The sequence below is a fragment of the Athene noctua genome, chromosome 6 (genome assembly GCF_965140245.1).
Source record: "Athene noctua chromosome 6, bAthNoc1.hap1.1, whole genome shotgun sequence".
NCBI classification, from domain to species: domain Eukaryota; kingdom Metazoa; phylum Chordata; class Aves; order Strigiformes; family Strigidae; genus Athene; species Athene noctua.
In genome coordinates, this window is record NC_134042.1 from 4,719,407 (window position 1) to 4,863,585 (window position 144,179).

Sequence of the window (144,179 nt, forward strand, 5' to 3'; positions counted from 1 at the left end):
AAACCACACTGAGGGTCTGATTATCAGCACCACACTTTTACAGCCGCGTGAGGTGCCCCAGCCCCTGCAAGCCCATACCTTTTACAGGCGGGCTGGGTGAACCTGGAAGCGGTCAGGAGGTTGTGCCGAGGCTGGCACCCAAGGGCCAGGGTGACAGACTGGAGGGGCAGCTCAGGGTGCCCTCAGCCTGCAGAGGCTCAGTCCCCTGGAAGTGAAGAGCAAAGACTCTGTCCCCGGGCCAGAGCCGTGGCATGAGAAGCACTTGAATTTTGGATACAGGGTTTTGGTCTGGGGTTATGCTTCTTTGCCACTCACTGCGTCGCACAGCCGTGACAGGGGCACAGGGCAGGTCTCTTCTGCCCTCATGGTCATCCACTTGAGAAAACCTTTGGGAAGAGCTGTCAGAATGGGAAGAATGGATTTCTCTCACCACCTCCCAAACTGTTACCTCCTAACTGGATAAATATATAGATTGAGTCACTTCCCATCACACCAAATCTGTCTTCTCTTTTTATTCTGTCTCCTCTTCTTAGGGTAAGTGATTTATTCTCCATGTCCTTACAATTCTATCATTAACTTACTGAGGGAGCCTCAGCAGAAAGTTATTCTTAGTACAACTGGTCTTTTTCCTGACATCCCCTATAGGCAAGCAGCATGTTTTTATTGTCAGCAAGCAAAGCTTCTTCAGTCCCCAGCTGGGTGGGCAGCAACCTGGTTTATTTTTTGTTTTTCCTGTCTGAAGAAACGTGGTGGATCTTGGTGCTGGCACTGGTGACAGCAGGGGGAGTGCTGCACGGTTTGGATTGATGCTGAGGCAGGGTATTGCCCTTTCTTTTTAGGTGCGAAGGGCAGTGGGTTCCCCTGGAAGTGAAGCTTCTCCTGGAGTGATCTTTTGATGCTTACAACCCTGAGTTGACAGAATGAAAATGCTTGACTCTTGCAGGCAGCCTGCACATCCCAGAGAGCAGAATCTGAGTATCTGGTGAGGGACAAATTGTGGCGTTTATGGTGTACTTACTTACGTGAACTTCTTAATTCTGCTGTAGACCCAGACTAGAGTTTCCCTAACTGGATTCCCTGTTCCTTCCTGACCTGGATCCTTCCCCATGCCAGCAGCAGGGCTCCTGGGCCAGGCACACACCTCATATGGTGGGGGGACTGGTCCAGCAAGAGAAAGGGGAGTTGAGTGGTGAAGAAACTCAGCCGAAGTTGATGACGCTGCGTTGCCAGAGCCAGAATTGCAAGTTCTATGCTAAGAGCAAAAGATGCTGCTAGAGCAGAGGGCTGCAGGCAGGGCCCTGCTGTGACACTCACGCTCTCTGTGGGTCTTTCTCATTCTTGGGAAAGGCTTAAGAAGGGTAATTTTGAAGTACTGGTGCTCTGCAAGTGGAAGTGAGCTCCTCATTTACAACTGAAATTTAGAGACAGATAAAAATCTATTCAGCTGTGGAAATCGCAGCCAGCAGAAGCGAGTGAGTGTGGTTTACCCGGTGATTTTAGTGCAGCAGGCACCCATCTATGCCATGAAGCTGGTCACCCCCTCAGGCATTTTACACAGCCCCACCAGTCTCCGAGTGGTTTGGTCAGTGCCATGTCTTCAGCAGGCTGTGGAGAGCGCACATCCTCCTGGTAGCCTGCTCTTCCTGTAAACCACCTGCGCCTCAAAGAAGGAGGTGGTTTATCCAGCCATGTGTCTGATGTCTGAACTCCCGAAAGCAGCTGAACATGAGCCAGCAGTGTGCACAGATGGCCAAGAAAGCCAACGGCATCCTGGCTTGTATTAGAAAGAGTGTGACCAGCAGAAGCAGGGAGGTGACAGTCCCCCTGTGCTCTGCACTGGTGAGGCCACACCTGGAGGGTTGTGTCCAGTTTTGGGCACCTCAATATGAGAGAGATCTCGAGGGGCTGGAGCGAGGGCAGGGGAGGGCAACGAGGCTGGGGAAGGGCTGGAGAATAAATCCTGTGAGGAGCCATGGAAGGAGCTGGGGCTGTTCAGTGTGAGGAGGAGGAGGCTGAGGGGAGACCTCGTCACTCTACAGCTCCCTGAAAGGACGTTGTAGAGAGGCTGGGGCTGGGCTCTGCTCACAGGGGGTCAGGGACAGAACAAGAGGGAATGGCTTTAAACTGCAACAGGGGAGGGTCAGACTGGACATGAGGAAAAAATGTTTCCCAGAAAGAGTGGTCAGAGAGTGGAACAGGCTGCCCAGGGAAGGGGTGGAGTCCCCATCCCTGGGTGTGTTTCAGGGCTGTTTGGATGAGCTGTGGGGGGATGTGTAGGGGAGAACTTTGTAGAGTCGGGCTGAGGGTTGGACGCGATGATCCCAAGGGTCTCTTCCAACCTGAATGAATGATTCTATGAAGGAGGTGGGGGCCCAGGCTGGCTGCCCCCTTCTCACGCAGGACAGGTCTCCGCGGGGCCAGCACTGTCTCCGCGTGGAGCTGCCTGGCAGCAGGGCTCAGGAGAGTGGGTGAGGAAGCAAGACTTACCCTGGTGTGGATGCCCTGCGATGCCCAGGGGGACGTCAGCTGGAAGTTCAGCCCCCAGTCAGCTTGTTTCTGGCTCACAAACACTCCAGGTCTGTAGGAAAGTCATTGCAAATTTTCTTCCCTAATTCCAAGTGGGAAGAGCATGGCTAGTTTGTGGGATCTCCCTGATTAAAGAGAACAAAATTAGTCGTCCTATTCATTTCTCAAATGCGGAAGGCCGATCTGGCAGCACAACAGCTTAAATGGGATTTTGTTACTTATCCACCCAATTGGAGAGTGCTGACTATCCCAGCAGCTCCTAGTGAGGGCACCAAGCACTTAACTAAACAAAAGCTTCAAAACAGAAACGCCAGTTTTAAAAGCAGCTTAGCAGCAAAGGAACAGCACGTTTGGATTAATTCGGTGCTCAAAATTGCATGCGGTAAAATAGCTGCTGCTTTCCACCTGAGCCTTGGCTGCCCTTCATTCATTACTCGCACCTAAAGATACCTTGAGTACCCCTGTAAGTTACATCCAACCGTTATTCCCACCTGGGAGAGCTGGTGCTGTGGGATTGTTGTACCAGTTCACATCTCTCCTGGGTGTTAGTTGATCGCTTCCCGGGGATGAATCCTGCCCCAAGCACTTCTCCACGCCTAGTGAAAGCTGTCCTAAGGAGCTACAAGAAGTAGCAGCTCAGGGTGTATTAGTAGTTTGGGCTACATTTCTCCAAATGTCCAAATGATAAAAATGAAATAGCAATTCCAGTGGGGAAATAAGTGAACTGAAAATTGTCATTATTAGTCAGCAGTTGCTGGCTGTGTATGGCCAACGTGCTCTATGGGACACAAATATGGAAGAAGTATGGGAGAGGGCAATGAGGAAGAAATATATGCATGTAAAGGAAATAGCTGACTAGATTAATCTTTTTCCAGATAATTGGTGTAACAAAAGGTGGAGTAGAAGCTTATTGATAGTTTGGTCATCAGAGTTTTCAGTGAGCAAAATGAAAGCAAACTCCTTAAAAAGCCCCCCCCAGATACAATGTCTTGAAGGGTCTCACCTCCCTTAAACTCCTACCATAGCACAGAGCAGCTTTGCAGTAACTGTAAGTTGCAGAAATATTCAGGGAGTCAGTGTTTGAGGTGTCTGTCATTAGGCTTCAGAGCTAACTCCCACTTATGCCAAGAGCTAGTTCATAATTCTTGTGGCATAATTATTATAGACTGTGGAGTAACGACCTCTGGTACACTGGAAAATAGACTGGAGTCACAGTCATTCCTTCTGGTCTAAAAAATTTATGAAGGCAGATGCATTGGCTCATACCCAGAAGATTTCTGTCGTTGCTATTATCATTTAATTTAATTTTTTTTCTTTTTTAAACCTGAAAGCATGAGTTCTGTGAGAATTGCTTGGGCTCCTCAAAGATCAAACAGGCCAGTTACGAGATGCTCAGGGTTTGTGTCAGTACTGCACCAGGAATACCTGAAAAGTCACAGAATTTATGTATATTAAACGTCAGTGAGAAACAACAGAATCTGTGCTATAGCCTGTAGGCCTCTTAGACTGATTTACGCCCTCTTTTCCCCTGTGGGTTTCTAATCCACTTCTCACTAAACACTTATTGACTAATGTATATTAATGGTTCCTGGAGCAGAAGGAGGAAGCGCTCCCTTGTCTTCTGCGTATCCATGTCTGAGGGGCAGCAGCAGCTTCACTTATTACAAGCACTAAACCTGCTGTCATTCTTTGGGCTCGTCTTAGGCCTGTGATTTATCATTTATTTGCTGTGTGGTTGGATATAAAAGATGAGAGGGTGGGAGAGGCTCTTCAGAAGGAGGGGACTGATGGTACATGTGGGAAGTCCCCCTTAGGTGGTATGTGCACTATATTTACAAGAAACACCCTGCTCTAATCCCTTTTTTTTTTTTTTCCCCCCTTTGGTAGGGAGGGGAGGGAAGCTCCACTGTGCATTTGGGGCTTTGAATCTCAGGGATTCAAAATGACTCTCCTGTACAAGTCTGAATGAGTGCCTGGGAGGGGAGAGAGGTGGGGATTTCTTGTGATTTTCCCCCATCCACAGTTTTTTTTTTCTCAGAAGACGGTGGTGGGCAGCTATGACATGCTGAGCACCGCTGCAGTTGGTAGTGCAGATGGAGCTCCTGTAAGGTGCTCCGTTCAGCCCAGCACTGGATATCATCAGTCTTTCTTCTGGCTCTTACATATTAGATGTCTGTCTTCCCTGAAAGCCCCGTGGCAGACTGGAAGCGTGCTGCCCACTGCACCCACAGCCCCGGTTAAAAGCTGTGGCTCATCCTTAACAGCACTGCGGCAAAAAGCACCTGCCACCATCCGGTCCTTCCCCCATCAAAGAGAGCATCCTCTAATCTTTATAAAAGTCCAGATCTTTGAAATGAAAATAAATGCCAAAGTAAATGAGGCTTGACAGCGTTTGCCACGAGCTCCCTCCTAGCTTATTAAAATGTATAAACTGGTGTGAACAAGACACCCACGCTTGTCAGCCAAGCAAACAAAACCACCCGCCTTCAAAAACTGATTTCTTTGACTTTCCCCAACGCTTCATCTAATCCACTGGCTGGCTGCATTGTTATTGCCATCCTCCTTTGGTCAGGCTTTACAATACGGAGTGAAAATTTGTTGAGATCTGTACTCCTCACATCTTTTATTTTTCTATCCCCCTCACCAGTTGTCATGATCAGCTAATTGGCCTGCAGAGCCGATGATGCCTTCAGAGGGCAGCAGCAGGCCTCTCTCCACACCTCCTCTGGCTTGGCAGCGGTTAGGAAGGCTCAGGTCTCTATAAAATAAGAAGCAAGGGTGCCCCCAGCAGCAGGCACTCCTGCCTGTAGGGGCTGTGGAGAGGCGAGCGGAGCAGAATTAGGCCTTTGAGGGTGTGAGCATGTCATCTGCAGATGTGGCGTTCCTACGTTTGCTTGTTTGGGGTTACCTTTAGTCAAGGAGCCTCAAACGGGCTTTTTCTTAGCAAAAGCTAATTTGTCCTTTGTCACTTGCCCTGTCTGCTTCCCTATTTTCAAACCAGCCCCCCCTTGCCCTCGGCTGTGCCCTGGACCACCAGCACCCCCCCTCTCCTGTCCCTCCTGTGTGTCCCTTGGTGTGCTGCTGTTCTTCTGGCCCCGGAGCTGTGCCCACGCTGGGCCCAGTGCCTCTGGAAGCAGGTAAGTTAATCTTGTTAATGCTGGAGAGGGGGTTGTCGTGGTTTGAGCCCAGAGGGCAACTGAGCACCACGCAGCTGTTCACTCACCCCTTCTCCCCCAGCGCTGAGAAGGAGAAAAATGAATCCAAAGGCTCAGGAATGGAGGTAAGGACAGAGAGGGGTCACGCACCCATAACGAGCAAAAACCAGGCTCATTAAGGGAAGACCAAGGATGTCCCTTTAGTTCAAAACACTAACGATAACAAGACTTAACAGACAGAATGGGACAGTGAGAAGTGTTACCATGTCTTAGAGACACCTCCCCCCAGTGCTCCCTTCTGCCCGGGCTCAGTTTTGTTCCTGAACTCTCTACCTCCTCTCCCAGCAGCACAGGATCAGGGGATGGGGGGAGCAGTCAGCCCGCTGCTTCTTCCTGCTGGGAAGGGGAGAAGCACTCCTCTGCATTCCTCCCCCTGCTCCTCGTGGCATCCCTCTCATGGGAGATGGTCCTCCACGAACTCTCTCTGCCGTGAGCCCTCCGCACAGGATGCAGCTCATCTCGAGGTGCTCCAGCGTGGGTACCCCCACGTGCTGCTCCTCCCAGTGCTGAACTGCAACAGCGGGGGCCTCTTCCCACAGAGTCCCGGGGGTCCTCCACAGGACACGGGTGAATCTCTGCTCCTCTGGTGACCTCCGGGGGGGGGGGCAGCCCTGCTGTGTCACCACGGGATGCAGGGGGGCTCCCTGCTCCGGCACATCTCCCCATTTTCCTCCTTCCTTCCTTCCACTGACCTTGGTGTTCACAGAGGTGTCCTTCTTGTAACTCCTCCTCAAAATCCCCCTCACTATCAGGTTCTGCTTCTTAACTGCGTTATCACAGGGGCACAGCCACCACCACTAATTAGCTTGGCCAGAGGCAGGTGCGACTTAACTTGGAGCCAGGGGAGCTCCAAGAAGCTTCTCACAGGAGCCATTGCTGTAGCCCCCTCCCCTGCTGCCAAAACCCTCACCACGGACAAGTGTATTACTGCAGAAAATGTGGTTTTGGGAGGAGGAGGAGGGGCAGAACCTATGGGGTGAGCCTGAAAGGGTTCCAGGCACCACAAACTGCCTCTGGCATGGCTGAAAGGAAGCTGTGTGCCCAGAAGATGGAGCTTTTGGCTTGGCAACAGCCATGGCCACACTCGGTATATCCCTTCAACCTGTCTCCTCCACCTTCCCGAGATTATTACCGGGTGTCCTTTTTCTCACTGAAGTGGATAAAGCCATGTTTACCTCAGTGTTGCAGATCTGCTCTGTCCCCCAAAGAGTCTGTAAGTGTAACCCGTAGAAACCAGTGAACAGGAGCTTCTGGATGCCCTGTGGGGCTCACCTCCAACCACAGGGATGTGTGAAGTGCAAACTGGGAAACCTAAACCAATTCAGTTTTTTGGGGTGTGCCTTCAAATCATGAGAAATCATGAGCCTCTGCAATCACCCCTTCATAAACCAGACAATGGTGTCAAAATGCTGGCTGAGATATGGCTTCTGTAGCATCAGAGCAGGCTTGTGTCTAACAGCCAGGGCAGCCTTTAGTGAAGGGGGAGCCACCTGTGGAAAGTGGGACTAACGTGGTCCTGCCATTAATGCTGGAATCTTCTTTTGCTTCAGATAATAGATACCAAAAACTGCAGCTCTGTTAGCAAGCTGCCCACAAAAAACGTACTGTTAAACCTTGGAGGCGGGAAGGTCAATTATTTAGGACACTGGACAGCAGGACTCTCTTCTTTGGGAAAACTCCCCATTGGACTCTCAGGGATCCAGCACGCAGCTGGATGAAAGTTTATCTAATGACCTTGAAGTGAAGCAAGTGAATAGGATGGTGAAATGAGCTGTAACAGGTCAGGTTGCCTATCTGAAGGACATCAGTTGAGTGTAGCAACAGGCATAGAAGCTCTAAGGGTTGCAGGTCACACCGCAAAGGGAAAAAAAACCCTGTTTCTATCTTGCTTTGTATCAGAATTGCTTGTTCAGAGACATTTCTTTCTGTGCCACTTACCATCACTCAGTGATGAGCTGTGGTACTGGGGTCCTGCTCTGAGAAATGGGGTCTGGGAAACTGGACAAGCAAATGCATTAGTAAAGTCATCAACTGGAAGTCTGGGCAAATAAAGATTCCCACCAACTGTGAGACAGATTTTGTGGATACAGGGAGATCAAAGGCTAGGGGGAAAGATAGATTTTGTACATGTTTATATTGCTGGACACACTGGGAGTAACAATGTAGGTGTGAAGGGGCATCCACATCACCCTTCTGGTGGATCAAAAGTGACCGGAACAAAGCCTGAGGTTTTGGCTCTTCTTTTCCAGACAAAAACGACACCACTTGTTGAAAGAGGTGGGGAGAAAATGTGTAGTTTCTGTGTCTGTGGAAAGCCTTGATTCCGTAAAGAAATTCTGCCAAGACAAAAAATATCTTCCTGCTGGGTGCCAGCTTGCAGGAGAGGCAGGAAAGGCAGGCAGTGATGAAAGCCTGGCACGTGGCGGCCACTGCATGTGGCTACTTCGTAGAATCACAGAGTGGTTTGGGTTGGAAGAGACATTAAAGCCCATCCAGTCCCACCCCCCTGCCCCGGGCAGGGCCACCTTCCACCAGCCCAGGCTGCCCAAAGCCCCGTCCAACCTGGCCTTGAACCCTTCAAGGGAGGGGGCAGCCACAGCTGCTCTGGGAAACCTCTGCCAGGGCCTCACCACCCTCACAGGGAAGGATTCCTTCCTTATATCTCATTAAATCTAGTCTCTTTCAGTTTAAAACTGTTACCCTTCATCTTATCTCCACACTCCCTGATGACGAGTCTCTCCCCCCTTTCCTGCAGCCCCTTTCAGCCCTGGGGGGCCGCTCTAAGATCTCCCCGGAGCCTTCTCTTCTCCAGCTGAACCCCCCAACTCTCTCAGCCTGTCCTCACAGGGGGGTGCTCCAGCCCCCCCAGCATCTCCGTGGCCTCCTCTGGCCCCACTCGAGCAGGTCCGTGTCCTTCTGCTGTTGGTGCCCCCAGAGCTGGACCCAGCCCTGCAGGGGGGTCTCACAGAGCGGAGCAGAGGGGAGAATCCCCTCCCTCGACCTGTTGACTGGTAATGTGCTATGGAAGACCCCAGCTGTAAATTTTGAAAAAAATTCCTCCCCTTCCCCATTCCCTGGCAAAAAAATATGAAAAAGCACTGATGATTCAGTCAGAACAGCTGGAGTAGTCTGCCATGCTTCTGTGGGAATAGTTGGATGAATGTTAGTTTGTGTTTGTAGTCTTGTGGGTTACGTCCCATCTAATCCTGGAGAAAATTGTTCACCAGCTGGCTGTCCTTGCCTTGTTAGAAACATTGAAAGTGAACCCTAGGAGCTCACTACACCACTGTGCAGGATGGCTTTTTGTTAGCATCCACCGATTTTCTTCACTTTAATTTTGTGATAGGAATCCCAGACCAAAATGGTTATAAGGGTAGTACCCTGGCAAAGCTTGTCATCCAAGGAGGGACTGAGAGGGTGAGGTCCAGCCTCCCGTACATGTGGGTTTCTCTTCAGTCTTCCATTCCTGGTGGTGGCCTCTGCAAAGGGCATCACCCCCACTTCGTGTGTTCTGGCGGTGCCCTGTTCAGCTGCGTTTTCAAGGAGCAGTAAGCCTTGTCCAGTGATTACAATGAAATTGAGAGAGAGAGTTTAGGTGCAGGACCTTTCAATCCAGTTTGATGCTCACCAGCAGTCCCGCTCGGTTACAGCAACAATACACATTGTTGGAAATTAATCTAAAGGGCTTACCCTGGCCTTTACCCTGTCTGATTTTGATAAGGACATGTGAAGGTGTTGGCTGCACAGTTCTGGCTCAGACACCTGGGGATGATTGGGCTGGACTGAAGACTATCTTTATTGGGGTTTATGATTTTTGTTAGGTTTTTGTGTTTATGTATTTTGTATATTTATATCTGAGAAATTTATAGTATAAATTATATTTGCATATACTTAATACACTATATCAACATTCTATTGCATAATTTCAATAATTAAAATATTTAATATATTTATATAGTTTTATTTTTAGTTTTGTATTGAGTTTATTTTCCATATTATTTCTTTATTATCTTTATCTGAGACTAAATATTACAGCCAGACTGAGAATATATAAGAGAAATATGCAGAGGTTAAAATACGGCTCCTCTGCATTCACACACTGGCTTCCATCGCTGTCTGGAAGCAATGTGCAGGGAACCAAGCATTGGGCATTCATCTCTGTCCCGCTATTTAATTGTTTGGTCACAGTCTTCAGAGGTCTGACCTTCCCTTTCCCTTTTTACTGACTTACCTCTCAAAGTCATTCTGTTTTCTACCCTTACAAAGTCTAAACCTCCTCCATTTCCAGGGAATCCAAAATCACACTCTGTACCTTTTTTTTTTTTTTTTTTAAAAGTCCAGATGCCATAGCTGAAACAAAACAACAACAAAAAAAGCAGATTACTGAGTTGAATTTTAAATACTGATACACTTTCTGAATTTTAACTAGAAGGATGAGGACAGGCACATGCCTATGTAAAGAACTTTGGTGTGAAGAAACTCCAGTGGTAGCCCAAGGAGCTGTTTCTAGGAGGTGAATCACACTGGAGACACTTACTAAGGTAAGTCTAAACTCCACAATGAGTGAAGTTTTTCACACCTAGGTGTGATACCAAAACTAGGAAAACTTGTACGTCACTTTTCCTTGGCAGTACCTTAGCAAAGCCCAAGTTCATACCTGGCTGAAACTACCACTTTATAATAAAGGCAGCAACAGCAGCAAAGTTAAATCTTGGACAGAAACAAGCTGGTGCATGCATGAATGAACACCAAAACGGAAATAAAAGTGTTAAACTCAGCATGCTGTTGTAGGACTTGAGAAGCCAAACTCGTGGCCTTCACACGGCTCCTTTGCCTGATGCCCAGCTGCTGTGCGAGTGGTCAGCGAGGGGCGTGCCTGCTGCTGAAGACAGAAGGGAAAACCAGTAACCAACGTTGCTCTGTAGCAGAGGAGTCGGGCCTCTGCAGAAGATGATCTTCTCCACAGATCAGGTGAGGTAAGGTGAGGTTTGTCTTGTTGCTCCCCCCCCCCCCCCCCCCGCCCCCATCCCGGCTCACCATGGCAATTATCAGTGTCATGGGAATCAGGTTCTGTCTGGGAGGGGTAAGAAACTGAAAACCTCACTTTTTTGATAGTCCAGCACAGGGTGTTTAGCACGTTATCGCTTCTGCTTTTCATAAGCTGAGAGAATGCAGGTGGTTGGTTTTATTTCCAAAATTGTCAGTACCCAACTGCTAAAACCCTGCTCCGTTTATGCCTTGGCTCCTTCACTGTTGAGTGGGGAAGTCTCCTGGACAAAAGCCACCAGAAAACACACCTACGGCCTCTGAACTCATTTTGCACCTGCCAGGTCTGGCTGAGCCCAGCCAAACCCGGCGGTACCTGGGTGAGGAGCTATCAGCTGGGATCTGCAGGACGGGGAGCAGCCCAGGGCTTTTCCCCACCTCAGCACCAGGTGCCAGGCTCCCCAGGAGCTGTGCACCGCCTGAAATCACCATCCACACTTGCACGGGTGAGCAGCCAGTGTCAGGAAGCAACTGGGGCAAAGGAGCAGGATGAAATCACTGAACTCAGGAACTTTCACAGGCTGTGTCCCCTCAGGGATCCGTCAGCACAAACCAAAAGGAAAAGGAGGCTCGTCGAGGCCGGGGCTCCAGCTAATAGGGAAATTATTGTCCTGTTTTACAGGCTCCTCCTCTCACACAGTTTCAGATATTTTCCTATTCCGTCTGAAAGGAAAAAAACTCAAGCAAACCCAGCCTGTCAGAGCTGTGAAACCCAGGCACTTGTTTCAGCGGAACAAACATGACTGCTGACAGGACCAGGCAGTGAAGCAGGGCCCCGGGTTTTGAGCAGAAAGATTATCTTCATGATGCTGTATCTCAGTCTTCATCTGCTCCTCCTCCCCTACAAAATAGCAAGGTAAATTCATTTTTACAGTTTCACCTTTTTTTCTTTTTTTTTTTTTTTAAATAGAGAAAACTGCAGTGTTTTAGAGGGGATGAGAAGCCGTGGTAATAACAGTTCTGCTTGGAATAAAATATGAGTGAGGGTGGACTTAAACTATGACTACTACTACAGAACCTATTTCTGCTTCCTTGCAGACAAGGGGAAACAAAAGAAGAGAGAATATGAGAAACAAGGACAGTTCTGTCAGTGGGCTGTTTTTCTTAATTGTTGCTTGCAAACTGGAAAAGGCTGCAGAAGTAGCACAAACTCTTCACACTTTCTTCTGAGCCCCAACAAGTGTAAACTCTTAAGTGGCTGCCTCTGTGCTGAGACGTATCTTTATCAAGGAGGTTAGGTTTAACTGAAAAAAAATCAAAACCAGTAAAGAAAAAGACATGAAGGCCACATATCTTGAATTTTCAGGTTCCAGGTCACTAAGACTCTCAGATCCTATGAAGTGGTGGTGGCACCAGTGTCACCAAAACAGGATAAAAGAACTTATAGACACCAATGTGATGTAGATAAGCAGACACTCCTTTATTAATGGCCAGGTGTGGGGGGAGTCGTCTCACCAACACACACCTAACTCGTGTAGCATGCTGATTATATAGGATACAGTCATAATAGTAATCAAATTCTCATGCATAAACATGATCATCCCCGTAACTCACTGGCTTATTCCCACCTCTTTCCAGTCATGTGCACCTGAGTCCTGAATTGAGTAGGGGAGCTGCTTTTGTGACCACCACGGACCACTGACTCAAAAGAAAGACGCTCCAATGTCCTTGACCCAAGGATTTTGGCTCACATTGCAATTTTAACACACTTTGAGGCCCTTTCACAACGTATCTTTTAGAACACCTGGTCTACAGGGCAATAAACCATCCTTACCGAACAGTCTAACGATGGTACCTGGTCATGAGTCTTATTCTTTGAATAGAAATCTGGTTAATGATTATTACCAGCCTACGTGGCATTAGCCCGGGACTTTGCAAAGGACTTTGTAGCAGCATAGCTGGGTGTATGGTTGCTAAATACAGTATTTCCATGACTACTTAAAACATTACACTACTGTCTTTTTATAAAACCAATGCTCCTGTAAAATTCCATTTAATTGATTAGGCCTAATCACTCCTTATCAAAATCACCAAAAATCATTAAAATCAGCTCAAATTGGTAACAACGAGTAACAGCAGGGCCCACTCAGTCCAGCCTGGCCAAGCCACCCCTTCCAGATGGAGCAGACAAAGGATGGTGGTGGGGGAGAGTGGTGACAGTGAAGTGTGTTTCCTATGGGCATTTTTCCTACCACCACAACAATTTCCTCTTTGAGTGGGGGTTTGAGGTTGGGTTTTGAGGGGTTTTTTTGAGCCAAAATGTGCAAAAGGCAGAATTCATCACCCATCTTACTCATTTCATCCAGACAGGCCTAGTTTCCCTACTTGCCCTTTTTGGGCTATTAACCTCCCATTCTGTTGCCTTGTATTTATTGCACATGTTAGTAACATACCCAACCCTAATCCAGGCTAATTTAGTAAGTTTTGTGGACTTCTGTAAATGCTTTTTGGGGATGAGTAAGGCAGCAGAGCAACTGGTTTTGCAGTAGTAAGGTTTTAGCTAAAATCCACCGCATTCTCCCTGTGAAATTGCTGCAATGAACTGGTATTTGTCCAAGAAAATATTTAGTGAGAGTATCCTGGTCCACATTTAGCTCAGCACCACAAAGCCAAGTTTTTTCAGAAACATACAGGTACATGAAACATTTGTATTTATGTGAATGTGAACACTTCTCTATTGCTGGCATCTTCTCTTTCTACATGTTGACTTTCTCTTCATAGGTGCAGCTGTGTGTGCCTATTTTTCCTGTTTAAAAAAAAAAAAAGCCCTTACTACTTCATCTCAACAAAGTATTTTAGTGCATTTGAAAATATGGAGCATTAAAAATGGATTAACACAACAGATAACTGGTATCCGAGTATGCTTTCCTATCCATTACTCATGGAAGCTATGAGGGCCAACAGGGATGAAAGATAAAGTCATAATTAACCTGACATTAACCGCACTGCATTAGATATTACGTCTAGTAAATATCACCAAGCTTCCTCAGAAGAATTTGAACATCTTCAACACAAACACCGTACAGGGCATGGAGGCCAAGATCAAGCCTTCCCTGGCTGCAGATGCTGTTAACAGATCCAGAATGCCTCTGTGGTCGAGATAAATTAGCAGATTGCCATGGAACAAACACTTCTTTCTCTTATTGACAGAGGAACTCCCTTTGGTTTCTGATCTGAGTATCTTGCAACAAAGCTTCAACCCACAGTTGTTTTTTGTGATAAATCTAACAAGCCAGCAGGAAAGCAGGATGTGGCCAGAGAGGTGAGAGAGTGCAGTGTTTTTCAGAGCTGCATCTTAAATTACAGGATGATCATGAGAACCCTTAGTGTATTATTAATTACTCTAGCTATGTCTTCTAGTAATGAATAAAACTATCGATACATTTTATAAATGACACAAGTTTTGAATCCTGAAATATATTCTTTGCCTTCTTGGTGATCTATGATACATTATTTCCCCTCATTAAAAAAGCAGCCAACTCTGAAACTTGCCAGACAGAGAAACTGCGACAGAGGCAGGTCCTGTATCAGTTCATCTTCTTGAATAGCCTTCCATATGAATAAAGATGCAACATACAGTGCACAGTTTCATTACTTTATTTTTTTTTAAATCCTGTCAGAAATATAGCTGTGCATTAATTACAAAATATATTAAACAATCTCTCCATACTTTCAAGGGACCAGTACTTTCATTCTGTTCAAATGCAAACCAATACAAACCTTTAACACCAACCCCAGAACAATCTTTTGCATCCATCATCCATGTATTTGATGTAAAAGTGTCTCTAAATAAGAACAGAAAGGCCACCCTGATTTTATTTTATTAGCAAGTTTAATCCCTTGATAGCAAACATGATCAGGCACATTATGAGACTGCTTAAAAAAGCAAGTCTATACATCTCACATTATCTGAGCTCCCACATATACATTACATACCGACATTTTTAGTAAAATAATTTTCCCTGCCCTGCAGGGGAAGACATTCAGAGGCAAAAAGGAAACACATTTGCAATATATTATAATTGGAAAATCTGTGCCATAGCAGCTTTGCAAATACATATACTATGAGTAGCTGACTTAACACACGTTCAAGACAACAGAAATTTGGAAGATAAGAGAAGCTACGCCACTTTCTAAACCACCTTGAGGTCCAGTAACGCTGCAAAGCATCAAGAGTTACAGAACTGAAGAACCCCATCCCTGAAGAAATTAGACAGGAAACTGGTTAAATCCCCATGTTTCTTCATTTTTGTTTTAGAGATAACTCCCAACACTGCATGCCTTTCTGCTTCCATTTAAGTAGTTCTAGCAATTATACCTCAATCCACCATGGTAAAACTATTTCTCAAAAGAAAAGATCAGATTTGGAGGAAGGGGAAAAGAAAAGAGGCTGTTTCAGTGAAAATATATTTTCACCTAGAAACTGAATCTCTTTGTGGGTAACCTTAGAAAAGTTTGAAGACAAGATAATAGTCATGAAGACTATACATTGAGATGGTAACACTAAGTTATGCACGTAAGGTCTTCCATTAGCTGATCTTCTTTGTAAGAGCAAGCCCTGGAACTGCAGTTAAAATGAAGAGCAGCTTGGAAGGCGGGGGAAGAAAGAGAAAAACGCAACAAGTAGAAGAATAAACATTTCATTAACATCTGTAACTTTTCATGACAGTAAGATTTAACTGACGCTTAGCAAATTAGCTCTGAAAGTCTCTCTTACGTAAAACTCTGGCATTACAGTAATCTGGCATCACTCAGAGTTCTACTTGGTAATATTAAAATACAAACCCAGTAGAATAGCAGCAGTGAATAAAGCATTCATGTTACTGTGGCCAATACAGTATTATACATGCAGTAGCTTTCTATTCCCTGCTGGTCTGTGCTATTGTACAATATTAACCTGAATCATTTAAACTCCTGAACCTGGAGTTTCCTCCCAAGGCAGAGGTACACCAGTTCTAGCAGATAAGGCTCAAAGCAAAAATTCAGTTCATAATGCAAAGCTTCAAAAGGAAAGAAAGTATTAATGCGCTTAGTGGGTCTTGGGTATGAACTCATATTAGAACACAGGACATTTTTGTCTATGTGAACACAGGACTAGTAGTACATTTTTGTTACTATTGCTAAGGTTGAGAAAGAAATTGTGGCAGGAAGAAGCTCTCAACTAGAAGTGTTTCTTCTGCCCCCCCCCCCCCCAAAAAAAAAAAACAAAAGAATGTTTGTCTTTGAGCATCTTGGCAAAACCTGTCCTCTAAACACACCGAATAATACACTAAATAAGTCAACGACTGACTGCATTTACCATTAGCCAGGAAGTTCAAGTTTCAGTAGTGACAATACTCCATTGAACACAACCCCTCTTCAACTCACAGGCTCTATCTGCAAAATAAATTTTACTCATCGGGATATGATGAACAAAGTGGTAGGTTGGGTCCTAGAACTTTTAATCTCATGCAGGCAGGCAGAGTATCCTCCCAAATCAATATAGGATAGTAGTCTTTCATTAGCCTTGTATATATTAAGCATATGCACTTTCCCCACTGACGATCTCCATGGGATTTCTTTGATGAGACCAAAGATTTGGAATATTCTTCAGTATCTTTTAAATTGCAGTGTCTCAAGTCTTAAGATTGTTTCACTAGCTTGGAGAAATAATATACACGTGTGTATGTATGGATTAGTTCTTCCTTCAGTATCAGACTGCGTACTTAAGTTATGGAGTGAATAAAACTTTTTTCTTCCTTTTAAAGACAACACTCAAAACCTTATCAGCACCATGATACGTCAAAATTTGTAGCACCAGTGAACTACTCAGCTTTGACTGGTCAAAACTAACATTTATATGGCATACAAACAGAAAACAATAGTACACGCATCATTAGGAAGCTCATGAATTCTTGACATAGTGAATCTAGTGTTTAAATGAGTAACTATGGAAACCAGATTTTTTTCCTAACAGCAAACAGGATTGCAGTTTTTCCTCACACTAATTAATAGGCTTTTCTTTCCCTCTGAAGTGTTGAGGGTAGCCCAGCTCCTGTTGTCTAATGAGACAGGAAATACCCATGAGAGCTGGACACTGACATGGCCAAGCTGTCCACTGACAACTCACAGATGATGACACAGGTCATGCGTCACCCCTAACACCAAGAGATCACTCCAACAGATGCAGGTCACAAGTTCAGCTTTGGTACAAATACAGGTTTCAACAACAGTAATGCAAATTCTGCGTCACGCTATCTAGCTAGTACATACCTTTGCTCATGTATCCACTCACAACCCGAAAACTGTCCAGCGCGAGGAGGAGATCCCACCAATACAGAGGTATCTCGTTCAAACACTACATTTTTATCTCTCTGGTGATGGTGACTGACATTCTGGGCCCGGAGCATGCACACGCCAAAAGATTTATCAAAATAAAGAGAATTAGGGGCACTTTCAGATCACATTAGAAATATTTCTTCAGTGAACTCAGTTGAGTCATTTAGCCTTCTCCACAACACTACCACATCTCTTTCAGAAGTACTAGTATCAACTCTACATCGACGTGCAACTTCCTGAAGCTATCTCTGCAGGAGAGAAGGGTCAACGCATACCTCAACCCTAGGGCATGTGAGCAAAGTCTTTACCTGACTTCAGATTTCAAAAGCAGCATAGCAAATTCAAAATTATCGATAACTCAGTACAGGAACTGTCTCAACCTTCTCAAGCTCTGTGAAAAACAAACAGATAAACAAATGCTCATCTTTATTAATTTATCTACTTCCCTGCTACAGTATCTATTCCAAGGCACTGAGGCAAAAAGATTTACTTCTGACATGACTTAAGTTTTACCAAACTGAGATGCACAGGTACTTTGATAGGATTTTCCTGTAGGCAGTTAAATTTTGATCAACACCACTTCATTTATTTAGCTTGCTACAGGAGTAGCTTATTACTTTAATAGAGAACCATACCAAACACACCGTTTCAAACACGTGTTCAAACACGTGACCTTGTACAAGAAAAAAATCTATACCAGCAACAACAAAGTTCCGTGCAGGCGAAGATCAACTGTGTTGGCAACTATGACCTGTCACAAACACAGCCTATAAGGATGATGAGACGTGCTTGTAGTCTGTGGTGGAGGAGCACGACTAGTGGCTCCATTCCTCTTGTTAAGACTTACATAGCTCCATCAGTACTGCGAGCCTGAAATCCCTCCCTGCGGAGACTGTTTAAATCTAGACGTGTTAGAACTTCACAGCGCACCAGAAGGGTATCATCCTTTACGAAGGTTCTTTGTTTCAAGGTCTGAAGGTGCATGAAAGTCACGTAACCAAACCCTTTTGGATTGCGGTGAATTGTGGGTCTCTGGAAGGCTAGTAACTCTGGCTTGGCTTCCATTACTTCCTCATGATTTTGCCTCTCGGGGCCTTCTGATTGATCCAAAATAGAAAGTCGTATAGTGCCTTGGAAAGGCCACGGCAGATGGCTGTCATATTCTCCTTGCATAGTGTGGACAAACAGAGAGATAAAATTAGCACAACGCTGAGCGTTTGGTAACTGGATATGCAGGCGCAAGCACAGCTTGTAGCCAGGCTTCCCAGTGTAGAAGCCAGGACTGTGCATCACAACAGGCCTCTCTTCCTCCTGGGCTTTCTGAAGTCCACTGAAGTTCTCAATCTTCCAGATATAAATACCATTACACTGCTGTGCCTCCATTTCAACAATCTTGCCCTCCAGATTTCGGATGGTACGTTTGAGTTCTGCCATGTGGCTGTTCTGAGTCTCCATTTTAGCAATGAGTTCTCTGATTTGGTGATCTTGTCTTACTAGACGACCTTCCAACTGCTGAATAGTTTCTTTGAAGTTTTGAACCTCTGGATTACAATCATATGCGGCATGTGACACGGGTGAGAAGAGGGTAGGCTCAAAGGGTAGGCCGTTGATGAAGGGTACAGGATTGGTAGCAGTAACACTGATATTTTGAAAACTCTGAGCCATCATTCTCATGTGAACCTGAGTGAATTCCTGCATATGTCGTGCCAGTTCATTCCTCTGCATCTACAATTTAAGAGATGCGGCATTAGGAACACATCAAACATTACTTACAACCACATCTTAAACGTGGCTCTGAAGAAAAATCAAACAACTACTTGCTTCTGTTACGTGAGACAAACTGTGGGGGTGATGTGACAAAGTAGCACTCTACCAATGGAGGGTTCCAAACTTAAATCACTGTTATGACAAATGAAAAAATGCCAGTGGGAAAATACTGTTTAACTCAAAATAGTGACACGGTGAAAAAGTGTTAGTGATAAACATACATTTAGTATTTTTCCTGTGTTCTAAATCAGCATTGTATTCTCTTCATTGATTTGCTAAAATGCTCCACAGTACCAAATACAAAGGCGCATGAAAACTGATACAGAAATGAAGGGAAAAGATCCATTTTTACAAAGAGGTGTTAAACAACTAGAAATAAGACTATCCAAATTAAATAATTTTTGAATTTAATCAAATTTAAAGCACTGTCAGGTTTTCTTCATTGAACTCTTAAGAGCCATAACTGTATTTGGTCACAACTTTGGAAGAAACGCTAGAAGCTACTTTGCTAACATGAAAGCTGAGAAACATTCATGGATTAATAAAAGCAAGTTCATCAAGCAAATCACGCACAGAATTTCTTAAATTTGAAAAGGGCCTTTGAAAGGCAATGTATCAACATGTACTGTTTTAGAATGAAGACACCTCAAAACAGAAAAAAACCCCACACATCACTGAGGATTTGGGCTGGTGAATGAGACAATAGGAAAACACATTAAAAAACCCAACAAAAACACACAGAAGGTCTGCAATTCATGATTCTAATAAAAGGCTTACCTTTTCAGGACACCCAAAGGCACTGTAAAAACATGGCACTGGGGCAGTAGGACAATCATTGTCATAATGGTTAGGCATCTAAAACAAATCAGATTTGAAATTAACTTTTCCATTGAGAGTATTCTTTTAGAACACCCTAAATGTTATAAAACTCTGAATAGGTACCTGAAGTCAGTTCAGTTTATACCTATATGATTTCTCAAAGAAATATGGAAGCTTTGAACAAAAACGTTAGCTCATGATAAAAATTCTACATCCTCCTTGAATGTACTTTAATAACTCATTGCCTTTGTTCTTACATTATGCATCAGAAAACATTCGGGTTTTCCTGCTCGACCAAATGCCTTTTGTTTCTAGCCTCCACTCAAGGTAGATCACAGTCCATTTCCTTCTCTTCGGAAGCCCTGCTTGCGTATTGTTCAACTCAAAATAGTGACATGGTGAAAAAGTGTTAGTATTTTTTCTGTGTTCTAAATCAGAGTCGCATTGCATACTCGCTCTATCTCTCTTCATTATGCTCTTCCTCAAAAAGCTCAAGTTACTTCAATTTTCCTCATGGTCCATGGTTTCCTGACCCAATTATCTCACTGCCCTGGATCCTCCCTATCCATCCCCACCTCAAAAGCTGGACAACTTCAGCTGAGGCCTTACAAGCCCTAAACAGAGCAAAGAGAATTTTGGGTTTCACAGGCAAAATACCTGCTTATATAACCCAGTATGTCTGCCTTGTTTAAATATCATGATGAAGTAGAACACAAGCTTAATACAGGACAGCCATTAATTCTATACCACTACCTAGCTTAGCATTCCCTGCTCCCTGTTGTTGCAGTTCGTTATTCTACCTCACACAGATTTTTGCCTTTGTCATTACTGAACTCAATCCCGTTTTTCAGAGTGTTTCTCCAATTTGACAAGATCATTCTTTAACCCAGGTCACTAACATAGTTGCCATCCACTCAAACAGGGATAGGCTGCAAATTAAATAACATTTATAATTTTCCTGTCAATTAAGTTATTATTGAAGAGAAGAAACAGTAATGTCTATTACAATAGTAATGGACAAGCAGAATTTCAGCCAGCATCTACAGTTTGAGATTATTTATAGCTACTTTCCAACAGTGTCTTTTCAGTTATAAATACTCTCCCTCTCTGCCCAAATCAGAGCCTTGTCTTCTAATGTCAGCCATAATCACTGGCAGCTGCTTGGTATTTTTTAACCTCCCTTCAAGATCAAAAAAACAATGTGATTTGCAGCCAAAAATCCTAGAGGTTTACCAGACTGCAATTGCAAGCTGGAGCAGCATCTAAAAGAGTAGCACACCTTCACTGGACACAAACATTTTCAGAGAGAGACAGGTAGAGATTTTTTAGCTAGTAGACAAGCTGTTTCCTTTAAGTTTGATTTCAGATAAAAGAAGCAATGTAAATACAAAATGTCTGACCCAGATTAAACACAGCAAAAGGCAGTCTCTTACCTGCTCTCTGATGAGCACTGTGTTGCAATATTCACAAAATACATTGGCGAGCGGGCAAGTTTGGTCATGAAGCTTAGTTATCGAACAGAAGAGAAGAAAGAATCAATAGTTTCACTAATTAAAACAAGTGTTAATCACCTCAGATAAGGCACTCAAGTTTTATTTACATTTCAAGTTTTGCACTTAGCTTTATGCAACTGTGAACCAAAGACAATCCCCCCTACCCTGAATAGTAGGTTTTCTATAATTACTGTTATCCTGGGCTAATACAAGAGATTCATAAAGTTGCAGGTATATTATTTCCTAAAGCTCTTATGCTCCAAAGGAGCCTGAACTTATCCAAAAGTTTCTGAAATTCATGTTCAATTGTAGTGGAACTATATTAAAGGGGGTTTTTGCTATTTTTGGACTAGATGAGGTATTTTTGTTTGACAATTTACAATACATCATAAAATCAACAGCCCTTGAGATGAAACACAGCCATATATGGATAAAGCAATGGAAGCTCAAAAAGGAAAGGACTATCTTCAGCATCATGCAAGTTAAAAATGTGGCGCCAGGAGAAGAATTCAGAAATGATCTTGGCCTTGTGTGTTACCAGATATCCCCAAAAGACACACCTCCTGACACATCCTTTCTGCCAGGCATAAGAACTGTAAATATTGCTTTGTTTGTTACTCTGGCACTAGATACCAGACTCTCCGACGATAAGGCCAGATAATCAACGGTCTTTTCACACCACAGGGTTCCCAAGAAGTTTGTGTTTAAGCACAATCCTCTCCCCAGCATTTGCCTGTTCTAATGTCATGATTTTGTAGCTTCTCACCTGTGCAACACAAAGAGCTCTTCTAGACCAAGCCCCCTTTCTTTTTTTTTTTTCTTTTAAAAACTGATGTTCCATTTACAAGCAAACCCATGTGAATGAAGGTTGAAAAACTGAGACTCCTGCTAAGTACCTCTTTATCTTCATAGGCCATAGATGTGGCACAGTTTGGACAACAAACTTGACGCCTCAGACACTCCTGGGTCATGTGCTCTTTCAGATGATTCTTCTGGATGGCTCCTTGGCACTGCGGGCAGTCCACAGTGGAAAAATCACACTGCAACTGGTGGTCCTGAACAAGGACAAAAGAGGCATTTGATACTACGAACAGGTACTATCATCTCATCTGTTTTCAAAATAAAGCACAGTACAAGAGAAACAACTCGCAATCTTTCCTTCACGCAAGGAAATCCTTATACACTTACCCTGCCTTTGCCAATGGCCTCTTACTGTCCCATTACCAAGATCAGGACTTAATGTATTCAGAGCTTTAAGAGTGCTCTCATGTAAAAATTCAGTTGTTTATCCTTTTAACTTTGTATATTATTTTCAAAAATAATGATTTCAACTAATAATCCATATCCAATATGGATATATATCAAATGTCCAATCCATGCCCTGCTTTGAGGGAATATGAAACTGATTTTAGGGAACTCGTGTGAAGTACAGATACAGCTGGTCAAAAGACAAAGTGAAAAATCCTAAACAGAAAGCTGCATTAGTACAATTCTCACACACGACCATGTTCACTTGAGAATCACCTAATTACAGTTAAAGACTCATCAAAAAAGAATATGCGTAGCTCTAGTCTTGAGTGAACAATGCACTAAATCAGCATAAACATGTATCAGGTATGACTATGTATGTTAAATTTTTTTTAAAAAAATTTATTTGTCCATGAAAACAGTATTTTCCATATTTTCAAAATTAATTCTCACCTCCAAATGCCTCAGCTCCATCTTCATACTGCAGCCCTTGTTGGGACACTTAACCATTAATGAAAGGATTTCTCGTTTAGCGAAGTTGTCCGGGAAAAGTTGATTTTCGAGCAGAATTTCATTATCTACTGGACATTTGTGACCTGCATCTCTACAACACAGAAAAGAAAGGAAAAAGAGTGTCCAAATTTCCTTTGCCCTTCATTTAAAATAGTTTTACACCGGCAAGACATTAGTGGCCAAATTATAACACACTAAGACAGTCTTTGTAAACAATGGCATTTCTGTGGCAATTACCAGGAAGTATGCACTGCACATCAGAGAAACTGAAATACCAAGTTTCACTGAAGAGGCATGAGTGGGATCACAGCATTTTTCTAACTCGATAGTTTTTATCTGGACAACTGCTATGATAGATACTCTGGTAATAAACTTGAGGAGGATGTAAAGAAACTAAGAACTTGCGGTCCTGTTTTTATAAGTACCTCACATAGCTCAAACATCAAAGAATATTTCACATACTATTTCAAAACAATACTCTAAAGATTCTTAGACCTTATCTCCTTTCTTTCTCACTTTATAAACAGTCAAGGTGATCATAGCTGAGAGAAAAAGCAAAGACGTCTTTTTTTCCAGTTTATCTTAACCTGCTTGGCATTATTTTTCATATAGCTCATTTCCCCGCTTTTGTTGTTCAACCAATCATTTGATCAGTTGGTCATCCTTCAACCTGTTCATTTAAACAGGAAAGAAGGGTGAAAAAACTCCACACACAACACTGGATTTGGAACAAGGTGTTGTATCTGAAGCTATTTTAACAGCAAACAGACCAGAAGTCAGCGCTAACTGGTGCAAGTTTGAAGTCTGATGGTGGAACACTGGTGTATGCAACTTGCACAAGAGAACAGATAGCCTGTTCCACTTTGTCAGGTTCTGTCTACCTGCATTTAAACACAAGAATCATTAGAAATGGAGTTAAAAAGAGATCACTTCCACCAAATTTTCCTTTAAAAAATTATCTAGTATCAGCTCACTTCTGGAAGCAGTAGGTCAATACACCTATTCATAATTAAGTAATAGAGTTAAAGGCATGAGGGATCAAAGCTTCTGAGCTGAAGTGCTAATGGAAACAGTAATAAAATGGAAAAATACATGGGGTGGAAAAATGTCAGAGCGCCCTTGTGGTGCAAAGATCAAAGGCCTGATCATTGTCAGTGCCTGCAAGCACGAGGGGAAGTAGAACCTAGTGGGCTATGGAGACCAGGAGGGAATTTGTGTTCTTTGTTGGAAAAGGAAATAATTGCTCAGCAACTCCTTCATCAGCCACATTGCTAGAGGAAGCGAGGGTAAAGTTGAGACTTCAAAAAGAGACAAGGAACTTCCCTTCCTAGGTTTTGCTTGCAAGAGCTAGCTTGCCACAAGTCTGATAGTCATACTCCTAAACAAGTGGAAAAAAGAAAATATCTAGCGTGCCATTTTGTTTCATAGTTCCCTGAGCTGTGATCAGTTGCTAATCTTTGTCGCAACCCAGAAACGTTCCCTCGCTTGCAGGCAATCTAAAGGAAATCAGTTTTCACAGGTATAACTTGGTTATAAATACCCTGCTCAGTGAAGTTTAATGATAGTTCAGCAGGCCTGCTGATAAGCCAGCAGCCTTATTTCTACACAGAAAAACTAATCATGTGTAACAACAGCAAACAACAGATTAATTTTAGATAATGACTCCTAGATTCCCCAGTTTAAATAACCAGCAGACAAAGGGTAAAATAAGAATGAATGGCAATTTTCCAATGGAAAGGGCAGCAACTTGCTGTAGTATACTAAACAGGCTGCTTAGATTCGTCTACAGACAAAGCTATTGCTATACATCTCCTATGACAGAATTGAGTTTATGCACCTCAGTTCTAATCTACATTACAGTGGAGGCTTTCCTACGCTGGAATTATCACCTTGGACTGTGCCACCCACAACAGTACCTGTGAAACAATAATCATCTGCTACAAAGTACAATGAATATTCCTGTAATTGCCCTGGAAATTAAAATACAGGTATGAAGAGTCAAGCCAGAACAATTTCATTTGACGAAAAAGCCTGCTGTGATTTTCACAACTGAGCTGTTTAGCCTAGAAGCTGAAGCAGGCGGCATACACGTTAGCAGCAGCCACGCTGGCTGTCTGATGAACTGCTGGCAGCCAAAGCTTTCTCTCCTGCCCCTTGTCAGCTCATAATTCTGCTTTTTCAATAAAACAGGTTCTGATATTTGATGAGCTCTAGGACAAGCCCCAAGTCAGCTTTGACCTAAGTTATAGGAGAAGAAAGACTAGTGTGAAATTTAATTAGCTACTGCATCTGAACTTAGTTCTTCTAAAATTTCTAATCGAGTACTTCGCAGACAGTAACATTATTTATTTAATTATTTAAATAATAAACTATTATTTGTAGTTACTTCGGTAGATAAGCTTCTTCACTACCATGATTCAAAGCACTTCAGCCACCTTTATTTAAAGATGCCAAGACTTTGAGAGGCAAACATTTACTGTGATCAAATCCATCACGTCCCTCACATTGTAAGATTTAAGACTTCAGTCTTTAAAAGCTTTTTAAAAAAAATCTTTCTAGTTGCAGCCACAGCTTCTTCAACATGGACAACTACAATAGTTTGTGCAAGTCACAAGGAGCAATTACTTAAAAACTGCTTGTCCGTCCTCTATCATTCAAATCCCTTAATCTCTGTGTTCCCTTGAGCTACACAGTGGGGAAATGAGGAATAAACAGGAGCAATTTTTTCCTGATCAAATAAAGGCTGTGACAATCACTTTATGAAAAACACAGTACTTGAAGAACGTAAAAATCACTTTCCATTTTCATTTTAGTTCTGCAGAAGCTTCTCAATAACATCAGTCAATACGGTACTGCAGACATTACATACTCCAAATCAATACTGTACTGTAGACACTACATACTCCAAAACAATAGCTTGACCCATGAATCCCAATTAAGCATGCAATTCAGCCCTTCAGGGATTCAGAGAGGTCTGGCACTGTAAACTGTCTGCTCTGCTTTCACAAGCATTCACTCAAACTGCACTCCAAATACAGATCGCAGTTGGCAATGAGGGTAAACGTTTACTATCAGTGAAACATCTGAAATATCACAGTGATGATCTGTGGTCTCCAAGATGAAAGATTCTTTCCACCTGTGTTTAGTATTCACTGAAACAGTTAACACTATCTATAGAAACAAAGTAAAATAGGGAAAGGGCGTAAATGCAGTAAAAGCTTCTGGTCATTGAAACTGTTTGCAGACCTAAAACTCTGAGCAGAGCAAATGCTCTGTTAATTTAAAAAGGAAGAGAAACCATTTCCCATGCCTGAGGTTTAAGAAGGAAGTTTCTCTACCTGCTATGAGACGTTTTCTGAGCATGGGTTCACTGCAGTTCCTCACGTAGTCCTGTGGTAAAGTCTAACCAATGACCATCAGCAGAAGGATTAGAAAACAAGATCGCCTTAACTGTTAGGGATCTGAAAGACTGGAATTGAGACATCTATTTTTGATAATTCTAAGTTTAATCATTTTCCCCTCAGTTTTTAACCTAGGAATTCTGTTGTCTTTGAAGTGACTGGTGAGTAGACACGTCTAAAGCTCAGTATACTTATGTACTGACTAATTCACCTTCAGGATTTATAGACATTGTACTCCCATGTAAAGATTTAAGATGAAGGTTTAAAGATTTCTTTCTTCCAGAAATATCCAAGTTAAAGAAGAGTATAAAAACTGCTACTGCCAACAAATAGAGGAAGCTCAGAGAGAGCAAGTAAGGAATTCCAAAATGCAATGGCATTTATTAGTACAAACATCTAATTCAGGGCTTACAAGCATGCATGATATCATGTACACTGACCACTTGAAAGAATTTAGGTCAGAATGTGCAAAACAAAGGGCAGAAAGCGAAGCCAACTGCTTGTGCCAAGGGAACTGGATTTCAGCCAAAGCTGACAGGTTCAGGTTGGGGTTTTTTTGCCTTCTTCTATGCATCCGGGTGATGTGACTACCTTCGAGTGATACAGTTGGGTAAGGCCTGATGTACTTTCCTTGCAGAAGTAGGAACACAGTGAACAAGGTAAAGGACTAAGGGAGCAGGGTGATCTCATGGTATGCTTTGTGGAGAACTGAGTATCTCTCAGCTTCCTCTGCAGAATCCACAGGTGAGTCACTTTTCATGGGTGAACACTGGTGGTATTCTGCATTTTCTGGATGACAGTTCGCATCTATTTCTCAGAAATACTGCTGAAACTGATGTTAATGAGAACTGCGCTGTGAAGACACACAATAAATTTCTGGGCTTGCTAGAAAGGCAAATAGCCTGCTCTTTTGCTATCGTAAGTAGGGAATGCAAAATTGTCTTCATACTCCAACATTGCCCTCCTAAATCTAAAAGAGATGCCACGAAGAAATACAGCAGCATCAGATGCGACAGAAGCTAGAGAGAAGCCTGCAAAACCCACAGAATTACTGCTTTTAGTGAACATTGTTGCCAGCATACTATTCATTTAGTGAGTTACAAATGATGGCCCGTGGAGAGAAAGAAATGGAATAGAACTATGGATAAATGGTATGGAAAACCAATTAAGAAAGCACCATCCATTTTGCATGCTAAAAATAAATGCTTGGGAAAAACAACGTTGTATGGTAACACTGAAGACAGTTTGATGATCTCTACACAAAGGCACTCAAAGTAAGGTTGGAAATTAACCAATTCTATATGTGGGTCACACAGAATTAAATATTTAGATTCCTACCAAACTACTGTGATAGTTGAGTTGCACAAGCAACTGATAAGAGAAAAATCAGGCTTATGCCAAGAAGGAAAAAAACCTTACAGCATAATATCTAGCCTTCTATCAACGTGTTCCAATACTCCCTGACACGTGTGGGACACTGATGACTGTATTCCAGGTTTGAGGGAAGTACACTCTACCAGTGTACTTTCTGCCCTTCTTTGCTCTTTCAATCATTCATTTTTATGAGCCTGGCCTGTTCTTGCCTTCATATCTCATTCCCACTTCCCCATATGCCACCTAGTTTTCTTTCTCAACATTTTTTTTTGACGCTGTTCCCTCACCACATTCTCTCTTTCAGCTCAACAAGGAAGCAGCTGATTTCAAGTGAAGAACTGAAAGCAGGAATTGCTGTATCTGCACCAAGAAACCACACCGCCTGTAGTTATCAATGGAAAAAATCATAGTGAAAAGACAGGTTTTATAATCCTGGGCTGAACATGGAATTTATTTGGAGGATTTGGCTACTTTAAAAAAATTATTATTTAATGTTTACTCATTCAAAGTTTTAGATTCATAACCTGGGTAAATTTGCATAAATGTTCAAAATATCTAAAGCTCATGCAACCTCCAAACTCACAACATTTTGGCCATACATGGTGTTTATTAGAAAGCATCTTTAATGAACTGTAAATTCCAAGAGTTCTATTAGCACTTACTAGTAATGCACCTTAAGCAGTTCTATTCGGTTTATATCGCCCTTAAACTGCTCTGTACTGGTAAGTGAATTTCTTCCTAAAAACAACTTCTGTAAATTTTCCTTTACCTTATTGATTTGACAATGCAGCCTTTACAGAAACGGTGTCCACATGGTGTCTGCACTGCTTCCCGAAGAGCCATCAAACAGATTGGACACTCATATTTACTTTCCAAGGGCGGATCAAACTCCACATCGTATCCTTGTGTTTCCTCTGTGAAAGAGCTCGAGGGGTTTCCAGTCCCACTGCCGACGCTCACGCTGTCCTCTTTGGTTCCAGCGCTGCAGGCACTGGCCATGGCTGCGCAGCAGCCGCTTTCCACGTCTCGGGCTCCACAAATGTTATCACTATATAACAAGCTCATAGTAGCTAATCAAGTGCTACACAGGAACACTCTGCAAGGCAATAAAAAGATGTGTTAATTTAAAATATTCCAAACCCTTCCTTTTCAGTCAAGAACAAATTTTATTTCTGGCCAGAAACACTGGAACAGCAGCGCAGATTTGGTTCTACTCAAAATCACTCGTTTTGTTTTGTCCCAGGTTCTGTTATCTATCTTTTTTACTTACCTTGTGATATATAGGAAAGCACACTGCATCCTGTCAGTCTAGTTCAAACACAAACACACACACTTTCTGTAATCTCTTTCATCTACCTCATTTCTGTAAAAAGAGAATAGCCTTTCTCCTTGCTGTTTACTGAAAATGCCTCTTTACCCTTTCAGTATTATGTACTTCTAAAGCATTCAAACATAATTTGCTTGAAAAATGCTGCACCAAGCGTTATTGGATGATAATAGCTCAATTCCATATTTTCCTTGCAGTGAATAAATGTTATTTAACATTTTATTAACCAAGCAGATGCGGTGCTGCAAATGAAATTCAAATATACAGCACTGCTGATAACATTTTAAAACTGCCAACAGGACTTTAAATTGAGTAAGAAGCTACATATGAGATAAAACTAATACCTGCACAGCTCAAAAGCTATCTACAAACTACTAGTACTCGGAGTTCTTGCTCTCCTTCCCTTCCTCCAGTATAGGTGGCAGGGAGGACAAGGTACATGACTGTAAGAACGGAAGATAAAAGTCACATTTTCCTCAGCAGTGGTGAATGGCATTGGAAAGCCTGCTTTTAAAATACTGCTCAGGAATCAGGCTGAACTCAGAGGTATGAAATTAAAAAATGCTGTTGTCCCCAGACTGCCAACGTTTCTACACCAAATAATTTTCAAGAAAGGTCTAAACAACAAATATAAATTCCAGAAGTCCAAAGTTTTCCTCTCCCTCCATTTTTTTAATGGTTGCAACCATTTTCGTAGAATCCTATTGTGGTTAAGTTTTCTATAAATGACATTTCTTTGAAACACAGAGGTCATCACCAGGTGCAAGGCAGTAGGAGTAGGCTGAGGGTTACAGAGCCTGGCATGCAAAACAAGCCCACTAAACCCAGATCTCATCTTGTTTTGCACAGCAATATAGGCAAAGGCCTCTTGCAGTGCTCACCTACTGCATTCACTGTAATACCATTACATTATTTAAAGCATATTAGGGATGGAAATCTAAGGATTAATCAAGAATTGAACTGTAAGGATTGTTGATCTGCATCGCTATTGTGCTTTTACCTGCCTTTATCTGAATTTGAACATCACAGATCATTTTAACAAAACGTTCATGGATAGGAGGATATACAGGTAGTACGATATTATTTGGGTGCTTATTACATGACACCTGAAGATTACAACAGAAATACTAATCACACAAAGCCTCAACTAGCATGTACTGCGAACAAATTCTGAACACACGCAACATTACAGAAATGTGTTTTAGGCTACCTTCATGATAAACAGTCAGCAATACTGCCCATGCTAACAGTGTGCGAGCTATTTTTTTTCCTGTTATCCAGACCAATAAAACCCCAAGACCAACAGATCTACCAAACAAAACAAAACAGGCAAACCCATATCTAGGTCAGTTACAGTCAGAATCAAAACAAAACTTTTATTCCATTGTGTAAATATGTGACTTGCCATTTTGTTGAGGTACACAGAGGTATGAGAAGTACCTGAAGAGCAGCGCTCCTGACATTTCCAAAATACCATTAAAGTACAGAGTCTCAAAGCACAGTCTGACAGTTTAGAGCTGTACTGAACTGGTTGGCAATTCTCATTTTAGGCACAAATAACTTGGTAGCAGAGCTGCCAGACCTACATCCAAGGAGCAATGTTTACTTCTGTACCTGTTCTCTGCCCTCATATATTATCCCTGCACATTATCTACCATAACAAGCTTTATAATCAAGGCTCCTAAACACAACAGCAATGCAAACTAAACACCAAGTAAATTCTCAGCAGTTACTTCAGGTGTATCCAATGACGATAAATTTAATTCCATGGAACAGAGCAGCTCCCCCAGTGACTTAGAATGGAAGCAGAAGAATCAATGCTTAGAAAGATGCTCTGTGACAGAAACACCACCATCTCTTTTTTTTTTTTAAGATTTTTTTTAGAATGTTAGGTCTCTTTTCTCTTGAGAAAAAACCAAACTTGTTTCCATTGTCAAGCTAACATAACTTTTACTGAACAGCTGCTGCAGAGGATGATTAGTCCACAGACCATGTTTCACCAAAAAATAAAAAAAAATTTTAAAAATCACAGGAACTAAATTGGGTCAATGGAGTGGGAAGACTGAAAACTTCACATTATTCTAAGCCACAAGCATATATTTAGCGAGACTAAGAAAGGGAGGAGGAACATATATCTCTAGCAATGTCACAAAGGGATTCAGGAAGTCACAAGGAGGAAAATATAATAGCTTTACCCAAATTCAGCTGTCACGTTAATTGCAAAGAAGTGTGCGACTTCCCTTGGGCTGTTCCTAGGAAAAAAACCATACTATTTGAAATATTGTTCTTATAAGGGAGAAAACAAGATCTGACTCAGTATAATCTTGAGACTTGAACACTGTAGATTTAAGTGCTGTGCAAGTGGTGTTCTCTTTGTCCATTTAAATTTTTTCTATGTACATATCAGGTATGTACATTCAGTTTGTGTACAGATATATCAGGTATGTACATTCAGTTTACAGAAACAAAAATCCTCTACCAGAATCATTTTAGTGAGTCACTGCAACCAGTCAACATCCCAGTCTCACACAAAAATCCCCTTATTCAGTGATTCCACTCCCACATGGAGCTTTTTGTCTGCATATGACCAAGAAGTTAATAAAAAAAGTGCAAGTATCATTGACTCCTCTTTTTTAAATAGGAAATTCAGGCACAAAGAGGCAATTAAACAAGGTGATTAAGAGCCAGATTTTAAACTTTGTTCATGTTTTATATGATAGAATTTCTCCTACTACTCATATCCATTTCACCTTCTCTGTGAGGAAAATCCTCCTTCGTCCACATGTATTTATAGGTCTGGGGCAAAGCACAATTTAAAAAAAAACCCACCAACCCACACTGCTGTTGCTCAGACCATTAACTGAGGCCAGATTACTCCATCACAGTTTAAAACAGTTCCTCTACAAGCTGTAACTACTGTAGCAGGCATTAGTTCTGTTTCTTGTGGCATTTATTTCACTCTTCAGGAGTAGGAACACAGATTCAATCTGCTTGAACAGAGCAATGCTATAGCAAAACCAATTAGAGAAGAGTATACTTTGAATGTTGATGACAGGTCTTTCCCCTGATGAAAGTGGAGTGATTCATGAGCCTACTGTAGCAGCTTTGCATGTTCCTCCCCTGGGGAATTTACAAAATTTTCAGATGAGGATGGATTTTAAAACCCAAACCAGTGTATATCCCAAAATTCACATCAAATTGCTACCCTTTCTTTTTGATTACAAAATAATTACCAGTGAAATAAAACCTAACACACATTCCACCAAAACTGGATTGGTTTTTCTTCCTGTTGATAATAGTTGTTATTCTTCCTCTGTGCTGAACAAAACTGAGTCAAATACAAGTACTGAATCAAATACAAGCAAATATTAATTTATAATACCTTGTCTACACCACAGTGTTTAGAATTTATCCATTTTTGGGGACATTTAATACATTAAACACTTTGGTAGCCTGCTCTATGACCTTTTTTGTTTGGACAACATCCAACCTTCAGACAGAGGAACAACTGAAATTAAAGTGGATCATTACATGGTAATTTTTGTTTTTGCTAGTGTGAAGTTTGAGGCAGAGAAAGCCTTAAAACAATGTTTAGTAATGTACTGAAATGCCTTTTCTAGAGCTAGGAAGTCCTTTCAGACTTGCTGAATAGGTAAGTTAATGGGTTTTAGCTTGTACACATGAGGTACCTGAAGTCCCTGGGCCAGCAAAGTTTGATTTCTCTCTTTGCGGCAACAGCTGTATATTTTAATGACAGAAAGGAAGGTGCTTTCCAGGCCAAACGGTAATGGACAAAATTTGTTTGATCATTATTCGTGCTAGAGAAATCCGGAATGCCCTAAGGATCAAACCTTCATGCCCCGGAAAAGACACAGTTAAGATCATAGGGAGTCCCCACGCTAAATGGTGTCGAAACCTTTCTTCAGTGAGTAACCTGTGCTATGTTCTATTTACACCGTTGCATTACAAAGCGATTAGGTTGATCTGAGATAGTACAGTCAGACCAGAAGAGCAAACTCCTGCAAGAATAATGTACCTTATGACTGACAAAACTAATTTCAAAATAGAATCAAAAACCATCCATATTTCAAATGAATGCACGTAACAAAACTCAGCACTTTGATTTGCAAAGTCCCATAGTATAATGGAATTCAGGCAGGACTTTTACAGATTTTCATGCTCCAAAGAGTCACAGAATTAATTCAGAAACTTCTCTAAATCAAAATATATTACTGGTACCAGAAGATATCGTCAGATTGCCTGGAAAATTACACTATGAGTAATCGGGAAGAAATAAAAGTAGGCATTGTATCCTATTTACACAGAAATATCAAACCATATCTATGAGCACTTGGCAAAGGTGAAGGAACACTGTACAGGGAGTGTATCAGTCACCATGAAAAAGACATTTTAAAATATTAATCAGTAAGTATTGAATACAACTAATTTCCACATGCCTTTTCCTAGAATATTCACACTGAGTAGCCATATAAATAAGGAAATCAATAAAGAAGACTATTACAAATCTCTCTTCTTTCTCGAAGTTCACAAACATAATTAATCTGCTTGCAGCCTGGTCAGCCCACAGCCAGCAAGAGAAATGCCTCCGATGTTGCACAGAAAGAGAAGCTGGCCAAACTTTTCTCTTTTCTTCTGCCTCACTGAGAATATATGTCTTGTACATATAGATTTCTGGGTCATGAGACTGACAGACCAGTGGAATGACTCTGGATAATTTGTTTGTGAAGCAATACTTGCAACACTTATTCCCAGGCATATTTATCAATGGTCTACTGACAACTGATAAGCACTCTGTGTTTGCATTATGAGGTCTGTAACTATCATTACTGCGGCCTCATCCAAGCAGAACATATTAAATGATGCAAGTTCCTTTTAATTAATACCTATAAAACACTTTCATTTCAAAACTATCAAATGGCTAGACAAGCCAAAGCAATAGGAGATTCAGGTAGAACTCAGAACTGCAAAACCCAAACTCTGGTTCCTTGTAAAAGCCTGCAAGCACGTTGCAAACATTTTGTTGAGAGATCGACTTTTTTTTTTTAATAGCAGTTATCTTTTGGATAACCACTAACCATTTTAACATGTGAACCTGAAGACTTAAAATAAGAGTTTTTGTTTGAGGAAAATACAATCGAACAACAACATTAAAAGCTCATTAGGCACTATCAAGAGCTCCTGCCACTGGAGCAGAGCAGCCTGTGGGGGTTTCTGAAGCTTTCCAGCTGAGTGTCTTTGCTTGAAGAGAATGCTGTCAGGCTTTAATCACATATGTATTTTTATGCTTAAGTGTTACTTAGGAGACTAGATGGTGGCATGCTCTCAGTTAGGTTCATATTTTATCCTACTTCAGTACGTCAAAACAAATTTAATTTTAGTGAGCAGTGGAAGTGCACTATACTGTATTTAACACCAAAATATTCCATGGGTTTTTCCATATTCAAAAAAAAAAAACCCAAACCAAACCAACCCCCCCCCAAACTTTCTTCAATTTATTAACTTCTACAGACCTTTCACTGAGAATTGTTCAGATTAACAAATACAAGTCAAGAGTTGTTAGTGAGAAGAACAATACTATTTAATTCTTTATTTTGGGAGAAACTCTGCTCTCTTTGCCCTCTGCTCTCCCCCTGCACACTGAGAACACTCTGAGATATGCACTGTGCCTTTCTATGTCCCTCAGTAGATCTGCAGAGAATTTAAGATGCTGCCATAATGGGGACATAGTAAACATCAGGACAGAAAGCACTTCAAAAAGAAGCATGGAGAAGTCTGGCTATGAACAAACGTCATTTCCACAAGGCACAGTCTCCTGGATAGATTTAATTACAGTCTACTTCAACAAGCATTAAGCTTGTATCTGGCCTTAGTAAAACGATTTGAGAGCCTGGGAAAAGAAACAGTGAATTAAACACACATTCCGAAACAACTACAACATTTCCCCTTTTCACCCTACCTTGTGTTTATTTTCATTTTCTTTTTGACATGCTTTATGCCCAGAATCTTTGTTAATTTTCACAGTCTAGATCTAAAACTTTTTAATGTTTAGCTAATTCGTGCTACTGAGATATAAAAGTTACTGTTCTTAACATATGAAACCCATGAAAGTTAAAGTGAAGAAAAAGCATGTTCACCTCAGACATTTTTTTCATTCTTAAGTACTATCATCATAAGTATCTATTGTCTTTTTAAATATAGTGGCATATTTTTAAAAATAGAAAGCACTATTGAAGTGATGCAGTACTACAAAACTTAAGTAGCCATTTATTTCTCAACAACTTCTCATTCAACAGAGCCTGACTGAGCTCCACAAATCTTTAGCTGCTGGGAAAAGCTGAAGGTAATGTGGAACATGCAGAAGAATTTTGCTCAAAGTGATATCTGCCATGAAAATAATCAAAGTGCCTTTATCAACATACTGCTGTGACCCTTCTTCCTTCTGATGCTAGTGGGACTAGTTTCACGGCCCTTTCACATTACGGAAAGACAAAGCAGTTTGCTTGCAAGTGTTCACGCAGTTGGTGAACACGGTAAAAAGCACTGGAGATGTTAAACAAGCTGCTAGTGCAGTGCGTAACTCTGCCTCCTGGTTCCTTTTCCTGCCTCTTCCTCACCGAAAGCTTTAAATCAATACTTTGTTAATCATTCTGTCAATGGTATCCAAGACACAACAAAATCCAGGTAGCTCCGCAGAGCTTGTCAGAGGCAAACACAAGAGAAATACTTCTGCCTTGCTTTAACTACTGGGTATAAGGGATATAATTAATTTCCTCCCACCTACAGCTGAAATTTCCGTTTAAGTGTGAAAAGACTCAGTGTGACCTATCTGAAACAGATGAAATCGATGGAAAGTGCTACTGAAGTCACAACTTATTACTCGTGTTAATAAATTTACCACAAATATTAAGTACCGCCAGTCTCGACTAGAAAATAGATCTATCGGGTGTAGAGCAGCAGCCTCTCTTGCACGTTATCCTTACAGACCTTGAGCACGTTCCCGAAGAATTTATGGAGTGTCTCCATTTCACCGCGGGACAAACAGCGCCCGCTTTTTCGGTGAGGCCCCGGGGCTGCACCCGGGGACAGCCGAGAGGGACGAGGAGGCCGCTGGGGCCCCGCTCCCGCCCTCCGGGGCAGCGCCGGGCCGCGGCCGGTTCCCGGGGCCCCCCGCGCCTCGGCTGCCCGCGCACTTTCAGTTTCGGCGCAGCGCGGGCTGCTGCGCCCCGGCCCGCCGCGCCCCGGCCCGTCTCACCGCCTCCCGCCCCGCCGAGCCCCCGCCACGACGCGGGCGCCCGCCCAGCCGCCGAGCCCCGCTCCCGGGGAAACGGCCGCACGGCTGCGCGCCGACCCCCGCCGCCGGGAGAGCGGCCGCGCTCCCGAGGCAGCAGCCCCGGCCCGCGAGGGAAAACGCGCCAGCGGGACCCTCCCTTACCGGAGTCCGGCGCCCCCGGCCCCCGCCGCGGCCCGCCCGGCCCTCACTCGCCGCCGCCCCGCGGCCCCGCCGGCCGCCGCTTCCGCCTTCTGCTCGGGGAGGCACCGGGGCGGCGGCGGCCCGCAACAAGCGCGGCGCTCCGAGCGCGCCGCCGCACCGCCCCCTGCCGGCGCGGAGGACACACGGCGCCGGGCCGGGCCGCAGGGCCGGGAGGCTCCGGCGGGCGGCGGAGGGCTTCCCCTCGGGAACCGGCGCCCCGGAGCGGGCAGCCTCTGCGGAAATAGGAGTGAAGCTGTCATTCTTTTCCTTTTTTTTTTTTTTTTTTTTGAAAACCCACCAGTATTCCCTCAGCTCCCTCGGGAGCGCTCTGAAAAAGTCCTGAAAAATTCGAAGCTGCCTGAGGGGTGTTCGATCAGGTGTTCGAAGCTGAGGGGTCGGCTTAGGATTCGCAAAAAAAACCACAAAAACCTAAACCATTTCTCAATGTAAAATTCTTAATAGAAGTAATTTTCTGTCTCAACCTCATCTGGCCCAAGGGGACTCCTGCGCTGCGGCCTACCTCGGCCAGGGCAAGCGCCAGGGCTCGCCTTTCCCGGCGGCTGGTGACAACCAGCAGCTTTAAGGAAGTGAAAAACCGGGACAGTGCAAACATAAAGACAACTTCGTTTCCTCAAAATTGAACAAGGCGAATTTTGTTGTTTGCATCAGTGAGTTTTCTTGGTAAGAATCTCTGACTCAGACTTATTAAATCCAACAAACCCTTCTGTTCCCAGCATTTGGGGGATTGTGGGGCCACAGCTTCCCAGTAGATTTCCAGCGTCTCAGGCCCCTCTCCCTGGGAGCTGGAAACCAGGGGCTGGTGCCATCAGAAACCAGGGGCTGGTGCCTTCAGAAACCAGGGGCTGGTGCCATCGCTAAACTGCCTGTCCCCTCCGAGTGCTGAGCTCCCCGGTGCAGGCAGCGTGCTGCTTCGGGAGCAAAGGGGCATGCCAGACCCTAATGCACCACTCCCAGCACTGCTTCATGTCCAAAACATATTTTTTGTTAGCACCTGCCAGGAAGCTAAGAGTTAAGAGGAGAGAGATAGATGGATCATCAGATAGGGTTCCAAAGTACCACAGTAAGGAAATAGTTGTACTAAGAATAAATTAAAAAACCAAAATGCTGTGTGCTCTTTCCTGGACAACTGGCGGAATTTCAGAGTTGTCCTTTCCCTCCTGTCAAGTGAACAAACTGCATGTTACTTTCATTAGCTGCAAAACGACAAAATTTATCATTACATAGCTTTGTAAATCTGATATCCTTAGATGGAGAGTTTTTAATCACTGAAAAATACTAATTTTAGCAATCTGTAGGGTACCCAGAGGACTGACGTCCAGCCTATTTTAACAGAGAATTCAAGAAACGTATCTAGAGTTTTTATTCCAAGTGTAAATGAAATGCCTTTATTTAGAGCAGTTTCCAAATCTGTATGGTTTATGGGAAGCTTAGGCCCATAGTCATGTATAAATGCCCCTGCTGTAACAGAAACCAGTGCAAAAATGCTTTTTCCCCACTCGGTGGTGCCAGTTGCACAGGGAAAACATTTTCCAGCATTGGATCTGTGCAGCTCAAACTGTTGAGCAATTATGCTCATACGGACAAAAACCACAGCCAAAGCTTTAGCAATTCGAGATCTATTAAAACCTTCACGTGCCTACAGTATCCCTACAAGACAGTATTTTTTCAAGGTGATTTCCTGGGTACTTTGGAATGAAAACACTTGACTAGGCTTACATATGCTCACGCAGCTCCTTTGATAACCAAGCTGCTCTTTGTACAGCACCGTTTGCGCGGGGACTTGGGCTCCCAGGGGAACGGGGCAGGTAGCCAGCTACCTGGGTGAAGTTTTGAATAAGCATCCCAAAGGGAGAGATTTGCTAAACTACTTCTCAAAGAGCCCCAAATCCTTCAATAATAACAATGCATATTGTCAGGGAGCCGTGTCTGCCGTTTCAAGATAAGGGAGGAAACTAGCATGTGACTGCAGAGAGTGATTTTGATTGATATCTGGTATTGCAGCCTGATCTGATGTTTTTAAAAAGGTCTCTCCAAATGATAGGGAGTGAATAGTAAAAATAGGCAGGTTGTTAGGATGCCCAGACAAAACAGGGACAGTGGGAGAGCTGGGCTCAGGACCTAGCCATCTAATGTTCTTAGAGGTCTGCAAATGCCTCAGCCGTGGTATCCTTGCCCCACACTGCCTTGGCTTGGAATAACCTCTATAATTTCTGTTCCACCCTACCCTGGCACTCCCATACAGTTGTTTCTGATTGGAATTTATTTCACATTAGGGTTTTGCGTAAGTCAGAATCTGAGCAAGCATATCAGGGTTTGGTGCCAAACTTTATTTACTTTCTCCATGCATTACATACTCCACACATACTTTGTTTATTTGCTCCATACATTACTTGTTTTGACATGAATCATTACACCTGGTTACTGAGGAACCGTTGGCCTCTCGTGTGGCACACAGAGTCAGGAGTAACCATGTCTTGAAGACAGCAGCTTACAAGAATGGCTTGGGGCAGAGTGGCTGGAAAGCTGCCCGGTGGAAAAGGACCTCGGGATGTTGCTTGCCAGCCAGCTGAACAGGAGCCAGCAGTGTGCCCAGGTGGCCAAGAAGGCCAGTGGCATCCTGGCTTGTGTCAGCACTAGCGTGGCCAGCAGGGACAGGGAAGGGATCTGACCCCTGTACTCGGCACTGGTGAGGCCGCCCCTCAATGAGTGGGTTCAGTTTTTTGGGACCCTCACTACAACAAAGACATTGAGGTGCTGGAGCGGATCCAAAGAACAGCAGTGAAGCTGGTGAAGGGTCTGGAGGACAGGTCTTACAAGTGGCTGAGGAACTGGGGGTGTTTAACCTTGAGAAAAGAAGGCTGAGGGGAGATCAGATTGCTCTCTACAGCTACCTGAAAGGAGGCTCTAGTGAGGTGGGTGTCAGTCTCTTATCAAGTAACAAGTGATAGGACAAGAGGGAATGGCCTCAAGTTGCACCAGGGCAGGTTTAGACTGGATATTAGGGAACATTTTCTTCACAGAAGGTGTTGCCAAGCATTGGAACAGGCTGCCCCGGGAGGGGGTTGAGTCCCCATGCCTGGAGGTATTTAAAAGACGTGTGGACATGGTGCTTAGGGACATGGTTAGTGGTGGAGTTGGCAGTGCTAGGTTAATGGTTGGACTCGATGATGTTATGGTCTTTTCTAATCTAAATGTTTCTGTGATTCTAAGAACTGAATGCATTGTGAAATTAGAGTGGGTAATAGGGAGGGAATCCTCTCACCTCTTTTGGCTATAGAAAATGCCAAATATTACAACTTTTGCTGGTTTTTCTTCTGGCTGCCATCAGGTAGGAGCTACATTGACTGGGAGATCCTGAGCTGCACTGGAAGCACAGTGGCCTCCCTCATAGCCACCTTGTCAGAGGAGAGTGTGCAAGCTGAAAAAGGGTTTGAGTCCTGCAGGATCACAAAGTCTCCTGAGAAAGGGAAATGCTTGGGTAGGTGTTTATGTAGTCATGCTGCTACTGCCAATGCCTGCTTATGGAGTGTTAACTTATGCTCACATTTGGAAGGACTTGATGGCTCGCTAAAATTTTTGCACAATGTTATGTATGGAGACTGAAATCTTTCAGGGTGCTGTGGTGTGACAGAATTGGGTTTCTTTCCACTTTGAGTCAGTTTTTGAGACAGTTTCTCTGTGGAAACTAAGCATGGGTGTTCAGCTGGGTTTCTCCAGAAAAGAGACTCTACTGCCAACTGTTTGTGGCCACCTGTGGTATATGCCTGGTGTAGTATCTACCAGTTACTCAATATGTATATAGGTAGCTTTTATATTGATGATTTGTCCTCCCTGCTCAGGGCCTTCAGATCCCTGGATGTACATCACGAAAGAGGTAATATTCTTGAAAATTAAACACCAGTATCAGAAGAAAGGATGTTTTGTGATCCCTGTTGTCAATTCACCCAAACCCCAGAAGCCTGGCTGCTGTTGACCTGAGGAAGCGGGCCATTGACCTTCAGTGATGTGGGACAGTGGTGTCAACAGACACCAGGTTCTCCTCTCTGAGAGTTAACAGTGAAGAAACCAGCTCTGAAATGATAAAGAATAAACACAAATGCAAAACTTTGTGCTAAAAAACAGTGCAGGTGCTCCTCAGGGTCTGCATAGTTATCTCAGAGCCCAAGAGTCTCTCACAAGACCTTGTTTATACGAATTTTGTGGTTAAGCCTCATGAATTGCCAGGTGCCACCTGGATTTGAGAGTTCTGTATTGTGTTTAGTTGAAGTACCCTGTGGTTAGCACCAGGGTGGTAGTAGGAGCTTGGAGGGACAGGGATAAAGTGAGATAAACAGCACTGCAGTGTCTTTAAAAAGCAGAGGGAACACAGAAAGAGCAGGAGTACGCAGGAGAGAGCGAGCAAGCTTGACAGGAGCAAACTGGGCAGACAGAGCAGCAGCTCTACAAATTGACAGTGAGCTACAGGTAGGCAGTTTTAATGACAGCATCCCAGATGCCTGTAGGACATCTGAATGTTGGTTGCTTTTCTGGTTTAATATGCAAGTCAATGATTTTATTTTATATGTGCTTCCTTGCCTCAGAGGTTGTTCTGCTCATTTTGGTGGGGCTATCTAGAAAGGAAGGTCTTCATTGATTGTGAGTAAATGTATTGCAATCTCGCTCATCTTCAGAAATGTATGAAATATTGTGATCTGGGAAGAAAAGGAGTTTCTTTTCCCTTTTCAAGACAAAAAGGGGTAATACTGAACAGAGCTGTTGGAGTCAAATAACTACAGCTGGGGGTTCATGCTGGGGCTTCGTTCCAAAAGAATCTGAGTGGGGCAGGCAGGGAGAAGGAAGATTGTTCAGTGTGACCCCCAACTAGAAGAACAGGACACAGACAAAGTTAGTCTGAGTAGCAGGAAATATTCCTGGCACTGGGAATATTTCTAGCTCTCCCAAGAGAGCTGCTGAAATCTCCACTGCCTGGGAGCTAGGCAAAAAGCCCGCAAAGTGTTTGTTGAGTAGCCTGTTTGCAACAATTATCTACTGTGGAAGGTGAAGGTTGGGTGAGCTGAGAGGGCTTCTTTGCCATTCCTTTCTTTCAGGGCACATTGAATGAAAGAGAAAAAAGGAAAAGAATGCTTGAACTTTTCTTCTGCAGGTGTAAACTGTGATTCATTGGAGTTGGTGATTAATAGCAAGAGTTAGGTCATGGGTTTGGAGATGAGGATGGCACTATGGTGGCACTTGGTCAAAGGGTTAGAAGAACAGAGAAAGTATTAAATATTTTGCCCTAAATGTACTTGGTGCTGGCTGTTTCTTTACAATGACTTAGATACTGCCCTGAGGAGGCATTGCTCGTGGTTTAGGAGATGCTGAAGGTGCTGCTGGAAATGGTGAAATTACACAAAACTGCATAGAGTGTTATGTAGAAGAAAAGGATGCTCGGACAGTATAGGACAACTAGCTGTACAATTACTCTGCGGGTAATAGGAACACAGGACTATTCAGGGGCAAACAGGTTACTGCTCAGTGGAGAGATTTTACCAAGTTTGTCACAGGATGCAGCCAAGAAAGCAAAACAGTAGTAGTGCTCTGAGTACATCTGGGCACAGCTGCACATCACAGATCTTTGAGCAGCAGAACACAAGCAAGCACGTTGCCAGGCTGGATCGGTGACGAACACCGCAGTGCATCGGGGACCACCGTGCAGAGAGAAATCTTTAGCGGTATCGGCAGCTGGAGGGAGCAATGCAGGCAGATGGGGACAGCAGTATGGGCAGCTTGTTCTCAGTGGGATGAAATGTAGAGAGGCTGGGAAGAAAACAAACCTAAATTTTAGCTGCCAACGCCTAATGAACGATTTTGAAGTTAAGCACATCTCTTAAGGAAAGACCTGATCAGACTGATACATCATTCCAGATCTGGAACTTAATCAAAGCATGCAGTCCTTTCCCAACAGACTCTGAAAAACTGAGTTGATGCTGTATTGAAAGGTTATAAATGAAATAATCTCAGAAACACCCTGGGCATCATCCCTTTAGACCGTGGCTTGGATATATTTCTTTTGAAGGACACCTTCCGAACAGACACTGAGCTGAGATTTTTGACAAGTTATGTGACTTGCTAAGTGGTGATATAATCAGTTAAAGAAACCACAGCCATACCCACATCATTTCTAGTTCTAGTATATAGTCTTAATGTATAGTCTTCCTCTTTTTTATTACTCACACCAATAAGATCAGTAGAAACGAAATAAATCAAAAAACATAATTTAATCTTCTCTACACTGTTTACTTTGTGCACTTCTCATAGCCAGGTAATGAAAAATAGGTTGTTAGTCACTTCTGTTGTTTCCACACAATTTTGTTTTCTAAGTCTGATGCAGTGGCAAAAAGTTTCAGTGTTTGAGGTGAAAGTCTTGTATTTATTTTTATACAATACCGTATTTCCATGGCAACCACATTGATATTACTTTTGGCTGCATCTCTATGAAAGCTAGAATTGGGGTCAAATTTGAACAGACATTTTCAGCTTTCCAGTACCAGTAATCCTTACAGAGAGAGTTCTCAGCAGGGCACTTTAACAGATGACTAACTTACAATGTATAAATATTCTCTGTCGAGCAAATCTGCAGCCAGTATAAATTGCCATATCTCCTGTCCAGGGAACTACAGCACTTTGCATCAACACAGGGTACAGTCCTCAGGCTTTAATGGAGGTACTCACATTCATTAAGCATGCTAAAGTACCTTACAAAACTGGGGCCTGGGTAAAGTCAACACTGGAATCAAGTAGTATGTGCTGCTCTGCCCATGTAGAATGGCACGTATTAGACACTTCAGATCGGGTCAAGGACTAACAAGTGGTGTGTGAGCAATGGTCTTGCTGATTTAGATAATATAGCATGAGGCAGACAAAACTCTATCTTTCAGACAACAATCGAGTTCAGTTTCATATAAAAATGTCACCAAACTTTCAGGATGTAATTCTGTTGTCTAGTAGCTTTACTTATGGTGAGCTCAGTCAGGCATAAGAGGGAAGGGGCAGATCTGGATATTCCTACCAGATGACTAATGGCTTTATGTAAGGTGCATCCGTGATCTAATAGACATGTGGATGCCTCAAGATCAAAGTCAAAACACATTTGGGTACTTATCTGAGATACTGAGTGGACAGCCGTCTGTGGGCCTCTCAATTCTGTAAGTGTCGTGGACGAATAACTCACTTCCAAAGCATTTCTCTGTTAAAGTGATTAGAACTGTTCTATTAAAAGCCATGACATTATTATTAATTTTGGAAGATAAGCTAACTTACAGCTTCTTTCTCTTTCTCAGGTGATCTGGTTTCTGCCAGACTGCAGATGTCCGTAGCATCACAAATGGACCTGCCTGAAGAAATTCAGCATCCATATACAAAATTTTCTGAATGGAAATTCAAGCTGTTTAAAGTGAGATCATTTGAAAAAACACCTTCTGATGACAGCCAGCACATAAACAAAGATCAGGCAGAAGAGGTCACTTCTTCAAACAAGGAAATCACATTGCATAAAGATGAAGCAGTGCCAAGAGAAGGAAAGATGGACTTAATGGGCAACAGGCAGGCACTTGAGAAAGATGCCGATGACATAAAAACGCAAGAAAGAAAAGCTCATCAGAACAATCTGAAGCAACTTTGCCGCATTTGTGGAGTTTCTTTTAAAACTGATTGTTACAAGAGAACTCATCCAGTGCATGGGCCGGTGGATGATGAAACTCTGTGGCTCCTGAGAAAGAAAGAGAAAAAAGCAACCTCTTGGCCAGACCTTATCGCTAAGGTTTTTAAGATTGATGTGAGAGGGGATGTTGATACTATCCATCCCACTCAATTTTGTCACAACTGCTGGAGTATTATCCGTAGAAAATTCAGTAATACTCCATGTGAAGTATATTTTCCTAGGAACAGCACAATGGAGTGGCAACCCCACTCCCCAAACTGTGATGTGTGTGGCACTACCAGTCGGGGAGTCAAGAGAAAAAAGCAGCCACCCAGTGTACAACACGGCAAACGTGTGAAGACCATGGCAGAATGTGCTCGAATAAACAGAGGTGTAAAGAACCAAGCACAGATAAACAACAAAAATTTAATGAAAGAGCTTGTCAATTGCAAGAATATACATCTCAGCACCAAGCTGCTTGCAGTTGATTACCCAGAAGATTTCATTAAATCCATCTCTTGCCAGATCTGTGAGCATATTTTGGCAGATCCAGTGGAAACAACATGTAGACACTTGTTTTGCAGAACTTGCATCCTTAAATGTATCAAGGTTATGGGCAGCTATTGCCCCTCCTGCTGGTATCCCTGCTTCCCTACTGATCTGGTAACCCCAGTGAAATCCTTCCTGAACGTCCTTGATAGCCTGGGCATAAGATGCCCTGTAAAGGAATGTGATGAGGAGATCCTGCATGGAAAATATGGCCAACACCTCTCCAGCCACAAGGAGGTGAAAGACAGGGAGCTCTACTGCCACGTAAATAAAGGTGGACGACCGAGGCAGCATCTCCTGTCTTTGACCAGGAGAGCTCAGAAACATCGCCTGAGAGAACTGAAACACCAAGTCAAGGCTTTTGCTGAGAAGGAAGAAGGTGGCGATATAAAGGCTGTATGCATGACTTTGTTCCTGCTAGCTTTAAGAGCAAAAAATGAACACAGACAAGCAGATGAATTGGAGGCTATAATGCAAGGGAGGGGATCAGGACTTCACCCTGCTGTCTGCCTGGCAATCCGAGTCAACACATTTCTCAGCTGTAGCCAATATCATAAAATGTATAGAACAGTAAAAGCTGTCACTGGGAGGCAGATCTTCCAGCCTTTGCATGCTCTTCGCACTGCTGAGAAAGCCCTCCTACCAGGTTATCATCCATTTGAGTGGAAACCTCCCTTGAAAAATGTATCCATTAACACAGAAGTGGGAATTATAGATGGACTATCAGGATTGCCACTCTCCATTGACGACTACCCAGTAGACACAATCGCAAAGAGATTTCGATATGATGCAGCCTTGGTTTGTGCCTTAAAGGACATGGAGGAGGAGATCTTGGAAGGCATGAAAGCAAAAAACCTTGATGACTATTTGAACGGTCCCTTCACTGTGGTAGTAAAAGAGTCCTGTGATGGAATGGGAGATGTCAGCGAGAAGCATGGAAGTGGGCCTGCTGTCCCAGAGAAGGCTGTTCGCTTTTCTTTCACAGTCATGAACATTGCTATAGCACTTGGGAATGAAAGCAAGCGGATCTTTGAAGAAGTAAAGCCCAATTCAGAGTTGTGTTGCAAGCCCTTGTGCCTTATGCTGGCTGATGAATCGGATCATGAAACTCTGACAGCAATCCTGAGCCCCCTCATAGCAGAAAGAGAGGCTATGAAGAACAGTGAATTGCTACTTGAAATGGGAGGCATCCTGAGAACATTCAAATTCATCTTTAGGGGTACAGGATACGATGAGAAACTTGTGCGGGAAGTGGAAGGGCTGGAGGCCTCGGGTTCCACTTACATTTGTACCCTGTGTGACGCAACCCGCCTAGAGGCATCCCAGAATTTGGTCTTTCACTCCATAACCAGGAGCCATGCGGAAAATCTGGAGCGATATGAAATATGGAGGTCCAACCCATACCACGAATCTGTTGCTGAGCTCCGTGACAGAGTGAAGGGTGTTTCAGCCAAACCTTTTATTGAGACAGTTCCCTCCATAGATGCGTTGCACTGTGACATTGGCAACGCAACAGAATTCTACAGGATTTTCCAGATGGAGATTGGTGAAGTTTACAAGAATCCTGATGTGTCTAAAGAGGAGAGGAAGAGGTGGCAGTTGACTCTTGACAAACACCTCAGGAAGAAGATGAACTTAAAGCCTATGATGAGGATGAGTGGAAATTTTGCTAGAAAGCTCATGTCCAAAGAGGCAGTAGAGGCAGTATGTGAATTAATAAAGTGTGAGGAAAGGCATGAAGCCCTGAAAGAACTAATGGACCTTTATCTGAAGATGAAGCCGGTGTGGCGATCCTCATGCCCTGCCAAGGAGTGTCCAGAGTTGCTGTGCCAGTATAGCTACAATTCACAGCGTTTTGCTGAGCTCCTATCTACAAAGTTCAAGTATAGGTATGAAGGCAAGATTACAAATTATTTCCACAAAACCCTTGCTCATGTTCCTGAAATCATTGAAAGAGACGGATCCATTGGGGCCTGGGCAAGTGAAGGAAATGAGTCTGGAAACAAACTGTTCAGGAGGTTTCGAAAAATGAATGCCAGGCAGTCCAAATGCTACGAGATGGAGGATGTCTTGAAGCATCACTGGCTATATACCTCTAAGTACCTCCAGAAGTTCATGAATGCTCATAAAACGTTAAAAAGCCAGGGCTTCACCATTGATCCAGAGGATAGTTTAGGTGACTCCCTGCCACTGGAGGTCTTGGAAAGCAATGATTCAGCAGAACTCTAAATGGCACATTTGGTGTTGAGTTTGTGATGGTGTCTTCCTGCAAGGAGGCAACTTCTTTTTCAGGCCTCTAGAGGTACAGGGAAGTCTGAAACGATCATTTTTAGACTCCCTGTTAAAGGTGCTGAGTGGAGTTAAATAAAAACACCACGTCTGTGGGGAGTTTCCGAGAGGCAACACAGTGGTGCATTTACCAGTTGTTAGGCAAGATGAAAGCAGAAACAAATTGCAAAGAAAGGTCTTCACTTTATTTTGGTCTTAGAGTGTTGTTTACAAGTGAGAAAGCCAAAGTAAACGAGGTTTTATATAAAGTAGTATTTTGGAATTAATACGATTCTGGAGAGTTATGACAGTTGCTGAAAAAGGGAGTGTGGCTATTTGTTCCGTTTGCATTTTTAAAACTATTTTGCTATTTAACGAGGGTTTGATTATTTTATTGACGGTCCTTTGGCTTTTATAAGTAAAGATTCGTCAGTGAGACACTTGGGTAATTGTTTTGGGATAAAGTTCAGTTATTTTTATATAAAATACTGATTAAAGATGCAAACTTTGATCTCACAAACTTTAAAAAATATTACTATTTAACATTTATATTGTAGTACTGCTTAGGAGCAGATGGTGCTGTCACCATGCTAATTTACTATATGAAGATATAGGAAAAGTAACTGGAATTTTTTAAAAGATATTTTTATCGTAGTCTGTTTACTCTAAAATGCAAACTTGGACTTGTGCTCCTAAATCAGGATTTACAGTGCCTTGTGGTTATCTCTTCTATATAAAGTACATTCAAGCTCTGCTGTGTAGCTTGTTGTTTCAGGAGCATTTCAGATTTCTATGGTAACTTCAGTATACAGTATAATTTTGTATGAGTAGAGTTTTACTGAGTGAGTTCCTGGACTCATTAAAGTCATCAGTAAGTCATCATTAATACCAGCAGGTCCACAGTTTCGCCAAGTGACTTTAGTCACAGCAGACCCATTTCTCAGGAGATGGATATTACCTTGATGAGATACCTGGCAGTGTTCTCATCTTCTCTGTTAGGATATTTCACTGACCACCGCTGGTGTGCTCCCGCTGTAGGTGATACCAAGCTTTTTCACACCTGGGAGACACCACACTCACAGTCTCATTTTCCAAATCTGTAAGAGAGGAATGATATTTATTAACCTCAAGGATAGGTGGCATACAAGATTAGTCAAAAAGCAATGAGTTGTCTTGAAATTACCGCATACTGTATTTTACATTATTACAGCAATGTTTAGTTGGCATTCCTCCATACTGTATTAGATGAACCGTTTTGTTAGTGGTATTTGCCTTTCTGAAGTGGTATTTAGCATATTCATATACTAAAATTATATGAATTTAATTCAATGACATATTCATTAAATATACTCAAAAGTACCTGAGATGCCCCCAATCATCTTTCAGGTTTGCACCTGTAGCTAGGGCATTACTGTGTTTGGAGTAATATTTCTGAAACAAGATTAAATGCAGAAACAATCAAAGCACAGATCTAAAAGACTCCTCTTTTTGTCTTTATTTTGATGTGGCAGTTGGTTTGTAAGTGTAAGTAAACACAAAGTAACTGTCTAATGTTTGTTTCATAGTACCTTGTTCATGTTATTTACTGTATCTTTGAGGGTCTGGTATTTACCATTTATGGACAATGAGAAAATAGTTAAGTGTTAGTACAAATTTTAATGTTATTATAATTATACTTTTCTTTTTATTTCATGAAAGTTTACTATTTTTAGTATTTTTACTAAAAAATAAAGCTTACTATTTTACTATTTTTACTAAAGCTTACTTAAAGTTTACTATTTTTACTAAAGTTTACTAAAGTTTACTATTTTTTAAAGATTTTGTTTAGAATTTTGTTTTAATATTCTTTAAACATAGTTAAACATTATGTCAAAATTTGCAGTTGGTAATAATGCCTTTTACTTTTCTAAGCAGTCATAAGGACTACAGCGTCTTTGGTATGGTGTACCATGTACATCTGCGCTGAACAAGTGCTTGTTTCTAGATGAATTTATTTTTTTCCAATTATTTGAATAAAACAAGTATTTCCCATAAAGCATAAATACGAGGCTTACAAAGTGTCATTCTTTACCAATAAACGCAGAAGAGTACAGCTGTTTCCCAGCGACTATTAATATCAGGTATAAAGAGCATCCCTTGGCAGTAAATGCAGATATAATTTGCATTTTTGGTCAACGTTTTTCTTTATGCAAATAGTTGCATCCTTTTCTTTTTCTCTTTATGTATATTTGGGACAACTGTATTACCTTATGTTTTGTTCTTGACTCTGTTTGAATAACCTAGGGTGTAGTTTAACAGTCTTGACTCACCTCATGGTGATTTTCGCTCCATTTAAGTGGTATATACAGTTTTTGCTGCCTTTTGCACAGGAATGAATTTCACTCTCAAGTAATCTGGACCCATTCACTGCAATGCACATGTGCCACTGGAGTCACAGACCAGACCTTACTCATTTTACACATGTAATTTCATTGACTCCACCAACAATTTCAAATTCCAAATTCACTTTAACACGCTGCTGATGTAACAGCAAGTGATTCGTCTCGCTGCCTTCAAAAGGGTTGAGTAAGTTTTATCCATATATGCATGATTTCTCAAGACGAGGCTTATATCCTGGGGTAACTCGCCAGACTGAACGGAACCTAGATGAGGACAGAGAAATACAATGACACGTGAAAGTATTTTGTGAAATATTATTAAAACACATTTCACATTCTACCAGTCTGGGCAGGATAGTTGACGCAGAGAACTACTAGTATTTTTTTTTCTTTACCTTTCATTTCTTTAGACTTGAATCAAGCTTAACTTCTTCCCCATTGTTGACAACTTCTGTAAATGAAGAGACTCTCTTGGAGAGTTTTGAACTCATTAGAAAACATGGCACTGAAAGGGGAGGTATCTGCAGGTTAAGCTGTTGTATACAAGGGTAAAATAACAATGCTGTATGCACATGCATTGGAAGGTAAACAAATTCTGACTGCATTTGGTTACGCATTCTATTGTTAAGCCTTTTGATTCTGAAGAGGCTTTAGAAAAATGGAGACACTTTTATTCATGATAATCTTTCAAACCTTCACATTTTCTTTTTTACGTTAATACTTTTGGTAGAAATCGTTCAGTAATTCACAGTAAGTAATTTTCTTGTTCTGAAATTGTATTGACTGTAGTTTTTATACAATCACATTATGTATCTTTTATGTTTTGTTTGGTTTTATTCAAGGGCTTTGTATTGTGAATTGCCATGTTATGAAATGATGTTAGAAGCCATGATTCTGGTATCACATATTTTTTTCCTCACAGGAATAATTCTATTGACTTTAAGCAAATCAGCTTTGACTTTTAGTCAGGTAGTTCAGAAACAAATTCTAGATGTTTACAGCATCCTAGTTTCTGACTACACTGAGTTCTGTGCTTTGTCTCACAGCATGGCTTCATAATTTTACTTTTTCCTACTGTATTATAGTTTCTTAATTCATGAAACCTGTTTAAAATAAAGGTCTTATAAATAAAGTTTCCAGCTTTGTATTTCTTACCAGTTTTTCAACTATGCACATAATTTCATGGTAACAGTCTTTCTTACTTTTCATTCAAACTGTGGATGCTTTTCATATTTAGGCTTGTTCTAACACCTAGAGACAGCCGTGATTCCAGCCCTGTTATGGAGTTCACTCTGTGAGTCTCAGCAGTCCTTTCCTCACAGGCAACTGTTTTGACAGAAAGCTAAACTAATTTGAAACCAGTTTTATTTAGGCTGTAAATGGCTTTTGCTTCATCTACTAATACCATCCCAGTGTTTGTTTAAAATCAGCCTTGCACTGTTATGTCCATGCTAACAAGTTAAGCCTCTTTACTGGTTGCTGTGCATCCTTTGCACCAAATTCTGGTTCCTCGTCACAGATGGAACTGCAAGGACTCGTTCCAGTCTACCTTTCAGTTCATGATTTATAGCTTCCCTTTATTCCACCTCAGAAAATCTTTCTTTCTTCCCTGCAATGATATTTCAGGGTCTAAAGATTTATGTAAACCAACTGGTTTGGATGGAATTAATGATGAGCAAATTAAGCTACCCGATTTCCTTGTGCAATCAGGTAATTAGACATCTAATTTCTGGACTTTATATCACCAGCTTAGTTCTTCCATCTGACCTTGAAAGAATAATGTTGGATGGGAAAAACAGAACCCATATGAAACAAAAAAACAAGCCTGAGAGACTTATGCTAAATTAGGATTATTTAACTCCTTTATTCCTGAATCTGTAATAACTGACTGAATTTTACTTTCCACATATTCCTGTTAGAATCGGGATCAGATGAAGAATAATGAGGTCTGTCACTGTTCTTCTTCAGAGTATTGTTTTAGGTGACTGAATACGGTATAATTTTCAAACAGCTGACCAGCTGCAAGTCCTAAGTGTGGGAGCTGTTCTACCTTCTTCATGAAGCTTGATGTTGTCCAAAATACAAAAAGACACACTAGGAAGAATTTAATTAGCACCTTTTCTAGTGGTGCTGGGAGAGAGGTCAAGAGGTGTATTTTCAATGCGCAGTGTTCCTCTGAAGATGGGCATTCTGAGCCAGTGGATAAGGAAATGCACAGTAACTACCACCTGAAGGAGGTCCTGCACACCTCTGGTAGTGGCTGGTGTCCTGTTCTTCCTGTATATGTGTATGTATTGAGAAATTGGAAGGTTTATAAGGTTACTGTCTTGCTTTTTTTAAAGAAAAAATGGGCTTCGGTGTCACAATTTTCAAAGGCTAAGTAGAGACACTAAATTGGAATTTGATTTTCAGAGGCTGTTGCTCTATCCCTTCCCAGAAGTTCGTTTTGTTTGAAATGGGATAGGGTAGGAAATCAAATATGGAAGGAGCTATAGCCACCAACCATGGAAAAAAAGAAGTAAGCCAGTCCTTCTGTCTTTAATACATTGAGTCTAGCAGTAAAATTTTTACGGATTCCTTTTCAATCTGAATTCAATCTTTTCCTTTTGCTTTGACCTCCCAGTTGCATTATTTCCACTCCTTTCAATGGTCTGTTGGTGCAATGGGTCACTGTAAACTATGACACATGCTTTAGTGCAACCACTAAGATTAATCTGTGCCTTTCCTGCAGATTAATCGTGTACTTCAGGGTCCAAGCACCTTTCAACAGCAGTAAAATCCACATATTATTCTCATAAAAGCTGATAATAACGACATAGTGTTACTAAAATGTGTCTAGGAACCATGATGATGCTTGCTGTGGTTACAAAACACATAGGTCAGTTGGATGGAGATACAATAGTGATTTACTTCTGCACTCAAATCTACTTTATCTTCTAATTCTAACCTGCCTGAGGAAGAAACATCTTGTATTGATTATCTGGTTTTGAAGACAATCAATGGTCTAACAAGTACATGATTCAAAAGTGTAATCAGAATTATCAGGGAATTAAGTACTTTCTGCAGTCTTGAATGCTATGTCAAGTGTCTTCTTTACAGGTTGCTGTTCATATATCTCTTTATGTTTGAGTCCTTTGGAATATTACATTTTACTTATGACTCCCTCTTCCTGCAGTGACTACAGTCTCTGAGCTGTGATTTAACGCTGCTTGTGCTGCCCTTCACTGTGAGGCTGGGACATGGTTTGACCAAGCAATTTCTCCCTCCTACTCAAATAAACCATACGTTGAAAAAACCCCCACAGCTCAAGCATACAATACACTAATGTTATGGGCCTGGTCAGGAGTATCTTAAAGTCTGACTTGCTTGTTTCATAGCCACAGTCTTAGAGCAAAGAAGAACAACTCAGGTAAGAGTTGGAAGGGGCCGCAATATGTGCTGGTGCTTGCCGCATGCTGAGCGAGCGTACGTGCTGCCAGCTCCTCCGCGCTCAGGGAGTCACTGCAGCTGCAGGAGTCAGTTCTGGAAATTCAGAGATGCTCCCAACATACTGTAACCCCACCACCAGTGCCTGAGCTGCCAGGCTTTATCTCTGCCTGAACGTCACTGCTGCTAGGCCAGTGTTGAGCTTTCCCTTTGGAAAATGTTTCCATCCTTTTATTTCTCTACACAAGCAGACAAATGTGTTACACAATGTGAGGTCTGAGGAGTTTGAGATGATGACAGTAACTGGGAGAGGTAACAGGCAAAAACATGCACTGGACGTTGCCAGGGAGTTCAGTAACTGTGGGGAGTCTTTTGTTGTTGTCAAATGGTGAAGGGATGAGGAGTGGAGTTCTGTTCTGAGAATATATTGCCCCTCTTTGCTGATGTTGTGATGACGTGGCTTTAATATTGGTGTGGAATTTTTTTTGGCTAATGTAAATGAAGCCTATGAAGAGTGTGTGATGAATGTATATTTTAATGACAAGTCAACTGAGTAAGACCTATGACTGACCTACAAAAGGGGCTGTTGACTGTAGAACTTCACCAGTTTGAAGGGGCTTAAATGGGTATGATACTCATTTATTCCTTGGAAAAACATATAGCACTATATACTCTAAGCTTACACAAAGCAGCATGACAAAAGAATCAGGAAGCTAGCATTGGAATCTATGAATTTATACCAGTATCAAACTGGTGAGAAGGGAGACAGGGTGATCTACTTCCCATTTACAAGTTCTACCCAGACTAGAACCTCCCTCAGTACATGAAAAGGTTGGAGATGGAAGCTGTGGTGTTGCCCTTTACCTTCCTCTGCTGTTGACTTGAGCTGCGAAGGTTCTACGGGGAGTACTGTGGATACACCATCTGTGTTGATAGGAATACTGTGCTGCACATGCTGCTTTGTAAAGGAGTGGCTACTCAGGATCTACACGTAGTGATCAAATGGCTGAGAGCTGCTCCTGTTTTTCTTTTTATTCAGGGGTCCAGCATGAGAGCTGGACTGTGAATACTGAGCTATTATTGTTGGCTCACAAATGTGGAGCTGATAGTATTGATTTTTTGAAAAGATGTTTGGAGCAGTAATAAAAATAAAAAATAAAGTTAAGAATGATGAGGTTTTACAAATAGCCAATAAAGGAATCCGCAAAAAACTCAGTAAACTCTTGGGCTATTCAACCTTGACAATGTCCTTTTCAATCTGAATCCAATCTTCAGCTCGTGCTTTGAGCAGCCAGCTGCATTTGTTTCCACCCTCACAATGCTCCACTGGCTCAATGAGTCACTCTGAGCTCGCACTTTTAAGCTTTCACACTCTACACAGTCACCCTGGGAGAGCAGAGAAAGAAATGCATAGCGGAGGACCTGGAGTAAATGATAAAAGTCCTGCTCATCAGAAGGTACTTCTTCTTCTGAAGTCAATGAGAGCTCACAGCATGGGGTGGCTGTGGAGCTAGACCTCTTATCTGACTTCAGATGGACCTCCCAAGCATACATGTTTTCCTTTCGTAGACTTTGGGATTTACAGTGTTTGATTTACCCCATGAGTAGGTGAAAAAAAGTCAGCCACTTTTCTTATAAACTTTATTGGCATACTAGACTTTTAAAAATACAAACACAAAGCAGTTGTTGAGCACAGTGGTTTAAAAAAGCAATTTGATTTTTACTATGAGATGATATGCCACAACTGTAGCCAAAACTGACATATAATCATTCAATACTTCTCAAAATCAAAATGAATTATCCAGAATTAAATGTTCCAAATGTAATCTTTCCATAATGGAAGTCCCTGAAGAAAACTGACCTTCAGTGTCTGAATATTTCATTATTTCTGACACAAGGGACTTTAGTTTAAAACCAGAGTAATTAGTCTAATTTTATTTCATTACATGAACATAAAATTGGAGTAATGCAGCTATAAATTAGGCCAAATATTTCTAGAACTACTCACCAAGATACAATATTAAAATGGGTAATATAATGTTCTTCATGGACAGATGCTGACAGCACTGCCTACATTGGATAACGTTTTATCCTACCAGCAGTTCCATTAAATTCACTGGGGATAACTGGGGAGTAAGTTAGAGCATAAAATACAGCACACAGTTACCAGTCTCTGGCTGTACCTTCGCACAGTGCCCTCTATGATGGGGTTCCTAAGGGGATATTACAAAAGCACACTTAAGAGACAAAAACAATTCATGAGCTTTGAAATGTAGCTGAAATACTGAAATAATTGAAATCAATTAAATAAAAAGATCTCTTTGAGCTAACCCATTCTGCTTCAACCATTACTAGCTGTCTTTGACTGTGATTTCATTTCCTCCCAGGTGAATACAAATCAGCAGTGTAAATCTATTCAAACAGTCTCCGAAGAAAGGACTTTTTCGCTGGCGTCGTTAAATTCATGGTCTTCTTTTTACGCAATGGTTTCATGGGTTGCTTTTTGAGGTGCACCACCTTTTTGGGAGTTTGTAGCCCTTTATTAAGGTCAATGTGCTTGTTGCAGAAGTACTTGACGTTTGCTTCTGAGAGACGCAGGAGCATGGTCTCTGAGAGATCCATACACTGTGCGTGGACCCAGTGGCCTGCCCCATTGGAACACAGGATCATTGCAGGCTTGTTGAGCTCTGTTGAATAGAAAGGGACCCAGGTGTTAATGTCAATATTGCAACTGGCAGAGCAGGTGATCCAGTAGCCTGTTTCTGATTCATCTTCTTCATCATCTTCATTGTAAGTGTCAGTATCATCAACATCAGAGCTATTGGCTTCAGCACCAAAACAAAACTCTTCCGAATCTTCAAATGGAGTGGAGTCTCCAGGGTCTTCGGTCGATGTCTGACTGCAACTTTGTGCTGTCAGTTCTTCCTCCTTGTCTTCTTCTGCTCCTTTGCATCTTAAAACGTAGAAGTAGTTTGCATCTGAGATTAACTGTTTGTTGGCGCCTGGAATGCCCAGCAATACAGATCCTTTGCCCATATCACAGCCAAACCACATCCTGCAGTGCTTAATATCAGGTGTCCAGTCCGGGCTCGCCCTTTCAACAATCTCTATCTTACTGTCTTCCAGAACTATGGTGTTACACAGCAACCGTTTCTGGTTGTCAGACTGGTAGCCCCCGACAAGGACAAATTCGCTATCACCAGTTTGAGTCACTATAGCACTTGACACAGATATCCCCCCTGGCAAGACGGTGCAGGTCACGGCTGGGCTGCCTAGCGGGAGATCAACTTTTAGCTTGTACAAGCTGGGGGACCTGGTATTATTTTGAAGCGAATGGCCTCCCAAAATGTAGATTGTGTCATTTCTGGCAACTGAAACGTGGAAAGCAAGTCCATCTTGAAGCTCTGGAAGTACGTATGACGTACTGCATCCAAACTCAAAATCCACAAGAAACACAGATGGGAAACAATCAACTACGCTGTTCCAGTTTTCAGTGGTTCTTTGTGAAAGAGGAGTATATGATCTCCCTCCAAATATAACACTCACGCTTCTTCCCCGGCTATGAACTACGTTAATTGTATGCCCATACCTCGCTTCAGGGACATCTCCACCTAGCTCTTTCTCAACGCATTGAAATGTGGTTTTCTTGCTACTTTTGCTTACCAGACTCATAATGTAAATCTTATCAGAAAGGTCATTGTTAGGTGTTTTCCCACCATGGATGACATACTGGTACTCCTCAGATTCCGGATTGTCTCTGAGAGTGCAAAGAGCAGGGTAGCGGAGAGGGGGGAGGTAACAAGAGTCGTTAGAGAAGAAGGCAGGTTTCATTTTGAGCTCATTCTGCTTTATATCCAGAAGGAAAACACCCGTGGGACAGGATCTCTTTGGCCATCCTTTCTGCCCAAAAAAGAAAACATGCCCATCAAAATTCAGGAGGGAGAAGCCCGGCTGAAGCAAGGACGAATTACTGATGGTCGATACCACCTGCAGGGACATTTCGTCTGCTGACTGGGCCATACTGTGGTCAATATCTGAGGAAAAAAAAAACAAAAAACCCAGATGAAACACGCTTCTGACTCTATGAGATTTGTTTACTTGAATAAATCGTATTAAAGCTGCATTTCAGTTGGCGCTTTGAGACCTGAAAAGAGATGTTTTTCTGCAACTCAAGGAGTGAATCGTGCAAGAGCTGTGCCGACGTTCCGCGGGATTCCGGACCCGCAGCCTTCCATCGCGGACCCCCCCGCCCCAGCGGCGCCCCGGGCGGCTCCCGCCGCTCCAGGCCCGGCCGCTCCCGTGGAGACGCGGCCCCGCGGCCTGCTGGGGCCGGTAGTTGGCGCTTGGCGCCTCGGCCCGGCCCGAGACAGCGGCACCGGCGGGCTTAGGGGGCGGGCGGCGGTGAGTGAGGCCGCGGGGCCGCGGCCGGGTGACACCAGGCGGGCCCTCTCCTGCCCGCCTCTCGCCCCGTGGCTGCCGGCCGTGCCGGCCCGGCGCGCTGGAGCCGCCCGGGGGCCGCAGGCCGCCGCAGGCCGCGCGGCATCTGCCGAGAAGGGGCGCGGGGGCCCCCGCCGGGCCCCCCCAGAGGGGCTCGGCGGCTCCCCGGGAGCGGCACCCGCGTGTGGGCAGGGCGGGGAGCGCCCCCGGGCCGGCCTGTGCTGCGGGGAGTCAGGGAGCTGGAGTAAGCGCCTACACAGCCGAACGCAACCTTCTGTTGAACATTTTGCAGGTTTACCAGGAAAACGTCAAGATTTTGTGGAAGCCATTTGGAATCAGCCGCTGCCGGCTGCGTTTCGAACCACGTAGGTATCGCTGAGGCGGCAGAGGGAGAAGCTGTCCTTGTGCCGAGCAGCCTTGGCAGGGTGACTGAGGGGGGACGGGGGATTCTTGCTGCCAGGGTCTTGCCACAGCGTCATCCAATTCTTTATCTTTGCTGTGTGCTCGTGCTTTTGTGAGTAGGCCTCAAAGGGTGACTTTTTTAACCTGTTTGTTCAAAAATCTAGAAGAGTTTACGTAGTCAGCCTGGTTGATAACCCTGAAGGAGCTTTGCAGAGCACAGACACCGGGCAGGGACACAGCTGCCTGGTTCATTGGCACTGGCCTTCGGTGACAGCAGAGTTGTGCGTTTGAGCAAACGCCCAAGTTTTCTGTCTTAGCTTTTGCCAGATCCCCAGAATGTAAAAGTGTGAACCAGCTTTCAAATACAATATTTGAAGTAAAATAAAACCTCTATGTTTTAAAATATAATTCCTCATTTCAAAATCTTTAGGATTCGTATTTTCCTTGCTTCTGCCTTTCATTTTACTGTAACAGCAAAAACAAGACACATAGGGTTTATTTTTTAAGGAATGGTCGGTATCTTCTAGTTGCGTGACATTAAAACCTGGGGACGCTGGAACAACATAGCGTGCAGTGAGAGTCTCTGTAAAATCATGGGAACTGTGACACTGACTGCATCAAAGTGCTGTCTGTGCATGTCCTCCTGCACGGTAGGAACTGTTGTACCACATTCCTGTGTTGCCTGCCCACAAACTGGTACGCAAACTGCTTGTGCTAAAATACGCATCTGCCATTAAATGCTTCCAGAGGTAGGTGAGCCTAGTCAGGTGTGCTTAGGCCAGAGCACACAGACAGAGTAGGCCCAGCCATACAGAGTCTATTTAAAAAAGAATCCGTGGAATAGCTCTGTTATCTTTTTTGGGTGTTGTGGAATCATCCAGAGATCACGGTCAAGTTCAGCTCACTGTGTAACCAATCCCAATGCCTCTGCCCTGGAGGTGGTAGTTTTTTCTACATTTAGATTCCTCTGCCCTTGAAGGTGGGAGTTTTTTCTACATCTAGATTCTTTCTCAGAAGTACTGCACTGTAGGTCAGGTTCAGTTAGGAGTTAATTAAATTAGTGAACCCTGTTCTGAGCATGTCAGTATACACAGCAGGTTTTGTTATTTGCATGAGGAAAGATTTGCCAAGTTATTTACCTTCAGGTGATATGCTAAACAGGAATCTCTGCTGCTTGTTTCTTACAGCCATTCAAAAATGGTGTTTTTAGAGGAGCTTGCACTAAGTTGGGTTTACTGTGTTAGATTTCCTTCATCTTTTCTTTCTTAGTGGTTACTGAGCTGCTTTGTTTTTACAGGACCTCTAGAAAAGTAGTATGTCTGAAGACACCATGAACACCTCTGAAGTCAGTGTTCTGTATTTTGTAAGACGTGTTCTACATTTGACCGCTGGTCTATATTTGAAGTCTAACAAGAGCATTAAAAATGGTGAACAATGTAATTGAAATGTTGCCATTCATTTGTATTCTTACACATACTTGAAGAATCTCCAAGTATGACAATTATTAGTGTCCACAATGTCACAAGCTATTTCCCAAATATGCAGCAATAATCAGTTCTGAATAGTATACTATCTGAAGAGACTGTTGTAGATACAGAGTGGGGAAAAGGCCAATGAAAATGATTAAAACTGAGATTGACAGACACAATTTACTCCTTAAATAAACACACTTAAACACACTTCCTCCTTGTCATCCCTTAATATTTCTTGAACTTTACATAAGCAAGCAGTTCAGTAAGTAACAGGGAGAATATATATCCGAGATTCTCTGACAGAATAGCTCCTTAGGCACTTGCTGGAACTGCTTTGGCTTTCCAGGTTGTTTCGTGCTAATTATGGTGTGTTAATACAGCATAGTTGAGCTTTGGCTGTGCCGACCTTGACCTCTAACATTCCAACACCGCTGATTCCTTTGGGCCAATGCACATCTGACCCTAAGCAGCTTCAGGGAGCCCAGAAGGTAGAAATCTAACCTTATAACCAAAAAGTTTAAAGTTTTTTGGGGCTTTATGCTCAAAACCTTGTGACTGTGGAGTCGGATTAGCACTAGTGCCGGTGTGGAGGGAAAGAGACAAATGCCTTTGTTGTGGTGCAGTGCAAGATAGAAGCAAAAAGACACTACGAGAAGTAAAGATGGCTAAATAAAGAAGGGTGGAGTTACATAAACAATTACCAGTTACGGTGACTTGAGTCATGCTTCATCATATTTGGTATTTTTATAAAAGATGAAGCTTCAAGGATTATATAAATAAGTAAGAATCTCAGCATTACTTTTATAACCCCTGTATTTGAGAAGTGACCTGTAGAGATCTGAAGCTAGAAGCTAAACTAACAGCAAGAAAAAGCCAAATCTTCTCCCCTATTTTATTTTAAAATCAACCATGATTTTGGGCTGTGGTTTTTTCAGTTAATAGTTGTTTGTACGGCAAGAAGAGATTACAGGAAATTCAGATTTAGATAGGTGCATTGGGAGATTTATTTACAGATGGGGCAAATGAAGAGAGAAGGTACTTTGCGATTTGAATTGTGCTTAGCATGGAAATAGATGGACATAGTTGCAGTTTTGTATGTGGGGTATTATTTCAGGAACTATATTAGATGTTTGCTGAGATGAATGTGTTTCAGAAACAAGGGGTAGGATTCAGGTGCCTAAACATCAAGTGACATTTCGTATACCTTTGGGTGTTCTTCTTGTCTTCTGGAAGGCAGCAAGCCTCCTGTAGGTCCTGTGTCTTAGGTCCTAGTAAATCTATGGTTTATAAGATGTCACTAGATGACTATGTTTAGGCACCGAGTCACTCCCAGACTGTGTTTACTACTTACTGTTCTCCTTGCCCCTATGTAGTGGTTGTTTGTTCACCTATGTGCTGTGCCTGTTACCTGATTAGGCAACAAAAACATTTTAAACAGGAGAACAATGAATAATCAGAACTGTTGTTTAGTGTGACATTTCATATTAATGTTTATCAGCATTAAAACCATACCATATTCATAATACTTTCACAGTAATTTGAATGCTAGCAAATAATGAATTATTAGATCTTATGAAGTGTAGCAAGCCCAAAGCACCTTTCATTTATGCAGAGGGAGGGTATTTGAACAGCACTGATTAGACACAGAGAATGGATTGCAGGATAGCGTGGAGTCTTAGTTGGTAAATGCTCATTGCTGACCATTAAATTCTGTCATTAGTTTGCAGTTATTTTTAACTTGGCATGAACACAGCTATCTACGGTAGAAGTACATTTATTTTGCACTATTGTATATTGTTTTTTTTTCTCTGACTGATCTGCAGGACCTCCTTTTGCAAAATGAAAAAGCATACCCCTGAGAAGCAAGTGCTGTTCCCAAATTCTTCACAATCAAAATCATATACAGACACTCCCAGAGCTTTGAAGTCCTCCATTAACAGGCTTAAGGAGGGAAATCTTTATATAGTATTTCTCAAAACATTCACTAAGTGTATCAACGAAGTTTACTTTGGACAAAACAATAAGTTAGACATACCTGACTGATAGGGTCTTTTGTGTCCTCCAAAATCTTTCTATGTAATTGGGATTCAAATGTGAGCACTTTGAGGAATCTTCTCTGACAGCACAGGGGGCTTGTGGCATGGAAAGACAGCCTGATGGAGGGGAATCTATCTGCTTAATTTGCAGATGTGCTCCTGAGAACTCGGTCTACTGTGGCTAACAGGCTGTGACCGTTTTTTTTTTTTTTTTCCTTTTCTCTCTTGTTTTCAGATGGCAGAACAAGAAACCCACCAACTTCCAGAAGCTTTAACTCTTTGCAGTAGAACCAGACCAGAGTAACAGTAGATGTCTGTTAGATTGTAAATATCTGCAGCATATGCTCTTTTATAGTTCTTACACTGCTAAACCTGTGAACCTCATGATCTTTTTCGGAACTTTTCACTGCTATTGTAATATAAAAATGTGCTGTAAAGTAATTTTTGAGTTCAAAGAAAAAATAATTTCAGTAGCTAGTAAAAGAAAACGATTTCTTCTGACTGGCCTACTACTGCTTTCCCCAGGAATACTCCGCTGCAAGTAGTTAGTGACATTGAAACAGAGCAAAGGAAATGACAAATGCATGCAACCCAGTGAGTGAGGGCCGACTAAAAGTCCAATTCAGTGTCCACTGAAGTTATTAGGAATGTATTTTTTTCTACTTCAGTGGCCTTCTGAACAGACCTTGAAAGACTAATAAAACTTTGCACCCTTCCCGTGTCATTTTTCATCAGTTTTCACAGTGCTTTTCTCCAACAAAAAATAATTAGACTCTGGGAAGTCCTCTGGGAACATATCCTTTCAACAGCTAGCAGTGCTGGGGCACAGAGGATAAGCCACTTACATAATATAGCACAGCAAATAAACAGAAAAACCTGGAAAACAATTCACTCTTCATAGCTCCCTGCTTTTATTTTCTTGGCCCTACTTCACCCACTCCTGAGTTACAACATCTGCTGCACAGTATTTTAGAAATATCTCATCTTCCATTTGAAACTGCTGTGAGAGTAGAAATAGAAGGAGCTTGAAATGGAATTTGATTAGTACAGCAAAGCAAACATACCAAATGTTTGCAAAAATTGTCATGAGACATTGAATAACTGTAATGCAGATAGGATGTGGGTGACGTTTCTCATCTGAAATACAGCAGCTCTAAGGCACTGTGCCCTGTAGCATCCATATGGACCTAGTACTTCTCTACTGAAACAAAGATAAAAGTAGACTGTACTGCAGAGCTGAAAGCTGAAGAAGTTAACTTCCTCCAAATTTAAGGCATTCAGGTCACATTTATTTCTGTTTTCAGTAGTGCCTAGATGATATTTGACAGCTTGTTATCCAAGTGCTTGACATAGTCTGACCCTTGTTTGGGTCTGTGATCAAAGATCCACTGGCAAAAGAGATATAAATGTTTAAGTGAAAAATATAACCTCCCAATTGTGTCTCATTTAATATTTTATATTCATTTTATTCTCCTTCTGCCAGCTGACATGCCTTATTTTTAGAAATTCTTTTTCCAATTACAGTGGCTGAGAAGGTGGCAAAATTAAAGTTTGTTGGCAACAGCGTGTCAGTTTTGGCTGAGGACATGGTCTGTCCAAGCTGGTCTTCTGCAACTGTCAGTGACAAGCTGCTGTGGAGGAGCTGCAGCAAATAGCTTCAGAATAATGTATCTGCAAGGCAGGAAAAGCAGGTTCAGAACTGTCCAGGTCATAGCAAGAACATTAAGGATTTGAATCCTGAATTTATCTGGCAGAGTACCCATGCGAAAATGAATAAATAGACTTTTCTATTGCAATTTCTGTTTTAATAACATTGACATAGGTAGTCTGTTTTCAGCAGATTGTTCACTGTTATGGAAATGCTTTGTTTCACTTGATTTTCTTCTACAACTAATTACTTAAAATAATATGTGGTTTATATCGTCTTCATCCCAAATCATTCCAAATTGCATTGAGATCTTTCCAGGCTTTCCAGCATATTTTCTGCCAGTAAAACAGAGTCATTTCTGAGCTGGAAGGTAGCTGGCTCCCTGTGGGTTGCGGTAATGCACTCCAGCTCAGCAGGGAAAGGAAAGGCCGCCTTACTCATTTGTTTGGGTTTAGCCAGCCAGAATGTAAGTATCCTGGGTATTTAGCCAGGACCCATGGGCTGAAACCTGTGAAAAAATGGCACAGGGAGTCCTACAGTTTCTGTCTCATCTAAAACCATCAGTAAACGTTGTTTTAACATGTGAGGGTTTTATTTGGAGGTCTCATCTAAGATAGCTGATTGAATCCAGCTGTTCTTTGACTGTCAAATGCAGGACGATCGCCTTGCAGGGGACAGTGGCTGCTATGTTTTGGAGGAGTGCTTGGTGCACAGGAAACCTTACCTTTGTTGTAGGCCTCCAGCTGGTCTTTGAAGGGAGGAACACTTTAGGAGCCATTGGAAAGTCATTAAAAAAAACTTCTGATCATATACAGGACTGACGTAATAGCACTGAAATCAGACAGGATCAATGTGCTTGCTTGTAATTAAAGCCCTTAGATATATCCGTTAAAAGCTCACGTGAGCTGTGCACGAGAGGCACGTGGTTTTGACCATTGCAAAAGTCGTCTTGGAGGCTCAGTACTTACACAAGCAGATGCAGCTTCCATGATGCATCAAGTGTGTGCCCTTAAGGCCACCTGCTGAAGGCAGTGGCAAATACCCCATTGATTTAAACAGGATTAGCTGTTGCAGATCACATTGAATTGAGAGATGCTGCAAGGAACCTCATCTGAAAGTTTTCATCCTTTGTAATTGAAACTTTTTCTTTTCGTTTGTTCCCGTAGTTCAGTTGACCCACACCTGCTTGTGGCCAGAGCTTGCTGCTGTGGGTTCACTCCCAGAGCTCTGCCTTCCTGCAGGTGGTGGGGAGCGGGGAGGAGGAGGAGGGAGAAAAGTAGGGCAGGACAGTAGAGCAGGGAGGGCTTGCTTTCACAACTATTGCTTTGCAGATGTCTAGACAAGAAGGAAACAGTTGACTCCCTTCTGGGAAATGAGTAACCTTCCTGTGCTGCCCTACTGAGAGCATTTTACATCTTTCTTATCCTTTCCTTGCTCCCGCTGTGTGTTCCCACTGTCCCCTTGTGCAGGCACTCATGATCTCATGGCTGTAAGGCAGATCAGAAAACATGTATTTAAAACAGAGCATGGATGTTTGCTCAGTTTCAGGTTTTATATCGGTACTTTATTTTATCTGGCCTAGAGATGGACTGGAATGAAAAGCCAAGGGGTGAAGGGTGAGGGAGGGTGGTGGTGGCCTTTTTGGTTGCAGCTAGCACTTAGATAGGCTGAAACCGACTCTGACTGCGGTTGATACAGGCTTATTCCTTTTGCAAAGATGCTACCTCATTCTGTATTGCTGTAATAATGTTGTAGCAAATCCATACTTCTAGAGTCTCCTTGAATCACTAATCTGGTAAACAGTAGTAAAACGGCAAGGAGTGGAAATCAGATACTTTTCCTCCAAAAGTGCTCATCCCTGCTCTTCAGATTGAGTTTACTTTAGTTGCTAACAATATAGAACCTAGGTCACTCATTTTGTGTGTAATTAAACCAGTTTCCTTGAGCAAGTTTTATACAATTATACGAGTACATATATTATATGGGGTGACTTCTCCAGTACCGCTGCCTGGAGGGCAGATTGGGATGTTACTTTTTTTGTAAGAGACAATGTGCTGTTATGTAGCTCCTGGAACAGGTTGGAGAGGAGACTCTCATGCCCTGAGTCACAGTGTGCTTTCTCATTGTCCTTAGGAGGCAGTAACCAGCTCTGGTTCTGGGTCCCTTGGCAACTTACTGCACACTTAAGCCTTCCTTGCCTGTATGCTGGTGGTATCACCTGCCTACATGAGTGGGCAACCTGCAGAGCTCATTGCTGCATTGGCCTTTGCCAGCCCACTCCATCACTACTGACAGCTTTCATGTTGCTGAACTAGCCAGGCCAAGAGAGTCCCCAGGATCAAGGTCTTTAGTGAAGACCAACATGTAAAACCTTGATGGTTGTGTTACTGTAAAACTGGGCACAAAGGAATCTTCTAAAGCTCAGTTGGAAGTTTTAAAAGGCAGGCATTCTGTATTGCAGTGCTGGATGCACGGGGGATCACTCCACCTAACGGCTGGGCCGAAAGACAAAGGCACACTCATTATATACAATAAAAGAAATAAATATTAATGTAATTTCTGAGAAGTACTCATCTATTTCCAGAGAATCTAATGGATATGTTAATACATTGCGCAAGCATACTAAAATCTGGGGAAGGGTCTCTAAGGGGCTTCCATGGGGGCTTTCGGTGGTCTGTGGTGGTTCCTAGTGGTTGTTGAAGTCCTTTCCATGAACTCTTGAGTCTTTTTTTCATATAAGATCTTGTCTTGGCTCATCGCTCTGTCTGTAAAGTTTCTCAGATTCCTTATCTTTGGTTTCGACAGGTGTCTGCTGGTTTATCTGCCCTCCCTGGGATGTACCTATCACGGTTGCAAAAATTATGTCCTCAGGTGCATTCCTGTCTGAGGCCGCTTACCTTCATGCCTGAGGCCCCTTACAACAGTTGGCATCAACTGCTTGCAGGCATCAGCTAGCAGGCATCAGATGAGAGGTGTTACAGAAATGCTTGTTGCTTAGTGGTTGGAAACCATTTCTTATTGGAGGTTGTAAGGGAGTAGGACTGCTTTTGTGAGAGGTTAGTTAGATCTGAAGTATTAAAGACCCCTTTGAAAAAAGTTAGTTGTTGCAAGTGTAGTTACTGTGCTAGATCTATAGGGAAAAAAAGATCAGACGTTGTCCAGTGGTAACAGAGTATAAGATGTAAAAAGAATGTGTTCAGTCTGATTTTTGCAGACAAAGGTTATATATGCTTGAGAACAGGTGTATCTAGTGATGTTTTCCATGAACCTATGAGTGATCTACAAATAAACGTTTCTGAATATCTCTTTTTTTTATTGAGAATGATTTTTGGGAGAGCAAATTCAGAGTGAAGTGTTTTTTTTTCACAGAAAAATAAAATTATGTAAGGTTTTAGTGAGCTTGTAGGGAGGATTGGCTTATTGCTCTTTCCATTTAAAAATTCAGGATCTTGATTTTTCTTTCATTGCCTACATTATATTTAGAAGAAACATAATAAAGCACTCAGAAATGCAGCATAAAGCAGGAAGTCTGTATTCCATCACATTTTTTATTGTTTATTAGAACTAATTAGAACTGTGTAATTGAAATCACTTGACCTGCCTCTGTGATTCAATGCAGAGATTTCTGGTTTGGCTTAAACTGCTGGGAAGAAGACTGCATTTTGAGAAATAAAATTGATTTTGCACAATCTGCTGATCATCAGCAAGGCTTAATGAATGATCTCAAGAAGCCTCATTATAGTAATTTGGATGAATGAGCAGGAGTGGAATGCAAAAAGAAGAAAGTATAGTTGGTGCTTGAATGCCTCACTTCCTGATATTTGACTCTAAAACTATCGACAGCTAGCAAGTGAAAAGGGTCAGCTATCCTTGCCTTACTTTCCTTGAAACTTCCAAGTTAGTTTGATGCCTTTTGGGGAAAAGAAGATAAGTTTTTGATTTCAGTAGCAGCTGCTCTCTAGCAGAACAGTGCAGTCGTTTCATTTGTAGAGGTGTGATTGTATCCAGTTCATAAATCGTGGGTGATTCCAATCCATGACTGTACATTTTGTTCAGTTCAGAGAAGTCATTGCCTTGAGGCTATGAATTGGATGATTGCTGAAGCCTTTTATTTATGTAGAATCTACTGGTTAGTTCCTGAGCAAAGGTGAGTCTTCTGGTCAGCCTGGTTTCAGCTGTTTGCATCACAAAACTTCTGTGCAGCTGACACAGTATGGTGTTCATTTAAGAGAAACTTGGGAATAAAGTAAGTGAGAACCAAAATGGAGTGAAAATGAAAAATACGAAAACCTTGATAGGTTGAAGTAAGTTTCTGAACACCTCTGTTGTACCGTCCATCCTAACCATCCATAATGTTCAGTTTCAGGGGTAGATGTTCTCCAAATACCATCCTCTGTGCTTGCTTTCATTTAGGGTGATGCAAGAGCACCCTGCAGTTCTTCAAAATAATAGAAAACAGGAGGGGACAGGTAGTTCTAGCTGCCAGTCTCTCCTCTCTTTTGTCTGAGTGAATGTCTTTTTTTCTGTCAGAACTGAAGCTTTCATTAGGACCTAGCTGGTTTTTCCTCTCCATGAGGAGATGATTCTGTAGACGTAAATAACAGCTGTGCAAAGGAAGATTAGGTCTCTGTTGGACTATCACCTCTGTAGTCCCATTTTCCATTTCTTGCTTTAGATTTTAGAAGCAAAACTGTGAAGTTCTTCTAAAAAGCAGTGGAGGATGGATGCCAAAATGAAAAATTGGGTTTCCTCCGCTCTTTTGCAATTTAGGATTTATTAAAATATGAATAATTTAGTGAAATCATGTTCCAAAATATATTCTTCAGGTTTTTTTTTTTTTTCAGAAGAAAAAAATAAGAAAATGTGGCCTATGAATTAGAAGCTATTTTATTTTCTTAACCCAAGATGAATACCTTTAACATAGTTCATAGCAGATCACATATACTAGTGCCTGTAATAACTATATTGGCTGTAGGAGAGCTACTCTGAATTTACTGCTTTGACTTGGGTAAAATTTGGTCCTTTTACTGGTAAAGGAAAGCTGTTAGTCTTGAGAAAGTAATCTTTTCCCATGCTTGGAATATCCAAGGTATTTTCTCTGATTTTTTTTTTTTTTTAAATAATACTGTTTTCATAATGCTTCTTCCCATGTGTAAATATTGAAGTGCATGCTAGATATAAATATATAGGATCAGTGAAATCTATGTTTAAAACCTTTAGGAATAACTTCCTAATCTCCATACATCAGGAGATTTCAGGTATTAAGTTTTAGATTATATTCTAATAGCATGCAGTGCTTACTTTTTTGTGAGGCTAATGTTCAGGATTTTGCAATCATAGTTTGGCTGAAACTTTGTCAAGTTGAATTCAGCAATGCATTTCCCAGCTAACTGTAATGAGTCAAAACCCGGTGTTTATCCAGTCTTGTTACACTGTTGCTCTGCAGTTTAACCAGCAGAGGATGTTAAAATCTGATTTCCCGAGTTCTGTGGGAAGTAGAGGCTCTGCCGCAGAGCAAGAGTTGAGCTATATAACACCTGGTCTGGATGCTTAATCTCAGGCTGATGACCCGTTGGCAGTAGAACATGGCATTCACTTGAGAAAGCTGCCATTCAGCTTGCTTAAGGATACAACTATTCCCCCAAATTGCTTCTCAGTTTTCTGGCTTCCCAGGGCATTTTTAGAGTAAAGGAATCTAAGCTTTACTGCCAGTCCTCCTCTGATTTGTTTATAGGTCATTTCAACTCTTGGTGACTCATTTTTTTAATCTGTTATTGGGAATAATATTTGCTCTTCCTCATGGGACTATTGTGAAGTTTATTTCATTAGTGTTTATGGAGGACTTGGAGATCCTAGATGCCAGATGCCAAAGAAAAACAAAAGGTTGTTATTACCATTTTCTTGATTAAATATATGTATTTTTTTTCCTTGACACTAGCCTTACAAATGACTGCAGTCTTTCATATAATGAAATTTGCGTCAAATAATGACTGTAATAACTGAACAATAATGAGGAATAGAAGGCATTGCTTCCCTCTGAAACCAGTGTAATTTACATATACCACTCGGAGAGTCTCATAAATTATATTCTGCTTGGTCAGTCCACAGAGAGATTAATACTGGTTTGTTTTTTGTAAAACGTTAGAAAACTTAACCTTTATGTCATGTGGGTGTGCATGTATTTTTATATCTTCAGAAGATTAGTCTCCTTTGCAAGGTGGCAATCCAACAAAATTAGAGTTTTACATTAGAAATCACGCTTTGTTTTCCTGCTGGGCTCTGAACAATTCTTGCTCGATCTTATTTAACTTTAAAATCAGCTTGGCAGCCTTTCCTTAGTGTAGTTGATTTGAAGTTTTGCTGAAGAATTAAGCTTTCATTCCCAAAAGCCACTTCTTAATGCTGTGGTAAATCAAGTGAAGAACCATGGGAACACATGAAGATCAAGCACTCAGTGTATAATGCATTCTTACATCTTTATCACATTTACGTATGCAGACTGGTCATTTACATTTTATAGTTGTTGCCACCATGTGAGACAATGTCCGAGTTATGCATGTCCATGCCCTCACTTGTGTTTTTCTCCTTCTAGTAGTCTGGCCCTATGTGTATAAAAATTAATAGTATTATTAACTATTTAGCATCACACAACTGTTAAAATGCATTTACACAGCTTTGATAAGCGAGGAGCAAGGTTGACTTCAGTGCACTTCACCAAGAGCTGTTTCATGGCCGTTACTTCCCTTAGAGTCTGGTAAAGTGATGGAGATGGGCTGGGAAGCTGTTGCTGTGTGTCTGAAGAGTGGAGATTTCAAGTCCAGGAAAGCCTCTACGGGGTTCCTTCAGCTCTCAGCATTTGTTCCCTTCTCGAGAGGCGTCTTCGCCCAGTTCCATCATACCCTCCCCGCCCCGTGTGCTGTCTTAGCACACCACACCCCACCCCCCTTCGTGATTTAACATGCCCTCCAAAATCTGGGGTTACTGGCTTTGATGGTACCGTGAGCAGTGCACCTGCAGAACAATGGATTCAGTCCAAGTTTTGAACGTACAGGTGTCCCAGTAGCTAAATTCAACACGCTAGTGAATAGTGCCAATGTTTCTGCAAAGAAGGCAGGGGGTGTAAAGCTGAAAAACTTTAAGAGAGGGAATGAACACCACCAAGAAAGAGTGACACTTCTGTGTCCCTGAGGACATAAATTTCAGGCATAGATGATCACAGTCTCTCCCTTTGCACTTAAAATTACTATGTCCACTTGAATTTTGGGGGCAATGTTGTGTAAAATCCCACTGACAAGATCAGAATTTCACAAGGAGAGAAGAAAAATTTGGCATTCTGGTGCTCATCTGTGTGAATTAGGGTCTCTTCAGTTGATGTGTTTTCTGCTTACAGATACATACGGCTCTCTTCTTTCCACTGCAGGAGCAGCCTACTAAAGCAGATAGACTGGTTCGACTGTCAAGGTGTGAATCATGGGAGAACAACTGTTAAACAACAGCATCCTTGATCAATTTATTAATAGCCATGAGCAGTCATATGAAGAGTTTCTAAATACATTCACTTATCTTTTGAAAGGTATGTAACTTCCTAAATCTCCCATTAGAAATCGCAGCCAGAAGGGAAATTAAAAAGAGAAGCACTAGTATTTAGTGTTGTCCTGCTACTTGCTTGCTTTGTGACCTTAGGCAAATCCTTGTAATGCTTTGGTTTCTCCTGTCAGCAGCTGGATCTCTAAGGACCGCCTTTCCTTAGCTTGTTTCATAGACTGTAAGGTAGGTCTCTACAAGTGGTTAATCATGTTTTCCTCGCTTTAGGGAGGTGGGGGAGCATGCACTATTTGGAAGGACAGGCTTTCCTAACTATGCCCTGCATTGTTTTGCTAGAGGTTTCCACAAAAGAAGAGCCTAATGAAATATGTAATACTGGGAGATGGTCTGAGATCAGGGCTGTGCAGTTTGGATACTTTCACAGGTTTCCTAACGCTAAAGCTGTGCTATGCTGCCCCGTGTGCCAAGCTACCAGATAACTTGGATGAAGGCACATCAGAACATCACATTAGGATGATCAGACTGAACAGGTCACATGGCCTGCAGATGAAGTAAAAGGTGGGTCTTAACCTTCATAACCTTCATTGCTGAATTACGGGCAGTTCAGGTCTGGATCCAAATTCTGTAGCTCAGATTCATTTCTTTTGGCCATGTTAAGTCAAGTGCCATAAAAATAAATGCAAGCTACATATTGCTCACTTACGATTCTCTACCACAGCTTTGCACTAAAAATGATGTCCTCGTATTATTGCAGAAGCACTGTATTTTTCAATTACAGCATGTGGCATGCTCCATTGATTGGCACTCAGAAGTCTGTCCTGTCCTTGTCCTTCAGGCAGAACTAAGTGTCAGTCACAGGCACTGAGCAGAAAACCAGTGGGGGAGTTGGAAGCTGCCATAGAAATAATCTTGTGGCAACCTTCTGTCTCTCCTCCCAATAAAAAATAGAGGAGAAAAGGAGACACTGGGGAATGAGATAAGAGGATTGAAAATTAGGTTCTGGTCTTCTTTATGTATGATTGATACACTGGGGATAGCTTCTATCTTAGAAGCATGCTGCATATCACGATGCTACTTGCAAAAAGCCTCAGCATGTATTTCAGTCACTTTCATTGTCACTACAGCATCTGCCACTAAAACTGTATAAAAGGTAGAGCTTTAGCTGAACCAAATGCTTAGAAATGCAGTTTCATATGCTGGTATAAACAAACCGGCTCAGCTTGTTTTCCTCTCACCTTCATTTTCCTTTAAAAATACCCAAAAGTGCAGGTTTGCATTATAAACTAACGACCTGCAGAAATGCCACTTAAAGCAGCAGGCATTTTATCATCAGAACAGTGCAAGATACTTTAAAATATCACATTCTTAGTTTCTTAATTTTGCATTTGAAAAAAAGAGTCATTTGGTTTTGTTGTTTTAAAGAGCAGCTGTGATAGCTTAATAAGATTATCTGCTAATAAGCTCCAGAAATTTTCACTTTTATGTATGAGTTCAGATATTTACTGTAGGGATAAATTTGTGGTTACTGCCAAGCAAAATCTGACTATTTTCAGATTACCTTTCTGAATTTGGCCTGATAATGGTGTTGATCCACACACTAAATCTTTGTACAGTGATCATTAATGTCAGAATTTGCAGTCCTGCTTAATTAGATATGGAGATAGCTATTTGTGTACACGAATAACCAAGCCCATTCAGTTGTGTGTGTAAATATATAGGAGCGCTTTAAAAAAATCCCTTGAAAAAACATCACCATCTGATAGATTTTTGCCTGTCATAACATTGGAAACAGAAGACACACATATAACTACTTGGATCCCACTGATTTCACAGGGTACTGTATTTAAGTAAGGTGATTTTAACTTGTGCAAGAATTTGTACTACCTCTCTAGTTGGGATTGCAAGGATATTTTCACCAGGAGTTTCTACATTATTCTTGAAAGCATCTTGAAAAATTAAACATTAGCTATAAAATTAAACATTTCATAGCTAATGTTTAATTTTTCTTTATGAGTTAAGTTCACACACAGTGAAACTGAAAAGAATATACCTTGAGTACAGGGACCCAAGCATCCCTGACTGTCTGGCCTGTCTAAAAAGAACCCTTTGAGGCTATAAATGTCAACCTGGAGTAACTCCCTGTGAGCACATTCAGGTCTTGTGCTGACAGAATAGTTCCATTCTTGTAAACACAGGAAACAATATTAATCTTTGTATTCCAGACTTTCATTGGCTTTTTAGGGATTGCTAACATCCTAATCAAGAAAACTGCATTTTTAGAATGTCTTTTAAGATCCGAATGTGTGATACTACCTTTGGCTACTCCTATTCTTCCTTGTGTTATTTGGAAAGATATTCTCTAAGCTCAAGTAGAGCAAAAGTTGGAGTCAAAATAAGGTTCTTTTAAATTCTGTGTAGTTCATTTAGTGATATGTGTATGGTTTAAGTAGCACAGACAGTTTATAACAGTTGTTATAACTTAGTTGGACTGTAAAATTATATCTTTGATATAGGTATTAAATCTTCCTGATTTTAGTATTCCTAAAACCCCCAATGAGTCTGTTTTTTAAGGTGTGCTTGGTGCTGTGACAGAGTGAGAGTTCATAGAATAATTGACAAGTAAATCCTATAGTAAGGCTTTTACCTCACTTCTACCAGATCTGATGGGACATGGATAAACATACTTAAATGTAATTTTAAAACTCTGAGCTCAGCAGTGAAAAATTTATGTACTCCAACAGAACAAGACCTATATATCTTAAACACGTAATATTTAAAAAATATGGGAGCACTCCCTCTATAATTGGAAATTTTTTTAACCCTTTATAGATGGAGGGCTGGGGTAAGATTCCGATAAGTCTCTTAGCTTTCCTACTTACAGCATCCCAAGGGCATTTTTTTTGTCAAAAGGATAATATTAACAAGGTGAATAGATAAGTGAAAGGGCTGGTGAACTCATGGGAATATAATTTAGTAATTAGTGCACAGGTCTAGAAAGATGAAATTTTTCATGCTGGCTGTAAAGTTTTGCAGAACTTTTCTGCATCTGGAAACAAATGACCACCTCTTGTGCAAACCCAAAGCAAAGACGTTGGTAAGAGGAATCATTTTATTAGTAATTTATTTTAATACATTCATTTGTATTGCTCTTAGAATCAGTGAACTCACTTATGACAAGATACATATTTAGTCTTGCTAGTTTGTTCTTTTAGCTTTGAGTGTAAAGACAATCTGATAATATAACAGCTAGCTGGCATTTGCTTTGAGGTTGTACAATGACACTATATGTTTTTTAAGTTCAGAGAAAAATCTTAAGAGTGATTTCTTGACTGTGCAGTTGAAGAAGCCTCAGAAGAATTGGATTTACAAAGGAATCTATGAACCAGATTTCTGCGGATGTGGTCAATGTGTGGTCTCTTCAGAACTGAACGCTTCCTAGAGCAACTTTGGACAAAATCTCCTGGACATAGACGCAATCCTCACTTTTTAAAAAATTGCCACACAGGGAAAGAGACTCTTTCAAATCTTAGGAAGAGTGTTTGAAATCTGGTAGAGAGAACTCTGATATCCAAAATTAGAAGGCAGCATCTGCTAATTTTTCTCAACTCAGAGGAAGATTGGGAAATTCACTGGAACATAAAATATCTCCTTTGACCTTCTACAAAAAATACAGAAAAAACCCCGAACCTCAAAGGTCCAAGCTTCAAATTTTTATCTAGATTTTAAATTACTCCTCTCCCACTTCCAAAAATATCCCTGGATCAGTCAGCTGCATAGAAAAATATTTCCATAAATAAAATTCTTACCCAAACCCAGGTTTAGATTAATATTTTTTTTCCATGGTCCTGGGCATTTGATCACTGGGGTTAAATTCAGTCCATTCCTGCTGTTAATTTTGCTCTGTTTCATATACCTCACACTGTCTGGCGGTGCATTGAAGTCTGAGGACTTTGATCACACCCACCTCAGAGCAAATGGAACCTTGGATGTATACTTCATAGCCTCAGTGCTGTTGTTTTGACGCTTCTGTATCAAGCAAGTTGTCAAGCAGAGGAAGTTGGAAAGTGGCCGACCACTTCTCTGCTTCCAGGTGGCATGCAAGAGCCATACTGTGCATTGTGATCATATTAATTTAATTCCCCAGTGAAAGCTGAACGATGTATTTAGTTCACAGTTCCATTTGATTGGTAGCTGTCTGCTTCCTTTTTTTGTTAACCACATTTGGGAAAACAACAACTTTAAACTTCCTATAAAGTGTCACTTTACAAATGTGAGTCCTAGCAGCAGAAAGCATAGCAGAAAACTGTATAAGAAATGACAGTGAATTCACTTTTATTTTAAAAATGGACCAGTAGGACAATTCTAACCTCAAGAGAAATTTGCAGCCTTCTTCCTATGAGTAGATTTGCCAATAAAAGCAACTAGACAGTTCAATAAAACTAATTAAATTAATCTGTCATCCCCAGGGAACTTAAACAGGGCATGAAATGGGGAAACAGCGTCAATTCAGAGCTTTTTATTGATGTGTTGTGCTGGATCATTGGAAAGAATTGGTTGGGAGAAAAAATTTGCAATTTTCTATTGATCATAAATTCAGTGGCTATCTCTATGTAACCTTCATTCAATATAGTATAAAATCAAGTACCATACAAAGCCCTTAAATATAGAAAAAAAGCAGGCATAAGGATGCAAACATAATAGATTATTTTTGAAATAATAACAGCTGATCTCTTTTACGGATATTTGTTGTCCTTAGATCTCAGTGGTATTTGCTATGCAAAGTAGTTCATCTGCATTGTATAGACAGAAAAAAATTAGGCGTAAAGAAGGGAAATGACTCGTGTTCATTTGCACAGTAACTCACTGGCAGCACCAGATAAGGACAAAGGCACTGAACTCCTGGAAACTTTGACAGCCCTGGAACAATAGTGCTTCCCTGATAGCAATTCTTTGTTCTTTTCTGTGATGGTTTTATTACTAAACAATTTCTAAAGATTGTTTCAGATGGAAAAAAAAAAAAAAGTATTTTCATTCTGTTGAATAACTTAGATTTTCTAGAATGTAGGAAACGGAAATATGTAGTAATTTTGCTGTTGGTACTTTGATGCAGATTCCATCCTATAGTGGCTATTCAACTACAGTTGAATTCTGTAGTACTATAAAAAGCAGTAACACAAAATGAAGTCTTGCTCAAGCTCATCACCTTGCCTTGAAAGGCATCGAAGTGTGCTAAATGCAGCTGTTGGCCAAGTTTCTAGTCAGTGTAGTGAGATGAGGAAGCCTTCTTTTCTAGATGTGGAAAGGACACAAAGCAAATATCAGAGATCAGAGCCATACAGTGGCTCAACAGGACAATCAGAAACAGAAATCAAGTGACCTCACTTCCAATTTAGTGCTGAATTCTTTATAGAATTGTGTGCTTTTCTGTGTCCGGGGTAAAATAGCATAGAAATGCCTAGTTTCGAGCAAGTTGGTATTTGCCTTAAAACGAATAATCAGGCCTTTTGAAGATGCCTTGATATCTTAATTATACTATCCAAAATTGAGCATTTTAGAAACTCTTGGGCTCTCTGACATTTTATTAATTTGTTTACACCTGCTGTAATCTTTTTATGATATTATTTGTTAGGAAAGGAATACTTTGTGTGGAGATGTCAGATGCTTTTACTTATATACAGTTCACTTGTTTCTTAGAGTGCTTATCTACTTACCTGCCTGTGCTGAATCCTTCTAGAATGCAAGTACACAGAAGGTTTTCAAGATCAATTCTGTCCTGATTTATTAATATGTCACCTGCTCTTTTAAAGTGCTCCAAAAATATGTATTTAATGTAGTCACCTTGCGCTGAGAATTGATTTAAGCACGTTTGTGTTGCTTTGACTGTAAAAAAGAAAAAAAAAAAAAAGCAAGTGTAACAAACACAGTACTTATTTAAGTAATAAATACATTATGTTACTTTTAGCTAAGGTTCAATGTATGGCTTAGTATAGCCAAGACTCAAAGAAATGTGGAGTTCCTGTACACTGAACTAGTATTCTCTCGTTAGTTACTGTTTAATTTAAAGCTCTTTCTAAACTATCCCTCAAACACAATTTCTGAAAAATAACGCTATTTGAATTCTGCAAAGAACAGTGTAGATTTTCTGAAGCCATTAGAAGCAGGCCCATCTTAATCAACTTCTGGAAAAGGTCTTCCAGCTTTTTTTATCCTGATACACTCTCATATTATAATTGCAAAATACTATCAGTTGTACAGCCTATGCCTTTACAAAGCTGTTTTCTTCCCCCACCACATAAACACTCTTTGTTGTTAGAACTGGAAATCTGATCTAATATTTTGGCATTGCTTGGTAGTGACAGATACCACTTGATCCCTGGTAGATATTAAAAGGTGTAGCTCCCTTAATAGGACTGGTCTGCTAAATATCAGCTGAGGATCTGCTCTAAGATTTCTGTCATGGTTTTCTGAATTTTTTAATGGTTATTTTTCATCATCATCTGTTGGAAGAAGCAGAATTTTGCTCATGAAGGCTGCTGAAATGGTCAAGTGCACATTTGCCTTGTTATTTAACTGACTGCTTTATAGTATTCAAATGGAGAAGGTACCCAGCAACAGTACTGTTGAACCGTGGAAAAGTAATACATATTTTTAAATGATCAGCTGGGGTGAACATGGTATAAACAGGAAATACTGCGCATTTTCTGACACTGACACTATCTAAAGCACAACAGAGACATAGATACTGATACAGATAAACACTACATAAAATCAGAACATAGAGGTTCCATTAAGGAAAAAGGGAGAGATACTGATACAGTGAAAGAACAGTTGAACTTCTGAAATTAAGAGCTGAGTTAGTCTGGAAGAAGTATTGCTGTACGTTAAGCTAGAGCAGATGTGTGAGAGTGGCTGAAATATACTTGAGAGTAAGTAATTCCTCTTTCCCCTGAAGGAGCACATACAAAAAAGTCCCTTCCTGTCTGTTTTTTAAACATACTAAGTAAGGAAAGTACCCAAAAATGACAGTAAAAGGTAATAATGGGGACCTGAGAGTTTACCCTTTTAAGTCACAAATAGTCCCACTGAAGTTACTTGTCCCAGTCCATGGAATATGTATTTATCCTAGTTGAGAACATGGTGTAGGGAAATTTCCTTAGGAAATTGGAATTAGTGAGGAAAGAATCAAGTCCATGTTGCCGATTATAGTAAAAGTTGACTTTTTTTTTTTTTTTTTTAAATAAAACGTAAACAACTTTTTTGCTGATTATTTTCATTTAATCAGGGTAAGATTAAAGACATTAGGGGAAAAGGCTGCACCAGCTGAATCTCTGTTGTGGTGTCAAGAGCAAACAATTCTGTGGGCGTGAGTGAGTTACACTGGGAAAACACTGCAGTGAAGGGGATTCAGCAGCAAAAATGCCCTTGTTAATTGGAGGTGAAGTGTAGCATCAGAAGACCACAATGTTTGATGTGTCCCATATGTCAATTTGCACACTTAGGCAGGTAAGTTGTTATTTTCTCTGCTCAAGTTACTTTGACAGAAGAGTTCTGTTTGCTCAGTGCTACCGTGAGATCAGTGCCCTCGAAATTAGCGATGTTTTTGGTTGAGTGAGATTGGAATGGGACTTCAGGAATTCACATACCTAGGGGATAGGCAATTCAGATGCTGAGGGTTGGCAGATACAATATAGTATCTATGGAACATCCACTGCCTTTTTGGATGGCAGCAGGAGGCTAGGCAGGATGCCCTGACTCCTAAACCAGCACTACATAATGAGGTTTAGGCACCTGAATTGCACCTGGATTGTTCTTATGGACACTTACTTATAGGACACTAATACTGAAATCCTGCAGGTACTTACTGTGTGGGATACTTGGGATTTTTGTCATGAAAAATTGGACAAACTGCATGGATTTACCGAGATTTATGCGTTTGAATACATGGAAACAGGAAGATAGCTTGAGAATGTAAATCAGAACAGGTTTTCTAGGATAAGTAACTTTAAAACACTGTGTTCTATTCTCAGCTGGGCAACATGCAAGCAGAAGGAGGCTGCAAGCTTTGATTGGGTTAGTGCAGAAAATCTGGGAGCTGGTTTGATTGAATTACCAAAAAGAAATAGAAGGCTTTAAAAATTATCTTCTGAACAAATTGGATTTTTGGCCTTGAAATTTGTTTTTTCCTTACAGCTTGGCATGTAGGGTAAATGAACTCAGCACCATACAACCGTTCACATAGCTGCAAATACATAAATACCCATACTTCTACAGTATGTTACCATCTTGTGAACACCTCAAAGTGATATTTTTATAGAAACTTCTCAGTGACAGGGCTTGTTCTTGTTTTAAAATGTGGCTGTTTGCTGATGGTGTGTTTGAAGAATGGACATAGTGAATGAACATGAGCTTTGAAATTTCATGACCTCTGTGCAAGACAGTTGTCGTACTACTATAAGTAAAATGAATTTTTGTTCAGGAGTCCTGCACAAAGTCACTGTATTATGTGAATCCCAGGTTTTCCATCAAAGCTTGACTTGGAAGGGATTGAAGGGATTCACAGGCCTTCTGCTGGCCCTCAGTCCATCATTTTGAGGACAAAGAACTAAATTGGAACTTACAGTAGAAGCTTTGCTTTTTTTTTTTTTTTTTAATAGTTAAAGGGGCCTGTTTTTCATTCTCACCCAATTTTTGTTGTTGGCATGAATCAATTCAGTTGAAAAACAGGTGGGAAATACCTAGTAGTTTGTGTTATTTTGTCCACTGTATTATCCCAGGTTAGGTTTTCTACCATATGTTATTGATTGCTGCATCTGGTCTGTCTTAGAAATGTTTCAGACCACGAAACTTCTATCATTCTTCCGGGGCTACTATTTCATCTACCAGATGACAGGAAGTTTTTCCTGATAATCCCGGTAGCTCTCTTCTCTGGCTTTGTGATAAGTGACTCCATTATTCTTTGAAATATGTGGGTGATCAGTGGTCATTTTCAAAAGATTCCCTTCCAAATTGAAAGACAAAGAGAATTTTAAGCAATATAGAGGATAGATAGCAGGGGAGAAAAAAATTTATCAAGCTGGATATACTTTTTGATAGAAATATGTTTTTGAAGTCTGCAACATACTTTTCAGTGACACACAATTATGATGGATACTACTCTTGAGAGACTCAGATTTACTTTTCTAGAGACCTAAGCTGGCTTATTATTTCATTGTTAAGGTACTGACAGTGGAATTTCTGAAAAGTAAGACTGAAAAACTTTCTGCAGAGTGAATATGTGAATCTTTCCGTCATTTCAACCTTCTTCTGCTACTTTTTGTTGTGTTGGTATCCCTTATTTTGGACTTTTGTCACATGTTGTGAAGGCCAGTGTTGTACATCTGGATCTTGGCAGGTTGACAACTGCGACTGTGAATAATGTCAGTTATCACCTAGGCAGAAGGCAGAGTGATCCTCTTGCTGTCTTGAATGTGATCCTTCCTCTTCCCCCTTCTCTTTCAAAAGGAAGGAGAAATGGCTGAAACTCAGAACACTGTCAAAGGAACGCAGCTGTGATACTCCTCTGCAGATTGTAGTTTCTTTAAATTTACAACAATTCATGTGTTGTTTTTAATAATATTTTTTAAGATCATGACTGTTACTGCTTCAGAAGAGCCAGTTATGTGATGCATGCATTGAGAAACTATAGGTATCAGTAGTTACTTTGGACATCTGAAGGTGGATCTTACTGGCCCTGAGGGGCTGCTTGAGGCTAGCAATGTCATGTGTGATTCACCTCCCCGACGCCAATTTATGTGGCTCGTTATGCACATGGTGACATAGCTGAGATTCTGTCCGCAGCATGCATTTCACAGCTGCTTTGGGTTGCTTTTTTCTTTTCCTTCTGAATTTTTCTTCACTTGAAGTCATGAATTTAGTATCACATTGCAGTTGTGAATGTTTCATCAAGTGTAATGTTTAATATTATATAACCCAATTAACTCTGCAGTGGTCTTAACCAGAAAAAAGTTTCTGACAGCAGTTTATGACTGATCTCTTAAGGAAAGGAACAGTGCTTCTAGCTGTAGTCTGGGGTCAGTAAGTGGCACATAAATACAATGAATGCACTTGATTTCTTACTAGCTTACTTAATCTATCTAGCTTTTGAACTGTAACAATAGCTCAACTGTCCAGAAAATATATAACCTAATAAAATAAGTTTGTCAGCTCATATGCACTGTCTAATTATAACTGCCCAGCTATGTGTCATAGATCTTTTGATGCTAAAATGATACTGTTTTATTTGGAGAATTCAGAACCTATGTTTTGGAGAAGGATGATCTGATTTATATCCCAGAGGAATGACCACAGTGGTATCCAAGATAGACATAGACTTGTGCAGGAATATCATGTTTATTCAGAGCCTATCAGCTGTATGAATTATGTTGCAGTTGTTGATGTCCTTTGTCTCTGTTGATCTGGCTGAGAAAAGTGTATGGCTTCCAGAAGCTTCTTCTGACTTCTCGTACATGAAGGCTCCTGATGGACACAAAGAGGATACCAGGTCCTCAGTCCCTATTGCTACTCTATAGGTCTGCACATGTTTGGCTGCACAATTTGCTAATACACCCCTACCCTATAATACATTAATATTTTTTTTGTGGCTTGTCAGTCTTTAATATAAAATTTGTCTGATCTTTGTACAAAACAGGAAGTCCATCCTGTTTTACCACTACAATAACAAAAGAGTGAAGCTTTTTGAGCTAGTCATCTAGTTCTTCCTATAAAGTAGGGTGACAGTAAAAATATCTTCAAACAGCGGGTGACCATTTTACCTATCAAGAATCTAAAAGAGGTTTTGTGTGTAATACTGCTTCATTTCCATGACTTGAAAAAGAGAGTGTGTAGGAAGAAGAGATTGCCCATATGTACTGCTGTTTCCAAATATTGTTTTGGGAAAGTACTTGATAGTACTTTCTATCAAGTATAGATAGGGAGAAGCCAGATGTCATATCAAAGAGACCTGGGATTTAGGAATTATTCTGAGGATCGATCTGTGGTCTGAGCATTAAAATCTGTTTGTTAGATTGTTCTGGTCTGGTAGAATTTTCTTTCTATGAACCTTGACTCTGACGAGTGTGGACTTCAGGTTATGTGCAGACTGCCAGCCCTTTCTATGTGTCAGAGTAACTCCAGTACAGAGCTGTCCCTGGGGATTAATAACTCTTGAGTGGATGGCTCAACCCCAAGGGCATCATTAAAACTCTCCACAAGATTTACTCCAATGCCTGTAACATATAATTATGCTTTAGAAATGCACTGCAGTGTTTCTTATTGTTGCAAAGTAGATTTTTCAAACTAAACCCGAGAAACTCTGCTATATGAGCATTTATTTTTCATTAAGAACGTGTGGTGTGAAGTTAATTTGAATTGATTGTTCTGCAGCCGCTCCATATTTGATAATGGGACTTTTAAAATAAAAAGTCCTGCATTTTTATTTTGGTCATGCTTAGTATATTTTTTGCCATGTTGTAGGAAAAAACCTATTTATCTTGGGTTCAGAGATCCATACTTCCATGCACATTCTTGTCCTGATCTGTAATCAGCTCCTAGATCCACTCTGTACTGTTGAGATCTCATTTGATGATCCTGTAGCTGTATCCTTCTTCTGCTGGCTGCTCTGTCCCCCATGGACCTGGCTCATAGAACAGTCAGAAGCACTAATAATTGTCTTAACTTTGCTCTTATTGTCCAAGGAGTTGTTAAAATGTCTGAAAGATGTCCCAGACTATCTACCATTGATATACTCAGTTCTGTTTCCGAGTGAAGGCCCAATTAGCCACTATTGATGTATAAAATAAACATGAGAGAAGTTACTCCAATCTTCTGTTGGTGCACTGGCAAAACATTTTTCCAGTCTGTTTTCAAGACTGAAGGAATCCCCTAAGGGAACGAACCCTGCTTGAACATCTGTATTTAATCTCGAATCTCAGGACCTAAACTTCTGGCAATTAAATATCACTGGTGTACTGCTGTTTGTTAGTCTGATCCCAATAAAATATTTACTCACAAAATTTTCCCACCCAGTCAGATTGCTGATAAAGGGAGGAAATCAAGTCGGTAGTAAGCTAAGGCAAGAGCATGCTATAGTTGTTAAACACTGAAAACAGAAAGAAGTCAAATGAGGTGTTCTACTAATTAAAGGTACAGGGGCTAGATTATAGGTCCTGTCAGTGCCTCTTTGGCAGTGGTGCCCGTGGGCACCCAAGAGCTCTGCAGTGCTGGGCCTGGCAGTCTCACAGCCAGTATCAGTGTCAGCTTGGACAAGGACTGCCAAGGCTCACTTTGTTACCAGACAACATGGGCATTTGCTCTGATGGTTGTGAGGTTCACACATGGGGCACACGTTTGGGCTGATAGTCACTATAAACAGGGTGATACCACAATACTGAGGTAGGAAGTACAAGAAGTACTTAATGTTTGGAGCAGATCATTGCTATACAATGATCAAAATCAGAGTCCTTTCTTGTGCTTGATAAGAAGGTACACCATCAGTTAGGTATGTGAAGGAATACATGCACTTGAACTGCTTCAGGTATCAAGTGATTTTGTGAGCACAGATCCCACATAAGCACGGTTGCAGGACTTTTGAAACTACACATTTAAGTGTTGGCAGTGAGTGTTGGTGTTGAGGAATGAGGGGGGTTTTCTGGGTTTAGTTCTAAAAATGTACGTCTAAAATAGCTGTACTGAGTGTGTGCAGTTGTGATGGAGTTTATAGTGGTTTGCAAAGAGACTCTTCATGTGTGCTGGTGTTTGCAGTGCCAGATGAAGGCATGGGCACAAATGTAGCATTTTCTGCAGAACTCAGAGAGCATTTAAACAAGTTTTTAAACAAAAATAAGGTGTAACCTTACTTCCTGTCTTGCTTTTTTCAGCTCTTGGTTTACTTTATCACGCTTTCTGTATACTGCATAAGCTTTTGAGACAATGAATTCTTCAGTATTGAGGAATAAGTGATACTCTGTGCACTTGAAGTTCAAACTGCATATTTGGTTTTATAATAAAGATTGCAAAATATATGTGTATGATGCATATTGAAGCTCTGAGCGTGAGAGGAGCAGTGAATGTGTAAAATTTGATCTAATGAAATGCATGTTTTTCTTCTCTTGAGTAGTGCATTATGTTATCTGATGTGTGATTCTCCTTGCAGAGGAAGCGGGGAAGACAATTCCAGGTAGTAAAGTGGACTCCTTAAGAAAAACATATTCTACTTCTGAATTACCAAATAGAAATAAACAAGATGTCTCACCTGGAAGAAGCAAAGAAATCTGGGTGTCTCATCCATCACAGATGCCAAATGAAAATGAGGTAAGGAGTTAACATTTGTCCATGCGGACAAGCACCACATTCAAACAGATGAAATTACGGGAGATGCGCTGTCCAAATGTTAGAGACTAGTGGTATTTATCCCATCCGAGGCAAATATTTAAAATACTACCTAAGTGTGTAATGCTTACAGAGGCACCTGCAGGGATCATGTTTGGCAGTGGCATTTGCTCTACTGAAGAGCTGCCATAATCTAATAAATAAGGTGACCTGCAAGGACCTTTGTAACGCTTTCACTGAAGACTGCAGTTAATGGTAGAGATTGGCAAAAAGAAAAAAATCTTGAGTATGGATGCCAGCATACACATTAATTTTGTTCCTTGGGGATTTTAGCAAGTACTGAGTTCTGTGTTACTGAAGCTAGATTGCTTCAGATACCTAAACAGTAGGCAGGCCAGAGGCATTTTTAGTCTTCTGAAATGTATGAGATTAGGGATTTGATGTGTAGGGACAGGAAAACAACAGACATTTTCTGGATAGAGGGAGATGGAAATCTGAATCCACTTGTTAAGAACTGCTGTCCTGCCTGAATAACTAAGCTGTGATCTCAAAAATTTCCGTCATTAAACTTTTCATTAGAAAAGAAGTAGCATGTCATTTTGTGCAATACAGGGCAACACACTTAAGTGCTTCAAATGATAGGCCTGCCAGGCCCCAGTCAAAGAGCACAAGCTGTCATTTTCCTTCCTACAAGCACATGCCTTTGAGGTGGAATCAAGCAAGGCTTTTAAAACAATCACGTTCCATCGGTTGATTGTGTAATAATAATGACAAGAATCCTTTTGCCATTTTTCTCATGAAGAATACAGTTATCTCACTGGGATAGACTGCCTTTGGGTCTCTTACTTTGAATTGGCTGTCTGCCCCATAAAGCAATGTGCAACTTCCGTTATCCTTTATTTAATGAAACATCTCAATACTTGTCTTTGTTGCTACAGAAAAAAAGTTTCAGGCATGGCTGCACATTTTTGTCACATTAGCAGTTTAAGAAACAAATACAGTAATAGTACAATGCATCAGAAAAATTCTAGTGTAGCAGGAGGAGGCTGTAATGCAGTAAGTTGGCCACTGTAAATTTTAAGCCTGCCCTGAGGAAAGGGAAGAGGGAAAAAACTGCTATTGAAAACAATGCTTGTTCTAAATGCTGCTTTTTAGGCATATTATGATTACTTGCACTGTTGTTCTAGTTGATTCAGTCTGGTCCTGTGTAGCATTTCGAAGGATTACCTGTATACATTTTATTTTCAAGAGCATTGCATTCACTTTCTTAAAAATCGTAAATATACTGTAAAGGATCTATATCTGTAAATCAGTAGGAGCTTTGGTTCTGTTTCTTGCATATTTCTGCCTATCTACCTGCAGACAGGGGCAAATGGGAGCTGGAAGGCTGGTCACTCTGATGGAAATGATGTCAGTCTGTCTGAAAGAGTGAAGGTATGTTTTTCTTTCATTTTCTTCAAAGTGGAGATTATGAGCAGAACATGACTGGGTTTTGCTTTATTCATTTACAAAGTACTTGCAATTCGTTGATGTATTTCTTTTCCATCTGTGGGAAAGGAGGATGAGAGCGTCACCGTCCCAAATTTTTTTCAAATGTTAATGAGTGTGTACTTTTAAAGTGTAAAGGTTATGTAAGTGTTGGTGAAAATGGTGTCAAATCAGGTTGGACAAATTCTCTAAGAGCATCTCTAGTTAATTCATGGAAACACAGAAGACTACCCAGTGCATCTAGTAAATCCTTCACGGTAACACTAGTTACACACAGGCTGGGAAAGGCCTTTCACTCTCACCCTATGCATCTATTCAGAATGCTAACTGAAATAAGAAACATCTTTTCTTGTGCTGTGTTTTAGATAGTTCAGACTGTTTTCAAGGGATATCAGCATGAAAAAACAGTAGTGCAATGTCCCAGATGAAATACTAAAAATTTAATAATACTTAACTTTTTTCTTTCCCATTCAGTTCACCATTAGTATCAAAGCAGAAGGATCAAGCTGTACTTTGCCTACAGCATGTATTGTCTCTGTGCCATATGCAGTGTGCTTGCGAAACTGCAGAGTAACTTACCATGTATCTTTTTTCTGTGAAAATATTTCACTTCTCCATCTTCCCACTAAGTTCCTGAAAAAGTTTTTCTGTACAGCTTGAGCTTCTTTCCCATCACTGTTGAAATGCAGCAATTTTGGCAGCAATTCTTTGCCTATACATAAAAGTATTTCCTTTGGGTTAGACATTTCAAAGCAAATTCATATGCTTTCTTGGAAAAATGCAGGAGAGAATGGAGAAGATGAAGCAGACAATTTAATGCTTTTTTTGCTTGTACTATAAGGAATGGAATTAATACATTTTAAACTATTTTCCAATTTGGTTTTTTTACAGCAGGTGGACAAGTACTTAGATTTGGAAGATACAGACACAGATGAAGAGACATGCAGTGGTAGGTTTTCCCCCTTCATATTCACTATGGTTGTCTGTCTTTGGATGCAAGTGTATGAACACTGATTAAAGAACTGTTTCTCCTCTAAAAAAGATGTTCTTCCAAAGTTTTTCTATTGCTAGGAAATTCCCCAAATTGCCCAAATTCCCTAAATTAAAATACTCATTTCCTCACTGTAAGAGGTAATGAGATAATAAATTATAAAGAATATTCATTATACCATGTCCTAGTGAGCAGTTATTTTTTTCAAGATTTTTCACAATTGCAGAGCTCTTCTTGTCAGCAATGTTTCTACATTTTTCTGCACTTCTGTTTTGTATTGAAATTGTTTTGGTTACGGAAGTTTCTCCACAAAGTAACGTGGGTGCTAGGAGAGAGTTCTATAAAGTGGAAATATTTGATGAAAATGTCTTTATCTATTAAAAAGATTTCATCCTGGGCTTAAAATAGATGAGACTAATTCTGATTGCACAGTGAACTTATTTAAGAATTCTAATTATGAGCATTTTGAGTTGTGTTGAACTGTTGCGTACAACTATAATGATTTTAACTCTCTCACCTCTAAAAGTAAATAGAAACCTAGTGTCTGTAGTTATTTGTTTATCGTAGGTGCATTTGTGGTCTTTATTACCACCAGAATTGATGACCTTTTAGTGATTAATTTTTCTCATCTATACCTGTGAGTACACAAAGATACCAAGCCACACAGATTAAGGGATTTGCTTAAGGTCACTGAAAGAAGCTTTTACAGAGCAGGACTTTGGTCCTCAGTTCCTTGGTTATTGCCATTTGATTAGTCTGTCTAATCCATTAAAGATTTGATTAGTCTTTCTTTTCTGTATGTGCAGAATTCCTATGAAGTCAGAGGGCTTAGAGACTTCCAGCTGATTAATATTTGGAGCTTGGCTGTAAGTCATAAAAATAATAAACCAACATAAGTCAGCTTTATGGTAAATATTCTTTCTCCAACCTGGGTATTTCAGTGGAGTTAAGACAGTAGTCCTGTATCAAGTACAGACGTCAAAGATTTCTTTTGAGTGTAGTGTTCATATGAGCCCATTTTTCCCTTCATAGGACATTGTTCTGTGTTTATGTCTTAAATTCTGGTAATATCTATTAAAAAAACCCTGGGGCTTACTGGTGGAAGCCTAAACTCGCATTTCAGTGGTATCATAATGAACTGGGAACTGTCTATGTCTAGTTCATGGAAGTATTGTTAGATATCTCTAGTTCCTAACAGGCCACAAATTAGATGATGGGAGAGAAGTCCAACACTAAAGCACCAAGCCGGGCAGTGAGGAAGGAAGAGCTCTGCCAGAGCTTGGGTGTAGCTCACCACTTTCTGGACCTTGCCTCTCTCCAGGCTTTTCAGTCATTTCTGTGCATTTGTTTGTGTGCAATAGTAAATGCTAATCACAAATGTTTAGAAACCCCTAGTAAAGCAGACTGCATTTGAACAAGATGAGAATTACAAAATCTGCTTGTACTGTCTGAATAGCACTTTATGGAAGCCACGCTGGGAAAACCTTTCAGTTAGCACTTTTATTGGTGATTATAAAAATAATAAACATAACTTTATACCACCACTACTGTAGATTATCAGTGTGCTCACTACTTGCTTTTTATGTGATATTTGGCTTGGCTTTCAGTCTCTGCTCTCCTCAGCTCCTCCCATGAAACAGCACTCCCCGCACAGACTCCCTGCACAGACTGCCTCAGTGCAGAAAGAAGCCGTTTCAACTCCCAAGCAATCAACAGTGCTCACTAAGAACATTAAGCATTTAGATTTTATTTTATAACGTCGAAACACTGCATAGCCAGAAGCTAACTACTCCTTCTAAACCCTGTAAGAGTAGTGAACAGGATCCAGATTTATATCTGGGAAACCCACAGCCTGGGTTTTGCCCAGGGCTTCTTCAGTGGAGATAGTTTTTGAATCAAGATGAAAAATTTCCCCTTGACTCCTAAGTGCAGAAAACAGGATTTATAGTTTGACAGTTGTCTTACATATCAAAATCCACTTCATAGGCTTCGTAATAAGAGGGGTAAAATCTTACTCCTGTAGAAACCATAGCAACAAAATGCAAATTAAAATATAACATGGTGTCATTTAATAAAGCAATAGAAAATAATATCACCATTGACCACCTTAATAAAGGATTAATTCTGAAGAATTTCAGTTAGTTTATCAGTGAGGCAAAGTGTGACGCAAATTTGAAAGACATCCTGTTGCTGGCCTTTTTAAATACTGCCACCTGTATGTCAGAACAAATGATAAAGACTTCATATTGGCAAAACAAGCTAGGACACCAATAAAAAATATCATACCTTGCTGGTATAATTGCAACAAGCTTTTATCTCTGCTTGTTATTGGCAGCAGTTCAGTATCTCTGTACTTCATTTAGCTTTAAAGGGCAGATCAGTTAGCTGACTTAGCAACTGTACATTAATACAATAAGTATTTACACTTAAGGGGAACTGGTTCAATGTTGACAGTGTGAAAAGCACAGATAGAAAATAGCTGTTAAAACATCCCATCTAAACCCGTGCTTTTGGGACATGCTCTGCAAAAATAATTCTAGTGGGTTTTTGTCTTTTTCTTTTTTCCTCTTATTTTCCTAAATCCAATGTCTTTTGAGGTGTGAATGAATACAGCTGCTTCTTACAAAAAAAAAAAAAAAAAAAAAAAGCAGCTCATAGATTTGGCCAGTATGCAAATTCATTGTAGCTGTTTTCATTAGACAGCACTGGGCTGAAAGCCTGAAACCAGGGCAGTGCTTTGCATTGTGGGACTTTGGCACAGTAAACCAGGATTGGCAAAGTAAAATTACTGCCTTAAACCATAGCTTTAATGCATCGTGGAGAGACAGTGTGTGTATGGTGGACTGTTTAATCGCTCTGTCTCACTGAATCTAATCTGTAACTGTAAGTAGTTTAAGGCAACAATAGAGATGATCAGGTTTTCTCCAGGGAGGGATGGAGAATTCCTAGTACCTATGTTTTGGCAAGAGAATTTCTCTCCAGTACTGGTGACAAATCACTTGCTGCAGGGCTTGAAGAATAGTTAGGTAATAATAGGTAATACTTGTATAAAGTACAAAATATCTAAAAAGCATGTCTAGAGACCTTGAATGTGCTATGTTTTAAACACAAGAGAAAATTAAAATAGGACTAATTAAATGTATGGGTGAGGCTGCATAGGCAAGGATTTCAGAGTCTCGTCCTAATCCAGCTTGGAGCCCTGAGGTACTGTAAGCTTGTCTTTTCAAGGTCCCAGTTCTGTGTAACCCCACAGGGGTTGCAGAGAACCCAAGTGACTCAGATACTTTGAAGCTGAGGCCAAGCATAACTGATTATTTAAATAATTCTTTAGGCAAATCATATCAATATCTGTTATTTTCCATAATCTATGCTTTTCCTTTTATATTTTAAGCCTATATTTACATCCAGAAAAATCAGGTTGAGGAAGAGGATTTGAAGTTAAATTATGTGGATTTTTTTTCAAGTAAAAAACCACCCCCCAGCTAGTGAATTTCTTTTTTTTTTCTCCTTCAGTCTCTGCAATCCATTTAACACTGCCTTGAGTTGATTTCACACTAGGCAGCTCTTTGGGGCTAACAGCCTGAAGCCTGAGAATCAGAGGAGACAGCAAAATTTAGCTTTTAAGCTTTTTGCATTGTTACTACCTCCCTCCTCAGCTCCCCATCAACAGCATTTTTGTGAAATGTAGTGTCTGAAAGTGGTAAAACCTGTGTTAGTGTATCTGTAGCTGGGCATCATTTGGCTACAGTAAAGCTAAAGATAGACAAGACTGAACTTCTTCATTCTTGAAAGTTCAAATCAGGTTTGTGCCAGTAGATTCTTTTTTTCTATACATATAATTAATGCCAACGGTGCACAATGAGCAGAAAACCTCAACTCAGCAGTGTTCACAGATTTAGTAATCACTTTCTGTGGGTCTATCATGTCAGGGGAGAAAGGGACTAAAGCAAAGAGAAGAGAATTGCTCAGTTTCCAAATATGCCCTCATTAAAGTGTGCCGGACTTCAGTAAAATCATCAGAGTTCTCTGCCACATCATCCAGGAAGATGATTCTTCATGGTATGCAAGGTGCATTTCAAAATCTTTTCTCAGATTTTTGATATCGCTGCCTGCTCATTTATCTCTATATATGGTGCTGCTGGCAGTATCCAAGGCTTTCCTGTTGCTAATTAATCACCTCCACAGAGAACATAATTAGCAGCTTAATTAGGATCATCATCCACTACTGCTGTAGCATCAGCCTAAACCAGCTGTGAGGTACTGGCTAGAACTTACAATAGCCTACAGTTCCTTTGGGAGCTCCGACTGAGAAGGAGGACTGTCAAAACTCCCTAATTTTTCTCTCTGAAGGAGTTTCTTGATTAAACATTATCAGGGAAAGCAGCATTTACCGATTAGACTTTCATATGCTGTCACGCAGCCAGGATAGAGAGACAAAGCTCATTTCTGGCATGTCTACTGGCAAACAAAGGTTGATTACCACATTCTTATGGGGTGATTGAAGGGAATTTGAAACATTGTTTGCATTACTAACAAGCTTTAAAATAGTGGAATTGACATTCTGAGTATGACAAGCACTTCTTACTAAAAGCAAAAATAAATTTCCTTCTGTTGTCCTAATTTTTAAGAGTTGTCTTTCTGAGCCACTGACAGACTGTTGCATAACAGTGCTTCCTCCTCATCTTGTCTCTGCAGATTGGTCTGTTGGGGGCGAGGATAAGCTCTTAGTACAGAAATAATCAGTGTTTATATTGTGAGGTGATACAAACCCCCTGATGTCCAGGCTTCCCTTCCTTCAGTGAGGGTATACCCTTAGGGCACAAGTTTGAAACAACAGCAGAAGATGCCATTGCCTTTAAATTCACATTTCTTTCTGTCCTACAAATAGCTTTGACCCAAGTTATGAAAGATCAAGACAAGCAGTTTGAGAGCATGTGAAGACACAGCTTATATACCTGTGGACTGCACTATTCTTTCTCCCATAGCTGATGCAGAGTAAGATCAGATGCTAATACTGAGAACGAGTACTGAAAGCACATAGATGACTAGAGATAGATATAAGCAACTGAGAGAATAGGGATAAAAACTGGAAGCCACTTAAATGTGAATCATGAGCCAAAGGATGAAAATTCAGGAATGAGATACCCAAGGGAATTAATTCAGCTCTTTTTATTCTACTGTACAAGTCCAAAGCCCTGCTGACTTTTAAATGGTACACAGGTCCCAGAAGAAAAGTAAATGAAGAACTTGATCATGGATTTTTTACGAAGGCCTAGCTAGGAGATCATTATTTTCAAGTACAGATTTACAGGAGAATGAGAGGTCTATAACTCCACTACTGTGGTAAAAGTGTTCAGGTAGAGATAAATAGTCAATTCTTCCTTTTCACCCTGGATCTATGTACCCTCTTACTTGTTCCATTAACTAACATTTAAACAATGCTTTAAAAATTTATTCTGAGATTTCAAGAGGAAATCAAGCTACTAAAATGCAGTATAAAGCTGTAAAGAAACTTGTCTATCAGCCAGAAAAAAATAGTAGGTAGATTTACATAATCCTTTGACTAAATTGCAAGACATATGGTCCCCTTAAGTTCCTTCATAAAAACATTACTGAGGCAAGATGGACACATCTGTGCTGTAGCAGAGCTGAGATGGATTCATGTTAGAAGATATTTCTAAACCTAAGGCATATCCTTGTGAGCTGTCACAGAAAGCAACCCCACTGTTCCCAGTATGAACATTTTTCTTAAGAATGTAAAGAAAAAGTGATTCAGAAAGTCTGTGCATTTGTGAACTGTGGACCAAGTCCTGCCCCTGGGGAAAGGCTGCATGTTGCTGTGTCCCAGACATAGGGGAGTTCTCTCAGGTACCTCTTTCTGGAAAGCTCAGAGAGGAACAAACATCCATGAAATATCCTTGGACAAGAGAGTCACCTGGCACTATAGTGGGGAATATTAGTACTTCTACCAGGTATTTTCACTTAATGTTTCAGGAGAGTCATGTTAAGATGCTTTGCAAAGATTCTTTAAGCCCACTGTACAGATGGTGAAACTCTAGCAAAAGAGAATTGAATGGGATTGCCCAGCTAATCAATGGCAAGACCAGGATTCAGTCTGGTATTTTATAACTCCTACTGCAGACACCTCCGCTCTGGACCTTTCTTCTTTGTTATGGAAGAGTTGAATCCAATCCCAGGTGTTCTCTGAATTTAGGAGTGTCTACATGCAGATTTTTAATTCAGTATCCTTAAGAAAGAAGAGCTATCTGTCCATTTCCAACCCAGGTTGATTTTTTCTTAGTATAGCATATTTTATTATCTAGATTTTAGTTCAGGACTGCATGGATCTGTTTCAAAGGTAGCTGCCTGTATTATATATTATGCAACAACAAGTATAGCACATTTTGACTAATAAGCTTCTGCCTGTATCTGAGCACCACAGGATTTTACATAGGATTTTGCTAATTTATGTGTTGAATGAAAGGTTAAAGTTGACTATTTTTTATTCAGCAGGGTCATTAGTTCTCCCAGGAGAGGTGGAACAGCCAGTGAATTATTGTGTATCCAGTTTTGACAAGCCTACTCAACTGAAGTTCAGACCCTTGTCAGTTCCACAGCCATCGGATAGCAAAGCCCAAGAGGTACGAGGTCAGATTTATTTATTGGGGTCAGATTTATTTATTGGGGGGGTTGGGATTGTTTTTTGTACCTATTGGCTTCCAGTGTTATTTACACAAGAACACAGGGATATAGATGGACTGTGTGGAACTGCTATGAGTTAACAAATCACTATTAATTTTAAAATTATTTTTTAAATTAATAATGAATTCTTAAATACATTAATAATTGAGATAAATACTCTAATAGAAATGTACTATTTTATCTTGCACACTGATACTATGCACTCCTACATTTTCAAAATGTGTACTGCAATACTTCAAACTGTATGTGGGCTTTTTAATATTTAATCGGTGTAACTCAAAGAATATTCAAGTAAACTCTTGCACTTCCTGACCTTTTAACAAGTCATTACTTACATAGAATGATGGGCCATTTAATTTTCCAGTGATTTCATGATCTGACAACATCCTGCAGTTGTCACTGGACTGAACATAGGAACCACCTTCTGCAAGAAGGAGGTAGTGAATGACGTGAATGTGACATTTAGAAGGAAAAAGACTTTAGAATATATTGTGATCAGAATTGGGATGTATCCTTTTGGAAATGAGTAGTAGCAAGATGCTGCTGAGGATCTGCATTGTCTAGGTCTGGTGTGGAGAGGTTTGCATTATGGAGTCTGAGTCTTTTAATCAGACACAATCAATAGAAGCTTTAATTTAGAATGCCATTTTCCCTCAGAATTTCGTTTCTTTTCAAATCAGAACAGAAGGTGTGGGTTGCTCACAGGCTTATTTTAAGTCATTAAACTTCCTATACAAATAGTCAGTGTGAGCATTAACTTTTGGGGATGTTTCTATTGCAGAGAATTCTTCACTGCTCTTTTCCCCTGCCTGATCATTGCAATAGAAGCTGAAGTTAGCTTCTGGCTAAAACGGGCTGTCTTGATAGTTTCATATGCTTGTTGATGTCCCATGAGGCTTAAATCAAGTTTATAAATGACGCGTGACCAATGAAGGTTTGATGTTATAGCAGAGTGCATATGGTGCCTCCTTTCCTGAGCTCAATTGTGTTTGGTTCTTTGCAATAAACTTTTTACTATAAGGAACAAGTCTGCTTTGGGAAAAAGTAAATGTTCTAAAATGACCTTTCAAGCTTTAATACCCACCATTCTGTGAATAAAAATACTCACTCTTTTCCCTAAGGATTGACATAATTCAAGAGTTTTGCCTTGGAGAAATACCTATTGGCACAAAAAAAAACCCCTAGAATGAGGTTTTATGGTTTCTCATTTGATAACTTCTGTATAAAACCAAAGAAGAAGGAGGGTTGTAGCAGCCTGCAGTGTTCATAAAGGATTGCATATGACTCTTTAAACTATAATTCATGAAAAATAGATGAAGATCCCACTGCATGCAAAATTCATTTCCATTTGAGGAAAAGTTGGGTTATGAAAGAGAATCTGAGTATTATTACGTTGGTTAAGGGTTGCTGCATTTTTCAAGAAGAAAGACAGTTTTCACAACCGTTTGGTTGGTGCCAGGCTACTCAAGATGAAGGCAGACTTTCCCCTAAATTATACACATATGTGTGCCTTCATTTAGATAATATAAATGTGGCCTGATTTTTACAACTGTCAAGACTGACAGGTCCATTTTAAAATCCCTCAGTGCTTCAAATTGTCATTGCCTTGAAAATTAATTCTTGCATTGCTTATGGCAGGACTAGTTTAGAAAGAGGAAGAAAATTTTCCCTGGAGACATCCCTTTTCTGAACTGAGGCTGTTCTCTGTCCATCAAAACAAATCTCTTTAGGAAGGGCAGCAGAATGTGGCTGCCTAGTCAGCTTTCATAGGGAATGGGAAACCATTGCCTGTGAAAAACAAGCAAGCTTAATAGTGCAATGTAGGATGTCAAATGTCTATGCTATGGACATATTTGTGAAGGAAATCAGGGGAGGGTGTGTATCTCTGAATATATTGCTAGGGAAAGTTTAGAAAAAGAAGCTCTGCTAAGAGTATATAACTTGACTAATTGCTAAAGAACAGCTTATCTCCCTGAAACTGTTATTATGTCAAAAACTGTTCGGAAGAGGCTCAGTGAATGACACAGCAAACTATTTGTGTTGTCCACCAGTATTGCTTCATCTTTCTTCCCTGGTTTTAGACATAAATATATTGCTGGATTTCAATATCGGCAGGGCAGCATACATGACCTCCCACAGGCCACTGCGAATTGAAACAACTTTCACTCCATGGTTGAAGTACATTATCATAGAACATTTACCTTCCCTACCCAGATAGTTATTCTCTCCTTTATTTCTACTTAATACTTTTGTTCATAAAAGACATAATTGTTTTTTTTAATTAACAGCATGTCTTATGTCTGCTTCCTAAGGGTCTTTATTTGATATGTGCCCCCCAGCATACATCTGAGTGCAATTGAATGCGTATTTTCCATCCACTCACTAGAAACATGCATTCAAAGTGGGCTTTATCTCACCTAACTTCACCTTAAATTTAGTTTAATTTAGTCCTTCTGTCATCAAGAGGGGAAGATAAGCACCTCCAGAAAGTGATTCATCCCAGTTGCTGTAGGCATTTGTCCTAAAATATATCTCTGTCCACAGGCTGACTCTCAGGCTGGGTCTTTTTTGGCTAGTTAACTACCTTAATCTAGAAGCCTAATTTTTATATGGATGTGATTAGGAAACATGAATTCTGCCCTTCTTTTCTCCTTTGTTTATCTTTAATTTGAGCACTCAAAAAAGTATTTACCAGGCCTATCATTTTATCTTTATCAGTGGAATGGAAGCATCAAGCACCTAAAATACAGCTTCCATTGAATTCTTTTGGTTTAAGGTTTTACTGATAGGCCTCAACTGAGCTTTGTTTCTGCTAAGTGCTATGCATAAATCCAACAAGAACAAGGAAGAATTTAAAGACAGGATTGACTAAGTGAAAGAAGATGGAAGAGTTACATCTTCTTAGAGGCCAGTAGAGACAGAGATTGAGTGACTTGTCCAGAATGATGAAGCAGAAGTGGAAAACTGGTCATTTATTGACTCCCAGTCCAGTGCCCCAAACTCAAGACAAACTTTTTTTTTCTCCCAAATGCCTCAGTATATATTAAGCTTATATAAGATAGTAGCATACGTGCCTTTCCCCCTCTTTTTAAACTTATTGTTATTGAGCTAGTAAGTTTTCCCTTGAGTATACAATGAAATAATCGGTGAGTGTATGTGCATCCTTTACATAAAATCACAGAGTGCCATAATTACACAGAAGCAAAGGTTTTAGGACAGAGACAAGCTGTTCAGTTAATTCCACACAGATTAATAAAAAAAAATGAGTTGCCAATAATTAATATACTCTTGAAAGTCTCAACTTTAAGGTATTTTATTTACAACATTACTTTGTAAAACAGCCTCTAGCAAAATACTTCAGTTATTAATATGAGTATTACATTATTTTCCCCTTTAATTTGAACATGCAGGAACTGTAAATGAAAATTATTTTTTCTTCAGAGAGTAAATCACAGGAGCAATCTTAAGCAAACTGGCAGTTTTCTAATAGAGCAAAATTCTATTCCCAGAGAGCTCTCGAAAAGATTTCAATTAGATGTTAAATTAGACACCTGAAATTCATATATTTCTCTCAGCTCCTTAGGCAAAAATAACAAGATAATAACTTGATCAGCTCAGAGAATTCGGTGTTATATTGCAAAATGTCTTCCTTTTGAAATAGATCAAAATTGCAATTTGCAGTATAAAAATTTTAGATGGCTTGTCTGCATGGAAGGTTGAAGTGAATGGCTTCTTGGGAGAAGAAGCGAAAAAAAAAGAATCCCTAGGGCTTTGAGTACTCATTGCAGAGATGAAGCACACTGATAAATATGCAATGTGAATAAACTTTTCAAATGTGCAATGAGTGGGTAACAGAAAAATTGTTAACAGTGAAGTTGGGTATGTTCTACTTGGCCATCTATTTTCAGTTAGCATTTTGGGGCTGAGTTTTTTAAACAGAAGTTTTTCCAGTATTTCTCTGCGTCTGCATAAAATGTTCCTGGAATGACATGAAGGTCAACAGAAGGGCATAGTGAATGTGTGTATACTTTCCATAACTATGCTGGGAGAGGAAGAATAGGTTTGGTTTTATTTTTTGTAGAATCCCTATGAAGACTTACTCTAATTTAAACTCTTCTTAGCTTAGTTACCTATAGATGTGGTAGCAAATATTGTTACAACCAAATGAACTGAAAAATATTGGCACCTTGTATTGTAATTTAGAAGAGTGTTTTGGAATTTTGCAGAAGACAGGTAGTAATGAACCCCGATTACTGGTACCAGTTGTTACCCAGCTACTGGTACCCTTACTTGCATGGAATTTTAGGAGGCTTTGTCTGTGGAAAAGATGAAAGGATCCTTAATGGCCTTAGCCTTAATGGGAAAGAGAGCCTGTGTGCAGGCTTTGTTTCATGTAGACATTTCCTGAATGTGCTATTTGTAGAAGTTAATGATGGTTACCTGGGATAGTCTACATATGTAAGCAAGATTGTCTTTGCATGTGGCATGAATATTGTTTTCTTGACCAACTATATCTACAGAGTTTCTTTTTTTCATTTATAAATGCTACAGGTCGGCATCTGGGATGATTTGTATGCTTCAGCATCTGTTGAAGCCAATGTAAGTCAGGTCCCTAGAATATTAATCAATACGGATGATTAATAAAATTATACAAAACCAGAAAAAATATTTCCTGATGAATCAGGCAGTATTACAGTTGATTGATAAAGGATGTAGATACTTGCAAGATGCTTGCTGCCATGTCTGTCAGGCGCCACTAGAGAGGAATCCAGCTACCACTTCTCTGACTTACTGGATGGCATTAACTGTGTCAGTGCAACGTCTTACAAAATGTTACCAGAAACTGTGTGGGATACTGTGCCTTCTAAACTGAGCAGTGACCGTTGAGGCTCAGTGTGCTTCCTCCCTTTCAGCAAAACAAATTTAAGTGTATTCTTCAAATACATCAGTAGTCATTGGCTTCATTGAGGATTCATCAGAAGTTTGAAAAAATAAGCATGTGTTTAAATGTTTTGCTGATTTAGTACTAAAGTACTTTGAAGCACAGAGCCCTTGAGGAGATGTGCTATTTTTCATGGTTGAAATTTCTAGACGTTTTATATTAACTTCTCAAAGGACAGGGAGCATTCCTGTACAGATTGGGCAGTGAGGATTGTCTCCTGTGTAGCTCTGGAATTAATTTTATGTAACTGCTTACCATAAACCTTTTGTGTCATGGCCCCCTGTAGTTTCTTAACATCATGCAGCCTGCCATAGTTATGTGTTTTCAGTATTTTATTTCAAAGGCAGAGCATTTATTCTAAGATATTTCAATGAGAAGCAATACAGAAATGCTATAGGCTACATCAGCAAAGCAAATATTGGCAAATGCAGTAAGACTCTGTGTTGATCATGCAAGAAATCCAGACCAACCAATTGCATATCTCTGAGATGATCAAATTTCAGAGTCTGGAAATTGATTATGTGTCATTCTGCTCATTCCAAGCATTTCCTTTGCTGAAACTGTGTTCTGGGAAGCATGTTACATTAGTATCAGGTGCATGCACAACGAAGCTTTTTTTGATACTAGCCCAAATTTTAAGGATATGGAATCTGTCTTTTAAATTTAAGATAGCTGTATATAACTTGTCCATATCCCCACAGCCCTGCCTCTACAAGTTGCAGGAGTGTAATAGATGTGTGCAAGGGAGGTTTTTAGATTCCTTGCCTTGAGCAAAATTAGTTAATGATATTCATTCAGATACAGTACAGTACAAATGTGGCACATTAAATGGCTTAAATTAGGTCAAATTGAATAATTGAATTTATTCTTTTACTTAAAAAGAGCTTAATCAGCTGAGAGTGCTAGAGTCAGAAAAAATAGTTTAATTAAATATTAATTAGAAGTTTGTATCTTGAGCTCCCTTATCATCACTTGCAGCCATATTATTTATGTTTCTGTTTTTTCCTCATTACAGCTACTAGGGGATGATGTTCATCCGTTCTCGCTTGATGAAGAATTTGATTATGACAATGTGGCACTGACCCCTAAGTTCTCTGAAGCTGAGCTGAAGGCCATTGTAGAATTGTCTGAAGAGAAGAAAACGGGGACAGATGTCAAGTCAGCACAAGCTGAAGACTGAGTCAAAGGCATTCTGTGCAGTGCTCTTGAAATACCATTTTTAGGGGGTAAAGCTGCACTGTACCCTTATTTAGAGTTTTTATCTGTATGGCCAGTAAATGACATTCTCGAGATTTTTTTGTTTGTTCTACCAAGGTGCCTTGGAGCCTGAGGTTGCCTTTTCCTGTACCTCCTCCTAGTCCTCCTGAAAACACAGAATAGGAAGATAGTGCTTGTCCAGAGTTGCTTGTATAGGAGCCCTTAAGCCACAGAGGAAGTATTTCCATCCTTTTTATATGTCTGTACACTGGTTTGCTTAGGCATTCAGGCTGATTGAGGAGGTCTGTATTTGTCCCTAAACCCAATGGTATTTTTGTATAGATCAGTGACCTTTAATATTTTTAGGCCCCAGCCATCGGCTGCTTTGTTGTTTTCCAGGTGGTACAAGGGAGCTGAAAGGATGTCATAAATTCCCTTTTGTTGAAAAATTCTGGAGCAGAGTGAATCCTGTATTGGCTCAGGCTAGGTGTGCTGGAGTAATTGCTCCCTAGGACCAAAACATGCTGGTGGAATTCAGAATGGCATTATGACTACTCTTGCTTATAGTTGGTATTGACTCAGTTTCTGACTAGTGCAAAGCTAGTCCTAAGCTGCCTTTTACCTGATGCTTTCAGTAATGCAAATAACAGCTTTTTACAGCTGACAAATGAGTCTATAAACTCTTTCCCTGTATTTACAAGACTTAAATATGCAGAGTTATATGAGTGAATAAATCTGAGAATATTGTGGGGTTTTCTGTCTCTTGAATTACTTTAGTTCTGCGGAGAAGTAAATATTCCTGTTTTCAGTAAACTTTTTGAGTTGATCAAATTTGACGTGGTGCAACTCCTAACAATTAAAACATGAACTGCTGTGATAAGTCTTCCACACAGAGGAAAAACTAGCGATCTCATCCATTAAAGGAATTGGCATTGAAAGGCTGTCAGATATTACATTTTATTACGGGAGATGATTCCAAATACCAGCTTATGGCTTGCATTCAGCATCGCTAAAATATGGCAAACTCTGGAGTTGAGTAAAAGTCACGTAGTATGGGTGGGGGGAGAAGCGTGTGCATCTCTGACACAAGGTAGTATGTACTCTTGCTAGGAGGTGTTTAGAACTCATTTTTGTCAGCTTCCTGTAGCAGCTTTGCTCTTGAGGCTTGGTTTAACATCACAAAACTGAATCGCATTATTGGTCATTTTCTGGTATAACTGCATTAGCTAAAGTTTATTGACCAACATTTTGTCCTTGGCCTATCTCCATTATTTCTGAAGTGGGTGATTAACATGATGAATATGGGAAGAGTGCCTGAGCAGACAGACTAGAGACCAAACCACAAGTTGTTTAAAGGCTCTGGATGAATTCCCTGTGGCTGGTTGGCAGCTCTGTTGTCAGAAATTTATAAAAGCAAAGAAAGGTGCTTTGATGCTCCAAAAGACATTTTCTGGATCAGTAATTTCGTAGACCATAATCACACATCACTGAAATCTGAATAACATTTGTTTCTAGGAACGGTATTTACCTCAATTAGGGGGATATAATTTGACAGTGAGATTAACAAAAAACAGAGAAGAAAATGGTCTCAGACAAGATGTTTAAGGAGAATGATATAAAACTACAAGTGTGTTGTATAGAAAAACTGGTCTGTATAGGACCTTGCTCGTAGAATGTAGTGAGAAATTTATTTTTAACGTGTGCACTCAAAAGGATGCCTGTGCTGTAGTTAAACCAGGTTTTCATGCAATTGGTTGTACAGCAGGTTCTGCTGTTTGGAAAACATTTTTTTTTAAAAATGTGAATTCATTTGAATTCAATGGAGTGTTTTGTTGAACCCAAGATATTCTGAATTAATTGCTTCGGATCCAACTGGAATTTTCTAGTGAAACATTCAGCTAAAAATTCCTGAACAGATTTAATTATTAATTCATCTTCTGGAAGACACAGATAATGTCTATAAATGGGAGGGGTAAGAAGTAAGTTCTGGAAGAGCTCCATGAGCAAATCTGGGAGGAAGAAATTGAGAACTGCTGTACAAAGATAGCAAGGTCAGCCTTTGAAAGCCTCAACAGAAGAATAAGGGAGGCAACTTCATTAACATATGTATGTATAGCAAAGATAAAGTAAGGAACCTTCAGTCTAAGAGACCTCTGTGTACAGAGTTTGCTATTCTGCAGACAAAGAATCAGCCTTAAATAAAGGTGAACTTTCTGTGGGTTTGTGGGATGATGAATTCAGCACTTCTTTTGGGGTATTTTTTTTAGAAAGGCATGAGACACACAAACTGTAGATCAGTCCTGCCAGATTCTTATTGCCAGTAGAGTCAATGAGAAAACTTGTCCAGGGGTTCATAATGATCTTCAGGCCAAATCAGCTCTGGAATCTCTAAGTGCATTTTCTATTCATTTCATTATCAATTTTTCCCTGTCCGTTAGGGATACATCCAGCCATTCAGTTCCTTCTCTCATAAGCAGATGATTCTCTTACCAAATGTTCAGAGTATCTATTATGCTCCATAAGTGTCATTCAGTATAGTCATTATATGGTTTGGTTTGATATAAAGAAATGCTTTGCTGCAGAATATTCAACAAAATTGGAACTCTTTAGTGACATCCATCTTATGCAGAGAAATGGGGATAATTCACTTACATTTACACCACTCATGAGTTAGGTTTTTGCTCTTTGTTAACAGAGATGAATATCTCAGTGGAGATTAGGCAACCTAGGATACATTTTCTGAACATGACATTTTATGGGCCTGCCCTGCAGTTGTTTTTGGCTTGTACCTTTCATTTGATTATCCTTCACAGAGGAAGCATATTTTCCTCTTCTCCATTACCAGGTTGTCATTTTTAAGGATATACTTTATGTGCATGTTAAATTTTATACATGTGCATGGAGTTAGTTACCTGGAATTGTTTCAGTGTTTGCGAGGTGATCTGGAGTCTGAATAATGTATACCTTGTCCTCTTGTAGCTTGTATTTTCTTTAATATTTAATACTTTCAGCAGGGGTTGGTGAGAGACATTCACTTTTTCTATTTATGGTCTTTTCTAAACGTTTTTCCTGTTTTCCAAAAGAATTAAAGGCAAAACTCATACATGGAACAGGAGGTTTCAAGTGCTACCTGGAGTTGACTTAGGGGCTGCTGCAGTAGGGAGTACGATTTTCTCCCTACCACACTGACAAAGATTTTGAACTGCAAGATCGCTGATTTTGCGTGAACCCGTTGGAAGGGAAGGCTGTGAGATGCGTCTCTATAATCCCTCTGTATTTGTGGCTACATTGATGGCTAAAGTGTAATAGAGATACACATCCATATCAGTCAGTGAGCTCATCTGTATGAAACTTGTTGCTTACTTGGGTGTTACCAGAAGGACACTGACTGTTTCTTTCCACAGTCTTAACAGATCCTGAGTTATGGGGAGGAAGGACATGAGTTTTACGGGAAGTGTCGTAGCCCTTCCACTGGGGCAGGAATCTGAAGGGTTTTTTCCTTGGCTGGCAGGCTTTGATATTATTAATGCTCAGAGTTACTCTTTGTGGGTGTGAAAGGAAGAGTAATTATTTTCTGAGATAATAATAGTTGTGAAAGAATAAGACAAAAATTGAAGAAATGAAAAGAGATGCAGACAAATCTGACTCAGACATTGTTATGGCTCTAAATATATTTCTATTAATGCACAAAGGTATCCTTATATACACTTGTGTACACACAGTGCCACTGAAGGAAAATAATTTTAGTATGGAGAGTACTCACCAGTTAATTCAGAACCTTTTGAAGAAGACGGCATGGAAACAAATCTCTGCTCTTCCAGAAAAGACCCTTTGATCCTCTGGCCTTGATTTTCTGCTGCTATAAACTGGCAGAACTCCACTGAGGCAATTTGTATTCATACAGAGCAGTCAGGACCCTGGTATTTACAGTCTTAGCTGAAAGAATACGGAGCCAAATCAATTCCTCATTTAACTTTACTGAATAGATAGCTATGTATGTGACCCATTATCATTATGGGAAAATATTTAAATGCAGAGCCAATGCAAATGAAATGTAAAAAACATATCTTTAATTGTTCAGTCACTAATTTTACATGGGTCATTTTGGAACTTCTGTAGTGTTGCATATATGCTCAGAGTATTGCTTTTTGCTTTATCAAAAATATCGCATACATTTTCAAGCCATGAAACTTGATTGCATACATAACTACTAAAGATTCCCACCTCCTTTAAAGTGTTTTTTCACTCTGTGTCTTGGGCAAGGATTGGAAGTGGACTTTGCTTTATCTTGGAATTGTTTTAAAAAGATCTGACATTCCTTGTAAAAAACTTTCTCGTAAAGACGGACTCTCTCAGTGATGCAACACTAAATGCAGAAATAAAAATAGGACCAAATTCCGAGTTATTCAGCAACTTTATGTATGTCAAGGTGTGGCTAAAGAGCCACTTGGTGTCAAAGTGTCTGCAGGCTGATTTGTATCCTGATGTCTTCTACCTTCAGTTTTACTGGGGAGTCTTAAGCGGTGGCTTGGTCCTGCCTGGGTATGAATTCTTACAGTCCTGCAAGACAATTCAGTTACGCTGACCAAAGAAGCTGAACCAGCAAGCTTGTACCAGGGCTCCACGCACACTCCAACCTGCTGAATAATTTAGCTGAGTGTGGCCGTCCCCATTCAGCGGGGACTTGCGTGACAACCCTCGTGACTGTGATACTCCTGAAGACATGCAATGGAGAAGTGATGACTGACAAGGGTTGGGGCAGAGATTCATTAGACCCTGTGTCCTTTCTGGGGCTGTGGCCTCGTCATGTTCAAGCCACCCAGCGAAGCGAGGAAGCCGGTGCTCAGGGTCCTCGCTGGGCTCAGGAGCAAGCTCCCGCACCGCAAAGCCGGGCGCTGCCGCGGCCAAGGGCATTCCCACCGCCGCCTGCTTTCTTGTGGTGAGGTGGCAGTTAGCACAGGTGGGTGCGAGGCGACACACGTGTCCCAGGCTCTTCAGAGGGATGCGACCTCTCGCTGGCTGCCTGTGGCACCTTGGCCTTGGGCACCTGCAGTTCTCCCAGCTGCTAAATGTCTGCCCATCCCTTGGGAAAACAAGACAGAGAGTTTTCTCTGAAATGGTATTAAGTTGTAGAACATCTCAAAAGATGGTGAGTTTGGTAAATTAGTGACTGCTGACTGTTGAAGGTGTCACCTTATGTTTTGCTGTCAAGGTACCGTAAGCCACCGTTGCAGGTGTATGAGCAGTGAAATGCCATAGAGTGGGACTGGAGATCGTTTCAGTGCTTGTTTATGACGTTTGCCAGAAGAAAAGCAAGTGTTAAAAGGTACTGTCATTTTTATAGACAGGCTACTTTATTTGCAATTTCAGTGCCCCACAGTTAAAATGGAAATCAATTTTAATGCCTTAGGAAAATACAGAAATATTTCTCTCATTTACAGCACTTCCAAAAAGGACAGATAGTAAAATTCCTCTGATTAATGATCTATAATTTTATGTGCTCTGTGTTCTCTTGTTCAGTACATTTATCTGCATAAACGTTTCAAAATAATAAGCAAAGATAGATCTGAACAAAATCCCTAAATCTAACTTCACATTGAATGTCAGGTTGTAGAAATTCTCTCTATATATTCTAAGCCCTCTTTGTTCTGAATATTCCCATAGTTTGGGGAAGTAGGTACTCTACTCTGAAAATCTTTATCCAAACATTTCTCAAACAACCACTTAGTACCCATCTGGACTAAAAAAAACAGTCAAGCAGTCAAGGACCTGGCCTGTATAAAAAGAATTTATGGAATATGAAGACTGGAATAACTGCACTCTGTAGGAGGATAATGGATAAAAGAACTCTAAAGACAGTAGAATTAAATGGTAAATGATATTTTGCTAGAGAGTAAACCATATTAAAATACTCTGTTGACTTCATACAATTCTTGAGAACCTTTGAATACCCAACTCAAAGATTAGTGTAATCATTTTGTGATTCATGTGGATTTACAAGAGAGTTATCTCTTGAGCCATTAAAATGAGATTAAGAATTGTGTCACATTCTTCGGTGTGTTTTGTGGCAGTGCTAACACCATAAATTAAGGCTTTAGCCTCATTCTATCATATGTTACAACAGAGTTTGTTCTTTTGTGGCTCTTGTGGTTGAGGAGTCTGGTGGCACAGTTTCTGGAGCGCAGGTGTGTACTTGTAGCAAGTAAGCCTTAAGTTTAATAAATTTGCTTAAATCCATCTGGTTTTCTGTCCCTATGTATAAAACTTTGTAATATGCAATATGATATGCATAATTCTTAGAAAGCGGGAAGTGTCATTTATTGTGTTGCTTATGCTCCTCTCAATAATTTAGCTGGAGGACAGATTCTACCGATTACTTGGAAGCGTTGATTCTGCCATTTAGATTTGCTGCAGATTGCACGTTTGTTCTTTGAGAGAGAAATGTTGACATGCATTTTTTTCATCCTCTTTTCCTTATTTTTGTTTTTGTCAGATTTGCAACTAGCTTTCCTAAACTTGACAAGAGGCTACATTAATCCGATGAGCTACTTTCCTGCTGGATAAAATTTTAAAGTAAAAAAGATGGAAGGCTGGAGTCTGGGCCAGGAAACATCAAAGCACCATTAAAATTTCATGCACAAGCTTAGCAATTGCAAAACTTTCAAAAACAAACAATCAGGAAAACACAAATAATGGTCAGCCTGCTTACTGAGTGAAAATTTAATTCCAAATTGCCTTTGTTTAAGTCAGTTGCTTACACTTCAGCTCCTCTGCCCACCAAGGATTCTGTTAGCTAACATATTTCAAAATTCAGACTGTCAAAAATACTGACAGCTCGCACTAGCAGAATAGTGTTTCCCGGAACAAAATTGTGATCCATTTAAGGCTCTTTGTTTTGGGTTGTGAAACACTTCCTGAATTCCACAGATTTATTTGCTATTCATGAACGTTAATAAAGTAAACTGCACAAAAAATAATGGCCCAGAGGATATCTTTCTGCTGAGAGCAGGAAGAATCAAGCTAGTGGGAAGAGAGGTTGGCTGAGCAGCCAAATATTGCCTGTGCACTGAATGTGATGATTGATGTCTTGCTTTTGATTCTTTTGCAATATTTGTACGAGAATCTTGGTTGCCAAAAGAGCTGGTTGAATAACACTCCTCCCCACCCCTAACCTATGGATATGAATGTGCTGGTAAACAAGCTATCCAAATTCAGTTGGCTACTATTCCAAAGGTAGTATTATTCATTATGGGGTGTTTTTTAGAAGGTTCTTGCAACTGAGAGTATTTACTAATTGACAGGATTAAGCTCTGATCACAAATGTTCAAATGAGTGTTTATCTGGTACTGCTGGTGATCCGATGCTTCCCAAAATTTCATTTTTAAAATGTATATTCTTTTGATACTTTTCACTTGCTGCACCAGAACCAGGAGATCAAAGTCATCCTTCAGAGACAATACTAAAAAAACATAACTTGGAGTGCTCTGAACAGAAGTGATGAAATTAAGAATGAAATAGAATTAAGTAGTCTTAAATTCAGGAAAAACAACTTGCTGAAATTCAGATATATCAGACTCTGCAAGTACTACAAAGGGAAGTTGGTGGAGATGATTTGCTAAGGTCAGTTAAAAGAAATCTGAAAAAAATATTAGAGAATATGCTGTAGGAACAAAATACTGCATCAGCCAGGAGTTGGAATTGATTAATATTTCCCTCTAAGGCTAAGAGAATGATGTGAAAATGAATGGTTGAAGTCTGAAGAGTTTTACTTCTTAAGGTTGCTAGTGTCTCGGGATTCCTATTCTGATAATGGAAAAAAGGATGGTTCTGTTTAGAGGTGCAGGTTCAGTCTGACTCTTGTAGTTCCAGAGCATCTCTACAAACACTTGATTTGTACACAGGCTGGCAACCCATTTATGAAGCATCACTGCTAGCATTTGAAAAATGAGAAATAATGTATTATTTAAATATTCTGCTTTTCTGAACAGCCTAGTTGCATAACAACTGCACAGTAAGATAGGAGAGAGCTGCTTTTTTTTTTTTTTTTTTTTTTTTTCCCCCCTCCTCTTAAAAAAGCAGCTTAATTTAGAATGTTGAACTGGAATGTTGGCTCAGAACCACAGTAGAGCTTTGAGAAAACCTGTGTCTGTATGGAGGTCTGTGGCTCATGACCTCATGGCTCAACCTTGATGTCTTTGCCTAAGAATGACATCAAATTTAATCTTACTTTGGAATATGTGAAGTTAATTTCTTTCCAGAATCCAAAAGCACTGTCAAATCTGTATTTGACGGGCATGCTTCTTTTACTGTTTTTTTCTCCTTGCCTTTGTTGGTCTCAACTGCCACTCTATATAGCAAGCAGTATCATGTAATGTAACAGAGAACAGGGTATGGCAATGCTACGTTTTCCTCCCATACTGGGAGTTGAAGACATTATTGAAGCCCTTTGGTTGGCCACTTGTCAATTTGAATAGATGTGTATAGCCTGTATTTTTACAAACCATTTGTATTATCCAAATCAGGGAGGTGCTGCTGGTTGACATAATTCAGAGCAAAACTCAGTACAATCAGCTCCAAAATATTCTGTCTTTTGGTCACTATAAATTCCTCTTGATACTCCCATCCCACTGTAGGTCTCGGAATCAACACAGCAAACACATGAACTCTCACTGCCCTCTGTTGTAGTTGGGCTCTTGTGTAATGCTGCCAATTCTCTGGGACACTTCCAGGAAGCTGCAGCTTACCAAGAGGCTCCCCAGAGGAGGATGTAATTTTTATTTATTTTCTGTTCCAAAACATGCCTCCGTGTAACCCTGCCTCACCCTGTCCTCCCCAAAGGAATGGCTGGGGAGAATACCAACGCCTGAACTGATTACCACTTGTTGGTTTAACTGAGTGTTCAATTTTGCTTTTCAGTTCACCTTCCCTAACCTTTCTTTTCCAGATGGAATTTTACTTCTGGTGCCAAGCTCTGAGGAAACAAAAATGTGTGTTTCTTCAAACCACCCCCATCTTATTAACATTCAGAAAGATGTTTGCTAATGTATTCAATAGGAGAGGAAACTGATTGCTACCTCACAGTAAAGTTTCTCTGTTTTAAATGTTAATTGTTTTAAGCACTCTGGAGTTTTCTGTGACCTCTAGGTCATTTTTTTTTAATGATGGTTGATACAATCTCTCAGAAGATGGGGGAAAAAAAAGTCGTTTGCTGGCCTAGTTTCAGGTGACCTCTAAAAGTTCAAGTGGACCAATTACACATAAAAGAACAACAACTTTTGTAAAGCTTCATTTCAATCCCAGAGGGGAAAAATGATAGAAAATCAATTAACTTTCCACATGAAAAAATAGCTCATATTGCCAAGCTTTCCTTGCATAGTTTCTTGATTATGTTTGGAAGCAAATTGCCTTGATTATACCTTTGACGGGAAGGAAAGCCTTTTAATTAATTTAATACATACTATAGCAGTGCTAAATTGTATCATGGAACAATTAAGCGGGCCTACACCGATATTTTTGCCCTGTTGAAAATGGATATTGCTCACTTAGTGAGTCATGCTCTTGCTGGGCTGACGCAATTATCCGTTCATTGCAGAGCATGTGACATGAAAGCTATTAGGGCCTTTTATATAGAAGAGAGGCTAAATGGAGTAAACAAAAAGACAATTTCAGTGAAGAGCCTGAAATGTCTCCTTTGATCAGAAATTTGGAGAAATCTCAGCTAATTTTCAGAGCCTGTACCCACACTGGGTACTGAACCAGACCCCCAAACCCTAAGACAGCCCTTACTTTGGGGATATTCAGGCTTCAGATCTATTTTCTCTCTGTCCTGGACTGAAATGAGGAGTGGAAGTGATTCTCTGTCATGTACTGACAGAGATCCTCAAACTTTTGTGCAGCTATGAGCAATTGATAGCAAATTTGTAGTAGCATCGACAGTAGCTGCTGCACTAGCTGCTTCTTAAACCAATTTTTGCCTCAATCTCTTAGCCAAAACCAATTATTTGTTGTGTTTGCTGAGAACAGGACTTTGAAATGACACTTTAAATTCAAACGTTCTAAATATAACAACAAACAACATACTCCATTTCTTTTTTTTTTTTTTTTTAAATAATGTGTGTTCTTGTATCATTAATGATGTTACATTATATTCTTGAAAGAAAATAATGTTAAGAATCTTCTTGATTTGTCTCTGTTGATAATGTACATTTTCTTGTCTTGCTAAACCAGAACAACTGGGTCACTTTGCTTTCCCTGATAGATCTCGCCTGTTGGGAATGTATTTGCCTGTACTGTGCTTTTCACGCTGAGCTCTGCTGGGTCTTTCTCAGTGAGTTGTAGAATCACATGTCCAAGAGCTAAATAACAAAGGGAAGAGTCTACCACCAGAGAACCTCTCTTATGAATTCGCTCATAGCTGTCTAAACTCAGATAAAATATTATCACACATTTTTCTAATATTCCAAGGCCATAAACAATGAAAAATAAAAATCTGCGAGGAACAATCCTCTCGTATTCTCTCTGGTCTTCCTCATTTCTTAGAGAAGGGCCAACTGATGAGGGATTTGTTTATAAAAGAAAGCTAGTAGGTATGTTTAGGGAAAGACTCAAGGTGGGAGAGGAAGCTTTCCTGCAGCAGTGTGAAGGCGAATCTGCTAGAAATGAATTTCAGAGGTGCGGAATTGTGACTGTGAGTGCTGTACCACAGGACTGGTATGTCCTGAGCTAGTGCATTCTGTATTATTTAGAGATTTCATTTAATTTGAAATCTTAGATTTAATAACTAGCATTTTGAGTTGTGACAGAACAGGACTGGAAAACATCAGTATGCAAGGAGCACTCTCAGAGGCACTCGAGGCTTGTGTACCAGTAAAAATATTTATAGTATTGACCAGAATGGCAAAATCAGTAACCAGAATGGCTGCATGACATTGTCTGGCATTAGGTAGGGAGGTGTGACTTAATTCAGTAAAGACTGACTTTCTCAGGGATGGATTTCAAATCTCGTGGCTCGCTGAGGGAGCCAGTATGGTGAAAGGGCTAATTCAGTACCTGCCCCTCCCTGGTGTCCGCTGGTTGTTGCCAGTCTTTTGAACTAACTGGGGACTGTAGCTTCAGTGACCTTGACTGTGATGATCAGGCTTAATTGACCAAGTGCAGTCAGTAAATGTGTCTGAGAAAACAAATGTATTTGTTTTCCACAGTGATGGTACAAATACATATTTGATTTTTGTATCTGGTGTGTGAATGGTCCAATATAGCCCTCTACCTTCCTATCGATAGGAATTATGCAAAAAAACCTTTTTCCTTTTTCATTATTTAAACTTGTCTTTCCTATCATCATAGATGCCATACATTTATGTAAGTTTTTAGTTCTCCCAGGTGAAAAATAACAAAAACATAATATGCATTCACACTACTGTATTTTGATTGCATTATGGTTTTATTTTTAATGTTTATTCTTTGTCATCAAGAGGTAAAAAACAAGTTTTCATCTTGTTGAAAGGCAAATACAGATAGTTTGGGAGCTTTGTTAGTGCTGGGATCGGCATCCCGGTTAGCCAAGACCTAACCTCTCTGAAAGACAGAAGAGTATGTCAAAGATGATTGAAAATGTCACTGATGCATAAAAGCAATCATGTATGGTTAATCATTCCCACTGTAAATGGAATGCGATTTCCATTGGGTTACCCTAGGAGAGATACTGCTTGACAGTTTCAACAAAAGTATTAAAGAAAAACAGTATTTTTAGGGGGGAAAAAAAAAAAAAAAAAAAAAGCCCGGTCTATTTCAATTCTTGAACTTTCCACTTAGGCCTGGGATCATTATTTCCTAATTCCAGTTGTGCCCCAGAACAACAGACGGGTAAGAGACTCCCAAGTGTGATGCTGGCTGGCTAACTCTCTTAAGAGACTAATGGATGATGGGCAGGGTTTAAGGGAAAGCTGACAAAGGGAGAGAAGAAAGGTCACTAACTGAAAAGGTTTTTTTTCTCTTGGACAAGAAAGGTTAAAGGGGTGAAAGCAAACACGTGATTCCGTTTGGTGAAACGGGATTAGAAGATCAGTGCCGGGCTTGATGAGCATCACGTAAGAGGTCTGAAATGCTCTTTCCAGGTACCTAAGTCCACAGTAAGAAAGTATTTTTTTGGGGAGGAATTACTTGGTCATCTTTACATTTTTTCTTATTTCTCTAAAGTAACAGGAAAAGGAGGGTATTGGCCCCGTAAAACCACTTCTCCGTGCACAACACACGGTGGCAATGTTGCACCACTCCTGAACCACTGTCGTGCGGCCCTTACCCAGCCAGTATTCATTTACTGGGCAATAAATAGGTAGTTGCAGTAGAGTGCTGCTTTACCCAGGGAATATTATACTTGTACATGGTAGCACTGATTGTGTTTTCTATTAAAATAGAGAGTAAGGTATAGGAAAAATACTTTTTTTCCTTTCTTACTGCTTTTGTATTATTTGCATGCATCCTAGGCACTGATACAGTTTCAGTGTTGCAGAAATATCGTAGCTGGTATTGCGAAAAGATTGACTAATTAGTTTCATTCCATAAAACCAAATACACCTGCCTTAGAGGAGCACTTAGGGTAATAAAAACCTCTACCCATCACACACACAGAGAAATCAGGGACTGTGAAGGTTTCTCCCTCTCAAAAGAAAGCTTTACTGTTCAAACAAGCTAGCCCTGAACTCTCACTGTCAGAAAGATCTCTAGCCTATATATAAGCTTCCCGAAATGTCTACAAAGAAATGGTGGCATTGCAGAAGAAAGCAGGAAAAGTTCCAGGCAGACATAAGGGTGAGTTCTGAGTTCAGCAGCCATGGACAGCCCTCAGCACAAAACCCCTCGGAACCGGCGAGGTTTGGCTGAACCCGTCAGGTGATGGCTGTAGCCAAGCAGCCAAGGGTTCATGCACCTGGGGCTTTCTCCTCTGTTCAGCCTCACAGGTGGGCCCTTTGGAGGCAGACCAAGAACGAGAGGACTTCTATTACAAAGACAACACTGACTGATGAGTATTTCAGGCCTCTGGGGCTGTTGTCTTTCATATTTGTCCTGCTTTTTGTCCTGCTTTTTGTGTGCTGTTGCAGCTCCACCGGCTCGGTTCCCAAGCCATGGTGTTCCCTGTTTTTTTCTCTGCCTTTGTCAAGCTCTGTGCCTCAGCAGACAAACCCTTCTCCATGTTTCTGTCATGGCTCAGCTGATTTCCATTTCACCAACATGAAATTAATGAGATTTTGTCCTTCTGTTTTTCAGCCTCTGAGGCCTAGACATGTTATCAGGCACTGCCACGTTACTCCAATCGTCCTTAGCTGCAAGATTCTGGATTCAACTCTAGATCTCGGTGGCAGGAGTGATGCACTCGGCAGGTATCACCAAACCACCATTCACAGCGGTACCTTACTCTCTGAGTGGGAGAGACTTAGGGGAATAGCAAAGCTGCAAGGGCCCAAGATGTCTTCTTACCGTGCAAGAGGGAAAATGCAGGTTTTTTTCAGCTAGCAAGCAACGTCGTGCTGTATTTGTTCCTTCCTTCTCATTCTACCAGACACAAATGTAAACTAAAATGAAAAAAAAAAATCCCAAAGCGTGAGAGCAAGCACCCCAAGTAAGCCACGCTCCACCGACTGTTTAGATTCATGCTTGGGAGATCAGTACTTTCAAACTGGTTGGTATAGGTTGATTTTTGTGAGCAACACATACCCCCACAGGCCAGCAAAAAAAAAATATTAGGAATTAAACAAATATTTGGATCATGTTGCTGGTAAGGTTACTGTAAATAAAAGCTGGCTAAAACCACTCAAAATGTGTTGAAGTAATTGATACAGCAATAGCAGGAAAATTAAGTGGTTTTTTTTCAGTGCCTATAGTCCTTTTTAGGTGTACATTTCTGGGTTGAAGATCAAGAGCCCTACAATTTCATGTCACCTTTACTGGTTCACAGGAGGCATAGCTTAAGTGGTGGTGGAAAAAACTGGAATGGAAATTTGCCCACAACTGCTAATCAGGAGTTTGGTATCTTGATAGTTCCTATCCCTCCCTGCATCCAAACACCAAGACCAAGGCCTTCAAAAATGTATTGAAGGAGGAAACATAAGTGCCATATAATTCTTTTTTAGGTGTGTAACATAACCCATATATTTTGATCATTATTTCTACCGTCAGTAACTTTTAACAAGCGAAATGAGTAAGAAGAAGTGGCCATGGTAGTGAATTTTCTTGAAACATGTCGTCCTTGAGCGATGCAGCTGGAACTGTAGAGATCCCACTTCAATCCCTGCAGGCGAGCCAGAAGACCTGCCACCGCCTCCCCAGGGCAGGCTGACACAGTTACTAATCTTTCAATCCTATTACCCACCCCAGGAGCAGCCTCTCTGCGTGGCTGGTGAAGCTCCTTCCAACCTGACATTTTCCCTGCCTCAGAAATGCTGTGATAGCTCCCATACCCCTTCAGCCAGTGCTTTTTTTTCTTCCAATTCTCCCTATTCAATCTCTGCCAAGTCCCCACTTGCCCAACACTCTGTCAACAGTGCATCAGGATTGTACTACTTTGTCTGATTTTCCACACTCTTTGCTTTACAGCCCACACTGCTGGAGATTAAGGGTCCAGATTAATTTCATTAGGAGCCCTTGGCGCAGATGCCTACAGTCACAAGGCAAAGAAATGCACCATCCTGTGTGCCTAAGTTATTTGGTTTACCTGCATCTTTCTGGTTTTATTTTAAACCTGAGCTTGAGCTGACACTACTAGTAAGAAAATGATAAATCCCTTTTGTAAAAATGATCATTTGTGAAGTGCAGAGAAATAGTTAAACTAAACATTTGTAATTTAGAAAGAAGGACGTTAAGATCCATTCCAAAACACTTACACATCTTAAAAAAAAAATTCCTGCTGACTTCTGCTTGTTTTCTCCCCTCATGCATAAGTAAAATATTAGTTCTCTAGTCGGAAACAAGTGCTAAAACCCCAAACATTTATCAGTTGCTCTGTTATTGCTTAGGATAAAAAACTATGCTTTTGGCACTTTGCATTAAAGGCATGATGATCTTCTGCAGCATCTTCTGCCGATCTTTTTTGAAGGACAGTACAAGTGTCATTTTTATAGTTGAGGCATTAAGTCCCCAGGATACCCAGGAAGGCCTCCTTGGTGTGCAGATTTATTTCCCCTGAACAGCTAGAAGTATTTCAGCGAGGGAAAGATACTGCAGAGAAATACAGTGGCTCTAGCTAGTGAAGGCAGACTGCACAGTGCTGAGTGAGGGCTAGGAAGTTACAGAGACTGTGATATTTAACTCTCATCACTAGTTCGCAGATGATGTACCTTTACTCTCCAACCTTGATAATATTTTATTTGCTCAAGGTTTGATGGTAACAAACAAAAAAATCCATAGTACATCACATATTTTCTCTTCCTGGGAATGGCACATGGAAGAAGTGTGATACAGGCGCTGAATTAACAGTCCTGCTTTCATGAAGTACATAGAAAGGAGTTATTGGGTGGGTTTCAGATGCAACTTTTGCTCTTTTAGGGGCAGAGGGTAAGATTCCCCATTCACTGCTGTGTGGATGGAATAAAACATGAGTAGTTCAGACAGGACCAGGGAAACACAATTGCCCAGTCTGCCTCGCAACTAAAACTAATTTGTCCTCATACAAAGTGACACAGGCTGGAAAATGGCTAGTGGAGACAATGGCTTTGCTGTCCTGGTTATCTTTCTCTTTATTCTTCTCTGCTACCTTTCGCTCACCGGGCTGTTTTGCAGCAAACACCATTTGAGGCTGCATTCTTTGGGTCACTTCCTTTTCATGCTTTATTACTTCTCAGTGCTGCTTTGGGTGGTCTGGGCATCTGCAGCAGTAGAGGAATGCTCCTGCAAGATGCTTAAAATATATTCCAACATTTTCCATGCTATTCTCTGACAGATGTTTTGTCCAGTCATATTAATCTATTGCCTTGAAAATTAGTTCCTATTAAAGCAAGTGCAGACCTCTTTTTTGCCTGTTTTCCTTCCTTCAGATATCTGTTCTAGTGCTTTACTGAGGTCAAAGTAGTGGACCAGCAGTAGTGTGCATTAATTTTTTTACCCCTTCCATAAAGGTATTATTGAAAATTTATTAAAAATCCTTACTACTCAGCTTGTGACTCAATTTGTTGGATTTACTGCAGTTCTGGGATGAAGTGTATCTGGTTCACTTTATTGAGATCACTGGGGGTTTGCGTCTTCCCCAGGAGCTGTTATTCTAGTTTTGAGATCCTCAGTTCAATTAGAAATCATCCTTTGTCCTCATGTTCAACACTGTTGTTGCTACTGGAAACAAAGACTGGCTTTTGGATTTAGTTTATGGGTTACAGAGTGGTTTTCATCTCCCTGCCATACTCTTTGCCCACTGCATGATGATCCCATTTCTTCTTTCATGGATATGTGATACAAAAAGGATGTGTCTGCTAATAAAATTTTCTGGTGGCAATGCTGGGAAGTGCTTTCAATATAGCAAAGGGCCAGAACACCACTCAGGGAACAACGGTTTCCTCTGAGAATAGAAGCAATGTGAATTAGATGAGATTCAGTAATATAAAGTGAAAGGAAATTAATGTGGGGAGGGATTTGCCAACAACCATCCCTCCTGGGAACTCAACAGACTTCCAGTAAGAAGAGTGGGAAGGGGACTTTGACATTATCAATGAATTTCAGCCCAATTTCAAGTCTGATCCTCTATCCTGGCCCTTTCAAATGTAGGCTTCTTTAGCAAATAACATCCCAGACAATAACAAGGAATTAATGTATTTTTTTTCCCATGATATGATAAAAACATGTATCTGTTCATTTAGTTTATTAAGGGCTCACTGGTGTCTTTGCAACAGAAGATTTTTTGCCATTCCAAACATTTGAAAGACCAAGGGAAAGAAAAGTCCATTATCTAAGTTTTTGTTTTCTTTAAATGTTATCCCTGAAGGACCATGTATTTACTTGAAAATAATTGCAAATGTCACAACTCTGATTTCAGCTTATGTGTTGCCTGACTTTCAGGGATAGGGGCACTTGAGTTGCTAGTACGCTCCAGCCTAGAAATATTCTGGCCTTTTCAGTTCCTAAAACGTATTTCATAAGCAGCATTTCCCTTCTAGCCTGCAGCAACAAGACTTGACATTTATATATTACCCCACACATGCATCACATAATGTTGCCAGATTCTTTATGATTAACTGATGTAATTGACTTCTGAGATAAAAAGAAATTTACGTGGGAGAATCCACAGAATAAAACAAAGTTTCGATTTTATTTTGAAGTTGAACTAAGAGAAGGAGGAAATAGATCTTTCCTGAGGACAGCCACTCCTGCAGGAAAGCAAGCATAAGAAAAGCCACTGCATCAATACTGGTGAGAAGCAAGGGCACGCCAAATTTATCCCACACCTAGACAGTGTATCAGATCGATGTATCAGAGAGAATGCAGGAAAATACAGAACAGACATCAAGGAAGTCAGAGCAGATAGGTAGCATTCTCCAATTTTGCAGCAGGTCTTCTGCCCTCAGGAAGGACTGACTTGCACTTATTTTTTTGGGTAAACTTTCACTGCTCAAGTATTCTCACTGGTATCATTCCATGCCACATCTGTCTAAATACACCTGTCTTGCATTTGGATATATTCTTGGTGATGTTAAAAAAAAAAACCCAAACCACCTTAAAATATACAGAGGATTTGAACATCACCAAACTTGTCCTGAACTTGCAGAGCAGGGCGTCTCACATGACGTTCTTTTACTACCTGATGAATTAAGTGGTTTTTTGTTACTGTTACTAGGAAAAATCCACAATTAAAAGCACTGAGCACCACTCCTAAACAAACATTTATAATTTGCTTTGACACCACCTGAGCACATCTGGGCTCACAACTGCAGGTTTCTGCAGGAGCTCTATTCATTATTCAACATTTTTGTGGGAATTCAACAAAACAGGAAACAGCAACCTTTAGAGAATGGTGTAAGTGTAAGAGAAGTCAGACAGGACAGTAGTCATTTGAACATTAAGAATATTTCAGATCTAATTACAACTATGATGAGAAGAAAAGGCTTTAGTTGGTGTCCCGAAGGCTTTACATCTTTGCTTGCAACTCTTGCCTTTTATGAGTGTGTCTGGGTAAAAGACTATCAGGATGAATATAATTTTCAATTTACTTGATGATGAAAGGGTGTCAGGTTAGTCAGACTGATAGGAAAATGGTTTCTGTTGATTTATTTATTTTTCCCATGGGAACACAGTGTGATTCTAGAAAATTTATTTTCCCGGTGAGGACAAACTGAGATCCCACAACTCCAGAGGGACGATCAGTGACGCTGGGGTAATTTGTATCCTGGGTCTGGTGCGCTGTGCCTCCTGTATGAGAGCTGAGGAAGTCTGTCTAACCTTCCTCACTGCATATATTCAGAGCTCCTCGTTTTGTTTCATACCGCAGTAACTGATCGCGAGGAGTGACAGACACTGCGTGAGCCCCCAGCTGGTGTTTTTCACTACAGAACTGAACTTCAGCAAAGGGAAGTAAATAAGAATTCTTCAAGACCTAAAGAAACCTGTTGTTCTTGTGTTAATAAAAAAAGAATATTGAGCAAAAGAAGGAATAAGACAGAGGAGATTAAGTGACTCCCGATCTCGTGACATTTTCTTATCCTTCTTAGAATTCGTGGCCAGCTTTAAGAGTTGTGTCAAGTAAACTTGTATATTAAAATTCAAACTACCTGCTGCACTTTAAAATATTTTCCCCAATGCCCATTAGATTGAAAGGAAATCTTCATTATTTCTCTATTTGTGAATGGCTTCCTTCTGTCAGCGTTATTTTGCGTCACCAGTAGCTGATGCGTTGCTTTACCTTATTTAGAGTGGTTAGAAATACAGAGTGATACATACTGTGAAGTAATAATTTACGACAAGGTGTGCGGTATGCAAAATGTCATATAGTTTGCAGAGATTAATGCATGAGCCAAGTGCAAATACATTAACTTATCCAACTATCTGGAAAGCAAGCTTAATGAAAAAGGGAAATGAATGCAACATAGGAAGAAAAAGGCATTTTAGTGACAGAAAACTGTATATAGTGTATGTATTTAATATAGGGACCTCTATGAATTAATAGTTTATCTCTGAGTTCAAGTACACAGATACATGTCTCTGGTAGGGATGGTCATAAAATTCAGAGGGGGTCAGTTATGCCTGACAATCACAAACTGAGCACTGGAGGCTGTTTAGCAAATCTTAGCCTGTTCTGGGATGTCACACATGAAGCTATTGCATTTCAAAGTGTGTTTTTACAACATTTTAAAGCAAATATCCATGTTTCATTCTGCTAAGTCCCATTTCTGCAATGCAGGTTAGTAGAAAAAGTAAGACAACTAATAAGTTGTTGCATGTTGAGTCCTCTGGGAAAGGTCTGCTTATGCCCTCAGCCGCAAACGTAAAACCATGGCTGCAAATTTTTGGAATATGTATCTGCAGTCCACCATGAAGTCAGCTTCAAAAAGGTTTCTTGGTTGCACTCTAAACCTGGCATATTTTCTGTGATAACACCAGAATTTACACTGTAAAGCTCTTGACCTTCAAGTCAGGCATTTCCCCTGAAGTCTTCTGTGTTGTACTCACCTCGCTATTTACCATGATTGGCACACGCTAATTTCAGCCTTTACAGACACCGGTTAAGTTTAGGCTTAATGAAGGCCATCAGAGTCTCAAAAAACCCACCATCAGAAATGCAGACCTGCCATCTTACTCCTCCTACAGTGCCTGACTCTGTTTTTCCCCCAATACTTCTGGCCTCAAGTGCTACGACTTGTTAGGCTACAGAGGAAGCCAGTCTGCATTTCAGTAACTTTCCATGGTTGCAGGCCCGTGATACCCAGACTTTCATGTGAAAGCAGCAGAGACATGAAAGAAAGTGAACTTGAAGAAACAGGTTTGGAGAGAAACATCCGTTCTGGCTGATGCCCTTCTTCTGTCCTAGAGCCGTGGCAGTCCCTCCCTGCGCACCCCGTGGGCTCTGCCGGCATGGTTTCTGAAGCTCATTACAAATTGCCACAGGTGATAAAGATGACTAGCTATGTATTTACTCCTGCATTGTGGGCTACTGTGTGAAATTTAAGAGCCCCTCAATATATCGAAAGTCCAACTAGGTGATTGAATGGGCCTTTCTAGCACCATGAATCTCCGTCTATAGATATATAACCATTAGGATCCTGTTTTCTGTAGACTGCACCATTAAATTTATGGGACTTGGCAGTCTGCAGAGGTAGCTGCCATTCTGTGAGACAGAACAGATGCTGCCTGCTACACTGAAGTGCACAATACCTTGTTCTGCAAGTCTTGGTCGTTCATACTAATCTAAAATAAATCAAACATATTGAAAATATACCCTAACTTCAAGGGCAGGGACAAATATAACGTAATCTTGTTTGACTGGCTTCTCTCCATTTGGAATTTGGAGCAGAAATCATAAAATTCTTACCAGAGGATACCCATCAGAAATCAAAATTTCCTCCCATGGTATTTTGTCTTTGCTTGTAGTTTTATTTCCACAGTTGTAATTCAGACTGAAATCTTATACTTAGCCATTCAGATACAGTCTCTCTTGGCAGACCATGTTCTCAAAAAACCCTTATGGAAAAGACTATCACAAGGGCTGTGATAATATTAAGACACTCTTAACTTGAATATGCAAAACTATTAAATCTTACTAATCACTAATACAGTGATTATCCATGTTTCAGGAAAATACAGTTTGAATCTCTTGTATGTGTAATTAAAAAAAAAAAAAAACCACCCCACACTAAGGAACAGAAATATTTCCTATATTAATTCCTGATCTTAGCTGACAATAAATAGAACTACTGACAACCGGAACTATTTTTCCATATCACTAGCAGAAGAGTAGGTGTTATATATGGAATAGAAGAAGTATATTATAGACTGAAAATGGTATGTTTTTAGCAAAACATACCTTGGAAACCATTAACTGCAATTATTTATTTCTCAGTCACTAAAAATATGTGTGGTCTGCATTTTAACTAGATTATTACTAATTTCCCTAAATAGTTTCTCGGTTAATATGGTAAAAGAAAAAAAGACATTCTAGTTTCTTTTTTATCCTTTCAAACCACATGTCTATAGCATGCATTTAATATTGAAACCACTTTTTACTATAAAACCAAAAAAACCCAAGGCTTTTTACTATAAGCTTAAGCCATGACTTAGATGACATTGGTAAGGAACAACAGTAGCTACTAAACTGTCTTGCATGAAGATGAACAGGAACAAAAGTCACCTTGGCTGATGTCAAACAGTAGGTCTGAAGTTTATAATCAGCCCATGCCTTGGCCCCAGATTCAAGGAGGTCCCTTCAGTGAAAGGAATTTACACATTCTTTTTCTCTCCACACAAGTTAAAGAATTCCACATATCCTGCTCTCACAGCTGTCACTAAGCTAATATATCTCAAAAGTTTGTGTGCATATTAGAGAAAAAGAGAGGTCATGTTACTCTTAAATATGGTCTGAAAGCTACCTTTTACCTCACTCTCATAAAATTCATCAGCTGGCTTTTTCTTAACAACACGTTCTCTCCCACTTTTTGTTGTGTACACTGGCTGTTTCAATTGTTTCTAATCATAATTTTCAAGCGTTGTTCAAGTCACAAGGGAGAAACTGTACTGACACTAGTGCTAAGCATTGTTTGCTTCCGGCAATCTGGAGAGATTTGTTGGTTCGTTTCTTTTTCCCACAGTAACCTCATGATATCCATGCTGCCTGATAGTTCTCAAAGGAAAAACATTTACAACAAAATTTACTTTTTAACTTTAAGTAGAACCTGTTTACCCCATTATTTCTTTTTGTATCCTCCTCCTTGGATTAAAAAAAAAAGCACAGTGGTGTAGGGACAGATGGGTGCAAAGACTGTGACAGAGTTGGTGGGTGGGTAGAGCAGATGGAGGGCTGCAGTGAAAAGCATCACTGGGAAATGGCACTGATGGGTAGGGTTAGTGTGGAAACGTGAAGAGCACAAAAAACAAACACAAGAGGTTTGTGATTTTGTCATCCAGTTTTCAGCTGATATAGTATAGACAATGCCATTGGATGGTCCAAAATAAGTGCACAAAGTAAGTTCTGGATAGTCTCTCCCATTCACATGCAGGCCACTGACAAGACTGGGACTGATTTACCGTTTCCACAGACTTTGAAATGTTAAACTCCCAGACTCCATAGGAGAACCAAACCTGTGAGGAGCAGCTGAAGGAACTGGGGTTGTTCAACCTGGAGAAAAGGAAGCTGAGGGGAGACCTGATTGCTCTCTACAACTACCTGAAAGGATATCAGACCTAGTCGGTGTCTACTTCCAAGTAACAAGTGATAGGACAAGAGGAAATGGCCTCAGATTGTGCCAGGGGAGACTTAGACTGGATATTAGGAAAACTTTCTTCACAGAAAGGGTTGTCAAGCATTGGAACAGGCTGCCCAGGGAAGGGTTTGAGTCCCCATGCTTGGAGGTATTTAAAAGACGTGTGGACATGGTGCTTAGGGACATGGTTAGTGGTGGAGTTGGCAGTGTTGGGTTTACAGTTGGACTTGATGATCTTAAAGATCTTTTCCAGCCTAAATGATTCTATGATTCCACAATTCTATAAATGTGCCACCCCAGCAGACTGTCAGATAGGCTTGAGGAATGAGAATGAGGCCCTGGTGCAGGCTGAAGAGGGGAGCCTTGGAAGCTGTACTGCAGCCAAAAGGCAGATGGACAATGAAATCTCCCTGCTCATTCTTCTGTGATCTGGCTCTGCAAGAACACAACTGGTTGAGGAGGATGGCAGCCTTTGTACTGGCACCATCTTTATACAGTCATGTGTGCTGAGGTACAGCCAAATGTGCAAAAACATTGCTAATCAGCAAAGGCGACCCATTTTGTAAGGGAAGCCATGACCTACTTCTCTGAAGATGGCTATTCTCTTTCTGGTAGGGAGAACAGCTTATTCTATATTTAATAGCAATATTTAAGGGAAGTGTAGCTGTAGTGAAGACATTTAGGGAGGGAGGGAGGGAGGGAGGGAGGGAGGAAGGGAGGAAGGAAGGAAGGAAGGAAGGAAGGAAGGAAGGAAGGAAGGAAGGAAGGAAGGAAGGAAGGGAGGAAGGAAGGGAGGAAGGAAGGAAGGAAGGAAGGAAGGAAGGAAGGAAGGAAGGAAGGAAGGAAGGGAGGGAGGGAAGGAAGGAAGGAAGGAAGGAAGGAAGGAAGGAAGGAAGGAAGGAAGGAAGGAAGGAAGGAAGGAAGGAAAGACATTTCAGATGGAAAATCATTAGGTGTGTTAGACCTGTTCAAAGAGCACATAGGTTTCATGCTTTGTAACCTACTGTTAAAGACTTGTCTTGATAGATGAGTCCCCCTTCTATTACCTGTGTGGCTGCTGCCTGAATGTATACACATAATAAACCCTGGCTGTGCTTCAGATAACATAGTCTCTACTTGGCGTGAGGAGCAATCCTAAAATGATAGCTAGGTCTGGCTTGTGGATGATCTAAGGGGAGGATTGGCAATGGCTCCCAAAAATGGGCAGTTGGTTGTGACAGTGATTAATGACCTGGGAAGGCAGAACATCAGGTGTGTACTTCTGTGTTTGCCTCCAGGAGATGAGACATCCGAAGCTGGGAGGCATGCTGACATGAAACCCTGTTGCCTTTCTACGTAGCTTGCCTTTGCCTAAAATGGCAGTTTAAGAGATGAAGCTGGATAGTGCGAACTGACCTGTAAAGGCTCCGTAGACATACAGTTTCTGGATGCCATGGTATAATTTGGTTTCCCTCCTTATACTATAGTCTGCCATTCATAAATGCGCTGAGGAAGTCAGTGAGTATTATGTGCAAAGAAGCTGAGGCAATAAATGGAGAGAAGACATATACCTGGGGCTAATGCTTGCCATCAACATTCATGGCTGTGATTGGAAGCACCTATAAAATCTAGGAACCAAACTGTTCTTTAACAGATAGGAGAGAGAAAAAAATCCCTTTCTATAGAGCAGGTATTTCTCTATCCTTTTCTAGAGCAGATGAGAATTATTTGTAATTATAGGTGTATTTTTTCATCTGCTTTCTAATACAGCTTAATTTAACAGGGCTTCTTAGGAAATGCAAGTGAAAAATGTATTAACTGTGGTAAGGGATTAAAGACACCTCCTGGGTAAGCAACATCAGGAAAACACACAACCAGGCTTTGCAGCCTTTAAAACCAGTTTGAGCATTATAGCTCAGCAAATATCAGCTGCTCGGTCTTTTATTCAGTATCCGTTTGCCCTGACATCTGGAAAGTCAAGTGAGTTGTTCAGGTCAGCTAGAACTTTGTATGGAGATGTACATGCAAGGCCATTAATACCCTTTCAGTAGCTACACATCAGAATGCCCTGCTGCGTTAATGTTTTCCATCCATTCAAAGGCTCTCAAGGGCACGTGTTGAAACATAAGAACTCAACAGGCAGTGAAGTAGTGAATCTGAAAAGATGAGATGCAGTGAACATTAGACAGTAAATGTCTCTCGTTTCTAGTTTACTGGATAATCACAGCTTGGAACAGAGCTGCTGAAATATCTTAAACCTTTCTGGAGAATGAAGGCAGAGCTTGTGAAGCACAGAATCGTATTTAAAGAGATTTTTTGAGATCTGTCATTTTTTATAGCAAAGCAGTGAAGGTATTTTAACAGTCTGAACTGCATATGCCACCCTAAAAGGAAGAAAGCTATACAAAAAAACCCCACCAAACAATGGATTTCTGGATAGGAAGGTATCTGTAAAATGATAAATTCACCGTAGGTTCATTACTCTTTGTGAGTCTTGCAAAACGAGCTCCCGAACATGGGACTATTTACATTTCTCACCCTTGCAAAACACAAGGGCATGCGAGCAATGTATTGAGACTATGCATAGAACCAGCAGAATTCATTCATCCAACACCTTCATTTCAGAAGGCCATGCATTTTTATTGCCAAGTTAATGCATTAGCTTTCCATAATGCAAATGGAACTGGATGTGTCAAAGAACACAACAGTATTATTAACATACAGTTAGAAGATCCGTATTGGTAATACGCTCATGTCCCAAGGCAGATTTACTCTGTTTAATTTTGTTTGTTGCAAAGGAGAGGTTAAATCTAGATACATTATTAAGCAGATAAAGCAACTTTTTATACAGTGCTTAGAAGAGCAACATCAGTTCCTGGGAGATTTGTCATACTGCATAGACAAAATGCATGTTTATCAAACAGTTCCTGGAGCAGCCTTATTAGCTAGAGGTGAGCTCTATCTATCTATCTATCTATCTAATAATAGTAGATCTGAACAGGAAGACAGTTTTCAATAATTCCAAAATCAATCACTTTTTGACTTCTTTTCTTGCCCCAAATATTCTCTTTTTGTATTTTCCAATGGGGTGAGGAGAGGGAAGAAGGAGGCAGGAAAAGAGATGAGAAGGGAGAGAGCAAACTCAACAACATCCCTGTGGTTAGAGGTCTTTCTTGGGCTCAGCTCCTCCCTGAAAGCGAGGGGGTTCAGAGCTGCCCCCACCACCCCAGATGCGCCCCGACTTGGGGCCAGGCACACGCATTTCACACAGGAGAAAAAGGCAGTTGGGTTCCTGGCCTGGAGGTAACATCACTTACACAGATTTACGCCTGATTTGAAGCAATGAAGTTGAATCAAAATTAGGTCTTTTCCGTGCCATCTCATTGAATTAATATGTCCAGACATCTAAATGAAACTTTGTGGCAGAAAGCAGGGAGCTGCCACCGGGCCAAAGCCCTGGAAGCTGGCAGCAGAGGCAGGATCTTCCTCACCATATGTGCTGTGATGACCTGGGTAATGAGCTCTGTAATGCACAGGCCTGGTGTACGGTTTTCTCGAGTGCACAGCACAGGAGTAGACAGTTGGAGCAATTTTGAGGAAGAGAGGTATAATGCCTTTTCAATGTATTTGTTCCTCAGATAACAGAAGTTAGTTTGTGGAGCTTGATCTTTCCCATGGCAAAGTTCACTTTTGTCTGTTTTTTTGGAGCTGAGCTACTCTATAAGCTCTTAGAGGTCAAATGTGCTGCCTACAAACAGGACTACAAACTATTTTCCCCCTTCACACTGACACTCAGGCAGAGAGGATCTTAAAGAGGCAGCTTTAGTCTAGCCTGTCGTCTTCTTATCTTTTTCAACCTTATTAATTATTCCTTGGCAGACAGATGGGAGCTTTTCTATATTTCTGTGTGTTTCCACAAAGCTGAAAGATGAACGTTACTGGTGGCTTTATAAAATTCATGTCAGAGCGTTGTTATGTTTTATTTGTCAGAGTTGCTTAGCTTGTGACATCCACAGGGCTCAGAATAGATTGCAGTCTTCCCTGGGAGTGCAAGAGAGGCATTTACCAAAATAGAGAGCCTATTGTCTCCCCTGCCTGCACAGTCAACTTCCCTTTGATTCCGAGAGAGATGAAGACACATATCAAAGGGGTGAACCGATGACCTACAAATTTACAAGGCTCGGGGTCAAAGATAAAAAAAGCATCAGAAAGCACCAAGTTGTAAATAAACAAACACTATTGGCCTTGACTTTCAGCATACACTGAACCGACCGTGTACTTTAGCCTGTGAGAAAGCTGAAGAAAAAAAATAAAGGCAACTTTTCACTGCAGCCACTACACTGTTTCATAAAACATACACTTGGGTATATGCATATCAAGTATGCATTGGTAAACAGCAAAATAACCTACCACTAAAACCAGGCGATTTTAAAATGTATTCCACCTTTCGTGATTCCTTGTAAGAGTAGATTTTATTTTTTAGCAACAAAAATACATGGGTTTGATGGCAATAACATTTCAGTACTTATGCTACTGAGGGTAAGGGCCTGAAAATGGGAGCTGCAGTAGGAGTTGTCAGGGATGCATTCCCTAAAAACTAATGTAACTTGTCCAGCCTTGTGGCTGATAATAGGAAATGTTGATCTAGTGACTTCGCATACATCTATATTTACATGGTTAGACCTTTAAAAGGCTTTTTACTGGGATAGTGCCTGGCACTTCTGTGTGTGTATGCTGATTACCAAGAAACAAAGTCTCCCAAAATGCCTTGCCGCTTTAGAAGTGCACATTATTAGGCCTTCTTGCAAGAGGCATAGTTCCTTCTTGACACAGCGTATTACAAAGTTATGACTTCATTATATTTTGTGTCTCTCTTTCCATAAGCCAATTTAATCAGACACAAAACACAGAAGTCCTTTCACTTCTGCCTCTTTTTATTATACTGCTGTTAGCAGATAGTTTACAGTAGTGTCACTGGTCCTTACTTCTGCTCCATGTAACCTACATTATTCATGTGCTGTGTCTTATTCATTAATGTAAGGCCCTTTGACGTTTAGAGTGGCTTAGCTTCTCTGTGGACTTCTAATAATCCAGAAAGGAAAAAACAATATGGAGCCTTTATATGCCCCTCTCTGCCTGAAAAATGAGGGGGAGCATAGGATACACAGAAGGCCCACCACACTCTAGTTGCTATAAAAAAAGAAAATTTCATTTCTACAGTCCTCAGGGACAAACTGCAAGGAGTAAATCCCATGACAGTATCCATTTAATGGTGTGTATTTCAAAAGCTGTAAGACCGAATTCAGAGAGAGAGAGGCACTCAGTGTGTGTGAGAGAGGTGAATGTGGAGAAATGGGAAGGACTTGGTAGCATTAAATTAAATGACAGAAAAGTCCAATATTAACTGCTCTGCAGTAGAGCTATTCAGAAGTTGTATTTCAAAATCCTAAACTTGGAAATGAATGGCTTATAGGGAAAAATAAGACTGGATAGCAATTTATTGCGTATATGTCAACACTGCATAGACAAACTTTATGCAAGGTTTCTTTATTTTGTGTGTGGATCGATGTTTTATGGGGACGGACAGAAGTTTGCATAGAGATGGGCCATTAAAACGGAACTTGCAAACTTTTTAGGTGAGCAGTTTTCCATCATGCAGTAAGCCTACCCGGGGGACAGCACTTCAGGCTTACAGAGGTAAACACAACTGACTTCTGTTGGTGCCCTGCGACTGAAAACCTGGGATGGGATGAGATCTGTGGATGGAGAGCCCTGTGGAGAGCCCTGTGGAGAGCTGGGGGGTCCTTCTCCTCAGCGGTTGCCGGAGCCGGCCCTGGTGGCAGGCAGCTGTCAGCCCTGTCCCTGCCCCATATCCATTCCCCACTCCTCAGGAGAAGCACCAGACGTTTTGGCTTTCCAGGATGAGGACAAGCTCAAGAAACAGGCCAGGTCCTCCTATTTTGCTGGCCTTGCAGAGGAGCACTGCAGAGAACTGTCTTCTTTGTTACATCCTGAGATTTAGTAACATAGTCACTAAGATAGAAGGAAATAATTTACAGGTAGGCAAAAAGAAGAAGCCAGAAGAGAGGAGTGAGAATATGTGAGAGAAACAACTCTACGGACACCAAGGTCAGTGAAACGGGAGGGGGAGGAGGTGCTCCTGGCACCGGAGCACAGATTCCCCTGTACCCCATGGTGAAGCCCATGGTGAGGCAGCTGTGCCCTGCACCCATGGAAGTCCACGGGGGAGCAGGGGGATGCCTGAAGGAGGCTGTGACTGTGTGGCAAGCCCCCACTGGAGCAGGCTCCTGGCAGGACCTGTGTTCCTGTGGAGAGAGGAGCCCAGGCTGGAGCAGGTTTGCTGGCAGCACTTGTGACCCCACGGGGGACCCAGGCTGGAGCAGTTCATGGAGAGCTGCAGCCCGTGGGAAGGACTCATGCTGGAGAAGTTCATGGAGGACTCTCTGCTGTGGGAGGGACCCGACGCTGGAGCAGGGAGGAGTGTGAGGAGTCCTCACCTGAGGAGGAAGGAGCAGCAGAGACAACGGGTGATGAACTGACAGCAACCCCTATTCCTTGCCACCCTGCACTGCTGCAGGGTAGGAGGGAGAGAAATTGGGAGCAAAGCTGAGCCTGGGAAGAAGGGCGGGGTGGGGGGAAGGTGTTTAAGATTTGGTATTATTTCTCATTATCCTACTATGATTTGATTTGCAATAAATCAAACTGATTTCCCTAAGTTGAGTCTGTTTTGCCTGTGACGGTAAGGAGTGGGCAATCTCTCCCTGTCCTTGATCTGTGAGCCTTTTGTTATGTTCTCTCTCCCCTGTCCAGCTGAGGCAGAGAGTTGATAGAGCGGCTTTGGTGGGCACCTGGCATCCAGCCAGGGTCACCCCACCACAGAGTACTTATGCTACTTCTTTTCCTCTCTTAAATTTTGAGAACTATCTTGGCCAGAAGGACCAGTCATTTTTAATGTTGAAGGAATGATACTTTAAGGCTGAAAGGATTTAGAAATGGAGATGGAGGGGAAAGACAAGAAATACGTTACTCCAGAGACATTAAACTATTAGCAAGAAAGATATTTTTTGGTTATTCTAGTCAGAGAGTGTGTCTCTGCCAAATCCAGCACAAGAAATTCTGGTAATTAATCCACAGAGACACTTATGCATCTAATCAGATCCGAGATACCTGTGTTCTTGGCACAAGTAATGTGTCCTCATTACTTAAGACTGGTATAAATTGGCATTTAGCTGAAGCTAGCACCTGCACTGAACATGTGAACTTTTGCTTGTCGGTAAACTACCTCAGACTTTTTTGATAGGAGAAGCAGAGAGGAAGATATAAGAAAGCGCTGGGAGATGCTGAAACCTTTGATCCCACTAGTAAGAGCTAACAGCACTACAGTCTGTGTTTTACTCTTTCCCCAGAAGCTGCATCCCAAAACAATTGCCAAGGCCCAGCTCTAATCACATAGTTGTCATGCCACCTCACTGCCCAATGGAAAGAAAAGCCAATTTAAACTCTGATTATGATGGTCAATGTTACCCTGCAGTCAGCGGTGTGCCGGCAGCGCTGTGGCTGGATTAATGGGAGTGGGAATGTATCCTCCAGTCACGCATTTTGCTATGGCAGGGACACTCCCCCGGGCACTGGGGACTCTGCGGCAGACCCAGGAATGTAATCTGTTCTCTCCATCAGTCTCTTTACAAGTAGTTCATCTTTTTTCACCATGTCGAGGAAAGATGCAAGGACAACAGCTGGGATTCATCACACCTCAGTTAAACAACTTCTGTGCCTTAAATTAGGGATATAGCTGTTACAGGCATCTGGTATAGTCAAGGAAAATGGGAAATTCTATCCACTTGTCACCACTGGAGATCCATTATTTATTTTTGTTGACTAAAGGGAACCTTAAGGCGTTCATGCTTCCAATCTAGGGACTTTTGTCAGGTGCCTGAGGTTAGAGCAGGTAAAAATGTGTCTACCAGGGCTATGAAAGGTGCTGTGATTAGTATATCCTTCCTACACCTCAAGGTAAGTTTTACATTATTGTCTCTGCTCTGTAGTGAATGTATGTGCCAGCACTGGAAGATCAAAATTCTTTAAGCAGAGGTTTCAGTGTTCAGGAGCTGGTAGGGATTAGCAGAAGGCAACCACGGGTGACTAGCAGGTCTATGAATGTGGACCTCTTTGTTTTAGTTGTGCCAAATAACATCTACATAGTGATTCTGATAGCCACTGGAGATTTGTTTAGGAAGTAAATGAGACTCCTGGGCAGGGATTTTGCCCAGTGATCTCAAATAAATATTGAAATGATGAATTTTAAAGGAAATATTTCAGCATGATGCTTTTAATAATATCTTCACATGATTCACTATCAATAACACATTCTGGCAAAATGGAATTGTGACATTAAAAATCACAGTCTGAAAATTCTTTGTACTTTGTAAGGCACTAAAAATAAACTGGAAAAAAACCCTGATATCTCCTTATAAACTTATCACAGTTGAAAATAGACTATTGTTGCAAGGCGTATTTAATACTGTCACTAATTCACTCTCAGAAATGGTGTAAGCAGCCAAGGTTTTATTTCAATCAAGAGCTAGAAGTTGGTGATTATTAAAATAAAAAGAGAAAAAAGAAAAAAGAATATGATATTCCCGTGAATAAAACCCCCTTAGATCATATTCAATTCAATGGAATAGAGGATCCTTTCATCGAGTATCCAGGATCATCTAATAAACAATTTTTTAAAAGCAAAAATATCACTAATATTATCACAAGTATTAGTCCAGTATTTACACCTAATGTCTTACATTTTGATCAAAACAATTTATTATTTTCACATGGGAAAAAACTACTTCTAGTGATTAGTGGAAGCACTAAAAAGATTTATCATAAAAGATTTATCATAAACCTTCGGTTATCCAGTCTGAGAACCAAAAGCGACCATGTCACCTTGATGTCTGACTGCATGGTGTGAATTATGTGCTGAAAATCATCAGGGTGTCCTGAAACAACTTAGTCTCAACAAGTCATAAAAGAATGTGTGTTGCTGATTGATTGTCAATTCTTGTCTTCATGGGAAAACATTCATCAAGCAGGAGGGCCAGATGAGGGGTTCAGATTAGACACTGTGAAAATCACTGCTCTCATGAATTAGAGAAAGTGAACCTCTGGATTTCTGTGCTAGGTTTTTAAAACAGAGGTGACACAGTTTTATAATATAAAGCTTCTTGTAGTCACCAAAAAATGCTTTTCTTTCGTGAATGCAGACAGATTTTCAAGCAGAAGCTGCAGTATTACCAAGTGATTTACATATAAATTAATCCATATTAGACCATATGAATCATTCACTTCTTCACCATCCAGTTGGTCTGATCGCCTAAGCCAAGTGAATATATAATATTAATCGTGGTACACATTCCCTGCATATCCATCAGTTTTAAATCATTAGGTAGACACTCCCGTTAATGAGTCTTGTGTTGCAGTTCTACTGGAAATGGGCCTGAGTAACAAAGTCCAGCACTACAGTTCAAGTTTCCAGTTACTTGGCAAGATCAAGAGTGATAATTAAATGCGTGATGTTGCAAACATGGTCTGATGCACAGGAATGCCAGGGGAAGTCTGGACCTTGCAGGCCTCTGTTACGGACTCCGGGTCGGGGTAGCAATGCTGGATGTCCTTCTCGCACAGTATCAGCCAACCTTCACTGCTTCTAGATTCTTCTTTAGCAATGACTGCCTCCGATTCCTGCTAAAGAAGATGCTCAATTACTGCCTCGGCACCAGGAATTTAATTTCCCTGGCATACATGTTTTTCTCTGAACCTCTTTAGGTTATGGAGTGAAGGGTACTAGAGCTACGAGTCTGACAATTCCCAAACTCACCCTGTTCCCTCTGGGTTGCTTTCGGTCACAGAAGACAGTATTTCAGAATTAAAAAACAGATCAACCAACCAAACCAGACCCAATCAATCTTGACTAATTTGCTGCAGCAGACACCGTGTGAAAAATGCATAGAATTAAGAAAGGAGCTTTTCTTTCTTTTTTTCCTCTATCTCTGGAGTCAAGTTAAAATGGAATACAATCATTAAAAGGTTATCTAGTGTAACAACCTAGCTAGTAAAAAGCAGAAGGAGAGGGCTATATTCTTCTGTGAATTGTTTTATGAAGTATCTCATGGCTGACAATCAGTGAGCTAAATCCTTTGACAAGGAGAGATTTACAAGCACTTGTCTACAGAGACAAAGTGTTTCTACAGACTTCAGGCAGCCCTGGGACCAGGGATTAGCAGAGCTGCACATAAATAAGGCTTACAGCTACAGAATGCCACAACTGGGAGCCTTCAGTAGGAAACTCTGTATAAACATGCCTATGGAAACAAGCTTCACATACTGCTCGTGGAATGTACAGGGCTTTAATAGGCGTACAGACCTTGGTGCTGGACTTGGAAATGGTATTTTCCTTCATTAATTGACATTACGTTATTTATGCCCCTAGAATTTTGCTGTCAGACATTTTTTTTGTTTATGGCTGGTTTGAAGTCTCCCACTTGGAAAATCCCAACCAGTGATACTCCTGTTTGGATCAAGGCTGAGTGTTATTTTCCATCTAGCGCTGCCTTCTTAAGGGGCTGCATTATTTTCTTTTTTGTGTTTTTTCTTTTAATGGATGATGAGCATTAGAAGATGAATCAGATAGAGTTTAAATATCACAAGCCGTTAAATACCAAACACTTGAAGAATACTTAATTAAGCAGCAATACGCAGCAGGCAGTCAGGTTCTTGAGCGGCTATCACATTCCTGGGATGGTACCACACTGGAAAAGCCTGTCTGATTACCTTTATTAACCACCTCACAGGGGTAGTAATTAACTGCTGCAGAAATTTACTGTCTAAAAAGCACATTGTTATCAATGAAACAAATGCAAATTTTCACAACACTGCACTTAATGGGCATTACTGCCACATAGAAAGCAGTACTGGAAAATAATTTTGCAGCCCATTTGTGTTCAGGTAATATTAAAGCTGCTCCATAATACAGATTTTAAGCAGGATTCAGCGGGATAACTAAGTGGAGTAGAGATTGCTGTTACCTGTGTGGTGCTGGTAATCTGTGACTAGCATCCTTTGATACATGAAACTGGTGAATCTTCAGTCTGGTCTTCAGAGGCTGTGGCCACATCCACCCTGTGAAAATGTATTTTTATTGCATGACTGTACTCTGACATTAACTGCCAAAACCGCAGACACTGTGGATTTGATGTGGCTACGCATATCATTTCAGCAAGAAATTAATTCAAGAATTGCCATGTCAGGGCAGCGTAGTGACTGGGGTCTGGTGTACTGCTGAAAGTACTGAACTCCTTTTCTGAGCAAGGGAAACTATCAGACCCCAAGAATTCGTGGTCATTTTAGTCCTTGCATCCTCCGTCATGTGTTGGGGCTCCTAACCCCATGTGTTCAACAAGAGACAAGTTACTTTCCACATAATTAAATCCTCAGTAGAGGCAAGGAAAGATGCATGCCAGTGTATCACAGCTGCTCATTAAACACATCTCAGCGTCAACATCTTGAATTGCTTCTTTCTTCTTTCAGCTGTATATAGGATCTTTTTCACTTCTTGTCCTAAGCTGCTGGGCATTGTGTGTGCATTGTAAAACCGTTACTACGTGTACCTCATGGATGGCTGCTGGGAAAAGTAATCTTTCCATTTGCTTAGTTCTGTCTTTCCAGAATACATTAGTATGCCAAGGAATGAACTACTCCAGCCCCCTGAGCAGCTTCAAGGACCCACCATCTCTTTTAAAATCTCTCTGACAGAAAATATGTCTTTCCTCTTCCCTCAGAGGGGAGCAATTACCCAAGCCGTCCAGACGGAGCCCAGGGCCAGCGAGGGGTTTCCTAACAGTAAAAATGACATGACTTTGAAGCCCATGGTCTCGCCACCTCGGTGGGCCAGAAAGCAGAATTTTTATCCTTTTTGAAAAGGGAGAACTGCAACTTGCTAGCACTTGCCTCTGAACTCTGGAATAGGCAGAAACAACAAATGTAATGTCATGACACTGGTACAGTTAAAGAAGCAATTTGAGAAAGGATGTTGTGACACATTCTGAGCCCTGTGCTGTTTGAATCAAAATTACCGAAACATCCGACTTTAGTCAAATTCTCGTAAAATTATCTGAAATGTTCCTGAAATAGTCTTTTTCTAACAGTTGTAGTGAAACGACAATGGAAGGGAGTGGTGCGTGTTTGTGTTATGACCATTTCAAATGAGTGCCTACCACCTCTTTATGTCATACTTCAGAAACATATAATTCTTATACTCTACTATCCTTGAGGATTATAAGCATTACATCAGGTCAAGATATTATTATTTAATAATATACTTAACACATTAATTATCAAATAAATCAGTGCTACTGTTGATACTTGTTATTTCATACACACTATGCTTCCTAAGGATTTAACATCAACTCATTTATGCAGGTGAAAAAGACAAAAAAGGAAGGACGGTAACTTGGGAACCAGGAGACATTTTTAAAATATGGCTTTAAATTATACTGCTTTTTTTTAACATCTGCCTTTGGCAGCCTTTCCTCCCTCAGCACAGTTACTAGTCAAGGCATTATTATTATTATTGCGTATGTGATGAGGATGTAAGATACTCTTTAAAAGGCTTTATTTAAAAGAAATAAAATCTGTAAGCACTCTCATTCCCAACAGCACAGTAGAAATATTTAACAGAGACAAAGTAACAAAAATCTAGGGACCAGAGTATGAAAAAACAGGAGGTCAAGTTCATGCTAATTTTCATTAAACAGTTTCATCTTTGCTCTCTGCAATATTTATTTCTCTTATTAGAAAGAAAAAATCTGAGTCCCTGAAGGGAGACAGTGTAGAAGTTATAGCACTTAAAAGTGATTATAAAGAGACTGGTAGTAAAAGTAGCAGTGGATAAGATGTAACGAAGAAATTCTTCCCTGAGGGTGGTGAGACCCTGGCACAGGCTGCCCAGAGCAGCTGTGGCTGCCCCCTCCCTGGCAGGGTTCAAGGCCAGGTTGGACGGGGCTTTGGGCAACCTGGGCTAGTGGAAGGTGTCCCTGCCCGGGGCAGGGGGGTGGGACTAAACAATCTTTAAGGTCTCTTTCAACCCAAACCATTCTGTGATTCTATGATTACTGACACCGAGTTACTACTGGAAGTACTGCACCGCCAGCTTGCCTGATGCACAGACAGATTTTTTTTCTTCAGTTCCCAGATTCCTGCAATTCTGTTGTTTTAAGCAAAAAAATATTTCCAATAGTGAGAGCAATTAACAGTGAAAACGTACATTATGAGATGCATGCAGTGTGCCCAAGTCATAAGCACTCACAATCCTGCTTTCTCCTGATACTATGGAAATATCTTTACACTGTAAGATAACTTTTAAATCTCCATATATTCTTTTCCTTTTGGGTTTGAAATAAGAGCTTTGCATTGACAGAGCGAAGTCTTCAAAGTATGTAAGGGTGAGTGTTAATATAATTTCCAAAAACGAACTCTCACTATTTAAACCTGACTGAGCGCCAGGGCAACGTCAGCACCCCGGAGCTTTGCACTCAGACCAACAACCAAGGGCTACACCCGTCCCACATGGGATGAGGTGGCACTGACATGCCTGAAATAAGTTGCAAAAACCGCTGTCTAAAACCGAACAAGTCTGTAGGCAATAAAAGGCATGACTTAGGTGAAATGATCCGGCATTTGCAGGCTGGTTGATGAGGGACTGGGGGTGAGTACAGGCATCTCAGAGAAGTGGCAAAATCTTTGTAGTCTCGAGGTGTAACACCGCTAAGAGACAGAAAGCCTTTAACAGAACAGAATAATGAACATTGTTCTAATTCTCTTTTATTGTTTATACCAACCAGTGTTAGTGACACATGAGAAGTGACAACTTCTCTGTTTACACCATTAAAAAGATGATAGAAAAATTAAGGCTGGTAGTTCTTGAAACAGATCTTTCATATTGGACACAAAACATCAATGCAGCTTTCTCCAAGAGTTAAAGATTTCAGATTCTTTTTAAAATCAGAAATTTAATAGGAAAATCCTCCTTCATGCTACAGTAAATTTCTTTACTCACAGTAGGTATTTAAATTTTTAACATGTTTGTACTACAGACACGCACTTTTATCCTCAAAGTATCCACATCAGCTTTTTTTTTTTTTTTTTTTTTTTTCCTTCTTATAAAATGAGACTTTGATTCACCTATGACTGTGGATAAATGCCCTTGGACTTGATGTTAAGGCCACTCATGGGCTGCAGCTCCCACTGAAGTCAGTGGGAGTTTTTTCACAGACTTCAAGAAAGGATTAAATCTGCCCTGACTGGCTCAATTAATGGTAGTGAAAATATTGCTATAGACAGAATGTCATGACACCAATTGTGATTGCTTGTAGGCAGTTTTCCTGGTCAGTCTTGGGGGGAAAGTCACAAACAAATTTAGGAGGCTAAATACAAAGGGAGCACTGGCTCCCTTGAAATACATTTAAAAGAAAGTTTACAAAAAGAGATCTAATTTTTAGGAGATGAAAATAAATACAATATTTTAAAAGAAGCTATAGGGGAATATCTATCCCATCATTTGTAGGACAGTTTACAGATATTTGAGCTGACTGAGGCAGTAATGGGGAAGCGAGTGAGGGAGGTATTGTTAAAATAACTGGGAATGAGGAGATGGCCAAAGTTATACAAGCATCTGAGGCTTCCAAGAGCACTGATGTGGATGTGGGACAAGCATTTACAGGAACTCGCATGGCTCCGTGCCAAACTTTGAGGTGAATTTATTCCTTCCTGGGAAAGCTGCCACATGCTGAAAGTGCTCCCTCAGCCGGGGTCTGGAGGGCCAGGAGAACGTTGCTCGTACAAGTATTTAGGCAACTTTAACTACAGGGCACCTGTGTCAGACTGGTTCAGGTCATCGCCCTGCCAGTCTCTGCAGGAGCCACAGGCCACTCTGTAGCTAGAAGGAGATTTTTAATCTAGGTCTCCTCATGAGACCTAGCATTTAATGACATAGCATTTAAACTGACAGGAGGGGGTAGGGGATGTGGACGAGTTTAAACTAGTTTTGTGATACCCTGTGAACAGAAGATATCGCCCAGAAAGGTTTGTAAACCCATAAAGATTGCCTATTCCTAATTATTTATTATCTTTGCTGTTATAGACTTTTCCTGTCTTACATTTAGGACATTGCTTCTTTTGCAGCCATCTTGTGATAACATTAATAATCCCCTTCTTTCATTTGTATTATCTCCCTGGAAGTATTTATAGACTATGTTCATATTCCCCTGAGTTCTTTCTGCAGAGAGAATTAATTTTGTTTCCTCAATCATTCCCCCTCTTATGTGTTAGTTTATAATCCTTCCATAGTGTCATTTTCTTGCCCTTCCTTGCATCATCTCTACTTCTACAATATAGTTTTTAATCATGGATAAGAGAACTACATGTAACTTCTTAAATATAGCTGTGTACACGTCATTTGCTCTTTTAGCTCTGTGACTAAAAAAAGTGTAAGGTTGGGATCTTAATTTCACCTTCCTTGTTGTGCACGAACTCCCATTTAGACACAATATATTGCAGAAACCCCTGAAATTATTCAATAGACATGTGGGAAAATGCAAGTGAAAGATCTGGTTGTCTCCTTACAGTCCTACAGAAGGCCCACAATTCAAAATGACCAAATGTAATTAATATCCATTAACAATCTTGGGCAGGCAGGAGAATAGATATGGTCCAATCTTCTTATCAACATGAACAGCACTAATTAAAGTAACAATACACTAAATTGTGTGCAGTCTTGATACATTTCTGTGGCTGTACTCAGCTCTGAAGGGAGACAGATTACACTGATAAAAAGTTTTCGTATTTCTTCAGCTTTATACAAAAAAGAAAAAGGCAGCACTCAAAGAAATTCAAGAGCTCTGGTACCTGCCTGTCTCTCTGACAATGATGTGTGACCCAGCAGCCCACACTGCGCTCCCTGGCACAGTGAGCAGCGGGGTTTGGACCCTCCAGGGTCGCACAGCTCCAGGGTGAGCTCAAGTGTCAGTAAGGAGAGCGACGCTGGCCTTGGATGGGTAGAAGGACCAGGAATCCCTCATTTGACAGGACGAGGCCTACCTGAGTAAGGCAAGATGGGATGATTTTCTCAGGGGTATGCTGAATGTAACACACTTCATTTGAAATGCTAAACTGCACTTGGGTTATTTTAGTCTCAAAGTACTATGGAAAAGAGAGTTTCAATGACACAGTGTTAACACTTCCAACAGGTGAGTAAAAAGGGGCAGAAGGAATTAATTTTAATTTTTTTTTTCTTTTTTTTTATAATTCCACTTGTAAAAATGGATCCAGAAGCAGCTATCATCAATTACTGAGCATTTTTCAAGGCAAACTGAACAACCCCTGAGGAGGATTTCTGCTGTTAATTGTCTTTTAATACTTGGTAGGTGTCCAGCTGTTGTCCTATAATTTAACACCTAAGCCAGCACTTTAAGTTTCATTCAGATAGATGTTCTATACAGGAGTACTGGCTCAGTTTAGATTAGAAAAATTATTAAGACTGCAATCTGTTCTTGTGATTCATATATCTGTTCATTTGTTCCTGTAATAGTACCACATCTACCAGCCTCATTAACCATAATAGACCTTTAAGCTCCTGGTGGGTTATAGGTTTCTAAAGTGTTACAAAGTAATTCTTGTCACTATAATTTAAACATGATGTTGTTGTTATTACTGAATCTATTTTATGAACTTTTTTTCCTAACTAGATATATGCAGAAATGCTTCGTTGTATATTGCACTTGGCTGCAATGGTAACAAAAATCCGGGTAATTACAGATGATGAATGGTGGATACTGAGCTCTTGAATATCTAAAGCAACCTTCTGCCCTAACACACCTCATAGTGTTAGTGCTCTGGTATAAAACTAATGAAGAATATTACATACCTGGCTCTGAAAATGAGCACAAATTGCATTCATTATGTGTGAAGAAACTCATATTCACTGTCAGGAACTTTGCCAACGAACCTTTCTGATATGATCAAATGACAGAGCATCCTAAGGCATTATTGAATCCCACACTGAGATCTTGGGAGATTTTGCACATAGAAAATAACATTGCTCTAGTCGTTAGCCAACAGTAGTCACAAGAAAATGCATCTTCTATTAGTGCAAGAAGATTCCAGGCAAGCCCTAGATCAACATCAAGACATTGCTTCTATTCTGCATTACACTTTGTCCCTGAAGAGTAGCAAGCAACATAATATATTTTGATTTTATAATACTAATAACTTTTCTTCATGTCATCTAATCATACTTTGTAATTATTTAGCATCTTTCACTCAGGGATCTTAAAGGCTTTCTCAGCATCAACTAGTACAACTGAACAACCTGTGTTTGTTCAGTATGTTCACTGTTGCTATTATAGACACTAATCACAATGATTTAGCAGCCACCCACCATTTCAAACTATAGTGATGAGATCATCGTGGAGATCCAGTCTCTAATATTCAGCATCAAGCCAGTCCCAGATCTTTCAGTTACTCTACTTGCATAGGGCAAACTCCAGTCAGCATCAGAGTTGTTTTTAAAGAGCATGAAGTATGCCAAATTGACCACTACAGGTGACTTTTCCATTGGCTTCATCCTCTGGACCTCTCTATCCCATTAAGCTCACCCTGCTTGGGGAATAGTACATTTTTTCTTACCTGAGGGCCAGAAAAGTGCTTAGGAGTGCAATAGAACAGCAGGGATCAGCTGGCATTTCAAGGCAGACAAGGTGAAAGTGGACACAAGAGATGTAGCTAAACTGAAAGGCAAGAATTGATCATTTTCACTACTGGCTAAAGGATTCACATTACCTTTTTTGTAACAATGCATTCGATTTTGGTAAAACCTGAGTAAACTGCATGAGCAACACATTTAAATTATTCCAGAGTAGTTAGAACAAGCCCTTCCTATGCTCCTGCAAATAGATGGTTGAAACCAATGGACAAACATCCTTCATACGCAAGAGGAAAAGGAATACTAGGCCATAAATGCTGGAATTGGAGATCCTTTTCACTGAAGGATGCACAACACATGGATTAGCTAAAGGACACGTTCACAGGAAAAACACAGAATCAAGGTGAACTAACTCAGTCTGCTCCTGCACAGCGTTTTTTGCCTAGACTATAGGGTATCCTGCAATGTTCTGGGTTTTCAGTAGTTCTGGTTAATAATCCTGTGAAGTTCTTTGCCTCAGAGTTTTTTCAAGTAAAATTCACTCCTTTTCTTTTTCTGGGATTAACTTATCCTTTGTTCTTCTTTAGCAATGGTACATAGCAGATGATAGAGGAATATATACAGTCCAAAATTACCGGTAGCGACAAAAGCCTTTGGCTGACAAACTTCACATCTCCTTATAGTTTCAGTATTTGTTTATGATTTATCCCACTTTGTGGGCCTGTCAGGAATGTCAGAGTGGCAGATCTTTACTTTTTTTTCCTTTTTTTTCTGAACTAAAATGAAAAAAATAAAACAAACAACCAGAGAACATAATTAGTTTTCCTAGTGTATTAGCTTTTCCTTGTGCTTTTTCTCTCAGTCTTGTGTTTAAACATGGGAGATGGAGAAGGAAATATTTGCCAAAACTGTGCTATTGCAAATATGTCAAAACGTTCAAGAGAACAAGTGGATTATTAATCATCTGAAAGGAGTCGGCTGACAATCCATAGAAGGCAAAAGTTTTTTATTTCTGTGGAAAGTATTCTCTCAAATTGGTTCCTCTTGGCAGACTGACAACTTTGGGTCAATAATTACTCCAGCTGTTGAAGCTGATTTTGAAACATTCAAGCAAGACCTGTTGTATGATAACCATGAGCTTTCCTACTGTTTTGTAATACTAAATAGATCACACATAACAGAAAACGATACACGAAACAGAAGTCAGTGGAAGCATCTGTGTTAAGATACAAGCGATAGACCATAAGACTTCTTAACTGGAATCTTCTCGCACTTCCTACGCATTTACTGTTTCTAATAAAACCACAGGTATTCTGGAAAATGATCAGAAAGAATGTCATACTCTAAATAAAGCTGGGCAGCTCAGAAGATGAAGGCAGCCCGAGCCATATTTTACCCTGGGGACAAAACTACAAATCTGCCTTCAAGCCAACACTGGTAGAATTCATCATTCAATGAAAATTCTCATTCATTCAGAAATTTTATGCCATCTTAGAAAAAAACTATGAAAGGACAAGTGACTCCTGATCAACATCTTCAATCAAATGAAGCCATTTCTGAAATCCATAAAGAACAGAAAATTTTGATTGCTCTTTGTGAAGCTGTGGAGGCTCCTTTCTGCACAGGTTCTTTTAAAAGTGCAGAGGAAGAGTATAGCCTAAAGGGAATGGCTGAAAACACCAGAAGGAAGGTAAAAGCAGTGCTGCATTCTGTCACAGGAAAAATGTATTGCAAATGTCTATGTTTTTCTGCGTGCATTTTCCCATAGAGAGCATGGGTGGAAAAAAGCGACAAAAATTTTAAAAACAACCATCACAGAGTTCAGTGAGATAAAAAAGTTTGAAACAACTTTTCTCCTCTGTCTCCTGTGTCTGTCTGTATCAACAGGGAGAGCAATAATGCAGGGAAGGTGGTCTTGCTTCAGGGCAAAGTAGCCTGTCCCAGTCGGCACTGTAATTAAACTTTGAGATTATTGCCGAGGTTATTGCCTCTAAGCAGGGCTGGATTGTGGATGAACACTTAGGGGTGCCATGTCCCCACCACTGCCCACTTAAAGTCTAGGTGAAAGCAATCCTAGTACCCCTCTGTCTGGCAAAACACTGCTATTCTGTTCTGATCTGAAACAATAAATGTGGTCTTGCAGCTGAAGATGCCCAGGAGACCAGAAATCCTCCTCCACCCTCAGAACTGCTGAGGAATCAACGTCTCTAGTGAAGCAGGATTCCTGCTGAGAACTCACACAGTTGAATACCTTCAGTACACGCTGCATTAACGACGATTCTCTTGCTGAGCAATCAAATCAGATGTTTTGGGGTTTTTTGGGGGGTAGTGGAGAGAGACAGGGAAGAGGCAAGGTTTTTTATGTGCCAACAAGCTTAATTCTCTAGAAGTCATTAAGCCACAACACCAGATGTGAGAATTTTGAAGGCGGTTGATTCCTCCACGGGGGAAAAATGAATGCTGCGTATGTTTGGGAAATTCTTTTAAGGATGTTTTATTCACAAACAGCAGCTACCTAAGGTCATGTTCACCTTGTAAAGAGATTGCAAAAGCAACAATCAGCCTACATATAATCAATCCATCATAGGTCTTCAGCTGCACTTAATGTCCCTGGCTGTGCTGATCAGCAGCTACTGCCTGTCTTTGTCACCTCTTTACCAGCATTGTGATCACCTTTAAGAAATATCTTGTGCTAGTTATTTTTGGATATATGGATGTTTTGGATTTTAGATGTTGGAAAAATATGTTCCTGCATATCACCAGTATAAATGTAATTTAGTCCATGATATCGTGCTTGCTGCTACTGGATGTGTGTATTACTATATCACGTCTAATACAAAGCAACTGTAAATACACAGATTTCTGCCAAAAGCCAAGCTCTAGTATAGTATTCAAAGCCAATGTTCTGATTCATGTTAGTAGCAAGCAAGGTGTAGAAGGAGAGAGACAGGGGTGGCATAAAATATACTTACTTCCCTATATTGAAAAAACCCAAACACAATACCAGCCAGCAACACATATTTGAATGGGTAGAATGTCTTTGCACTGGTTTATGACTTTGCATATAGTGGCAGTGTCCTTTATTCTGTATATAGATATTTCTAATTAAAAAAGAAATTATCCTGTATATAGATATTTCTAATTAAAAAAGAAGATAAAATTGCATCCCTTCACTCTGCTCCCAACCACTGGAAAAGCATATGTATAATTTCAGTGATATTTTATTTTAAGGGTGAAAGAAATTGAGTTCTTAGCAAGGATGAGTCAAGTGGGGAAGAGTTAGTGAGAACTTTTGTTACTAGGAATAATTTAAGGAAATTCATTTTGCTTCAAAGGAGAGCTGCATGTTGTCTTGAAGGCACTGGGTCAGCAAAGGCAAAGAGTTCAGCAGGGCTAGGCATCTCCAGGTAAGGCTGTACGTAACTGTTAGATAGATTAAAGCCAATTTTATTTATTTATTTTTTCCTTCAAAGGATAAAGTTTAAGGGTACAACAGTTCAAAAGATACTGCAGCAATAAGATGCCATTTAGACACAGGTAACAAGTCCGTACTGAATCATCATCTGACATGAGCTGTGCAGGGTTATAAGAATTAGCTGCTTCTTATGGAGAGACACCCGTGCTTATTATCGATGAAGTTTCAGAACAGATTTCTTCTATTTTAATTTTTCATTCTTGCTAAAAAGATATCTTAGGTAGATTTTCAAAGAATAATCAGAATTCTTTTGGAAAAGGCAAAAAAAAAGCCACATGACAAACTTCATAGCAAGTCTGTTATGTTTGATCATAATTAATACTCTGGCCATTTTGGTGTTCATGTGGTGCTCCAGCCCTTCTGTGTTAGGATTGCAAAACAATATGTTCAGTGGCTTTTAATGTGATATTCAAAGTTTGCTTTTAAATTATCCCTCTCACTATAGAAACCAACACAACTTCTACATCACAAACAATCCTCTTCCATTTCAAAATCCAAGGTTTTCCACTTTTTTATCATCAATAATTTTTAATAATTGCAGTCCTATAGAGTTCACATACAGTGAAACTGAACCTCTTTTTTCAGGTACATTAACAGTTTAGTAGTTTCACTGAACTGACTAGAATTACTACTTATGACTCAGAAAGCTCTTCCACAGATTTGATTTCTGATATAGTATAACGGACGTAAACTTATTCATCACTTAGTTTTTCCATACTTATAGCAGGTAGTATGTTCGTGCCTCTCAGGTAGGCTATGTTTTACAATCATGGTGGAATACTCAAATATTTAAATTATGGTGGGTAGTATAAAAGTCTAAAACTACATAATTGCAGCTGATAGCCTCAAAAAGTACGGTTAGTTCTTTTTCACTGTAGCATAGAAAATACTTAAATGTGCATCAGCTACCCTAGGAAAATGTAATTCTCAAAAACACTGTTATGTGTTTGTTGAAATGTAATATGAAGGAATAAACTAAACTACATGAATTTCATTTGCAGAAAAAATAATATTGTATTAACAAATAGATACGTTTAGTAAAAAAAGAAGTCCTCTTCTATAAAGTAAATGAAAGAAGTGTCATTGAAAAATGGACTGTCAGATTGGCGCTGGTCTAATGCTGTTCTTTCTGCAGAGAACATTATGCATTAGTGAGCTGATAGCAACAAGCTGGAATTATTTTGAGATACTACATATTATTTCTTTAGAATAATACAATCAACTATTCTATCTCCGGCAAATCAGTCCCTTAAGCTATAAATGTATCCTGATTATTTATCTCATAAGCAGCCAAATGGAACAGAAAAAACAGGAGTTCTACTTTCCTACTGAATTTCTCCTATGTGGTAAACATGCTTACAGAAACAATTAAGCACCCTGAAAAGAACATCTCTCATTTTCTATGATGCATAGCTGAATTTGGGAACCAGCATCTGTGAATACAAGAAAATTGCTGCAATACCTGGTTTGTCTCTATATATTTATGAAG

At 40.6% G+C, this 144,179-nt stretch overlaps 4 protein-coding genes across 8 annotated transcripts; 2 read left to right on the top strand and 2 right to left on the bottom strand.

Moving 5' to 3' along the window:
- Window positions 1-14,369: 14,369 nt before the first annotated feature.
- TRAF6 (TNF receptor associated factor 6) lies at window positions 14,370-36,578 on the bottom strand. 2 transcript variants are annotated; one of them, XM_074909362.1, is made up of 8 exons: window positions 36,501-36,578; window positions 28,490-28,816; window positions 22,886-23,036; window positions 22,081-22,239; window positions 21,125-21,196; window positions 19,650-19,727; window positions 18,710-18,830; window positions 14,370-18,646 (listed from the first exon to the last, which is right to left on the bottom strand). In XM_074909362.1, the coding sequence occupies exons 2-8, from the start codon at window positions 28,783-28,785 to the stop codon at window positions 17,949-17,951; spliced, it is 1,575 nt and encodes a 524-aa protein (XP_074765463.1). In that variant the 5' UTR covers window positions 28,786-28,816; window positions 36,501-36,578; the 3' UTR covers window positions 14,370-17,948. The 2 variants fall into 2 exon arrangements, with proteins under 2 accessions (XP_074765463.1, XP_074765462.1); XM_074909361.1 differs by having other exon boundaries at window positions 14,370-18,830.
- Window positions 36,579-43,820: 7,242 nt separating this feature from the next.
- Window positions 43,821-47,016, top strand: RAG1 (recombination activating 1). Its single transcript, XM_074909207.1, has one exon. It carries the CDS (start codon window positions 43,906-43,908, stop codon window positions 47,014-47,016), a length of 3,111 nt encoding a protein of 1,036 aa, XP_074765308.1. The 5' UTR covers window positions 43,821-43,905.
- An 8,045-nt stretch (window positions 47,017-55,061) lies between these two features.
- RAG2 (recombination activating 2) lies at window positions 55,062-61,282 on the bottom strand. The gene is made up of 2 exons (XM_074909364.1): window positions 61,206-61,282; window positions 55,062-56,893 (listed from the first exon to the last, which is right to left on the bottom strand). Exon 2 carries the CDS (start codon window positions 56,877-56,879, stop codon window positions 55,272-55,274), a length of 1,608 nt encoding a protein of 535 aa, XP_074765465.1. The 5' UTR covers window positions 56,880-56,893; window positions 61,206-61,282; the 3' UTR covers window positions 55,062-55,271.
- Window positions 57,039-105,564, top strand: IFTAP (intraflagellar transport associated protein). Of its 4 annotated transcripts, XM_074909365.1 has the most exons (9): window positions 57,039-57,260; window positions 57,589-57,661; window positions 70,275-70,427; window positions 83,589-83,746; window positions 85,127-85,198; window positions 86,144-86,201; window positions 92,754-92,884; window positions 97,497-97,544; window positions 98,903-105,562. In XM_074909365.1, the coding sequence occupies exons 3-9, from the start codon at window positions 70,325-70,327 to the stop codon at window positions 99,065-99,067; spliced, it is 735 nt and encodes a 244-aa protein (XP_074765466.1). In that variant the 5' UTR covers window positions 57,039-57,260; window positions 57,589-57,661; window positions 70,275-70,324; the 3' UTR covers window positions 99,068-105,562. The 4 variants fall into 4 exon arrangements, with proteins under 4 accessions (XP_074765466.1, XP_074765469.1, XP_074765468.1 ...); XM_074909366.1 differs by lacking the exon at window positions 57,039-57,260 and having other exon boundaries at window positions 57,573-57,661; window positions 70,245-70,427; window positions 98,903-105,563; XM_074909368.1 differs by lacking the exons at window positions 57,039-57,260; window positions 97,497-97,544 and having other exon boundaries at window positions 57,529-57,661; window positions 86,147-86,201; window positions 98,903-105,564.
- The last annotated feature ends 38,615 nt before the right edge of the window (window positions 105,565-144,179 follow it).

Excerpts from the sequence above, each read along its gene's own strand:
- IFTAP (XM_074909365.1), top strand. The coding sequence starts at position 70,325 with ATGGGAGAACAACTGTTAAACAACAGCATCCTTGATCAATTTATTAAT. Across the intron at positions 83,747-85,126 it reads AGATGCCAAATGAAAATGAG|ACAGGGGCAAATGGGAGCTG; the intron begins GTAAGGAGTTAA and ends ATCTACCTGCAG. Across the intron at positions 97,545-98,902 it reads CAGCATCTGTTGAAGCCAAT|CTACTAGGGGATGATGTTCA; the intron begins GTAAGTCAGGTC and ends TCCTCATTACAG.
- RAG1 (XM_074909207.1), top strand. The coding sequence starts at position 43,906 with ATGTCCGTAGCATCACAAATGGACCTGCCTGAAGAAATTCAGCATCCA.
- TRAF6 (XM_074909361.1), bottom strand. The coding sequence starts at position 28,785 with ATGAGCTTGTTATATAGTGATAACATTTGTGGAGCCCGAGACGTGGAA. Across the intron at positions 22,240-22,885 it reads TGGAGCTGAGGCATTTGGAG|GACCACCAGTTGCAGTGTGA; the intron begins GTGAGAATTAAT and ends GTCCTTGTTCAG. Across the intron at positions 18,831-19,649 it reads CCTTTGGGTGTCCTGAAAAG|ATGCAGAGGAATGAACTGGC; the intron begins GTAAGCCTTTTA and ends CTTAAATTGTAG.
- RAG2 (XM_074909364.1), bottom strand. The coding sequence starts at position 56,879 with ATGGCCCAGTCAGCAGACGAAATGTCCCTGCAGGTGGTATCGACCATC.